This window comes from Myodes glareolus, chromosome 9, assembly GCF_982192425.1.
Source record: "Myodes glareolus chromosome 9, mMyoGla1.1, whole genome shotgun sequence".
In the NCBI taxonomy this organism is placed as follows: Eukaryota; Metazoa; Chordata; class Mammalia; order Rodentia; family Cricetidae; genus Myodes; species Myodes glareolus.
In genome coordinates this window covers 26,787,951-26,927,544 of record NC_142034.1, presented here as the reverse complement: position 1 = coordinate 26,927,544, position 139,594 = coordinate 26,787,951, and the positions used below count along the sequence as shown (strand labels likewise).

At 47.2% G+C, this 139,594-nt stretch overlaps 2 protein-coding genes and 2 long non-coding RNA genes across 8 annotated transcripts; 1 reads left to right on the top strand and 3 right to left on the bottom strand.

Moving 5' to 3' along the window:
- Positions 1 to 4,341: 4,341 nt before the first annotated feature.
- Positions 4,342 to 40,928, bottom strand: B4galnt2 (beta-1,4-N-acetyl-galactosaminyltransferase 2 (SID blood group)). Of its 4 annotated transcripts, XM_048447004.2 has the most exons (12): positions 40,822 to 40,876; positions 28,330 to 28,470; positions 24,326 to 24,526; positions 23,585 to 23,722; positions 22,198 to 22,304; positions 16,692 to 16,729; positions 12,789 to 12,969; positions 10,662 to 10,748; positions 7,910 to 8,097; positions 7,117 to 7,257; positions 5,829 to 6,048; positions 4,342 to 4,887 (listed from the first exon to the last, which is right to left on the bottom strand). In XM_048447004.2, exons 2-12 carry the CDS (start codon positions 28,452 to 28,454, stop codon positions 4,682 to 4,684), a joined length of 1,632 nt encoding a protein of 543 aa, XP_048302961.2. In that variant the 5' UTR covers positions 28,455 to 28,470; positions 40,822 to 40,876; the 3' UTR covers positions 4,342 to 4,681. The 4 variants fall into 4 exon arrangements, with proteins under 4 accessions (XP_048302961.2, XP_085551819.1, XP_085551820.1 ...); XM_085695693.1 differs by lacking the exon at positions 28,330 to 28,470 and having other exon boundaries at positions 40,822 to 40,928; XM_085695694.1 differs by lacking the exon at positions 28,330 to 28,470 and having other exon boundaries at positions 40,770 to 40,839.
- Positions 40,929 to 46,592: 5,664 nt separating this feature from the next.
- LOC146893260 (uncharacterized) lies at positions 46,593 to 48,106 on the bottom strand. Its single transcript, XR_015003432.1, has 2 exons — positions 48,021 to 48,106; positions 46,593 to 46,902 (listed from the first exon to the last, which is right to left on the bottom strand). It is a non-coding gene; the product is annotated as an uncharacterized LOC146893260 (long non-coding RNA).
- A 13,506-nt stretch (positions 48,107 to 61,612) lies between these two features.
- LOC146893261 (uncharacterized) lies at positions 61,613 to 66,607 on the top strand. The gene is made up of 2 exons (XR_015738762.1): positions 61,613 to 61,786; positions 62,353 to 66,607. It is a non-coding gene; the product is annotated as an uncharacterized LOC146893261 (long non-coding RNA).
- Positions 66,608 to 90,174: 23,567 nt separating this feature from the next.
- Positions 90,175 to 136,739, bottom strand: Igf2bp1 (insulin like growth factor 2 mRNA binding protein 1). Of its 2 annotated transcripts, none has more exons than XM_085695695.2 (15): positions 136,527 to 136,739; positions 135,371 to 135,431; positions 112,302 to 112,350; positions 111,859 to 111,910; positions 107,061 to 107,124; positions 105,899 to 106,180; positions 104,848 to 104,982; positions 103,199 to 103,321; positions 102,447 to 102,582; positions 100,752 to 100,874; positions 100,286 to 100,405; positions 99,501 to 99,575; positions 98,607 to 98,738; positions 98,268 to 98,381; positions 90,175 to 96,600 (listed from the first exon to the last, which is right to left on the bottom strand). In XM_085695695.2, the coding sequence occupies exons 1-15, from the start codon at positions 136,699 to 136,701 to the stop codon at positions 96,508 to 96,510; spliced, it is 1,734 nt and encodes a 577-aa protein (XP_085551821.2). In that variant the 5' UTR covers positions 136,702 to 136,739; the 3' UTR covers positions 90,175 to 96,507. The 2 variants fall into 2 exon arrangements, with proteins under 2 accessions (XP_085551821.2, XP_085551822.2); XM_085695696.2 differs by having other exon boundaries at positions 100,286 to 100,402.
- Positions 136,740 to 139,594: the final 2,855 nt, after the last annotated feature.

Here is a 139,594-nt window from a genome sequence, read left to right as displayed (position 1 = left end):
GGGGATTTATAGACTGACTTGCAGGCTTCAGTCCAGCTACTCCAACAATGGCTGGCTATGAAATGAGTTCATTGGTCAGAAGCAATACTGTATGGAATACCATGACAGTCGATAAAGCACTCTGTAAGTCCATGGATGGTGGTTTTGACAGAAGCATTGCATGCAGGAAAGGCAAATCCATAACCAAATAAGTATCTGCTCTGGTACGTGTGATCCAATGTAGTCAACCTGCCACCAGGTCACTAGCTGAACTCCTGGGGAATGGTGCCATATCTGGGGCTTACCGTTGGTCTCTGTCATTGGCAGATCTGGCACTCGGCTGGATCTGTAGCCAGGTCAGCTTTAGTGAGTAGAGCTTGCAGCAGAAGGTGTGGTCCAGTTTAAAGGCGTGTCTTCACACATCAAGATCTGGATTAGAAGTGGATTCAAATTTAGCAAAAGTCCCCCACAGGTGTGCCCTCCATTTTTGGATTTTAGTTAATTTCAGATTTATTTACATTGACATCCAAGAATAGCCATCATGGGCATGTCTTACTTTCTTAAGGAATCCAGTGTTTTGCAAGTCAGTGACAGCTGAACTGTGCCCCAAGGCAGATGCATTTACTCTTCAGGCTCAGGATGTGTGTGTGTGTGTCTGTCTGTCTGTCCATCTGTCTGTCTTTAGCTTGGCCAGATGGACTTAGGATCCAGAGACAGACACACAAAGCAGAGACTTTAGAATTGGATTCAATTCTGGCAGTGTCCGTGACAGCCATCGACCTCAGTGCAGTAAGGCACCGAGCTGTGTCCATTGGCTCCTCAAGTGACATGCCGAGCGAACTGTCCTTGCTGGCTTCCTGGTTGACTCAGTCCCCTGGCGTCTTGGCGACCTTCCTGTGACTCTTTTGTCCACCCACTTGAGTGCTGTGAGTTACCCTGTTGGACTCTAGTGTCCAAACCGAGAAGGAGTCACCCCCAGAGACCATCTCATACACCACAGCCGATGCAAAAGCATGAGAATTTTATTAATTCTGTCATGACAGGGTCCCTCAGCATTCGGGAAGCCGAGAGACCTCGAATAGTACAGTCTACTTTTAAAGGAGAAGGCCCCATAGAAACAAGAGGGGTTGTTCTTTGACCATTATGATTGGCTTATTCGAAAAGGGCTAATACCAATAATTGGCTGGAGAGCTATTGTCAGATCAGATGAGGTAAGAGGTCATTTTGACCCCATTTCCCAGGGGACTGAGTCAAAACATACGTGTATGGGTAATTGTTCAGGAACTGGGTACATGCATGTGTAGCTGTTAGGTCCTTGGTTCCCAGGGGAAGAGGGGAAGCACTAAGGCACGAAGGCTGAGAAGGTTTGGAATTGTCAGAAATGGCTTCAGAATTGTCTTAAAGTCTTACAACCCACTGTCCTGCTAAGGGCCTCTGCGGTATAATGTATGATTTTCTTTACCCCTGCATGTCATCAAGAACATGGTTAGCCCAAGTTCAAAAAGCTCTGTTGGTGACAGTTTGACAGTTTGTCTCTGAGGAGTGAATGCAAAGAACTTTTCTAGCTGGGGGGTGGCACACGCCTTTAATCCTAGCACTTGGGAGGCAGAGACAGGCAGATCTCTGAGTTGGAGGCCAGTCTGGTCTACAGGGGGAGTTTCAGGGTAGCCAGGACTACACAGAGAAGCCCTGTCTTTAAAAAATAAGTAAATGGAAAAGAAAAAAGTTTTAACTCTTGTATATTATCAGAAGAAACACTAAAGATTGTCTGCTTTGAGAAATAAATCAATTCTACTTTGAGCCTTTTAGGGGTTACCTTCCTTCAAGATTGAGCCTTAACCTCAGGCACTTCTGGACCTGTTTTTCTGCGTATTTTGTTCTTACAAAGGCCCTATGAGCTGGACATGGTGGCGCAGGCCTTTAATCTCAGTTCTCTTGGGAGCACAGGCAGGATGATCTCTGTGAGTTCCAGGACAGCTAGGGCTACATAGAGACCTGCTCCCTGCCCACCACCGAAGGTTTCTGATTCACACAGGACAGCCTGGTCTACAAAGCAAGTTCGGTGGTGGTAAAGAGCTAAAAAGTTTATTTTCAGTAAAATTATGATTAGGGCATAGATTGTTTAAATCGGCATTCCACTTCTTTTTTCCCAGCATACACAGAGGCTACTAGGTAACCAGGCAATCTACTTAAACAGTCAGGGAGAAGCTGATGGCTCTTGATCAGATAGCAGGTAGCCAGATGCTGCAGTTTCTATGGGCCTAGGTCTGGAATTTTGCTTTAGGCAATAGAAACAAAGAAGGAACCCAGGCCTCTAATGATCAGTTCCAGGGTCTGCTGTTGTCAGCTGTTCTGATCATGGGCATTGTGGGGTAAAACCAGAGCAGCAGCTTGGGCAGGTAGTAATTCTATCTCCTTGGAGATCTGTGAATATCTTAAATGAGATGTTCTATGCCTGGACCCTAAGCACTGACCAAATGCCTGCTGATAAAGATAACTGCAGGAAGGCAGATCTCTGCACTTAACCTAGGAGAGAGGAATGAAGGCCTGGCAGTGGAAAACTATTCTGAACTGGAGAATTAATTCTCAAATACGTAACAGAAAGGGAGTTAGCTACACCAGAAATGTACAGCAAAGGACAGCCACTTTATTCACAAAGCAGTAACACCAAAAAGCCTTGCCTTTTGGTTTAGCCCTTATCAGATCCCTTGGTTCTGATAAGTTGCTCTTGAAAAGATGGCAGAGCAATTACTGTATAATATTGTGGCTCGTAGCGGTCTTGACTGTTTCTCTCTCCTGGAGAGATGGTTCTAGATCTTGAAGAAGAGAAGAGATTTGAGCAGGCTGGTGATAACCCATCAAAATGGAGGCTGTTAACAGCTGCTACGAGCTTGTCTGGGGTTACAGACCATCAGCTATGCCTTGCTTTGCATGCTGGGAATCTCAAATCCCCTTGCTTGGGTAGTAAACACTTTAGCTTCCCATTTCCCCAGTCCAGTTTGTTCTGGGAACCAAACCAAGGTCCTCTGCAAGAGCAGGAATTACTCTTAAGCACTGAGATATCTCTCCAGCCCCTCATTCATTCATTCATTCAAAGACAGGCTTTCACATAACCCAGACTGGCCTTAATCTTCTTACCTCCACCTCTTGAGTTCTGGGATTACAACTGTGCACCAAAACATCTGGCTTTGTATAACATTATTTTAATTCGACTTTTTCAAAACTTAAGTGATTGCAGCTTAGCATTATGAAACCGAAGGCCGGAGCACAATGACAGTGTAAAGTTTCTTTGTCTGTGGAACGATGCCCACCATCGTGTTAGCTGCTTCTGATTAGCTGCTCGCTGAATTTTGTTTTCATCTGACATAGAAATGTACCAGAAATGGCTCAAGTTTAAGTTTCACCTGCGCATGAGGGTGATGCAAGTGTATGGCTGTCTACCTTTATTTACAGCTGATTTGCTAAAGAACTTTTCAGGTCAGTATTCTTTATATACCCCAAATCAATAAAAGCAATCAATTTTTATTGATTCTTTGGAAATTTCATATCATGCACCCTAATCCCACTCACCTCCTTGTCCCTCCATATCCTTCCCCCACCCCACAACTTTCTCCCCTCTAAGAACCCCCCAAACAAATTACAAACAAAGCAACACGAACAAACAAAAAGCCCACCTCGCTCCTCCTCTTTCCAACACATCGTCATTCGTCCCAGGGGGTGCTTCGGTGTGTCAGGCAGCATATACCCTTTCGTCCAGTCAGCCCCAACCACAAAATATTCATTGCCTCTGGCACACCCTCATCACTAAACCCTCACTGAAACTCCTCTTAGATATCCTGCTATTGCCTTGAGTTATGGAGATTCCACAGGACCAGTCCCTTCATGTCATAGATGGGGTCTTAGGGTAGGTCTGGATGATAGCTGAGCAGGTTGGCCTGGGCCACTGGGACTGCCCACCTCAGGCAAAGGGCATGGCCAGCTCTCCTAGGCCTGTGCTCTCCTGGTCAGCACATGGTGAGGGGTGGGGCAGGGCCAGCTCTCCTGCTGCAGTGTCCAGGGAGGGGCAGGTCAGCTCTTCTGCAGGGTCAGTGAGGGGCAGCACCAGCTCAACCTGACCCTTGGATTTTGACACGCATGGTTCCTATAACCCCCTGTGGGAACAAGGACCATGGACACCATCACAGACCCCCCCAGCTGCACCAAGAACATGGACCCAGACTTGGATCCAGATGTTGCCATGGCCCCTGTGGCAGCACAGGCCCTTGGACACCACCATGGTCTCAGGTGGCTGTCCAGACCCTAGACATCCATACAACCCTTCGTGGTAACAGGAGTCACGGATACCAACTCAACTCCGAGTGCTGTCATTAAAGCCGTTATCTACTTTTATTTGTACATTTATATATGGTATGTGGGGAGGGGGCGGGGCAGATGACCATGGAGGTCTGTGTTGATTGGTACCCCCCAATCAAGGGAACTTCATACATGGGAGGGCATCCCGTGCTCATTAACTGTTAGGTCATCTCCGCTGCCCTGACCAGGACCGGCCCATTTCTAATGCCTGTGAACTGAATGACTGAGCTATCCATATCTCCTCACTCTTCACTCCAGCTCTCTTTGGTGTCCTTATGGGCCAGTCCTACAATTTTTGTTGCCCACAGCCAATCCATTTTGTTTATTAAATATCTGGTTCCTTGCATCCTTAAGTGGAACACTGGAGATGGTTCTTGAAGTAGTGGAGAGCTAGTTTGAACTGGACCTGAGCGTTGGTGTTGGCCCTGTATGATCTGTAGGACTTCTCCAAGGCAGCCATCTCTGGATCCTTGTCCGGTGACCGCAACTGATGCTGTACGGTCACCTCTGGGCATGAGCCCACCAACAGGCTCCCCAGCCCATCAATGAAGAACTCTGCCAAGAGAGGAGGACCGGGAGACAAAGGGAGCTGCAGTCAGCCAGCCAGGCTTTCCCACCCACACTTGAGGAGGACACCTGGTTCCTAATCATAGGGTGGTGTGGGAGAATTGTCTGTATTCTGTCAATCATGTTTTAAATAAATGCTGATTGGCCAGGCAGGAGGTGTAGGTGGGAAAACCAGACAGGAAGTGGAAATGATGCAAGGAGAGCAGGAGAATTCTGGGGAGGAGGAATTCTGGAGTGGGCTGATTCTTCCCTCTCCTGCCCAGATCACCGAAGCAGCAGGATGTGAGCTGCCCAACTGAAAAAGGTACTGAGCCACATGGCTAACATAGATCAGAAAAATGGGTTAATTAAGATGTGAGAGTTAGCCAATAAGAAGCCTGACCTAACGGGCCAATCAGCTTTATAACTTATAGAGTCCTTTGTGTGATTTTTCTCTGGGACTTAACAGCTGGGGGAACTGGGCAGGACAAAAACCCCAACAAGCTGGCCCCCCTCCTGTTACAATAGGGAAGCTGGGAGCCATGTGGAGCCACACACTCGGCTCCAGGGAGTCCTGGGGTTGGAGGAAGAAACAGATAACCTGGTTTCTCAATTAGGAGTGTGGGCAGAGGAACCACTGGGTTCCATTAAATGGTCCTGTGGGCTCTGGAGTGGAAGGGGGGGAGGGAGGGCGCAGTCACCAAGTGCAGTTTTAGGTGACAAAGACTTTCTGAGAGAAGAATGGGAGGCAGGGTCGGGAAAAGTAAAGGACAGCCTTGGGGAAAAGGAAGTGGGGTGTCTCAAATGGGCAGAGGCAGCCTAGGAGACCCTGAGAGGTGAGGGAGGCAAGAGACCATGAGTTCCATAGTCTGGGGCAAAAGTGAGAAGGACTTTCCCAGGAGAACCCCCACTCCACTTCATCCAAGCATCACCCCCTCCAAGCCTCCCACCTGAGTGAGCCACTCGTTGCAGGCGGGGATCAAAACCAACTCTTCGGAGTTGTTCCGTGTGAGCCAAGAAGAAGTTTACAACGCCGCTGGTCACCACGCATTTCGGGAAGCCATCAAGGGCCTGGAAATTTCCCTGCCTCTGGTGAAGACAGTCCCCATTCTCACTCTGCTCCAACAACAGCCTGAACTGGAACGCATTTCCCTGCACACTGCCGCCCACCTAGTCAGCAAACAGAAACCGGGGTCTGAGCAGGGTCAGGAAGCATCCTTCTAGAAAGGACTCCCTCCAATAGAATAGAAGGTGTACTCTATGGATCTCACCTCCAAAGGACCTTCAGTGGCTCTGCCATGTGACCATAGCTCTTCTCACACTGCTGCTGGGTCCTTTGGATCACTGAATCCCCCTCTCCACATGCAGGCATGCACATACACACACATACTCTCCACATGCAGGCATGCACATACACACACACTTGCTTTGTAGCTGAGGCTGGCCGTCAATTCCCATCATCCTGCTTCCACCTCCCAAGGGGATCACAGGCATGCGCCATCACACACAGCTAATATTTTTCCTTAGGGTTTATTGTTGTTGTCTTTGAGATAGGGTCTTACTCTGTAGATTAGGCTGGTCTCGAACTCACAGAGATCCTCCTGCCTCTGCCTCCCCAATGTTGGGATTAAAGGTGTGCACTACCATGCCCAATTGTATTTTTGTATTTAAAACAAGTGCAGGGGGTGGAGAGAGCTTGGAGATTAAGAGCACTTGTTCTTGCAGAGGACCTGAGTTCTGTTCCTATCCAACACCCACATGGCCGCTCCCACCCATCTGTAACTCCAGTTCCAGGGCATCCAACACCCTCTTCTGGCCTCTGTGGGTACCAGGCACGCTTATGGTGCACAGATATAGATGCAGGCAAAACGACTCTACACATAAAATAAAAATAAATAAATCTAAAAAAATTAAAATGTGACTGAACAGGAAGACCGTTCTCTTAAACCTCATGCAGTCCAAGAAAGGAATCAGAAATGATACATGAGCATGCGCTTTTACAAACAGAACAGTTGTGAGGGTCTTGTGTGGGGTACAAACTTTGCTCAGAGAAAGCCACCGAGTGGTCGCTCTTATATTTCTGGTAGTGAGCCTAGCCTTTAAGGGCTGAGCCATCCCCCAGGTCCAGCAGTCACTCTGGAGCCTAGCTGTGAGCCCCTCTCCTGCTTCATCCCCTCAGACACTGACATTCCTATTCTTCCTCCATCCCTCATTACTGCATTACGGCGGCCATCTTACCACATCCAGTTCAGTTTTCTCCAGGACATCCACCAGTACCTCAATCTTGGTCTTGCTGTCGAAGAGAAAGTCGTCATCCACCCAGAGGACATATTTCGTGGTCACTTGTGAGATGGCCAGGTTCCTGCCAGCAAACCAGCCCTGCAGGTGGCATGGGTTTGGATCAGCAGTTGTCATCTGGGGGAGGGACTTCCTGAATTCCCCCAGCCAGGCTGCCTCCCACCATGGGGGAAGTTGGAATCTCTGGGGTTCAGACAAGGCTGACACCTGCTGGGTCAAAGGGGCGCCTGGGTCAAAGAGCCGAGACAGTGACTTCCTGGATTCAGAGACTGAGACAAAGAGTGGGGGTCCCTCTTTGGTCCAGAGGCCTCTGGGAATATAGACTGGAGCCCGTTTTCACATCAGTTCCCTTCCACCTCCTGGAAGATGTTGGTGCGGGGAGCATCTGCTATCAGTGGTATCCTTAGGAGAGTAAGCAGGCAAGGTGAGGGGGAGAGCCTAGCCTGAGCTCAGTCACAGGGAACAAAAGTCTGCTGTTACCCCTAAACACCACAATCGGATGTAAGCCCCTGTAAGTCACTCATAAGAACCCTGTCAATTTCACACCAAATCGGCATGAAGATGGAATAAACTAATTAATGTGGAAAAAGGAGATTTCTCCAATTTCCCTCTGCACCTGAACAGCAGAGCCCAGAGCCCTCTTACCACAGGACTCTGCTCCCCAGAGAAGACCATTGGAACAGCTGAATAAGGGGTCCGCCTGTTCTGAGAGCTAGGTGTGAGGGGAACATACCTTCCCGAAGGGCATGAGGTAATACTCCACGTAGTCATCTTTAATTTTCAGGGGCTCCTTGCTGTCATCAGCCACAATCACAGTTAAGTCTGGGTAATATTTTCGAATACTCTGCAGCAGGATATTAAGCTTGTGGGGACGGAGGAAAGTCTTGGTGGCAATGGTCACCAGGTTCCTGAGCTTCCTCTCTAGAGAAAAATTTAAAAGTGGATGCTGGAACCTGATGCTGGATTTGCTCTGTTCAGATGGATTTTGTTTTGTTTTGTTTTCTGCTGGGCCAGGGATTGAACCCAGGGTCTCACGCATGCTAAGCAAGCGTTCAACAACTGAGCTACAGTCCAGTCATCTGATGGCTTCTTTCTCCTCCGACTGGTCAGAGTTGGGGACCTCAGGCATTCTGTACACAGGGCATGCTTAATTAGAATTTGTCAGCTGCACTGGGAAATAAAGACGTTATAATGTATAATGGCGTTCTTTCTTTAGACCACCAGCTCCCAAATAATGACACGGAGACTTTTTATTAATTATGAAAGCTTGGCCTTACCTTAGGCTTGTTCCCAACTAGCTAGTATAACTTAAATTAACCTGTTCCTTTTCATCTGCATTCTGCCACATGGCTTGTTACATGTCTCCTCAGGCCTGTACATGCAACTTCCCCTGCAAACAGCTGGCGAATCCCCTGCCACTCAGATTCTTCCCCCAAGTTCCTTTCCTTAGAAGTCCTGCCTATCCCCTCCTGCCTAGCTGTCTGCCATTCAGCTCAAGCCAATCAGAAGGTGTCTTATACAGGTGAGGTAAAACAGCGCCACATAGGCCAGGTGGTGGTGGCACACACCTTTAATTCCAGCACTCGGAGGCAGGCCAGCCTGGTCTACAGAGCGAGTGAGTTCCAGGACAGGCTCCAAAGCTACAGAGACACTAATCACTAGGAATTCCGACTCACACCTGCAATCCCACGATTCAGAGGCAGAGACTGGAGGATGGCGAGGTCCAGACCAGCCTTGACTATGTAACAATACCCAATCTCACAAAACAAAGAGCAAAATCACTAAAAGAATGAATGTTTACAGATTCAACATTAAAAAAAAATCACTAAGAGCTGGAATGATGGTTTGGTGGACGAAGCACCCGTTGTACAAACACGAGTTTGTGAGTTCAAATCCCCAAAGTCCATGTAAAATTAGGCTCAATAGCTGTATCTGTAATTCCAGTGCTCCTGAGGTGAGATGGGAGGCAGAGACAGGAGACTCTGGAAGGTTGAGGGCCAGGTAATTTGGTATATGCAGTGGCAAACCAAAAAAGAGACCCTACCTCAAATAAGGTGGAAGGCAAGGACAACACCTGAGACTGTCCTCTGAACTTCATATTCCCACTCTGGCATGAGTGCACGTGCATCTCTCTCTCTCTCTCTCTCTCTCTCTCTCTCACACACACACACACACACACATACATGCAAGCATGCACACACACACACACACACACAAGCACGCACACACGCACAATCTATAACTGCCTGTCATCTCACCACTAACAAGGCTGAGTCCAGAGGATGACCAGGCTAGCCTGGAACACGGAAGGAAGGGGTGGAACTATGACTCCGTTGGTGGAGAACCTGCCTAACACATCCAGAGTTCTGGGTCTGATCCCTAGTAAGTGAGTGTGGTGGCGCAGGCACAAGATTCCAGCCCTTGGGGGAAACGAGGCAGGGCGCTCAGAAGTTCAGTAATATTCTCATTCTCAACTATATCCATAGTTTGAGCTCACCCTGGGCCACATGAGACCTTGTCTCACAAAAGGGCTGAACTCTTAAGAGCACACACTATTCTTGCAGAGGACCAGAGTTTGGTTCATGTCAGGTGGTTCACAACCACCTACACCTCTAAGGCGATTCAACCTCTGACCTTTGTGGACACCCATACACAAGAGCACGTGTGCACACACACAATTAAAAATAATAAAAATGAATTATAAAGAAAAAGTGATCCCTCTGTCTTAGGTACTTTTCTATTGCTGTGAAGAGACACCATGACCAGGGCAGCTTACACATGAATCATTTAGTTGAGGGCTTTCAGTTTCAGAAGGTGAGCCCATGACTGCGGTGGCTTGAATGTAACAGGCCCCATAAGCTTATAAGGAGTGGCACTATTGAGAGGTATGGCTTTGTTGGAGAAAGTGTGTCACTGTGGGGTGGACTTTGAGATCTCATGTATGCTCAAGCCATGCCTAGTATCTCCACTTCCTGTTGCCTGCACAAGATGTAGAACTCTCAGCTACCTCTCCAGCACCATGTCAGCCTGCATTCCACCATGTCCCACCATGAGGATAATGGACTGAACCTCTAAACTGTAAGCCAGCCAATTAAATGTTTTCCTTTATAAGAGTTGCTGTGGTCACAGTGTCTCTACACAGCAACAGAAACCCTATGACAATGACCGTAATACCGAGAGCGAGACAGCAAGAAGGCAGGTGTGGCACTTTAGAGTCGCTGAGAGCTTACATCTCATTCACAAGTGGAAGCAGAAAAAGCAAGGCTGGGTATGGGATTGACTTTTGAAGCCTCAAGGCCGCCCCTCAGGGACACACCTCCTCCAACAAGGCCACCCCTCCTAAATCCTTCCTAAACAGTTCCACCAACTGAGGACCAAGCATTCAAATACATGCTCTATGGGAGCCCTTGTCATTCCAAGCACTACACTCTCTGAACTTCATCCAGCCTGATGCAAACCTAGATCCCCAATGACAAGAGCCTTACCTGGTCCAGGGTCATACAACTTGGGTACAATAGGTTGGTTGATGGTCACTGGAAACCTGGCCACTGAGGACTTGGACTCTAAACTCACTGGAAGGAAAAGAGTGGTAAGCGCCTAGGTAGTGTGAAATCTGACAAGATTCTGCTGCCCTGAGGAAGCCAAGGAGGCCAGCAGCTGCAGGGGAGTCCTGGTTGGGAGGAGACTGAGGACCCACGCAGCAGGCTGGGCATCGGCTCCTGCCTGTGCATTCCTGGGGCAGCCAGCTGGAAGGACATGCTGCTGGAACAGGCTGGAGAGTCAAGGATCTGGATAAAGTTTCACTCTGCCATGGCCTATCTGAAATAAGTTCCTACCTCAGCTTCTCCGGTAACAAAACCAGGTCAGTAATACCCACTGCACGGAATGGCACAGAGGCATTTTCTGAAGGTAAATGCTTTAAAATCTGGAGGTGGAGACAATGCGTTCTGTGGCTAAGGAGAGTAACCTGGGACATTTAATCCTCCTGATCCCACCTACCAAGTGCTGGGGTTTTAGGCATGGCACCCCCATGCCCCATTTTATGTGGTGCTGGGGATCGAAGCCAGGGCTCTGTGTATGCTGGGCAAGTCCTCTATCAACTAAGCAAAGCTGTTACTTGTTCATATTGCATTTCCCCCTGCTACTGTGCTATGTCAGCTACTAAAAAACTAAAAACTTTTAACTGACACAAATAGAAACAGGGGTTGACTTGAGGGTGGCAAGATTTGTTCTCTCAGGAGTTCTGTAATGGCGGGATGTGGAGAGGGACGGGAAACTGGGCACATTCTCTCTTTCCGTGAGTGCTCAGGACAGGGTATCCATGCACAGGCTGGTTGAGCTGGTGCCTCCTCGACAGAAGCTGAGACAGCTTCAGAAGTTGCAGAGAGATCACCAAAATGGGGCTGGAGAGATGACTCGGAGGTCCTGAGTTCAATTCCTAGCAACCACATCTATAATGAGATCTGGTGCCCTCTTCTGGGGTGCAAGCATATATGCAGGCTGAATGTTGTATAAATAATATAAATAAGTAAGTAAATAAACAAATGCTCAGCAGGTAAAGTTGTTTGCTGCCAAATTTGGTGACCTGGGCTTGCTCCTTAGGACTCAGGCAATGGAAGGAGAGATCCGGCTCCTACAAGGTGTTCTCTGACTTTCTCTGACTTCCATATGATCTCTGTGGTATGTCCATGCCCCCAATAAACAACTGAATGGAATTTAAATAAATAAATATCAAAGCTGCAGAGACTGACTAACAGAACTAGATAAGGCTAGCCAGGCATAGGGTCCTGGCATTATGGAGGCTGAGGTAGAGGAATTGATTGAGTCTAGCCCAGGATACGCAACAAGATCCTGCCTCACAGACAGCTAAAATCAAAAACTAAGCTTAGTGTGGTGGTACACACAGGGAAGCACCAACCGACACAACTACATATGAGAGTTTGGGATATCCTGGGCTACATGAGAGCCTGTCTCAAGAAACAGCAGGACTAGGGATGTAATTCAGTAGAGTACTTGGGTACCAGACAGGCAGTCCTGGCTTCGAGCCAGTGCATGCCTATCGTCCCAGCATGATATCTCTGAGATCTCTGAGACCATGAGTCAAGCAAAACAAAACTCCATCAACAATAGAAAGAATCAGTGGTGCTAAGGTTTGGTTCACATAGCATAGGCCACTGTGGTGACACTGTGGGGAGCTGGGGTCTGATGGGAAGTCCCTGCGGCCTTGAAGGTAACAACAGCAGGGCTTCTGTTCCTGTTCGCTTCCTAGCTGTGAGCCGAGAGGCTCTTCTCTATCATACAACCCTGCCATACTACGCTGCCTCACCCCTGGCAAAAGGGCCAGCTCACCAGGGACGGAAGCCTCCAAACCTGGGGCCAGAGGAACCCTTTCCACCTCTGTGTTATCTCGGGTAATAGCTACAGTGGCAGGACGCTGACCTGGCATCTGCCCTGTGTGAAATGAGCAGTGCCAAGGACCATTCTCAAGTCCGTCCATGGGGTCAGTGGCAACAGGGGGGCACTACTGGGTGCGGTAAATAGGAAGGTGACTGTCTAGGCTTGGAATCTGGTGCACAGGGAGGATATTCTGCAATCGGAAGACAGGCTCTCACCCATGTCCACCTTGCGGAGCTGGTACACCGTGCTGGTGTACGTCACATGCTGAAGGATGAATTTCAGGAGCGTCCGGTCACCGGTGGAAATGGTCAGCCGCTTCTGGCCTCTGCCCTGCACCACACTGTTTGGGACGTCAGCAAGGGTGTTTAGTGTCCCCAGAGAAGCTCTCAGGGTGACCTGGGGGTGGTATTAAGAGTACTCATATTATTGGGGGCTACCTCTATCCATCTCTTTGTCCTGTCCAATGAAACTTTATACCCATCAGACTGTACCTCCTTAGTTTCCCTGAAGTGAGAAAAATCCATTCGCAGGAAAGGCAAGTACCCAGAGTACCCAGGACGGCCAGCAGGGGGCAGAGCACCCAGAGAGGAGAAACCCATCCGGGGATAAGCACAGAACACGCTAAGGCCCTATTTCTCACCCCTAAGACCTAGAGACGCATGGATTTAAAGGACTTGTTCCTGCAAACACCTTTATCTTTGGGTTTATGAAACACTGCTCTTCAAGAGTCTTCTTCTAGGTTATTTCTTCTTCCTCCTCCTCCTCCTCCCTCTGAGGTCTCAATATGTTGCGCGGTAGCTCTAAAGATCGCTCTGCCTCCTGCCACTTCGTCCCTAGCAGCTCGAACTACAGACGGGGGCCACTTTACCCTGCTCCCCTGCAGCTGTTACTGATTTCTGTTTGTCAGTCACTCTTCCTCCCCCTCCGTCTGACATCCAATAGTTTTCCAGGACTTGGTTCTGAGTCTTTTTCTCTTATCACAGCACAGTTCCCTGCCAGAGGGTTTTATCCATCATCAAACACAAGTGGTTTCAAAATGTTTATCTCAGCGCAGTTTGGTGGCGCGGGTCTTCAGTCCCAGCCTCTGATGTCTGCGAGACTGAAGATAGCCCGGTCTGCAGAGCGAATTCCAGGCCAGTCAGGGTGAGGTAGTGACAGACCTTGTCTCAAAAAAAGGAAACAAAACGTTTGTGCCTGACTCGTCCTGCTGCCTTCACCACTTGCCCTGTGTGGTGGTTTGAATAGGAATGGCTCCCAAAGGCTCATATGTTTGAACATTTGGTTCTCAGTCGGTGGAATTGTTTGGGATGAATTAGGAGGTGTGTCAGTGCTGAAGGAGGTGTGTCACAGAGGCTGGCTTTGAGACTTCAAAAGTCCCCTTCCATTCCCAGTGTGCTCTCTGACTCTTGCCTTCGGTCTGAGATGCGGCTCTCAGCTGTTCCTGCCACCATGTTTTCTCCTCCATCATGGACTCTAACCCTCTGGAACCGTAATCCCAATTAAAAGCTTTTATAGCCGGGCAGTGGTGGTGCACACCTTAAATCCCAGTGCTTGGGAGGTAGAGGCAGGCAGATCTCTGATTTTGAGGCCAGCCTGGTCTACAGAGTGAGTTCCAGGATAGTCAGAGATACACAGAGAAACCCTGTCTCGAAACAAACAAACAAACAAACAAAAAGCTTCTGTAAGTTGCTTTGGTCATGGTGTTTTATAACAGCAACAGAAAAGAAACTAAGACAGAAATTGGTACCAGGTTCATGGGATATTGCTGTGACAGACCTGATCATATTTTTGAAGCAATGTGGGAGATTTGGGGACATCAGACTGGGAAAACGGTTGAGTGCTATAAGCAGAGCTTAATGGGCCATTCTAGTAGGATCTTGAAAGACAGCAATGCTGGCAGCTATGAGGACTATGGAGACCCAGCGCAGGAGGTTTCAGAGGGGAACAAGATTAGCAACTGGGTTAGACATTGTCCTTGTGATAGTTTGGTAAAATCTGCTTTCGCTTTCATCCTAAGAACTTGCCTGAAGCTAAGTCTAAATGTAATGGACTAATTTCTTCTGCAGGGGAAATTTCAAGACAGCCTGTTGTTGACGCTGCCCTGTGGTTCTTAGTAACCACTCTTAAGCAGGCCTACAGAGTGAAGATGAGCAAGAGAGGCAAAAAAAAATACAAAGTGTACAGTTTGCGAGAAAAAGAGCAAGGCAGCAAGCAGCGTCCTTCCCTGGCTTCTGCTTCCCAAGTTCCTGCTTTCGGTCCCTGCCTTCACTGTGATGATGCACTTTGATGTGGAACCATAGGAACCATAAGCTCAAACAAGAAAGACCTTTTCTCCCCAAGATGCTTTTGGTTGTGGTTTTTAGCACAGCAATACAAATCCTAACCAAGACACCCTGCTGGGAAGGCTCGCATGCAGCTCAAACTTAGTATATTAAAAAACTAAACCACTGGGCTGGAGAGATGGGTCAGCTGTACAATCATGAGGACCAGAATATGGGGTCCAGCGCCCATATAACAAGACGGGCGTTCTGCGAAAGCCTGTAACTCCAGCTCTGAGAGATCAGACAGCTTTTCTGGCCTCCGTGCGTATGTGCACGTGAGTGTGCACACTCATACCCAAAATACTAGTCAGGCATGGTGACTTAGGTTCAACTCTCAGCACAAAACAAACAAACAAACAAACAAGACCTGCTAAACTGTTCCATTACTAATAGAAAATGCTGCTACAATCCCATCACCCCCTCTCACCCTGGTGTAGAAGGCACTAGCTTCCACTCCAGCTCTCAGGTACCCAAAGAGTGACTTTTTTTTTTTTTAATGGATTTTCGAGAGAGGGTTTCTCTGTGTAGCCTTGGCTGTCCTAGAACTCCGAGTGCTGGGATTGAAGGTGTGGGCTAACACACACACACACACACACACACACACACACACGCCTGTTAAGAGCGGCCATTCCTGCTGTGCTATACCCCTTTCACCTGCAGCCCGCCTGGGAGCAAGTCCTGCCCATTAGCTCCACCAGAAGATGAAGGGGGCAGCAGCAGGCTTCTCTCCGTCCCCACAACTCTTTTCTCCGATTGCCTGCAATAGCCAGGTATCTGTAGGAAACCCACTGGGTTATGTCACTCCTACTGAAAACTCCAGCCAATCAACAGATAATTCTCTGAGAAGTCCGTAGGCCGTGAGGCTAAGAAGCATGCAGCCACGCCCCGCACCAACCAGGCACGGAGAGGCAAGTAATGGGAGTGGCTAGAGGCGCGGCTCAGGGGCGGAGTATCGCCTTGAGTGTGTGAGAGCCCAGATTCCATTCCTAGTGCGCTAGTAGAGTCAATCACTGATGAGAAAAATGACAGGGATAGGATGAGAGGGCATGTGCGGGGGACAGAGGAGGCCTCTGGGGACACAGAGCAGCTCATTCACACACACACACACACACACACACACACACACATACACCCTCCATTCAGTCTGTGGGGTTGGAGGATGCAGATCTCACCGCTGCGCTGAGAAGGCACAGTGGGTAAGAATACTCGTTGCACAAGTATCAGAACCTGAATTCTGAGTGCCCAGGTCCCACATAAAAAAGTCGAGCAACCCCAGTAACAGATAGAAGATAGGTAACGAGACAGGAGGGTCATGGGGACTTGCTGGCCGTGAGCTCCCCAGAGTCTCAAAGGAATAGAGTGAAGAGCCCTAGCGGAGGACATTGTGCTTCTCTGGCCTCCATTCGTTTCCCTGTGTACGTACATCTGCACACATGCTCCAAGCCTCGTTTCCCAGGGCCCGTTTGCAGGTTCTGGCTGAGATTATACCTCACCCATCAGACATCCGGTCCTAAGACCTCAACCTAGAGCTACACTGAGAGGGGAGGGAAGCAGGAAAGCCTGCTTTTGTTGGCAGAGGTCATACAGGCAGTAGCTGGGAATGTAGCAGCAGCTTCCTTCTCCTACAGCAAAAACAAGCATGGTGGTGGTTCTGAGCTTTGTGTAGCTTTGGAAGCCTAATGTCCCTGTGCAACGCCCCCATGTCCCACTTTGTATTCGTGGACAGGGGCTGGCTGAACGCTGAGATTCGTCATCGTTGTGGGACAGTACCAGAAATGCTGGGATGGGAGCTCTTACCTCATAGACCGGGGCTTCTGGCCCTTCATACTGGAGGCCTAAAAGACACAGGAGAGACAAGAAAAAAAAGTCTGTGAGGACACTGACAGAGGACGCTGACACTCCCTCGGACGCCTCTCTACCTCTGACCCCAGCATATCTGGAGAGCCCACTAGTGTCATTTTCTATCTGACAGTTGGCAGACACAGCCCCCATTCCCAGGGCTGTGCAATGGCTACACGGTCCCAAACCCACATGGGTCCTAGGCTTCCAGTGCCTGTCCTCAGCTTTGGGTTCTGTGAACTCAAATAGCCCCTTCCAGATGGCCCTGCTAGCGAAGGGGAAGCAAAAATGGAAACAATGAATGACCCTTAGGTGGATCTGGGAATAGTTGTCCTCTCAGAGACAGAAGTTCAACTTGCCAGGAGGTGGGAGAGAAGATGTGATGGCTAAAGATAATTACCAACCTGACAGAATCTCGAATCTCATGGGAGAAGGGCATCTGGGCATGTGTGTGAGGTCAGGAGCGAACCCGCCCACTGTGGGTGGCACCATTCCCTAGGCAGAGGATTATGGGTTGTGGGAATGGATAAGCCCAACACTAACGTGAATGCATCTGATGTCCTCTTCTACTGATGACTAGCTGCTTCAAGCTCCTGGTGCCTTGATTTCCCCACCATGACAGTCTGTAAACTGGAACTATTATGTAAGATAAGCCTTCCTCACTGACTTGCTATTGTCGCGGTGTTTTATCAAAGCAACAGGGAAATAAACTAAGACAAGGGAGTTAGTGGTAAATAGGTATAAGATTTCAGGGTGTGTATGGTTTGTATTGCAGGTAGGGTGCTTGCCTAGCATGCACAAGGCCTTGGGTTTGACCCCCAACCCCACAGAACCCTGGGTACAGTGGGTGTGCATGCACTCCCAGTACTCAGGTAGTAGAGGAAGGAAGGTCAGGAGTTCAAGGCCATTGGCTTACACAGTGACACAAGGATTTGGAGGCATAGAAGACTGTCTCAAAAACAAACATGTACCTGTGCACAGTGCTCAGCCCTAAAGGAGACGACTCTACCCTGTCCCCTCTGAGAATCAGGAAACATCAGAGAAGCATGGATAAGAAACCTGAGGGTCAGAAGATGGGGAGCGTGCTGTAGAAAGCTGTCCTCTGGATATGCTGTGATCTTTTCTGTCATGAACTCACAGCACAAGACCAAACCCATCATGGAGGGAGGAAGAGCTCATGAGGTCACACCCCTGTGTAAGGAGGTGTCGGCAGTTAATGGTTAGAGAAGGGGGAGAGAGTTTCTTCAGTTATAGCTGCTAGTAAGTTGCTGGCACCACACTCATGCAAGCAAGCCTAATAAAACTCATTGGGTCATATGTAATACTTATTTGTAATTTTTTAATTAGATTTTTTTATTTTATATGTGTAAGTGTATTTTGTCTATGTGTCTATGAAGGATTTTTGTCTGTTTTGGTGTTGGTTTTTTGAGACAAGGTTTCTCTGTATAGCCCTGGCTGTCCTGGACCTTGCTCTGTAGACCAGGCTGACCTGAAACTCACGGAGATCCACCTGCCTCTGCCGCCCAGGTGCTGAGACTAAAGGCGTGGGCCACCACTATGCAGTTTGTCAGGATATCTTATCTGAGTAACAGGAAAAACAAATGAACAAACGAACAAACAATGAAACGATACCCTCCAAGGTTTCCAAACTCTCTGGGGCGGTACTTACTCCTTGAAACTACCAAGTGTATTAGGCCATTAATATTATTTCATTAAAAGTGACAACGCACAGCAAACAGGCTGGAGAGATGGCTCGGCAGCTAAGAGCGCTTGCGACACAATCAAAGGACTTGAGTGCAGGGCCCAGCTGAATATTAATCCTACGCACGCCTGTTATCCTAGGTCTGAGGGGCGCAGAGACAGGAGAATTGCTGGGACTTGCTGACTTCCAGCCTAGCAGAGAATTATGAACTCCAGAAAACCTGCCTCAAGAGGAAAGGCAGAAGTAACAGAGGTACCTGTCACGGTCTTCTGGCCTCCATACACATCTACATGTATTCACATACGTGTATACTCACACAGACACACATATATGTTATTTATGTTATGCATAAATAACAGATATTTTAAAACAAACAAACAATACTACATGTACTAGATTTTTGGGAACCTATTCTCTTTTGGGTGGATACCTTGACCAGCCCAGATATGGGGGGAGGGTCTTGGACCTTCCCCAAAGTAATGTGCCTTACCCTCTCTGAGGATTGGATGGGGGGGGTGGGAGGGGGGGTGGAGGGAATGGGAAGAATGGAGGGAGTGGGAACTTGGATTGGTATGTATAATGAGAAAAATATAGTTTGTTTCTTTTTTAAAAAATAAAAATAAATTTATTTTTAAGATTAAATAAATCTTAAAAATTAAACAAAAATAAAATAAATAGATATCATTATCATTATTATTATTATTATTATTATTATTATTATTGGTTTTTTGAGACAGGGTTTCTCTGTAGCTTTGGAGCCTGTCCTGGAACTAGCTCTTATAGACCAGGCTGGCCTTGAACTCACAGATCTGCCTGCCCCTGCCTCCTGAGTGCTGGGATTAAAGGCGTGCGCCACCACCACCCAGCTTGATGTCATCTTTTTTAATAAACAAGTTACCCAAAATGTAAAATCATTTTTCAATGGCTACTTAAAAACATGACCAGGGAGCCAGGCGGCGGTGGAGCATGCCTTTAATCCCAGCACTCAGGAGGCAGGGGCAGACGAATCTCTGTGAGTTTGAGGCCAGCTTGGTCTACAAGAGCTAGTTCCAGGACAGACTCCAGAGCTACAGAGAAACCCTGTCTAGAAAAACCAAAAAGAAAAAAGAAAAAACATGACCAGGGTTAAGGGTCTAACTGGCTGGTACCGTGCTTGTCTGAAGCCTTGGACTCAGTTAACAGTGCTCTCCCACCAGACTACTTTGTTAGTCATCGTACAGGATGTAACTAAGTGTGACTTCAGCGTGGAGGGAAGCTAGTAAGAGCAGAAGTCAGAGGAGGAGGTTTTGCTGGGGTCAAGCCTCGGCTCGGGTTCAGGTCCTGAGGCGGGAAAGGGGCGTCAGCGCAAGGAAAACTTCTGACCACCACATGGGTTACACTCAAGTGGCCCCAATAGCTCAGGCCATCTTTATTTATACTCAAACAGATTTTTTTCTTAGCAGGGTTACTTGAACAGTTTTATTATTGGCTTCTATTTTTGACTTTAAGAAATGCATCATAGGGCTGGAGAGATGGCTCGGTGGTTAAGAGCACTGACTGTTCTTCCAGAGGACCTGGGTTCAATTCCCAGCACCCACATGGTGGCTCATAAGTGATTGTAAAATCCAGTTCCAGGGTGATCTGACACCTTCACACTACTTCACATAAAATAAATACATCATAAAAAAATTCTTTAAAAAAAGAAATACATCACAATTAAGGAATACACTGTGATCATTACGAAAGCCCCCATTGTTCCCCTTTATGCTTCCCCAAATACGTCTTTCCACCCCTGCACAACCTTATTCTAGACATAGAGTTCAGCATTTTTGCAGGCTTGGTTAAACATCGAGCCAGACACAGCCTGCTCTGTGGACCACTGCAATGACAAAGTTAAAAGGTAATAGACGTGGGTGGGCACAATGCTTTAAGGACACTATTCAAAGCCAAACAATCCTTCCATGTCTGCGAGATACGCTTTTATACAGCTCCCTTTTCTACAAGAGGATCCCATGTCTCAATCTCTCTGTCAAAGGCAGACTTTGACAAAGCTTTTCCCATCTCACTAGACCACACTTCCTCCACCAATACAAGTTCCCGTGTATGGTAAAGTATGTATGGGTCTCTCCATCCCAGATTTCACACTGCATTTTCTGCACTGGAATATACTAGGTCTTATGGTTGAGTCTACATGCTTGGTGTCCAGGGAACTTCCTCTCGACAGCTGGCACTATGTGTATCCCTGCGGCCTTTTCCCTATTCTGTGTGTGCATGCCCTACCCTCCCTTCCAGAACTGTGAGAGCTGGTCAATGTTCCAAGTGCTGTTTTCTCAGACGTACCTCACTGTCGCTATTGAGTTGTAGTTAGTGATTCCAGAGAAAGGATTTAACAGGTACCAACCTCCTGCTGGATCTTAAGGGAAAATAATTGAAAAGGAACAGAACTTCCAGGGGAACTACAGCAGATGCACGTGTGACTGGCAGAACAAAACTAAAAACCACCAGAGAATCACCAATATAACAAGAGACAAAAGAGCCTGCAGATTCCTGCACTGCCCCCTGGACGACTGGTCCTTGCCAAATGAGAGTCCGGTTCCACGGGTGCCTTGCCGTGAGGAAACCCTTTGGACAGATCCGAGACTAGGCTGCATGGCTCCCAACAAGGCTTAGCTGCCACGGGGCCAGGGAGCTGCTTCTTGCCCGCCTTGTTCTGTCTGGAAGGATGAGCCATGGATTTGGCGCCTGCATGCCCTCTGTCTGGGGCACTCTCATCTGTTAGCGGTGTGACTGGATAATTCAGGGCTTGCTCATGAAGACTTGATGGATCCCGAGTGCCACTGTCACCCAGCTAAGCAAGGTCTTTTCCATGGCTCATGGTGGGGGCCTCTAGATGCCAAGAGAGCCCATAGCAGGGGAGGAATCCACGGGACGGCCCAGCATTCACCCACCACTTATGTAAAGGAAATGCATGGATTGCCTGTGGTCTCCTGGCATTGCTGTACTTGGCTTTGAAACATCGGGTGATGCTGAAGCAGAGGGATGCGTAAAGACCCCGGGAAGGGCTGCTCTTGTTTTTACTTTGTCTTTATTATTTTATTTGCATTTAATTTTGGGTGTTTAGTACTGGGATGTGGGGTTAAAACAGTCTCAATGTGCATCTGAGGCTGGCCTCAAATTTCTGATCCTCCTGCCTCAGGCTCCTGACTTTTGTGTGATTTCTGGTGTGTCACTACACTGAGCTCGGAAAGGAATTTGTTATTTTATTCTACATTTTTAAATTTTTTATTTAGTGCATAGGGAGTGGGGGAGTATGCACGCCATGGCTCATGTGGGAGGAAAAGAAGAGCCTGAGGAAATCTGCTTTCTACCATGTAGATCCTAAGTACAGACCTCCTAAGTAAGTACAGGTGGCAGCCCTGCCACAAGCACCTTTACCTGCCGAGCCTGCCCTAGAAGGGATCTGAACAGACATAAATACTCTTTTCAGAACACCATCCCTGGAGATGGGTTCATCAAGACGCTCTTGATGCTAGGGAACTTTTGAAAGCCAATTATCCCCTAAGATGCCCCCCGAGGCCCACAAAATTCCAACTTTTATAGTATCTTAGAGCCACAGGGAATCCACAGCTACAAAGAGAGACTCCGGGTTGTGGAACCAGGGAGTCTAACACAGAATGAAATCCCACCAAGCCTCCTGCATTGTGCCAAGCGCACAAGGGCACACCTTTTGCTTAAGGAGAGCAGAGCATTGTCTGCAGCCTCTCAGGACGCAGATGTACCCACCTGGGATGAGAACTGTGTGCAGGGGCATCACCTCCACTCCATGCACTGGGTATCCAAAGGGGAGATTGGGTGGTGCCAGCAGAGGCGGTGGGCGGGGCAGCCCTTTTCTTCAGGAGACAGTAAGCACGAGAGTCAGTGTATGGCAAAACACATTTTATTTTTTTTTTTATATTTATTTATTATGCATACAATATTCTGTCTGTATATATGCCTACAGACCAGAAGAGGGCACCAGACCTCATTACAGATGGTTATGAGCCATCATGTGGTTGCTGGGAATTGAACTCAGGACCTCTGGAATAGCAGGCAATGCTCTTAACCACTGAGCCATCTCTCCAGCCCGCAAAACACATTTTAAAAGTTACCCTCACAATCAACAGGATCTAGTGAAATTATCACTAGCACATACACACACATATGATTCAAAGTAATAAAAAGGAAATCCTAATGAAAGAACAGCTTCATCCCTGACAGGCCAGTTCTATCTGGCTGCTTCCTAAGGTGGAATATATCTATGCCTGAAACAAGTACCATAGATAATGCAAGCAGGAATCAAGGTTCATGTTCAGTAACGGCCCACTAGTCCTGCATAAGAAGCCTTTCTCCAAAACCTCTCGGCTTCTAGTTACTTTTAAAGGGGCTGTCATAAGCAACGCCATCTTGTTGGTCTGAGACAGGTCTGCCATGAAGCCTAGGCTGGCCTTAAGCTTACAGTTCTCCTGCTTCAGCTTCCCCAACTCTAGGATGGCAGTTAAGTGCCGACCATGGCCAGCATATACAAAATGCCTCCACTAAAAGCCAGTCAGATCTCACTTTAATGCCCCTTCAATCAGGAATCCTGGTATCAACGCCCTGTGACTGCAGAGTGGGGACTGGGGCTGTGACTCGCTGGCAGAGCATCTGCCAGCACCTGCAAGGATCTGGGTCTGATGCTCAGCACCACAGGGAAAGAACTGGGGGTGGGGCATGGAGGGCCTGCCTAGCTAATAGGAGGCCCTAGATTCAGTCCCCAGTACTGTCAAAAGTCAAAAAGTGACACATTTTGCACAGAGCTGGCAGACAGTATGCTCCCAGCATACAGAGTCACTTTCTATGTTGGCCTGGGCACCTAGAGCCACCACCATGACTGAGCGATGTTGAGCAAGCTCTGTTCCTTTCTCTCTGTTGGTTTTACTGAAGCGCTTTATGCACACAAACCCCTCCAGATCTTCCTTGGAGGACTTTACGCTCTATTGTCTTCCTCTCTTCATTCCCAACAGTTCCTCCCAGGGGCCCATCAAGAGGGCAAGGTCCAAATTTTGTTTCTTAGGGCCCCTCACTCCCTCAAGTACTCAGGATGGGTGTTTGTTCTCCCCGGAGACCTGAGAGACCCCACAGCCCGCATCACCTCCTCTGAAAGTGTTCAAATTCCGCCTGTCTCCTGGCATTCACAGCTGGGAGGTCGCTCTGGTTATAGGCACCCTGAAAATTGTATTTTCTTTTCAGCTGGCCGGAATCACAGTCACACTGATTTTTTGGGAAGAGCCTAAAACAAGCAAAAGAAGCGTATACATGGATGGCTGATGGGAGAGAGGGGACCTTAGCCCTAATCCACTCACCCTGAAAAATCTCTTCCCACAGGGCTCTCCTAACTGGGTTTACACCCTGGAACCACCCAGCAGTGACCCCTTGCAGAGACAGATTGAAGGAGGTCGGAGGGAGGGTGAGGAGGACTGAAGAGCCCCTCCCTCCGACCTTTTTTTCTTCTTTTCCTTCTCCCTTCTAAGAGAAGATCTTGTCTATTTGGCACAGACTGGCCTCCAACCCATGGCAAACCTCCTGCCTCAGTCTCCTGAGGGCACCACGGCTCTCCACATAGCTTCTTTCAACCCAAGAACCACAGGCTTCAGTTGGCAGAAAGTCCCAACAGGGCAGGCACCAAGAGGCAGCATCTTCCCCGTGAGATTGTATGGTTTCTGGATGCCGTGGAGGATACAGCCCAGATCCCACAGAGCATGCCTGGTCTCTGAGAGTCACTTTGGCAATCGGCAGCTGTTCAGAACTGCCCATGAGGCCTAGGGCTCCACGGAAACACTGGGAAGAGACATGGAGGGAGACAACAAAGAGGCCAGGGCACCCAGAGTCTCACCAGATGCCATCGTAGGTGAAGAGGTTCCTCAGGTGGTTCTCAGGTAGAAGCTTCAGCTCCTGGCCACCCGGCGCAGGCTTCGGGATCTCTGGCTCAAATTTGCTCAACACTGCTTGAAGGGACACACTTAGGAACATAAACAGAACCACGGCAAGTCCCAGGATCAGGAGCGACAGCCTGAGGAGCCACAGAGTTCTGGAGCTGGCAGGACACACACAGAACACACAGGAAAAGCAAAATATATTTTAAAATGTTTGGTTTGAAGGAGCTGGGAAGAGAGGTTAGTCAGCGAAGTCACACACGGGGACCTGAGTTCAGTCTCCGGGACCCACGTCAGAAGCGGGGGACAGCCTGGAAGACAGTTTGGCAGGTAAGATGGCTGCTATGTAAGCTAGAGGACTCGATTCCCAGAACCCACAGGGGAAGGACCGGAGCAGCTCCTCTGACATCCACACCAGAGTCGCAACATTTGCACATACACATTCACACACACACTCAATAATACGAATATTAATTCGTTTTGTTTGTTTTGTTTGAGACAGGATCTCACCATATAGCCCTGACTGGCCTGGAGTTCATTATGTAGATCATTCTGGCCTTGAATACATAGATGTCTGCCTGCCTCTGCTTCTCACACTGGGACTAAAGGGGGGTGTGCCACCATTCTTGGATTAATAATTAATTTTTTAAAGTTGGGTATGTTGGTACATGCTTGTAACTCCAAAATAATCTGGAAAACAATGGAGGATCTTGGAGGCTCACTGGCAAGCCAGTCTAGCTTAATACTGAGCTCCAGGTCAATGAGAGGCTCTCTTAAAGAAGATGAGAAGTGGCTGGGTGGTGGTGGTGGTGCACATCTTTAATCCCAGCCCTCGGGAGACAGAGGCAGGCAGATCTGTGAGTTCGAGGCCAGCCTGGTCTACAAAGTGAATTCTGGGACAGCCATGTGAAAAGTGTTTCTAAGGAAAACTCAGAATCAGAGAAGGAGGGAAGTGACAACAGAAGGACCCGGGAAAATTCCAAATTAAGGGATGGGCAAAATAATCTCAAAGGGGGCGGGGGTGGGATGGGGGAGGCACAGAAGATCACGCATCAGCCTCGTGTGTGTCCAGGTGATTAACTGATTTGCAGAACCATCGGAAGCGGGCTCACTTGGCCTCGTGGTTTCAGAAGTTCAGTCAGTCATGCAAAGGGGGCCCAAGGAGGTTCCTCATGCCACAGCAAAACAGGAAGTTGGGAAGGGAGAAAACCAGAACTCTGGTTTTCTCATTTTTTACTTTTTGTTGCCCCAAGCCCTAGGGACAGTACCACCTACATCAGAGTAGGTCGTTTGTGTTGGGACCCTCTTCCAAGGGAGACGGGAACCCTGCTGCCTAATCCTTCCTGGAAACACCTCCACAAACTAACTCATTTAAGGTTTTTGTTTGGTTGGGCTGTGTGTGTGTGTGTGTGTGTGTGTGTGTGTGTGTGTAGTTTTTCAAGACAGGATTTCTCTGTGTAGCCCTGGCTGTTCAGGAACTCAGGCTACAGATAGGTTCGCCTTCAATTCAGAGATCATGCCCTGACTCCCAGAGTGCTGGGAGGGCTGGGATTAAGGATGTGCCTGGCTCAGGTAGAATTTTATTGCCACAAATAGATGCCAGGACCACAGCAACTCTTGAGAAAGAAAACATTTCGCCGGGCGGTGGTGGCACACACCTCTAATCCCAGCACTCGGGAGGCAGAGGCAGGCGGGTCTCTGTGAGTTCAAGGCCAGCCTGGTCTACAGACCTAGTTCCAGGACAGGCTCCAAAGCTACAGAGAAACCCTGTTTCAAAAAACCAAAACGAAAAACAAAAACAAAAGTGTTTCATTTGTAAAAGACCCTACCCCTACATAGTCATAGCTTAAGCTTCCTTGTGCACCCAGAAGTGGACTGACTGCTGCCTGGAAACCTTTCCCAAATCGAACTGTGTTTTCAGGATGCTGCCATGAATCGCCTGCCAGTAGACTCCTGAAGTCTGACCCAGGCTGACAAGTCAATCTGCGCGGGGGTTTCGTTCTCATCTCTGAGGTTTGCTTCCCCATCTGACACCTGTAGAGACCCTTCCTTATGAGACCTCCATTTTGTTTTGATCAGCGTTGTGTTGGTGTGAAGAGACACCATGACCAGGGTGACCCTTATAAGAGAAAGCATTTAACTGAGGGCTGGCTTAGGGTGTCAGGGGTTCGTCCACGATCACCACGGCAGGAAGCATGGAGGCATGCAGGCAGGTACTGGAGTAGAAGCTGACAACCTGATTCACTGCCTGAGAGATTCTGCCATTGGCATGGGCTCTTGAAAGCTCAAAGGCCACCCCCAGTGACAGACTCCCTCCAGCAAGGCCACACCTCATCTTTTGAAATAGTGTCACTCTCTGGTGACCAAGTATTCAAATATATGAGTCTATGGGAGCATTCTTTTTTTGTTTGTTAGTTTTGAGTCAGGGTCTCTCTATGTAGCATCATTGCCCATCCCAGACCTCTCTCTGTAGACCAGGTTAGCCTTGAACTCAAAGAGATCTGCTCCCTCTGCCTCCTGGGTGCTGGGATTAAAAGTGTGCACCACCACCGCTCCGATAAATTTTTATTTTTATTTTATCTTCTATGTATGGGTATTTTGCCTGCATGTATGCCTGTGTGCCACATGCATTATCTTACACCCGTAGAGGCCAGGAGAAGGTGGGCAGTTACATACAGTTGTGAGTCAGTCTCTCTGAGTAATGGCTACCCTGGAATTCTCTTTGCAGAACAGGTTGTCCTGGAACTCACAGAGATCCGCCTGCCTCTGCCTCCCTAGTGCTGGGATTAAGGCATGCGCCACCACACCCAGCTCTTCATCGATTTCTTAGCCTCTTAAAAACTATTAATTCTTTATTTCGTGTGGGGAGATACATCAGTGTGCATACGCCGCAGAACATGTGTGGACGTCAGGAGACAGCTTTTGGGAGTGGCTTCTCTTTCTACCATGCGGGACTCAGGGATTGAACTCAGTTTGTCTCTCTTAGTAGAAAGAATCTTCATGGCCCACAAACTTTCCTTTAAAAATAAACAAGCCAACCTCACACTTACTGTCTGGCCAGATCTGATCTTCATTTTCTCGTCCTTCTACCCCCACACCCAAGTGCTGCTTTAAACTGAAATTCTGGAACATGTTCTTTGGTAATGCTATGAATTGATCCCACGGCCTTGTATATGTCTGGCAAGCACCCTACCACTGAGTTACATTTTCAGCCCCAAGTTCTTAGACTGCTGATTCCCCAAAACATCTTACAGTATAATCATTAATAAAGATTTAATTTTTACTGGGTAAGTGCAAAGGTTTTGTCCTTCTTAAACAGAACAGCCTATGTGTGTCCATGGAGGGTGGTTGAAATATTAATGAGTCTGCTCTTCTGGTGGGACTGTATTTAAGAAACATCCAAGAAAGGTCCAGAATGTAACTTATAAAGTCCATGCCAAGATAAGGAGCCGGGGTGGCCATGCGTATCGGAGGTGGGGTGAGGGGGTGGGGTGGTGACACTGTGTCCCTCCGGTTCCTATACCACTGACACAGTTGCTTTTGAAATGAGCAGAAACTGGCAACAGCTGAAGCCTGCGCCCTGGATAGTGCTTCCTCTTGTTCCTACACAGGAAGGTAATTTATCATTATTGCTATTATTACGTTTTCCAACTTTGTCTAACTTTTATTACATTTTCCCTTTGACAAGTTCATGCACGTATAAGGACCACTCTGATTATTGTAATCCTCCCTCTCTGACCCCCTCCCAGCTGTCATGTCCGTGTTAACCTGTGTCTGTACACACCACAGAAATCAGCATGATTTGCCTTCTGCTTTAGAAACCCATCCTTAAGACTTATTTTTTTAATTGTGTGTGTGTGTGTGTCTGTGTGAGAGTGTATGTGAATGTGGGTGCCCACAGAGTCCAGATGAGGGTACCGGAATCCCCTGGAGCTGGAGTTACAGGCAGTTGTGAGCCACCCACCATGGGTACTTGGAACTGGACTTGTCTTCTGCCAAAGCAGCACGGGCTTTTAATCGCTGAACCAGCTCTCCAGCCCCTAACAGGATTTTTGTGCCCTTTGTCACCAACGGCCTCTCCTGAGTCATGACTGTAGAGAAACACCTGTAGTGGCAGAGATGGAACATTGAAATGTGTATCAGAACTTTAAAAAATACCTGCATAGGGGCTGGAGAGATGGCTCAGTGGTTAAGAGCACCGCCTGCTCTTCCAAAGGTCCTGAGTTCAATTCCCAGCAACCACATGGTGGCTCACAGCCATCTGTACGAGATCTGGTGCCCTCTTCTGGCCTGCAGGTAGAGTACTAAGAATACTATATACAAAGTAAATAAATAAATCTTAAAAAAAAAAAATACCTGCATAGTGAAAGACATTTCTGAAGTGAAGCAGGTGTCTTAGTTAGGGTTACTACTCCAATGATAAAACCAAAAGCAAATTGGGGAGGGAAGGGTTTATCTGGTTCATAGTCCCATATCTCTGTCCATCTTCAAAGAAAGTCAGGATAGGAACTCAACAGAACAGGAACCTGGAGGCAGGAGCTGATGCAGAGGCCATGGAGAGGTATCACTTACTGACTTGCTCCACATGGCTTGCTCTGCCTGCTTTCTTATAAAACCCAGACCTACCTGCCCAGGGATGGCCCCACCCACAATAGACTGGGCCCGCCAACATCATCATTAATTAAGTAAACGCCTTACAGGTTTTCCTACAGGCTGATTATTTATTTATTTATAAATTTTGTTTGTTTTTTGAGACAGGGTTTCTCTGAGTAGCCCTGGCTGTCCTGGAACTCACTCTGTAGACCAGGCTGGCCTCCAACTCAGAGATCCTCCTGCTTCTGCTTCCTGAGTGCTGGGCTAGACCACACCGTGCACACCATCATATCACTGATGGTGATTTAAAAAGTGAATCCTCCCCTCTTCCACTCACACATAAACTCTGTGTGGGGATATCAGAGGGCACTAAAGACAACAGGGAAAATAGCAGCAATAGTAATAACTAAAGCGACTCTCCCTGGAAGCAGTCAGGTGACCTGTGAAACTTCGTCATTCTCCGTCCAGGTGTAACGGTGACTTTAATCCCAGCTCTCCCAAAGCAGAGGCAGAAAGATCTCTGTGAGTTTCTGGCCAGCAGAGCAGAATTAGTGAGACACACACACACCTCAAAAAATTTTTTTATAAAAAGGGAAGAAAGAAAGGAGGGGGAAAGAAAGTCACTACTTTTTTTGTTTGTTTTGTTTTTCGAGACAAGGTTTCACTGTAGTTTTAGAGCCTGGCCTGGAACTAGCTCTTGTAGACCAGGCTGGCCTCGAACTCACAGAGATCCACCTGCCTCTGCCTCCTGAGTGCTGGGATTAAAGGTGTGCACCACCACCACCACCTGGCTTCTTTTCTGTTTTGAGACAATGTCTTCCTATGTAGCCCTGGCTGGCCTAGAACTCTCTATGTATTATCATGGCTAGCTCAGATTCACAGAGCAGGGCCTGCTTCTGCCTCCCAGAGTGCCAGTATTAAAGGTGTCCGTCCGTACTTCACTTGGAGTGCCTGTCTGTAAAACTGGTTCCACCGTCAAGGACACCGTGACAGGACACTCTTCCTCTGGACATATTCTGGAGCAGAGGTTCTTTGGCTGGTAGTGTTGATAGTTCTAAGTAGAAGGGGCCCAAGGATGGTCACAGGACCATCTGCTGGGAGGGCGGCCATTACGACCTGCTCTCGCTCAGCGGCAAGTGTGATCCTGGGAGATTCTAGAGCACATAGGATAGCTGGCTGAATGGAAATGGGGCTCCATGGGGCTCCACAGTGCGGCTCCCATCCGGGCATCATCTACAATAGGGTGCAACCTTGGACTGATGCAGTTGTGATCCCCCATGCTCCTTTGAGTAACCCCTCATCCATGCTCTGTCTGTGAGTGCCCACACTCACTGGTCTGGCTGGCTGGGCTTTGGTGGCATCACACTCCCATCTGTCACTGGTGTGTACTGGTGTGCTACGTGGAGTGAAGAAACATTTCTCACATCATCCCAGAAGGAAACAAGTATGCACAACCACAAAACCACCAAGGGTCTGACACAGAAAATGACAGCCACTCCGGTATTAAAATGGAAACATGGGTAGTACATGTGACAGACCAAACAGCTGCAGAAGACATAGGGTCCAAAAGGATTTGATGATTCTGCCGCGGTGCTGGGGGTTGAACAAGCATTGGCAGTCTTGGGGGCCAGTGAAGATGGACCCTTCTCTCATAATCAGCTTTGGCTCCACCTCCTGTTTCTCTGGCAACTCTAGAATAGGAAGATTCAGATTCAGCTTTGCCCCTCTTTAGGATTTTTTGTTTGTTTTTTGAGACAGGGTTTCTCTGTAGCTTTGGAGCCTGTCTTGGAACTAGCTCTTGTAGGCCAGGCTGGCCTCGAACTCACAGAGATCCACCTGCCTCTGCCTCCTGAGTGCTGGGATTAAAGGCATGCGCCACCACCGCCCAGCTTCTCTTTAGGATTTAAACAGCCAAATTAAAGGGGTTGGGTGTCAAGGCTCCACTGAGCCCTATTAACTTACTTTCTCCTAGTCAAAAGAATGAAACCTGAATTCTATCTTGGGCCTTGGCTGGGGATCTGGTATTCTGATCTACCCCAAATATCAGAACATTGGGCACCATTGTTCCCTTCCCTAGTTGTTAATATGACCAGGCCTGTCAACCACCTGGCTAGGAGACTCCCCTCCTCCCAAAAGTTGATTCCCTTGAAGACGCGTTAAGGAAATGTCCAGAAGCTCTTCTGCCAATGCCTGGACTTCTTCTAAACATCCCTCCACTCCACAGCAGCTGCTCACTGACCTCTATTGCTGAACATGCCTGCCCTCCTGGATCCTACATCCCAAAACACAAGCTTCTCTCTTCTGCCCACTGTTCTTTTCCTGGAGGCTGCTAAGATCTATAACTTTGCTGCTCGACTTTCTCTCAAATGCTAATAAAAACAGCCCTTAGTTTCCTTCTGAGTCGATTTTAAAATGCATTTATCAGCAAGACCAAGAACCAACAAAAAGACACTCAAAATCCCTGGTTTCAGCAGATGCTTAAGAACAGATAGGCTAGGCGGTGGGTAGCACATGCCTTTAATCCCAGCACTCAGGAGGCAGAGGCAAGCGGATCTCTGTGAGCTGGAGGCCATCCTGGTCTACAGAGCGAGTTCTAGGATGACCAGGACTACACAGAGAAACCGTCTTGAAAATCAACCAACCAAACAAACAAACAAAAGAACACAGATTGGGTGGGAGGAGCTGGCTCAGAGGTCAAGGGCTCAGACTGCTCTTGCAGAGGACCTGCACTTATATCCCTGCACCTGTAACTCCAGCTCCAAAAGATCTAGTGCCTCCTCTGAGCTCCACTGGTGACTGCACTCACATGCACAGACCCAGACATAGACACACACACACACACACACACACACACAGATACACACACAGATACACACAGACATGCACACACACAGATACTACACACATACACACAGATACATACAGACATGCACACACACAGACACTACACACACACACACACACACATACAGATACGTACAGACATGCACACACAGACACACACACACACACACAGAGACACACACACACACACACTGTGGGAGATTTACTGCTCCCTGGATCAGTTTTGCCCACCCTTTGCGCTTGGCTTCTCCTGCTGTTCTGATCTGTCAAACACTAACTCTGCAAGGAGTTATTGCTCCATTGTTCCTGTGTTCTGAACATTCTGACCTTTCTGCATGATGTAGCCAGGGACTTTCCACCTCACCATCAGACCACCGTTAAGTTGCCGAGTAAGTTGTCTAGTTACCCATATTCACAATGAAAATTTCCTCCTTTCCCTTACCCTGTATTTACCTGGATTATTCCCTTGAGTAAACGAGATTTGATCAGAATCCTGTCTTGTCTCTATCTCTTGTGTCTCTTGTCCCATCCCATTCTCACTCCCCTTCTAGGGTCTCCGTTGACTTACCTGCAGGCCAGGGCAACACACAAATTTTAAAATAAATTTTAAAAATTAAAGAAAGAACCTAATGGCTGTTACGATGGCTTCGTGGTTTGAGGGTTGGAGCACTTGTTCTCACAGAGGACCCATGTTAATTTCCCAGTACCCATCTGATGGCTCAGAACTGTCTATAACTACATTTCCAGGGCAGTCTTCTGGCCTCCACTGCCACCAGGTGTACATGGAACACACATACATGCATGCAGGCAGGAATGTATACACATAAGCATAAAGTAATCTTTAAGAAAACAGACAACACAGCTGAGCTTCAAGGCCGAGTACAGATTCCTAGGACAGCGAACCCACCCACCCAGGCTGTGTTAGGCTGTCTTCCCTACTGACAGAACTCAGGGGCAGACTGACCCATACAGGAGCTCCCCTGCCTCATGAAGTTGATCCTCACTGCCCTAAGCCGGAAGGTGGTGCTGCACAGGAGACGTGGAGGCTCCAAAAGGCCGATTTCCACCTAGACCAAAGGTCAGAGAGTTTGGACCTTCCTTCTAATTCCTTCAAGGTTATTGTGCTTCAAACAAAGGCCCCACCTAGGCGGTCTGAGAGTTCTGCTCTCTCAAGGTTATTGTCAACAGGTGTGGCTAATTGCCAGACCTTGTGCTTCAGGAATAGAGCTGTCCCTACCTCAAACAAAAGTCTAAGGATCCTACTAAATTCCAGTTCCCTTTATGAAAATGAGTTAGGATTCCACCCAGGGAGTGGTTTGCCTACAGAAATGTTTGGGTCTAGTGTGTGAGTGTGACTTGTTTTGTTCTAGCAACAGAATGTTAAACTATGAATGTAGCCCGTGATCTTCAATTCTGTTCATGTTAACACAGTCTTTTGTCTTACTCCTATGTTTTGGGGTCAGGGGTATTTTAAGCAGTTGGAAATTAAACGCGGGAGAATTTTCAGTACTCACTGGAACTCCCTTCCAATACTATTCTGGTTAGTAGACTCAGGTGGGCTTGGTATTGGTGTAAATTAATCAAGTCACCAGCACTCCTAACGCCAGAGGTCAGCACTGGGTCAAGTCTCACACTAGTTCACAGACAACAGGTGAGTGTGGAAGCCAAAGAAGCCTATTGCACAGCAAGGGAAAGAGACAGAAACAGACGTGAGAGGATCCTGACCTGCATGCAAAGGATCTGGGACTTGGGTCAGGGTCAGAGCTCCTTGGCATGAAGAGTCCCAAGACTTGGTTGCCCTTGTCCAGTTGTTTGGGGCTCAGAAAAGGGTTTTAAAAGCAGGAAAAGACAGTCAATCAACAAGGTCAGCAGTCTGCTTATGGTTTTTCCAGGAACCAGGATGGTTTTTTTAGTAACCGGGATATGGTTATCAAGTGGTTGCATCAAAGACAAGCTAACTTCTTCGCTCACTGTGGTAACGGGTCTTCAAAGTAGCTCCTGCTGGTCTGTGCCTCAAGTTAGCCACAGTTTTGTGTAGCCCTTTCTCACTTTGGCTTTTCTGATCAGCAAACACGCACATAACCTTTGCAATTTCTGCAATTAGGTAGTAAAAGTCGTGGTGGTTTTGGTCTTGATGGCAGTCTCAGATGGTTTGCTCTGAGGAGGAAGTCCTTAGGTCTCAAACCCGAAACTGAGATGCCTGCTTAACATATCAAAACAGACGGTGGCATCCAGGTCTCCCAGCAACCCTTAGTCCCTAACTGTTGCATGACCCTCCAGGAGGGCATACCCCACTTCCTACCATAAATTTCTCCAGTCCAGGGGCTGGGATGCCCTTCCCTATAAAATCCAACCATCTTTGTCACCCCTTACCCTCTGGTCTCTTGGTCTGGCTCCTTTCTTCTCTCTCCTCTTCTCTCCACTCTGCTATGGAATAATCCTTCTGTACATAGTGTCAATATATATCACTGTGATTGGTTTAATAAACAAGCTGACTGGCCAATAGCTGAACAGGATAAAGTTAAGCAGGAAAGTCAAACTGAGAACAAGTTTGACATACAAAATGGGATAGAGGTAAAAGCCACAAGCTTCAGGGCATCACATAGATTAATAGAAATGGGTTAAGCTGTAAGAGCTAGTTAGTAACAAGCCTGAGCTATTGGCAGTGCATTTACAATTTATATTAAGTCTCTGAGTCAGTTACTTGGGAGCAGGTGGCTGGGACAGGAAAACCACCTCCACCCCTCCCCTCACATGGCTTAGTCTGGTCATGGTCACTCAGGATTCTCCCAAATGTCTCTGCCTCTGGCCATGCTCTCCCTTTTATCTACAATTAACTGTCTACTCCACCATTTCTAGGAACAGTCATGTCCTTCCTTTTTAATTTCTTCTTTTCACCTGAAGAGGATCTACAACCTCTCGCCAAAGGGCACAGAAATCAGCTAGGAAGTAGGTACTGGAGCCTTACTCAAGCCTTAGACTAATTACAATGTTTTCATTAAAATATGTTTAAATCCGAGTGTGTCAGAGCATACCTGTAATCCCAGAACTCAAGAAGCTGAGAAGGAGAGTTTGAGGCTAGCCAAGGATAGGAAGCAAATTCTAGGCCAGCCTAGGCCTCATAGAAAAATAAATAAATGTTCTGAGAACATCTAGGTTTGTGATTGATTGATTGAGTATATTGATTGTGTGATAGGGGAGTTCAGCCAATCATATTCTGTTTTGGGGGCATGCCGCCCTCAGGCAAAAGCCTGCCTATAAACCTAGCAAGCTAGCTCTGCTAGCTCTCTTTTTTCGCCTGGCTCCTGCATCCCGATGGAGCGTTTGGATTCTGGTGTAAGCTGTTGTAAGTCTTACTTCTGTTTATTAAAGCTGTATATTTTGTATCAAAATAGTCTGGGTTCTTTTCATTACCAATCACCCTGCGGCTACAATTGTGACACTGGAATTCAGCCCTCCCCCCAGCTCTGACAAGTTTGGTGAATTCGTAAGTATCTTTAAACGGTCTTGGCTTTAGCTCACAATTAGTCAAGCAAGTATATACCCCAAGTAAACAACAGCTTTTGGGGGTTTGTTGTTGCTGCTTTGTATGTTCTGTTGTTTTTTGTTTGAGACAGGGTCCCCTATGTTGCTGTGCCTCTCCTAAACCTCTCTATGCAGCCCAGCCTAACCTTAGACTCACAGAGATCTTCCTGTCTCTGCCTTCTGAGTGTTGGGATTAAAGAAGCATGCCACCACACCTGGCTTGGTGTGTGTGTGTGTGTGTGTGTGCGCGCGCGCACGAGCATGTGTCTGTGTGCATGCACAGGTGCAGTGGCGTGATGGGGTGGGGCATACACACCAGGCAAGTGCATAGATTGGAGGACAGCTTTATGCGATTGGTTCTCTCTCTACACCTTTCTGTGGTTCCTGGGAACAAACCTAGGTCTGCCGGGCTTACAGTACAAGCGCCTTAACCCACAGAGCCATCCCAAGGCTCTTTCGTTGCATTTAATTTGGGGAATTTTTAATTTTCGCACAAAGAGGCTTTTATCCCAGAAAGGCATGGCTTTCAGTGCCGTTGCTTACTGCTCTAATTTAATGACATTTGGGAGCTTCGGGTGAGCTCTGTAGCTTTGAAAACGTAATGTGGAATTTCATCTGAAGAACTCACAGCTGGGGAACTGGGTCCCAGCACCTACCTGGGACGTTAGGTCTGGGATGTTCAGTGTTAGGTCTCAGACTGTTCATGTACCCAGAAATGAGCTCAGCCTGGATTGTAGGATTCTGGGTGTTAGGTAAAAGCCAGCATTGCTCCGGAACTTGTGAAACCTCTTCCCTGGTGTGGCTACTTCCCTACAAGCAGATGTGAAACAGCAATGATTTCTGAAGATGAAACCTAAGGTTTTAACTGACGCTTAAGACTGAAAATACCATGAGGCAGAAGGACCGGGCCAGCCTGGGCTACAGAGCGAGTGTGAACTCCCAGGGTTACATAAACCGTGTCTCAAAGAACAAACAAAAGGTGCTACTGCTGCATGCCTTTAATCCCAGGAAGACACAGGCAGATCTCAGAGTTTGAGGCCAGCCTGGTCTACAGAGCGAGTTCCAGGACAGCCAGGGCTACACAGAGAAACCCTGTCTCGAAAAACCAAATAGTAACAACAAATGAACAAAAACTTAAAATGTCAAAACAGAGACAACTGACAAGTATAACATGGTGTGTGTTTCTTGGTTTTTAGTGTGGCTTTGTTTTAGGTGTGGGGTGAAGCTATGGCTCGGTAGTACAGCATACACTGAATATTCCTAAAGTGCTGGGGGCCAATACCCAGCACCACCAAAAACTTCCTGGGAAGTGTAATATTTTATTAAGTCTGAATTAAACATCTTAGCTCACCAAGTCCCCCCACCCTTGGTACTACAAAGCATGAACTCAGGCCCTCGTGCAAACTGGACAAGAACTCTACCACTGAGCTACATCCCTGGCCTTGTTAATCCTTTACTGCATACACATCTCACATACTTTGAAAATCTTCGGAAAGTCTAACTTTTTGGTTGCTCTAAAATGAAAGTAAAACTGGTAAGAAGGCACAGCTGGTAAAACCTGGTGACCAGAGTTTGACCCCAGAACCCACATAGAAAGCTTAATGCAGCCAGGGTAGTGGAGGAAGTGCACACCTTTAATCCCAGCACTCTAGTGACAGAGGCAGACAAATCTCTGAGTTCGAGACCAGCTTGGTCTACAGAGTGAGTTCCAGGACAGCCAGGGATGCACAGAGAAATCCTGTCTTGAAAAACAAATAATAATCAGCCAGCATAAACTGGCCAAAGTGGTACATGCTTTCAATCCTAGTATTACAGAGGTGGGAGGTCCAGCATTCAGGTCATCTTTGGCTACATAGTGAGTTCAAAGCCAATCTGGGTTACATGAAACTGCATCTCAGAATTAGAAAGGAAAGAAGGCAGCAAAGTGGGGGAGAAGGAGCTGGCAGGATGGCTAAGCATATCCACATTTAAAGGTGCTTGCTACCCTGATGACATGAACTTGACCCCATGCAACCAACAAGGTAGAAGAAAGATGCCCCCTTTGTGCATGCCCTGCAGACAAAAGCCATCCTCAGAAATGCACAAGTTCGAGACCAGCCTGGTCTAAAAGAGCTAGTTCCAGGGCAGGTTCCAAAGCTACAGAGAAACCCTGTCTTGAAAAAGAGAGAAAGAGAGAGAGAGAGAGAGAAGTTGGGACTTTTGTTTTTCCAGGACCTAGTAGGACACCCAACACATAGTAGGAATCATGAAACATCTGGATAAGTTTTAAGGTTTTTTTTAAGTAAATGTGTGTGTGTGTGTGTGTGTGTGTGTGTGTGTACGCAATTGTGTAGGTTTCAGACCTTTTAGAGCTAAAGTCACAAGTGCTTAGCATAGAGTAAAAGGGCCAGTCAAAGAAACCCACCCTGGCCCTGAAACCAGAGGCAGTGAAAAAAACCCACCCTAGCTCTGAAATACAAGCCAGTGAAAGAAATATTTTAGCCCTGAACCCAGAACCAAAGAAACACACCCTGACCCTGACTGAAACCAGTCCTAAAGAAACACATATTGGCCATAGAAGTGGAAGAAATATGCCCTGGCCCTGAAATTAGGGTCAAAAGGTTTAAAAGGGCCAGTGAAAAAAACATACTTTGGCCCTAAAACCAGAACCAAATCTGCCCCTGACCAACTAAACAGAAAACCAACCAATCCCTGAGCAGGGAGACAAACCAATTTCTGAGCAAAAAACCAACCAATCCCTGAGCGTGAGATCTAGCCAATCTGAGCTCAAGAGACTAAAATCTGACCGATTCCTACCCTCAAAACCTTTCCCCTGGAAAAACTCCTCCCCTGAGAAGCCCCTTATAAACCCTGCACCTGTTCCATTGGCTGCTGCCTTTCCCACCCTGGCAGAGGCATCCACTCTCCTGGATTCTTCCCTACCAATAAGCCTCTTGAATGAGGTTTAGGAGACCTTGTTACTTCGCTGGGGAACCAGAGCAGAACTGTAAAAACTTCGCTGGGGAAACCCTCCCCTGCCAGAGCAGGGCTGTTACATTGGGAAGTCTCTCCCTGGAACAGGGCTGTGAGCTTCTATGTGGTATTCCTTGGCTCCTGACTGCCAGAATACTTTCCTATCAGAGCTGCAAGGCTTACCCTTAGGGCCCCCTAGATGTTAATGCTGGGAATCAACACAGGGCCTCAGCAAGAGCATTGTGTGTTTTTAACGACTGAATCAACTCTCCAGCTTGCAACAATTGTCAAATGAAATTCTAGTAAATGTCCCAAATAATCAAAATCCATTGGATTGAGTTTAACTCCAGTCTGCTCCTGCCACCATGATCCTTAGACAGCTTTCTCCCTCGTTTCCCCAGCTGTAAAGTGGAAATATCGGTAGTTCACTCTTTCCCAGGCATTGTTAGGAACTCTTCTGGGAGATGGGAGGACACAGCTGACGCGCCCCAAATGTATGCTGCATAGGGGAACAGTGACTCCCCACGTTGGTCTCCTTTATCCTCCCTTGGTCACCAGGCTTTTCTGTCCCCTTACAGAGGATTATAATCCTGGAGCCCACTCCTAAATGCTCCTTAGGGTACAGAATGAACTGGACTTTTAACCCCCTTTGGAGAGAGGGTCTCCTGTAGCACAGGCTGGCCTCAAACTCATAATGTAGCAAAAAAGAAAAATGCCCGTGAGCTGCTGGAATTGGACCATCATTCTGGCTTTGGAAATGAATGTAAAAATTAACACACATTCAGTGTGGTTTATGGGACAGTATTCGCTCCCTGAGTTGGTAGGGTGTGTTGAGGGGAGCTATCTCATTTCAGAGGCTAGAAGAGATGCTGGTTTCCCCAGGACCACACTGACCAGCATCAAGCAGTAGCAACAGAGAAACAGCAAACAGCATGGATTAATATTGTAGATCTAAGAGGCAGAATTCTAGTTTTTCATAAGTGAAAGAAAAACGAAGTTTGCCAAAATGTGCCAACCTCAAATCCACTGGCATGGTTCCTGTTGACTGACCCTGAACGAGCCTCAGCATCTCTGCCTCTTCCCTCAGGCAGGAAGTTAGGGAGAATATTGAAGGACCCTGGAATTCCTTAAGTCCTTAGCCATGGAATGATACACGAAAGCTCTGCCTTCCTCCCCTCACTCCCTGCATCCTTTGTGGAACCAGTGTGTGCTTTAAAGAGGTAGGGTGGGAGCAGACCGAGAGGTGGCTCAGATGCTAAGAGAGCTTAACGCTCCCCAGAGGACCCGACTCGAGTTCGATTCCCAATAAATCGCTATCAAAAAAATCAGAAAAAAAAAAAGTTTAGGTAGAGTGGGGAGGCTGGAAGGATGGCTCAGTGGTTAAGAGCACTGGCTGCTTTTTCAGAGGTCCTGAGTTCAATTCCCAGTGGCTCACAACCATCTGTAATGAGAAGTACAGAACACTGTATACATAATAAATAAATCCTTAAAAAACAGAAAGCAAAAGAAATGATCCCGAGTATTGGTGCATAGTAGGCAAGCACCATACCACTGCTCAGCACCCTCCTCGGCCCATCTAGCCTCAAAATAGTTGGGACTGCGCCCAAAGCTTCTGGAGTGTCAGGCAAGCTACATCTCCCTTAACTGACTTTGTGTTTAGAAAAAAAATACAGAAAATAACCTTTGGGGGGTGTGTATGAAAACAACGCACAACATTCATTTCTATGTCACATCTGTTGTTGTTGTTGTTGTTGTTGTTGTTGTTGTTTTCTTTTTCTTGAGACAGGGTTTCTCTGCGCATTCCTGGCTGGCCTGAAACACATTCTGTAAATCAGGCTAAGCTCGAACTTCAAACACCCGCTTCCTTCTATCTCCCGAGTGCTGGAATTAAAAGCCTGCGCCACCACCGCCATGACACAACCTAATCCTACTATGTACTTTGTAAAAATCAATCGAACACGTCGTCCAAGTACATTTTCCCCCGCGTTCAGTATTAAGTCAACCTTTCAGCCTCTTGGGCGGCGTGCGGTGCAGTGATGCAGCCTCATTAAGGTACAGCTCAACACCTCACTCCCGACCCAACATTCTGAAACCGTTGGGTCTGCGAGGACGGTTATGGAACTCTCTGTAAAGGACTCAGGGACCAAGGCTCCTGAGCTTGCCTTTATAAACCCGCATCCTACCGCTGGATCCCGGAACTCAATCAGGTAGGCGCCTAGTCTCTGCTCAGCGCTTCAGGGCTTCTGGCTGTGCGGCCGGCACCCCCAAGGCACGACCCCACACTCAGACCTGTCAGCGGCGTGTTCTCGTGGAACAACCTCCAGATCAGATTTTCCCTCGGGAAAATTGGTTCCGCGTTTGCGCGGGCGCAGTCGCCGAGACAGGGGGCTGGTGGGGGGAGGGGGGGTCTTCATCCGAGGTTGCACGCGCAGTGCGTGCGCGCGAGGGATGTTGATGCCCACGCGAGGACTCCCAGGGCTCCACCCGCACCTGTTCCTCCCTAGCCTTGCGCGCCCGTGTTCCTCGGTCCGGGGACACTCACTAGTTGGAAGTCATCGCCAATTGCTTCGGCCACCTCTCTGCCGACTGCCCAGGGCGGGTCCCGACCAAAGCTGGAGGAAAAAGCTGAGGGACCGTACCCGCCCACATTCCACAGCCCCCGCCCAGGTGCTAGACATTGCCTCGCGTCCCAGCGGGCGCTCCAACAGTTTTGTCATTATTTGGGTTGGTCCATAGTGACTGTCAGGCGACAGGGTCTCACGCTCCAAGAACTAGATGGTCCTTGCAACGACCACCACCCCAGCCTTTCCTACTAGAAGAGTTGCGAGCTCAGTTCTTTATAAACTACAACATCTCCCAAGGACAATTCTGGGGTTTGCTTTAGATGAAGAAATTGAGGCAAGGTGTGTGTGGGGGGGGTCGGTAACCAAACTGTAAGTAGAGTAACCCGACCTCAACTCACTTTGGGTGTATTTTATGTCCCTTAGGTTCAGGGCTAAAAATGCAAGCCACCTCTGCTTACCCCCAAGCCAGACCACTACAACTCCTTGGTGGGCAGGTCCTTCCTCGGGAAATTGCGTGGATTCAGCATTTCTCCCAAACTCCAGAGGACAGACTAGAACTAGGTGAAGTTGGGCAAAGTTCCAGTGCTTTCTCCCCATCAGAAGCTCCAGGGTCATCCTTCCCGCTGCGGGGCGGATCCTCGCACGGCTTGGTTAACTGCGTGCGCGCTGCTGCTGGAGAGTTCCAACGCGTTCCCCCTCCCCCGTGTTTCTCCCCAAATTAGTCCTCTTTCGCTGCCTCCTCGGCTCATCAAGCATTTCTGTCCACCCTACGGAGAAAGTCTCGTAGACCACTCCTAGATCTCCTGGTCACCTCAGCCCCTACCTGCCCTTTCACAGTTCAAATTCAGCTCGCCCTAATTCGGCCTTTGCCCTGCGTCCACCTTTCCCCCAACAACTCAACCGCAAATTGTCCTAACACCCCAGGAACGTAAGGAAAGTAAAGCTGCAGCGGTCGTCCAGTCCCTCTTGCAAGGACCAATCCGACCACACGATGCCTTTGTGTTTGTTTTTTGTTTTTTTTTTCTTTAAGCGAATTTCTCACGAAATTGTTCCGCATTTGCATTTGTGAAACCCTTTTCGAAGACGTTGGGGGTGGTTTTCCTTGGGCCCTTCTCTAATGGGATTGAACTGTTTTTACTCAGACTCAGCCAAATTGCATGCCTACGACTAGTTTCGCTGAGACAGGATAGACAGGATCGCATGGGCTCTCTGTGAACGGACGGTATGCATTTCATACTGTGCCGCGTCGCAAAAAAGGAAGTAAGGTTAAAAACAATACAGTCCTAAGTACGCAAAACTTGAGGAGACCTGGTCAGTCGTCCTCGTCAACATAGACCACGAAAGCCAGAAGTGCCCAATACGGGCTGTCCATGCATGTTTCTGCATTGCGAGGGCGTGAATTTCATTCAAATTTCAAGTAAGCAAAACCAGGTGCCCACGGTGGAGTACACCCTCGCACTTGGATGGTAGAAGCAGGAGAACCAGAATTCAAGCTCTCTCTTGGTTGCATGTCAAAATACAGCCTACAGAATGGGGACAGATTTTGCCAGCGGTACACCTGACAGGATTACTGTAGAATATACAAATAACTCAAAAAACGAACAAAATTCTTTTTTTCCCCTCATTTCAAGTCCACCATAGGTTTTAGGGTTTTTTGTTTGTTTGCTTGTTTGTTTGTTTTAGCTTGGTTTGGTTTGGTTTTCATGGTGGATATGAATTCAATTTTCTGGGTATTGACAGGTGTCTGGTCAGGACAAATGACTCTCTGTGGCTCCTATTAGCATACCAAAGTGCATGCTGGTCCCCAGGCTTCCTCCGTTTCACAACTACCTGTGGTTCTTCTCAGTTTTTCTCACCCCACCCCCTATCCTAAACTTCTCCAGTGCATGGATTCCCTTGCTCACTTTCTCAGTCCCTTATAACACGGCCGTTTTTTGGCTCTGCACACTCTTGGCTCTTGGTTTTTCTTTTGTCTTTCTCTCTTAGTCCCCTCTCTTTCTCCTTTTCTCTCGGTTGCCCCCACCCACCCACCAAGTTCAGTCTGTCGTCTACGTTTAATTTACTAATCTGTTGCACACTCTGGACTCTTCCAAGTGCCTCTGGCTGTACTCTCCCTCGAAGCTACAATAAAAACCTGCCTCTCAACCATACCTTGGAATGGTCTTGTCCTCACTTTATATATCTGATGCTGAAACCTCCCGGTGGGGCATAAATAAAGCCCTTGTCAAGAGCCCCACCCACCCACCCCCTCCCCACCCCGCTCGCCGAACTTGCTGACTCGACTCTCCCAAGGTATATATGTGGATCATTTGTTTCTGCTGGCTTCTGCCATCTCCATATTTGATTCCAAATTCTAATGAGTGCCTCTTCAGCGGCTTTTTGCCTTGACCTGCTATGCTTCTCCACTGTGATGCCAGGCTCTGGGAGCCTGCTACAACCTCCTGGAACCTGTGATGTGGACAGGTATGGTCACTGCCTCCACCAGCTCTCTCCTCATCTCCTGGGTGACTGTCAGCCTGGAGCTGCCTACCTTGTCTCTCTGTGGGCTTGCTGGCTGCGGGAGCCTGCTATCACTCTGAAAGCCACACAGGTGTGTCAGGGTTGGTCCTTTTCCCTCCAGGTTCCGCATTATGTAGAATGGGACACCTCTCCTCTGTGATTTGGGATATTTCTCTCCGACAAGTCTCTCAACCTGCTTGAGGATGCCCCAAATCGAAATTCTTGTCACCAGGACATTTACCCTTCTCTTCCCACACCACTCCACACCCCAGTACACCAACCAGACCTGTTGTACTTCCCGCAGGTTCTCAGCTCCTCCATGCAGCTAACTCACCTCTTTCTAGGAGCTGCCGACTCTGTCTCTTCCTTGCACCCTCCTGGACCTCAACGGTATTGGAATCCTCCCTCTGGTGAAATTCCTGCTTGTGACCCTTGTCCCTGTTGTCTCTCAGCTCTCTTCTGGAGTTGGAGCCTTTCCTCTGAATGAGTTCTGTGTGCAAACCTTTCTCTTTTCATTTCCGGACTCAGCAATTACAATAAAGCCACAACGTCTTCACCACAGATGGTTTGGCTCCATATAGATACAGGACCACAAAATGACACACCCAATTTTCAGATTCTTAGACTAACAGCTTCTGCCACTGCACAAACAAATGATCCCCCAAATCTCTTATTTCTTAGCTTTTTTCTTTCCACTATTTTATTTTATTTATATTTATTTATTTTGGCTTTTCAATACAGAATTTTTTCTGTATAGTCTAGGCTGTCCTGGAACTCATTGAGCTTGCCTCAAACTCAGAGATTCGACTGCCTCTCCCTCCCAAGTGCTGGGATTAAAGAAAGGCATGGGTCATCACCACCTGGCTACTTTCCACACTTAAAAATCTTTTTTTTTAAAAAAATATTTATTTATTTATTACTATACAATATTCTGTCTGTGTGTATGCCTGCAGGCCAGAAGAGGGCACCAGACTCCATTACAGATGGTTGTGAGCCACCATGTGGTTGCTGGGAATTGAACTCAGGACCTTTGGAAGAGCAGGCAATGCTCTTAACCTCTGAGCCATCTCTCCAGCCCCCCACTCTTAAAAATCTTATATCTCTTTTTTACTTCTATCTTTTATTTTTTTTCTCTCTGCTCTCATAAAGAAATCCCTTAAAACTATTGTCTAAACTCTTTATCTCAGGCTTTGTAAATTCACTTGATAAGGTCTAAAAATCTGTAAATATGTGTAACAAAAGTTAATTTAAAAGTTATAACAAACAGTTGGTGGTGCACACTTTTAGTCCCAGCACTCAGGGGGCAGAGGCAGGCAGAGCTCTCTGAGTTCGAGACCAGCCTGATCTACAGAACAAGTTCCAGAACAGTCAGGACTACAAAGAGGAACCCTGCCTAAAAAAGAAAGAGAAAAAGAAAAAGAAAAAGAAAAAGAAAGGACGAAAGAAAGAGAGAGAGAGAAAGAAAAGAAAGAAAAAGAAAAGGAAAGTTAACAAAAGGTTGGTACTTAAAAAATCTCTATCTAAGATAATCTAAATTTACTACTGCATCTGCAACTTGGATTCAACCCCATTTCAGAAAACAACTGTTTTTAAATAGCAGCCATGTGGCTTGCCTCAGTCCTGGCTGGTGGCCACATCAGAGTGGAAGCAGCCTCGGGGCTGGCAGCCACTTTTACTAATGTGAAAAGTGAGTGCAGGCCAGGTAATTCACCACCATCTTGATACCAACTAAGGCAGCACTCAGCACTCTGTCATCCTGCTGAGCCCTCTGCTTATCCTGGTGCCTCCTTTTTAGGCTAAGGAGGCCACAGCAGGTCTCCGAGATATTTTGGATTAGGATGGATTTTGCATGATGATTGTTGTCCTAAGAGTAAAACTTTTAGATAAGGAACAACATATTTGATAAATAGCATTTATAAAGTCCCAAGATTATAATTATTTAGACTAGCAAAAGCAGTCTTAGTCATTGTTCTATTGCTGTGAAGAGACACCATGGCAACTCTTATAAAGAAAAATATTTCATTGGGGCTGGCTTACAGGTTCAGAGGTTTAGTCCATTATTAGGATGGTGAATATCAGGGCAACACACAGGCAGACAAGGTGCAGGAGAGGTAGCTGAGAGTTCTATATCTGGATCCACAGGCAGCAGAAGAGAAAGAGAGAGCCACTGACTGGGCCTGGCCTGGACTTCCAAAACCTCAAAGCCCACCCACAGTGACACACTTCCTCCAACAAGGCCACACCTCCTAACTGTGCCACTCCCTTTAGGGCCGTTTCCTTTCAAACCACCACCACCAAGTTGCTTTGGTCACAGCATTTCATCATAGCAATAGTAACCATAATTAGGACAGGAGGGTAATAATACGTATGTGATATGGAAGTGGAAGGGGTAATGGAAATACTGGAGTGAAAAGGTTTAAGTGGAGATGGGAGCTAGGGAGACGGGAGAGAGGAAGGGGTACAGGGGAGAGTCAACAAAAACTAAGTTGTTGAAGGGGAGGCTGCTAGTTAGTTCCCAGCCGCTTAGCCCCGAAATAATCACACAGAAACTGTATTAATTAAGTCACTGCTTGGTCCATTAGCTCTAGCTTCTTATTGGCTAACTCTTACATATTAATTTAACCCATTTCTATTAATCTGTGTATTGCCACGAGGCTGTGGCCTACTGGGAAAAGTTCTGGCATCTATCTCTGGTGGAGCTACATGGCTTCTCTCTGACTCTGCCTCCTCTCTCCCAGCATTCAGTTTAGTTTTCCCACCTAGTTCCATTCCCCTATAGCTCTGCTATAGGTGCAAAGCAGTTCCTTTATTAACCAGTGATATTCACAGCATACAGAGGGGAATCCCACATCACTAAGTATGTATGGAAATGCCATGAGGAAACAGACTATTTAGTAAGCTAATTAAATGTAACATGAGGGGGCCTGTTTGTTTGTTGGGGGTTTCTGCCCAGCTCCCCAGCTATTTAGTCCCAGAGAAAAATCACAAGAGAGATCTCTATAAGTTATAAAGCTGACTGGCCCATTAGGTCTGGCTACTTATTAGTTAACTCTCACATCTTGATTAACCCATTTTTCTGATCTATGTTAGCCATGTGACTCAGTACCTTTTTCAGTGGGGCAGCTCACATCCTGCTGCTTTGGTGATCTGGGCAGGAATGGGAGGAATCAACTTCCTCCTCCCCAGAATTCTCCTGCTCTCCTTGCATCATTTCCACTTCCTGTCTGGTTTTCCCACCTACACCTCCTGCTTAGCCAATCAGCATTTATTTAAAACATGATTAACAGAATACAGACAATTCTCCCGCACCACTTCCCCCTCTTTTTTAAAAAAACAAAGGAAAATATCCATAGTCCATTTTTTGGGAATGTGGGCGTAGTATGTATTCCGGGCTACTTCCTGCTGGTTGGGGGCGCTGATAATCTTAAGGGTACCTAAAGGAAGTTTAGAGTTATGATCAAGTCCTGACTGAAGGAAGTATCCTGTGAGTCTTGATCATCTCAGGCAGCAGTCTTGATTCTGTTCTGGATGAAGTACTCAGACATCTGGGCCATCTATTCCTGTGGGAGATTTTTCAGGTGACCTTACTTGGTCAAAGATGATTTTTCTTAACTCTAAATAAATCCAGAGCTTCTCATTTTCTGTGGAAACAAAAGCAAAATCTCTTCTCCAAAGTAACATACCTTTTGACTTCAATTTTGAAGCCAAGGTACTTTCAAAATACCTATCTTGGGTTAGTTCTGCAGCATTTATAAGAAAATACCTTTTAGCAGCTGTTGCTCCTTCCTCAGCATTTAAACAATTCAAAGAGAGCATAATAGCATACAGTATCAAGATTCTCTGTGTATTTTCCATCTTTATGTGGCTTTATTTTAACCTCTATTTCTTTTATTTTTACTTTTAACTTTTGGATTTTTGAGACAGGTTCTCTGCATATCTTTGTCCTGGAATTCCCTCTGTAAACCAGGCTATCCTTGAACTCCCAGAGATCCGTCTGTCTCTGCCTTCCCAGAGCTGGGATTAAAGGTGTGTATCAGCACACCCAACTACTCTCTTTCTTTCTTTTTTATTTTAAGGCTTTAAACCTTCTTTTTTAAACCTGCATATATTTTTAACACACTGTAAACCATTTAGAGGTTTTCTTCATCTTTGAATCTCTTTTTACTGTATATCTCTCTTTTTTCTGACCATGTGGGCCTTTAATTTGCTAAGGAATATGGAGAAGACAACACTCCAAAGCTCCTATGGCGTTTCAAGGTCCTTGCCAGGAAGCAAACTGCAACAGTGTTTCCATAGTCAGGATGGCCTGCTTGAAAGAGTCAGAGTTTTCCCTGGCAGGACGGCCCAGAAAGCCAGCATTTTAAAACAGCGCAGCCTTTTTCCTGCTACGGCTGAAAACTGAAATGCTTTACTCTAATCTTTCCCAAGCGTTCCCAGGCTTTTTGTGGATTCAGTTATCCACGTGGGCGCCATTCTGTAACATGAGGGGGCCTGTTTGTTTGTTGGGGGTTTCTGTCCCGCCCAGCTCCCCAGCTATTTAGTCCCAGAGAAAAATCACACAAGAGATCTCTATAAGTTATAAAGCTGATTGGCTCATTAGGTCTGGCTACTTATTAGTTAACTCTCACATCTTGATTAACCCATTTTTCTGATCTATGTTAGCCATGTGGCTCAGTACCTTTTTCAGTGGGGCAGCTCACATCCTGCTGCTTTGGTGATCTGGGCAGGAATGGGAGGAATCAACTTCCTCCTCCTCAGAATTCTCCTGCTCTCCTTGCATCATTTCTACTTCCTGTCTGGTTTTCCCACCTACACCTCCTTCCTGGCCAGTCAGCGTTTATTTAAAACATGATTAACAGAATACAGACAATTCTCCGGCACCAATTAATATAGAAAAAAATTAAAACAAACTAGAATTTTCAAAGTGATCTACAACCTTGGTTCCAGTGAATTCCAAGCTCCTCAGCCAACAAAATTCCAACCAGAGGGGTCTCAAATAGCATTTAATTTTTCTACTCCAAATGGGAAGATGGGTGTTATGTGGTTTTTGACAAGATCAACCAGTAAAGTAGCACTGACCATGAAGGAGTAGAAAGTAAAGAAGTACTGGAACTTTCTCAGGGTGGATACAGCCTCTTCCATTCCTTCGAGTCAGGCTGGAAAGGACTGAGTCTGGGGGCTGGAAAGATGGTTTAGAAGTGAAGTAGCACTTGCTGCTCCTGGTGAGGGCCAGAGTTCGGGTCCCACATGGTGGCCCACAACCTGCTACTCCAGTTGCAGGAGATCTGGTGCCCTTTTATGATGACTGCAGGTACTCGATATGCATCTAATACATAGGTATAGGCATGCTACACATACACACATATGTTATATATGTATAAAATTAATATATCTATATTTATCCAGAGCCTGTAACTGCTTATATGGCTGTAACCAGTCTGCCAGGTATGAGGATATTTTACAAGAAACTTGTGTCCTCTGCTACGGCTATCAGAGTATTGAAACAGTGGACCCAAGACGTTGGGATTCGCTCAGCAACCTTACACTATGAGAAGACAGAGGAGTCACTTGATCTCTTTGTCCCTCTCCTCAAGGTGACCACATTGAGTAAATCTCCTTTTTCAGCTTTTCACTGAGTTTTGCTCTTTGAACTGGCTTATTGAGGATGTGCCACCGCGCCTGACTTGTTAGGGCACAGACTTGGATCTTAACTCCCATAGCATGGCTGGGTCAGACTACTGTGGTAGCAATGAGCCAGGACTTGCTTCTGCCTCTAAGGCATATGCTGGCTCTCCTGCTTTCCACACCCCCCACACCCTATCTAAACAGGAAAGGTCTTCGCCTTCCCAGCCCTTTTCGAGACTTGGAGTGGGGAAGGGGTTCACTCAGTCATGCCTCCTGTGGCACCGCACTGCTGTGATTTGTGGTTGGTTCTCGGGGGGCATAGAAATGCTCATCTTCCTTTACTTGTCTGAGCATGGATGGCAACGGGATGCATGTTGGGGTGAACCGTGTAGAGTGTAGCGTGGGTTGGTTGAAGAAAGAAGACACTGCAAGATGAAATTTTAAGGCCCAGCCTCTTCTAATGGACTGAACCCCAACAGCCATACAACGGCATTTTTATTGAAAGTTACATACATTATTTCCTCATACCAAGGTCCCTGGTCTAATTTATGTGTCTTACTGAAGGAGAGCACCACATGCCCCCATGACTCTAGTCCTTTATGATGGGTCTTTTGCAACACACAAAATACAAGAGCCTCAGGTGTGCCTGAGATATTTTGTGACCCCAGCTATGGGCTGGCTGCAAAGCCCCTTCAGCAAAACAACAACTGTTTTCCACAAGGATTCTTAAAGGTTAAAGGACTTCTAAACACCAGCCATGCGTTCCAATACCTACCCCGTGCAGTTCCTCTGATAAGTCCCTACAGTTCCTGCTCTGGTTTAAGCTGATTTCACTGCATTAAAGTTTATGCAGCTGCACACTGAAGACAGCCTTTTCTCTTTCGTGTTGTCTCATGCTCTCACGCACGTACGTCAGAATACACCTGAAAGCCAGCAAAATTATTATCGCAGAAATAATCATAACAACCACTGGGATAAGAAACTTATCAAAATGATTGCTAAGATTAAATGAAGCTATGGTATCTGTAAGACTTTCCATAACAGCTATTCCAGAGACTTTCAGTAACTTAATTGAGGTTTCTTAATTTCTTATAAATCATAAATCATTTGAGAAGTATTAGGGAGACTCAACAAATGTATTTTAACCTTTCCCCAATCATACTTGCTTTCCTTAAATGTTAAAGGTGTAATACTGTAAGTGTAACATTCCAATCACATTTTACGTTATTTATTCCTTTAATGTCTCTAACTGATCTCTCAAAAGTACCAGCTTACCTAAGTCAACCATTTCATTAACCATCTCATTATCTCTATGACTCTGCTAAGTTCGAAGCTTTGTAGAATGCTGACAACAGTCTTGAACAAATTCACTGGTTTGAATTTCTTTAGAAAGGGCTATTTTGGCTGTTGTCAATGCAATATTTCCCATAACTACAGCAATAATCAGTCCAATCATTTGATGTGCTTTTTAAAAAAATATTCTCTCAGTGAGTTACTGGACTAGAATTGTTGGACCCTAGAATAACAATCACCAAGGAGGAGTCACCCCAAGAGACCATCTCTCACACCACAGCTGATGTAAAAGCATGAGGATTTTATTAATTCTGTCATGACAGGATCTTTCAACATTAGAGAGGTCAGAAAGACTCTGAATAGCTGGTACAGGCTACTTTTAAAGGAAAAAGCCACAGAAGTGAGTGGGAGGGGGTGTCTGGGGATTGTTCTTTGACTATTATGATTGCCTTATTCAAAAGGACTATTACCAATAATTGGCTGGAGAGTGGTTGTCAGGTAAGAGAAAACATCTGAGGGCCACTTTGACCCCTTTTCCAGGGGCTGAGTCTAATCAAGTCTCTGGGAGGCCTCCCACCTGGCACGTACATCAGGAACTGAGTCAACATCTTAAAGGTTATCTGCACATACATCAGGAACTGAGTCAACATCTTAAAGGTTATCTTGCCCCAATTTCTGGACAACATTCTCAAAAACTCAGGGAAATGGAAAGTTCCCAACATTTCAGTTCGTGTGTGGGTAATTGTTAGATTCCTCGTTCCCAGGGGAGAGGGGACGTTACTGCTGAGAGGCCTCAGAGTTGTCAGAAATGGCTTTAGAGTTATTTTAAAGTGCCACAGAATCAGCACAGGTGAGTCTTGTCATGGCCTCGTCAATTTCACTGGTATCCAGACTGCTGATGGCTTTGCTCTAAGAATGAATAAACTTTCAGGAGTGACATCCAATAACATACTAACAATAATACAGGTATGACGAATACAGTGTTCACAAATGATACTACAGTTATTGGGGTGCCATTGGATAGGCCCTTTACCAATACATATGGTAATGGTACACATGCTACAAAAGTGTGACTTTGATTCAGTCTAAAGGACAAAGCAAACTTACCATCATCAACATTTAACTTTCCAAAGTTTAAGAGGGTATAAGGCACTTGTCAGTTTCCACAAATTAGTCAGAACTAAATTGCCAACTCTGTGCCATCGGATAGGTTCATCAACAGTAGAGCTAATATCTAAAGTTCCATTCAAACTCTACCACTGCCATCTTAACATTTTCCTCAAGAGAAGCCGTAAGGGCACCAGTCAATGACATCTCCATGGGAGATACAATAAACATGCGAGGTTTCTCACCTTTCATTGCTGCCAAAGTAGCCGATCTAACTCGCTGTTGGCAGCCCACATCTCAAAAGACGGTAGGTTTATGAAATTAATTTATGAGTAGCATTAATTTCCTGTCCTCTAAAACCAGAATCATGAAGCATATAAAATTTATCATGAAAATTCTGGGCAGTACTATTATTAACTAAAGAGAGACAAAATTGAAAAGTTATGGTTAGACAGTAAGTTCCATTACCCAATCAAATAGGAATTCTGGACACCCCCACAGTGTAGTTTGTAATCTCCTCACCTTCTTCCTCAGGTTTAGACGGTCCTCTGTGGTCATAAGAACCAGGTAGTCAAGAGAATTCGTTGACCACAACAGGAATATCCATATCTCCCCAACTTACTCCTTTGTTAACTGGATGATTGGGATATAAACCCAGTCAGTAGGATTAGTCCCCATTACCTGTACAGTTACCACAAACAGCATAGCCAGGAACAAGGTCGTAGCATTCAGAGGTTTCTAGGTCAGCTGAACTATTGCTTCTTCTTTAGTCCATTTCTTAAGCTGTCCCCATGTGGGAGGATCAGCTGTCGACTCTAAAGGCTCTCTGTGTCATCTTCTCCCCAGAGCTGTGCTAGCCACAGCAGCAGTCAAGGCATCTGGGAGACCTCTCTTGTTCATGTCTAAGTTTTATTAATTTTGATGGTATCCACAACGTCTCAACTCCTATAGAAACATAAGAATAACCTCGGCCCCATTGTAACACCTTCCCCATTTCCCATACTGATGTCAAAGCATCCTTGCAGTACACAGGCTGACTTAATCCAGCAGTTTTTTCTATGGTCCAGTGTCTTTCAGCAGCTCTTGTCACTGTTTCATTAGCATTTAAAATATTTAAAGTTAGTACAGCATTATATAACCTATCTCTGGGAGTCATCGTATCCCGGTGAACTGAAATCTTTTATTTCTGGGGTGTTTATTATTGAGAAATCAAATACTCCTGGCTCTTTGCCAGCCTCATTAAATTACCCATAATTAAGACCGGCCGTGGTGGCACACGCCTTTAATCCCAGCACTCCGGAGGCAGTGGCAGGTGGATCTCTGTGAGTTTGAGGCCAGCCTGGTCGACAGGCACCAAAGCTACAGAGAAACCCTGTCTCAAAAAAAAAAAAAAAAAAAAAACAAGGGCTGGAGAGATGGCTCAGAGGTTAAGAGCATTGCCTGCTCTTCCAAAGGTCCTGAGTTCAATTCCCAGCAACCACATGGTGGCTCACAGTCATCTGTAATGAGGTCTGGTGCCCTCTTCTGGCCTGCAGGGATACATTCAGACAGAATATTGTATACATAATAAATAAATATTTTAAAAAAAAACAAACAAATTCCAACGCCCATAATTGCATAATTTTAACATTCGTATAAGGTATTACAATCTCAGCTGGATCTATTCTTGACAATTGACAAAGTCTTATTTTTCCTTTTATAGTTTAGAAACCTTTTTATATACTTTTTTAACTTTTACTCTGTTTATAAGCTAAAATATATGCTTTAAAATATTATCTTCCCTTTGTATAATAAGTCTAGTAGGGGACGGAGTAGAAGGTAAAATTACCAAAACACACTCAGTTGTGAGATCTAATTGATCTATACAGTCATTCTGTAATTTTTTTTCTATTTGGATCAGCTCCTTTTTAGTTTCAACTGTTAAATGCCTTGGACTGTTTACATCTGAGCCACCTCGCAAAATCTGAAACAAATTATTTAATTCTTGAGTAGACAATCCAATGGTAGGCAATAACCAATTAATATCTCCCCATAATTTTTGAGAATCATTAAGAGTGTGTAATTGATCCCTTTTAATATGTACCTTTTACAGCCGAATTCTTTGTTTATTTAGTTTAAATCCTAAATAACTAAAAGTATCTCCTCTTTAAAATTTTTAGGACTAATTTGTAATCCCATTGAGGTAAAATCTGTTGTACCTCAGCAAACAACTTTTTCAAAATATCAATTGTTAATGTGTCATTTCTGTTATTAGTGAAAAACAAAAAAACATTTCCCATAAAAAAAACCTTTAATACTGAGTTATTGTTCTTAGGGAAAAAAACCATTTAAACAAACAAAAAAAAAATTCTAAAGCTGGACAGGGGTGGCCCACGTCTTTAATCTCTGTGAATCTCGATCTCTGTAAATTCGAGGCCAGCCTGGTCTACAGAACAAGTTCCAGGACTGGTTCCAAAGCTACAAAGAAACTCTGTCTCAAAAAAACAAACAAATCTAAGCTCAGGGCAGGCCGCGTAAGCAGGCGGCAGCAGTGAGACCCCACCCACCCGTTAAGCTTTGGAATTCAGTGTCCCTGCTCTGTGCAGGCAGAAGGATCTCTGAAAGAACTGACAGGCTGTGGGCAGCTCTGAGTTTCAGAAATCCTTAATTTCTTCCTATTATCAGAAGGAGCCTTTTTCCCTCCTCTATTTCTACTAGGAAGAGGCTTTTTTAAAATTTTTCCATTTATGAGGCCTTTTTATTTCTAGGCCTTGATTTAACATTTTCCCTTCTCCTACTGGGAAAATCCTTTTTTCTTGATTAAACGTTCTTCCTTTTTCCATGAAGAAATTTTCTTTTTATTCTTTTCCTTCACCTTTCTGTATCGTGAAAAATACCTTTTTTAACTTTCTCTTTTTTTCCCTGTTTTTACTGAGGACCTTTTTTCTTGATGTATTTTTTTTTGTCCCCAGAGTCATTTTACTTGTTGTTACTCCTGAGACGGGGAATTTAAATTCCCCATGTTCCTGCGCTATCCTGGACTCTCACCTACTACTATGGGCATACATCACCTCCCAGTCTTGGGGTGTCCGGACCCTTCTTGCCTCACATCCCACATTGGGCGCCAAATGTCAGGGTGCTCCGTGTAGCATGGGTCGGGTCAGTTGAAGAAAGACTCTCCAAGATGAAATTTTAAAGCGTATGTGGCAGCAGGAAGGTCCAGCCTCTTCTGATGGACTGAACCCCAAACAGCCATACAGTGTTTTATTGAAAGTTACACACATTATTTCCTCAAACCAAGGTCCCTGGTCTAATTTATGTGTCTTACTGAAGGAGAGCATCACATGCCCCCATGACTCTAGTCCTTTATGATGGGTCTTTTGCAACACACAAAATACAAGAGCCTCAGGAGTGCCTGAGACATCTCGTGACCCCAGCTGTGGGCTGGCTGCAAAGCCCCTTCAGCAAAAAGGATTCTTAAAGGTCAAAGGACTTCTAAACACCAGCTGTGCATTCCAATACCTGCCCACGCAGTTACACCTGCTAAGGTCCTACAGCAATGTGGACCAGAGACACAGTTCCAGGCTACCGCCTGGGGAGTTCTTTTCTTTGAAGACCTCTAATCAGGGGAAGCCAAGATCCTTCCTTAATTATTACCCACCTTATGTTTGGAGACAGGGTCTCTCCCTGAATCTGGAGCTCAGCAATCAGTCTAGAGTGGCTGGCTAGTGAGCTCCAGGGATCTGCCTGTTTCTGCCCCTCCAGCCTTGGGGCTACAGACACATCCCTCTTGCCTGAGTGCTGAGGAGTCAAACTCAAGTCCTTATGCTTATGAGGAAAGCACTTTGCCGACTATCCATCTCCCCTGCCCCAAGGGTCAAGTTTTTACAATTTTTTCTTTTCTTTTCTTCCTTTCTTCTCCCTTCTTCCCTCCCTCATTTTCTCCCTCCCTCCCTTTCTCCCTCCCTTATTCACTCCCTCCCTCCCTCTCTTCCTTCCTTCCTTATAGGTAGGATCTCACTGTGTAATTCTGGTTGGTCTGTAACTTGCTATGTAGGACCCAGCTGGTTCCAAAATCACAGAGATCCACTTGCTTCTGCCTCCCAAGTGCTGGAATTAAAGGGCAGGGTCTCCTTACATAGCTCTGGTGTTCTAGAACTCGGCTATATAAACCGGGCTGGCCTTGAACTCACAGAGGTCCACCAGCCTCTGCCTCCCGAGTGTCATTGCTATTTTAATATTCTTTTTTTGAATGCTTACCTGAGAGGAGATTCCAGGCAGAGGATTGTGTGGTCCACTCTGCATGTGCTAGCTGCTATGATTCTGCATGTGCTAGCTGCTATGATTCTGCATGTGCTAGCTGCTATGATTCTGCATGTGCTAGCTCCTATGACTCTGCATGTGCTAGCTCCTATGACTCTGCATGTGCTAGCTGCTATGATTCTGCATGTGCTAGCTCCTATGATTCTGCATGTGCTAGCTCCTATGATTCTGCATGTGCTAGCTGCTATGATTCTGCATGTGCTAGCTGCTATGACTCTGCATTGCTAGCTCCTATGACTCTGCATGTGCTAGCTCCTATGACTCTGCATGTGCTAGCTCCTATGATTCTGCATGTGCTAGCTCCTATGACTCTGCATGTGCTAGCTCCTATGATTCTGCATGTGCTAGCTCCTATGATTCTGCATGTGCTAGCTCCTATGATTCTGCATGTGCTAGCTCCTATGATTTCCCCAAATATGAGAAACTCAGCTGCATAATTTGTGGTAGTGAGGGACTTCATTCATGCTCTTGCCTGGGGAACTACACACACACACACTTATACATACACACATATACATGTATTCTTACTTGAAATCCCTGTGACAAAGGTAAGTAAATAAATTGTTGGTTGTGGTGGTGCATACCTTTAATCCCAGCATTTGGGAGGCCAAGGTAGGTGGGTCTCTGAGTTTGAGGCCAGTCTGGTTTACAGAGTTGGTCTAGGACAGCCAAGGCTATACAAAGAAACCCTGCCTCGAAAAACCAAAAAGAAAAAAAAAAATCCTTGTGGTAATGCAATATTATGAAACTATCTCTTATATTCTAAGCTACTGGAATTTTGCTGAGCCTCACAGCCAAAGTTAATAATATACTTTGGCGTCACTTAAGACTGGTGTCCTACTGTGTACTTAGCCTGTTTGTTTAACCTTCCTTTAAGAGAACAATGCCAGTTATCCTTACTTGCCTTGGGTTTATCACACTCTGAGATTTTACACTCTAAATTTATGCATATCTTAGGTTATGTTGTTAGGTGTTAGGAATAATTTTTTTGGTTTTTTTCAAGACAGGGTTTCTCTGTATCTTTGGAGCCTGTCCTGGAACTAACTCTTGTAGACCAGGCTGGTCTCAAACTCACAGAGATCCGCCTGCCTCTGCCCCCCCCCCCCCCCCCGGAGTGCTGGGATTAAAGGCGTGCGCCACAACCTCCCGGTGTATTAGGAATAATTCTTAAGAGGAGTCTTTCCGCTGACGCAAATAATTCCAATCAGACCAAATTAGACCGAATAAAAGATGCCCACGTTTAATGCAGCACTCCCAGCTGGCACGGAGAAAGCATGGTGAGTGGAGAGAGAAAAGGGGAAAACCATGCAAAAGTCAGAGACCACTTGCTCCTTTTCTGGGCGGCAGCCTAAATGGCCTGTGGGAGTGGTCCACCGCTTGGAGGACTTTTTTGACCCTCCCTGGGGAGGGGTCACTGCTTGGTGGGCTTTTCCAGAGGTGGAGTTGGGACCAAGGCGACTCCCAGGGGAGGAAGCTTGAAATGGAGCTCCATTGGCGCCACAAGGATGAATGCCAGGGGCTGGGGTGACGCTTCCAACCCAAACATACACATTAGTTAAATTATGTAACTCTTCCATGCCCCAATCCAGACTATGTGTATGTGTCATTTGCTGAAAGCATCAAATACAGATTGGAAGCAATCTTCTAAAGCGAATATCCATCTACGGCTTTTGGTTGGTCAACAGTGATGTTTGTAGTGCTGCTTGTTGTCCTGGTCAGTTGGCATCAGCTGGAGCCAGTGACTCGATCCCTTACAAAACTCTGTTAAAGATTTCTGTAAAGTGTCCGTCATTCTTTCCCCATGTGATGCCTTCTGTGTTGTTCAATAACAGCAGAGTGCAGCCCTTTGTTAGGGACAGAAACAGACACAGGGACAGACGCACGCACAGGGACAGAGGAGGGAAGATGACACTGGGAGCATGAAACAGAGAAGCCAAACCTGGACTTGCTCTTGGTTAAGTGACTCTAAGAGGCAGTGCTTTTATTTCTTTCCCTAATGGGACACCAAAACATTGTTAGTGACTCTGTAAGATTTTAGACAATTCTGAAGCCATTTCTGACAATTCCAAACCCTCTCAGCCTCTGTGCCTCAGTGTTTCCCCTCCTCCCCTGGGAACCAAGGACCTAACAGCTACACATGCACGTACTCAGTTCCTGAACAATTACCCATATAGCTCTCCAGCCAGTTATTGATCATAATGGTCAAGGAACAACCCCTCTTGTTTCTATGGGGCCTTCTCCTTTAAAAGTAGACTGTACCAGCTAGTCGGGGTCTCTCGGCTTCCCGAGTGCTGAGGGACCCTGTCATGACAGAATTAATAAAATGCTCATGCTTTTGCATCGGCTGTGGTGTATGAGGTGGTCTCTGGGGGCGACTCCTTCTCGATTTGGACACTAGAGTTCAACAACTCCAAATTAATCACTAATGTGTTTAATTCATAAATCTCTATTAAAGAAATACTGTGTTTATTCAAATACTGTCAAAGCACATTTTTTGTTAATTCTGCTGACATCTTTCTCAGCTGCAGAGACTTTTAAACCAGACTCTGGAGTAAGTGGCTCCTTCCGCTTCCTGCCCAAGTCCCAAGTCTTAATTTCCCTTTTGTCCTGCTCTATAAGACCCCCACTGAAGAGAGGTCCCATTTCAGACACAGGAAGAAGGAATGTTGTACAGAAAAGCCAAGACGAATCTGGACCTAGTCTATTCTTATCTATTATTATCAAGTATATAATAAAGCCTCCATCACAACCACCAAAAGAGCTGGGTGGTGATGGCACACACCTTTAATCCCAACACTTGGGAGGTAGAGGTCTACAGAGTGAGTTCCAGGATAGCCAGGGCTACACAGAGAAACCCTGTCATGGGGGGGGGAAAGGACTGGATGTGGTGGCATATGCCTTTAAACCCAGTTCTGGGGAAGTAGTGAAAGACCCCTGGTGTCCTGAGACTCTCACTCAAGTCTCAGGACAACACGACCCCCCAAGAACTCATGAGAGATCGTCCTTGATGCAATCACACGAGGTTTATTGATAGGAACAAGCGCTGGGGCAGAGACTCATATCCCACGCAGGGGAGGAGTTTGACCCTGAGTAGCTGGGATAGGGGGTATTTAATGAAGAAACCACAACCCAAAGGGGGGTAGGAAGGGTATCATTGGAAAATTCTGAAAATACCAGTGATAATCCCCGTTTCTCAAGATGATAATCTAACTTTATGGTCAGCTAATTCCTGGAACAGAGTCACTGAACCGGCTAACCTAGATTTTTGGCTCTATTTTTCCTGCTAGAGGGGTCTGGATTTATCTGGGTCTTTCAGGAGAAGCAAGATGATTTCTGTGAGGTCAGCCTCATCTACAAAGTGAGTTCCAGGATAGCCAGTTATTACGTAGACCCTGTCTCAAAAAACAGAACAAAACAGAACACCAAAGGGAGATCTGCATCCCACACATTTATAATCTCAGCAGTTAGGATGCTGGGGCAGGAGGGTCGTGAGCTTCCGTTCATGCCAGCTGCGCAACACAGTGAGTTCCACGCTATCCCTCGTGAGACCCTCTCTCGGGACATTCTTATGATCCCAGTTTAGGAAGCTGAGGTAAAAAGATTACAAATCCCCGGGGGGTTGAGGATGTAGAAGAACTTCGCAGTAGCTGAATCAGTAGAGGCTCTTGAAGGGTGGGTGCCGGAAGAAGGCAAGAAGAGCTGTTTCCTCCTGGCTTACGTGGTCATTCCCTTCCATCGGGGATCCTCACACTGCAAAGCAATAAGCAAAGCTTTCTGGCTATACTTACGTTTACACTAACAACAGTGCAGCTATCACCACTCCCTGGCAGAAGGCAGGGACGACTGGCAGAACCACATCCTGAGCTGCCCCCCACTCCTCCTCCCTACATTCCAACTGCAAGTGACCTTAGGAAGTACTGTGGTAGCGTGAGGCGGCAGGAAGTTAGCTGAAGCAGGGCTGCATGATGCACGCCCCACGGGGTAACCAGCCACGATGGAGAGAGTTTATGGTCATTCAGTTAAGTAGCTCCCCTCACCCCTTGCTCTTATAAACAGGTCCAGTGAACTCATTAGCTCACCACACTGGACTTGTGCAGAAGAGTTCCTCTGTTCTGTCAATGACCCTCTACCTGGGGTAACTAGGTAAGGTAACTAGTCAGATATTAGCTAGTCATGGAGGAGGGAGCCTCCCAAACTCCCATCATTGGTTTTCCCACCGCCTATGTCTCTGATACACGTATGTGTAGCTTTGAGATGGTCTTGCTATGTAGCCCCGACTTTCTGGAACTCTCTGCGTAGCTGAGGATAACCCTGAGCTCCTGATCCTCATACCTCAACCCCACAAGTGCTGGGATTATAGACATGGGGCTTCACAGGAAGTTTCTGTATATATGTCCACCAGATACATGCCTGGTACCCCCCAGAGGCCGGAAGAGGGCATTGGATCCGGAAGGGGAGTTACAGGCAGTCAGCAGCATCCATATATCCAACATGGATGCTGGGCACATTCTTCAAGAGCAGCACATGCTTTAATTACTGGACCATTTCTCCAGTCCCCAACTCACTCATTTATTAATTGAAGCTTTTTTGTGGCATTGAATTTTTTTTTGAGTCCTTTATGTACCCTAATTCTCAATCCTTGTCAGGTGGACAGATAGCAGAGAGAGTCTCTGGCCAGTCAGTCTCTTCTTTCTGTTTGCCTTTGTTATGCAGAATCCTTTTAATCTTATAAATTCCCATTTATTCATTCACGTGATTATTTCCTGGGCTATTGTAGTACTTTTTGGAAAGTACACCCCTACACCCCTACCTACATCCTCTAGTATATTTTTGCTTTTTCTCTAGCAGCTTCCGAGTTTCAGATCTTCCATTGAAGTTTTTGATACGTTTTGCATTGATTTTTTTTTATTGATATCTACATTTTTCTCTGCTCCCCTTCCTCATTCAATCCTCCCCCAAGGTCTCCATGCTCCCAATTTACTCAGGAGATCTTGTCTTTTTCTACTTTCTACTTCCTATGTAGATTAGATCTATTTAAGTCTCTCTTAGTGTCCACATTATTGTCTAAGTTCTCTGGGATTGTGGTTTGTAGGCTGGCTCTCTTTGCTTTATGTTTAAAACCACCTATGAGTGGAGTGAGTACATGTGATAATTGTCTTTCTGTGTCTGGGTTACCTCACTCAAAATAATGTTTTCTAGCTCCATGCATTTGCCTGCAAAATTCAAGATGTTGTCATTTTTTTCTGCTGTGTAGTACTCCATTGTGTAAATGTACCACATTTTTCTTATCCATTCTTCAATCGAGGGGCATTTAGGTTGCTTCCAGGTTCTGGCTATGACAAACAAAGCTGCTATGAACTTGGCTGAGCACATGTCCTTCTGGCACGATTGAGCATCCTTTGGGTATATACCCAAAAGTGGTATTGTTGGGTCTTGAGGAAGGTTGTTTCCTAATTTTCTAAGAAATCACCACACTGACATCCAAAGGGGTTGTACCAGTTTGCATTTCCGGAACCAACAATGCAGAAGTGTTCCCTTTCTCCTACAACCTCTTCAGCATAAGTTGTCATCAGTGTTTTTGATCTTGGCCTGTAAGACTTTAAGACAATTCTGAAGCCATTTCTGAACCCTCTTAGCCTTCGTGCCTTAGTGCTTCCCCTCCTCCCCTGGGAACCAAGGACCTAACAGCTACACATGCACATACTCAGTTCCTGAACAATTACCCATCCACGTATGTTTTTACTCAGTCCCCTGGGAAACGAGGTCAAAATGACCTCTTACCTCATCTGATCTGATAATAGTTCTCCAGTCAATTATTGGTATTAGCCCTTTTCGAATAAGCCAATCATAATGGTCAAGGAACAACCCCTCTTGTTTCTATGGGGCCTTCTCCTTTAAAAGTAGACTTTACCAGCTATTCGAGGTCTCTCGGCTTCCTGAGTACTGAGAGACCCTTTCATGACAGAATTAATAAAATCCTCATGCTTTTGTATCGGCTGTGGTGTATGAGGTGGTCTCTGGGGGTGACTCCTTCTTGGTTTGGACACTAGAGTCCAACATTTGGTTCCCTGACCGGGAAACGAGTTGCTCCCAGACACACTCTAGACCCATTTGGAGGTATAAAGAAACGAGCTCATTTTTATATCTGTCTGTTTATGTATTGTGTTTCTGTTTCTGTGTAATTATGAATAAGTAATTTGAAAATTGTACTTGCGCAGGGTCTGTATTGAAACGGGGCTAAGGAAGGAGGCAGACGTGTCCTGAGATCCCTTGCCCTAGCCCTGAAAGACGTTTCATGGGCATTTACTGGAGGGAAGGGTGACCAGGTCGCCCTAGTCTCCAGGGGAGGCGTGATCCTCCATCTGTATTTTTGGATCTGCTGCCATGCGGCTTCTGATATTGAGTCTATGTCTGTCTTTTTGTTTTTATGTATTTTCAGTTCTGCATCAGAGTGGTGGTGAGAGCACCAGCTTCTGGTTTTGAGTTTGTGTCTGCTTCAATGTATTTTTGTTTTTGTATGTCAGTTTGTCTTTGTTAAAATCCACCTGCAGGAATTCAGAACCTGTCAATGGCCCCCTGGCCATCATCAGTTTCCCTGATTCCGAAAGCAGCCCCACCGCTGGAGGAGGCGATATGGTGGCTGTCCCTCCCTGAGCCCTTTGTCTTCTCTCTTTCCTGTACAGGAGCAAAAGAAACCCAGAATCCAGGCACCTCCAGTTCTTCCTGTTATCCAGCCAAGCATGGCAGACTTCTTCCTCCTCCTCCCCTGGAGGAAACACTTCGTTCCTGAGGAGCGCCGCTGGTCGGGCCCTAGCCCTGAAAACTTCATCACTCAGCATCTATGCTGGGACAGGGGAGGGACATCTGCTAGGGAGAGAGTGACCTCCCAAGCATTTCCCTTTCGCTCACTAGCAGGTCAATTACAATACTGCTTTTTTCTACCTCTAATCTTTACTTATAACCCTTCTTTTTCTTGGGATCCTCAGTCCGTGACCGGGCTTATAGAATCTGTTCTGGTTACCATCAGCCCACTTGGATGATTGCCAGCAGCTCTTACAGGTGCTCCTAACCACAAAGGGAAAACAGTGAGTTCTCTTTGAAGTTTAAAAGAATGTCCCAGGAGCTGACAGCAGACCAACCCAATCATGGAATGATAGAGGACGGGACGCCTACCCTCTGACTTGACCCAAATGGGACTTTAATACTCCAGCTGGAAGGGAGCAGCTCCGTCTTCAATGCCAGATTCTGATTGGTGGGTCTAAAAAGGGGGTTTGCAAAGCACCCCACTAATTTGCTAATTTGGCTAAGGTAAGAGCAGTAGTACAAAGGTCTGATAGCACTCCTGCAGGCAGATCGCCAAGGCAATGTAATGATGTCTTTTATAGGCCAGTCAGCATCAAACATTTGTAGCAAGTTGCAGAGAATGAAGGGACTGCAGAGATGCTCCCTCCAGGACTTAATAAAAGAAAAAAAATTAGGCAGATAGGGAGGCAGCAGAAGACGACAGCTGCAGAGACTGTGCACCTCAGACAGAGCAGCCCCTGAGTGGCCGAATACGGACTTAAGCTGCCACCACCTGGGCCGATTAAAAAAAAAAAAGCAATAAGGAGGAATGGCCCTACAGGACTTTGGGCTCGAGACACTTCCCAAAGCAGCTGCTGAGCAGGAGCGGTCGGAGAACGGCACCGGCCCGAATGCAGCAGACTACTTAAATGATGCTCTGCCCACCTGAGAGGCCTACGCAGCAGCCACAGTGACAGTACTGAAATTCCCCTGCTTTCTTATGCTCTGCACCCAGGTGTCTGATTCTGGGGTGTAGGGGGGGGGGGGAGAGGAGAGGAATTCCCTTTTGCTGTGTCTAAAACATTTGACTATGGACTGAGTATTCTATGTTATCAATGAACCACCTTATAAACTGTAGATCTGGAATCAAAAGCCTTTTTGTTTTCACTCCCCATGCTGTTTCCCCTGCAGGGAAAGCAGGCTGCTCTCAGCCTTTGCCACCTTGCTGGGCAAAGCCCCTGCAGACAACAATGAGCCAGGTGGGAGCAGCCCCAGGGTAGCAGGCGGGGCGGGCGCCAAGGGCGCTTCAGGCTGGAGAGGCTCAGGCAGGCTGATGGATGCCCCCACCTCACCAGAGTTTGGAACAGATCCAAGGCCAGCAGCGCAAATTCAGTGGCCCAGGAGGCGGAACTACAAGGAGCGGAGCCGAGAGCTAACCAGAGCCACACAACAAAGGGGGGCAAGGAATAGCAGTCAGAGTCCCTGGCTGGGAGAAGGCCGGGAAAAGGCCAAGGAGCCCGCATCCAGCGCTGCCACTGCCACTGTGGCAAGACCCCTCTGTCACCAGACTGAGCAGGAGGAATCCTGCACAGTCGAATAAGTGCAAGCCTCCTAGTCAATGGAGGAGGGCTTCAGAGAGGCAACAACTGGTGCCACCCCGATTAGGAGGGGCGGGGGACACGGAACTAACAGTCTTCTTAAAGGTACATCGGCCTTTTGATACGAACTACAGATGGCAGAGAAACTTTTTCTCACCATGACTAAGAAGATCAAAGAAGAAATCTTCCCAAGGTTTGGCCTGCCCAAGGTAATCGGAATTTATGGTAAAACTACCTTGTTGCCCAGAAAAGCCAGGACATGGGTAAGACTGGGGAAAATTACAGACCCCAGAGTTCAGGACAGGTAAAAAGGATAAATAATAAAAACTCTAAAACAAATGAAGCCTTAGAACTGGCATTGGAGACTGAGCACAGCTCCTCCCCCAGCCCTGTTCTATGTAGATCCAATATGGGGGACCTCCCCCACCCCTTGACTTCCTAAGACCACCTCATGACCCATCTGCTCACAAACCCATTCTGCAGGTGCGGTTGAAGGCTCTCCAGATCTCCAAGCCCCAGGCATAGAGACCCTTGACCACCCTGGCACTAGGAAATCTTGCATTTGTTCCAGAATTGACGCCTGGGGTATATCTGGAGGGACATGAAAAAAGGCGCAGCACCACACAGCCAGAACAGCAGCCGCCTGCTCATACCTGCAATCTATGTCTCCTCAAGCCCTTGCTTTGATACCCTTGCCCTCACCCCTGATTTCTGTGGATTAGTAGCAGGGCTAGCCTCCTGGGATATCCGAGATGCATATCCCCCACAGCTGCCCCTGGAGGCGGGCAAAACATTTTCCCCTGGAGGAAATATTCGGGTGCAGGGGTCCAGAACACAGATGCCAACTGGGAAAGCTAGATTTTTACACCTCCCCCACTTGTCTCCCAGGGGTGAACAATGGGACTGTCTCCATGGGTGTCGGGAAGGACTTGGGACATAAGATGAATACTATCTGACCAGAGCCTGCTGCTGCTGGCCGGATTAGACCCTCATAAAGGGGCCCTAAATAGTCTTGCTGCTCCCCGCTGGACTAAGTTACTCTCCCTGCTTCTCTGTTGGAACCTCCCAACGCCAGCCCGGGCACCCGGAAATCTCACACCCATTCCAGGTTGGCGATTCTGTGTACGTTTGGAGACAACGGTCCCAGAACCTTGAACCTTGCTGGAAGGCACCCTACCCCATGCTTCTTAAGACACCTACTGCCCTCAAAGTGGACGGTATTGCAGCCTGGATCCACGCATCTCACATCAAGCCTGCACCTCCACAGGATGACCCAGGACCTTCCAAATGAAAGCTTCAGTGTACCCAAAATCCTCTCAAGAAGGCCTGATTCTGCCAGGCTTGCTGATCTTTGCCCTGACATTTATACCTTAGGACTTAACCTGAACCCTGACTAACTTTGAGACTGGGCAAGCCTTAAGGCTAGCCACTGGAGTTCATCCCCTGAATACCTGGTTCCCCCAGCTAACTTTTGACCTATATGTTTTAGCAAAAGACTCTTGGGAGGATACTGAACAACCCCCCAGAAACTCTTGTTCTGCATGCAAATGATATATTTGTCTGGGGGGGGAAAGCAAACTCTGTAGTACAGGGGACCTAAAGTATTTTGTTATGCTGTCTGGGAATGTAAAACCAATGTCAATGTCTCCTGGTTGGGGGTTAGCAAAAAGGACTTAGTCTCTTTCACCCGTACCACACCAGGAAAATCTGAAATCACAATCACTTTCACTAAGGAGAAAAAAAAAAAAAAAAGAGCTAACAGGTTAACAGGCAATACTTGGGGTTTACAGTTGTATGATCCAGGAAGAAAAGACATAGGAATTCTGTTCACCCTACAAATTGTTATAACACCTCCCATGACCATAGTACTAGAGCCCAACCCGGTATTGCCTGACCAGGGCCAGCTAGCCCCTGCCGAGGTAGCCCCCCTTGCCAGGGCCCTGGGCCCCACTCCTAATGCTAAGAACCCTTCTGCAACCCCTGCTTCACTGCTGGCAACCTTTAATACAGGCCAGCGACTGTAATGGGAGCCTTTTTCTTTGCTAAATAATTCTGACCCCAGCTTGATACAATCTTGCTGGCTATGCCTGTCAGCAGGACCTCCCTATTATGAGAAGATAACCTCATCTGGCAGTTTGAACCACATCAGCTCTCATATGTCCTGCAATTGGGGACAAACCTAACTCTCCCAGCCTTCTCTCAGCCTTCGTGCCTTAGTGCTTCCCCTCCTCCCCTGGGAACCAAGGACCTAACAGCTACAAATACACATACTCAGTTCCTGAACAATTACCCATATACGTATGCTTTGACTCAGTACCCTGGGAAACGAGGTCAAAATGACCTCTTACCTCATCTGATCTGACAATAGTTCTCCAGTCAGTTATTGGTATTAGCCCTTTTCGAATAAGCCAATCATATTGGTCAAGGAACAACCCCTCTTGTTTCTATGGGGCCTTCTCCTTTAAAAGTAGACTGTACCAGCTATTCGAGGTCTCTCGGCTTCCCGAATGCTGAGAGACCCTGTCATGACAGAATTAATAAAATGCTCATGCTTTTGCATCGGCTGTGGTGTATGAGGTGGTCTCTGGGGGTGACTCCTTCTTGGTTTGGACACTAGAGTCCAACAGGCCATTCTTACTGGTGTAAGATGGAATCTCAGAGTTGTTTTGATTTGCATTTCTCTGATGACTAAGGATGTTGTACATTTCCTTAAGTGTCTTTCAGCCATTTTAGATTCTTCTGTTGAGAGTTCTCTGTTTAGGTCTGTACTCCATTTTTTTTATTGGATTATGTGATCTTTTGGTGTCCAATTTCTTGAGTTCTTTGTATATTTTGGAGATCAGACTTCTGTCTGATGATGGAGGAGGGTTATCTGTCTATTGTGTTATTTTCATTGGTCAATAAAGAGACTTCCTTGGCCCTTTGATAGGACAGAAAATTAGGTAGGCGGAGTAAACAGAACAGAATGCTGGGAAGAGAGCAATGAGGCAGACGCCATGGAGCCAGCCACCAGGTTAGACATGCTGAATCTTTTCCGGTAAGCCACCACCTCGTGGTGCTACACAGATTATTAGAAATGGGTTAATATCAAGATATGAGAGTTAGTCAGTAACTAACTCTCTAGAGATAATGGGCCAGGCAGTGCTTAAATGAATACAATTTGTGTGTTGTTATTTCTAGGACTAAGCTAGTCGTGTGGGAGCTGGGCAGGATGAAAAGCAGGCCTGCCCGCAGCCCTTCACTACATATGGCACCCAAAACCCTCAAAAAATTACTTCACTCAACTGCCGACTGAGATGAACCTGGCAGACAGGTTATACCATGAAAGACCTGATTAACTGCGCCCCTACACAGCAGGAAGAAGTTTGGAGAAAAATAACTACGTCCATATTCCCAAATATTGTTTATAAATGTTCTTTTACATTAAAAGGGGGATATGATATAGTTATAAATAATTTGTATTGGTATGGATTTTAAGGTCAATTTTGTTACATGTATATATATTTCTGATCTTGATTGATGTATTGTGATTGTATAGTTCATTTAAAAATGCAATGTATAATTAAAAATATAGGTTGTTAATGGATAATCATCGATAATAGTCAAGCTTGTAGTAATGTTAGTTTGATTTTCTAGATGTGCATAGATATATTTCAGATAGACATTCTTCATATCTTTCAAAGACTACAAAACATGACATTTAATGTTTTAATAACTTAGGACTTTTCATGACAATGAGACACGTCTGCTCCTGGCAGCACCAATCTACTTCAAGAGGAAGATGGGCATCGAAGAGGCTCCTTATGGAGTTGGTTAGCCATTTGGGCAAAAAACTGTTCTTGCCTGGACTGTTATATAAACTGGACACAGAGAACCCGCAGAGAGAGGACTGCTGAACTTGCCTAAAGGTGAGATGATCTTTCTGGGTTCCTGATTCATAAAAGAGTCTGAGAGACATTCTACAGGACACAGCAGATAGTGACTAAACTGGTATGAAATTTCCTGCTTCATGGAAATGTCTGCTAGATATTATGGGCCTAAAGGCCAAAAATGGATGCCCCAACAATACAGAGGAACTTTGGGTGACTGTCCAGGCAGCAAGATGTCTCTGTCATTTCTAGAGTTTTGGAAGTTGCTTACTTCTTGTTTACTTAGGTAATATATCCTTCTGGAGTCTTTGATGGAGTTGAAGAATGGATAGTCATAGTTATAGTTTTCCATTATTATGATAAAGATATAGTTATAAATATTGTGACTGTAATTCTTGCTTGATAACTGTTTTGTTATATGTAATTTTACTATGTTAAAATGAAAGCCTTTCTTTTTTGTTTAAACAGAAAAAGGGGAAATGATGGAGGAGGGTTATCTGTCTATTGTGTTATTTTCATTGGTCAATAAAGAGACTGCCTTGGCCCTTTGATAGGACAGAAAATTAGGTAGGCGGAGTAAACAGAACAGAATGCTGGGAAGAGAGCAATGAGGCAGACGCCATGGAGCCAGCCACCAGGTTAGACATGCTGAATCTTTCCCGGTAAGCCACCACCTCGTGGTACTACAAAGTTATTAGTCAGTAACTAACTCTCTAGAGATAATGGGCCAGGCAGTGCTTAAATGAATACAATTTGTGTGTTGTTATTTCTGGGACTAAGCTAGCCGTGTGGGAGCTGGGCAGGATGAAAAGCAGGCCTGCCCGCAACTCCTCACTACAGTCTGATGTGGGGTTAGTGAAGATCTTTTCCCATTCTGGGTTTTTTGTTTTGTTTTGTTTTGGTTTGGTTTTTGTTTTTTTGGACAGGATTTCTCTGTGGCTTTGAAGCCTGTCCTGGATTAGCTCTTGTGGACCAGGCTGGCCTTGAACTCACAGAGATCCACCTGCCTCTGTCTCAAAGCGAGTGCTGGGATTAAAGGCGTGTGCCACCACCACCCAGCTCAAGGACTTGTTTTCGATTGGGCAACCAGGAAAAGGAATTGCTCTGCGGGTAAAAGGGTAGGTACTCAACCCAGGGGAAATTTGCTTTCAATATACTTGGAGACCTCAATTGGGTCCAGCCCAGTCTAAAATTCCTGCTTTCTAGTCTTTTGGAGGGTGTCCCTCAAAGAATATCTGGGGATGAAAAATAAACACACATTACCTTCCCCAATACACTCCTTGATTTATCCAGCCCTGTTCACGAATCCCCACTTTCCAGATCTCAGTGGGACCTCCACTTTGCCACGCTGCTGGCACAGCCTGGATAGCCAAGACTGGTGAGGGGTGCTGGGATTGAGACATGGAGGCTTCTTTTCAGATGGAAGAACAGCAACCTTTATTTTTCCCCCAGCTAAAGCCTTTTATATCTCTACTGCTTCTGTGGAAAACAACCCGGCCAGAAAGAACACAAACATCCTTGTCAATTACAGACCACAAGGAAGTTCTACTGTTGGTCAAGGTAAATAAGGCAGCTAGATCACAACAAATATAGTTTCTGTGTGATTATTTCAGGTATAAGCTAGCCATGTGGCCAGAAAGAACAACTGACCCCTCCTCCTACAAGGGGGAATATGGTTCCAGTCCCAGAGACCATTCATCTTTTATTTTATACAATTTAAATTTTCTGACTGCTGCCGCTCAATCTCATACCACTGCCAACCAGCATTGGCAGCCAGTTTCTTCCAGGATTCCTCATGTCAAATGGAAGAATCTAGCAGGTGGCACTTGGTGTGGTCCAGATCCTGTACTGGTATGGGGGTGAGGGGCTGTTTGTGTTTTCCTGCCAGATGCTAACAGTTCAGTATGGGTACCTGAATGCCTGGTATGTGCTGTGGATTTTCCTGTCCAGGTGCCTGAGGAAAAGACAGAACCAAGAGATCAAATAGACACTGGTTTGTCAACTGAAGAGTTGTTTGGATCCTGAGGAACTGGCTGCAGTGGTCCAAGTGCCAAGGATTATTCCTCTATCTGTCAACCCATCACATGATGATCAACTCATCCTGCATCCAACAAGAAGAGATTTTGGCATTACAGCAGTCATATTGGCGGCCATTGCTGTGGCTGCCAGCGTGGCTATGGCTGCTGGATTTACCATTAGTCAGTCAGTTGCTTCTGCTAGCACAATGGATACCTTATGAGGCAGGTTGCAAATGTCTTGACCACTCAAAATGAGCTAAATTCACAAATGAATATTGCAGTTAAATTTACAATTGTTTTTGGTTAAAGAGCACGGCTAGGTTACAACTTAACAGATACAGTGAAGATGCTTTACTATTCACGGACCCTGGAGTGCACAATTTACAAATTGGTTCTTGAGATTTTTCTAGGTAACAATACCAGGGTTCTTCCCACCAGCACTGAGACCTTACTTAAAGGGCTCCAATTTACGGGCAGACTCATTAAGGATTGAGCAGGTACAGCCTCCTTAGGAGTGCTTATATGTGCTGGAGCATCATCTTCATGTTTTCATGGTGCCAGAGCCAAAGGCAAGCTCAGGTCAATGTCGCCACGTGGAGAGTCTTCTTAGCTATTGCCCCAGAGGATCTTTTAGTACGAATCTGGCTGAACTTGGTAATGGGTGACTAGTGAGCCAATGACGGGAAAGGGTTTTGGAGGACTGCCCCAACCTAAGACAGGAAATGTTTTTGACCTGGACGCTTTCCCATGATGGATAAGGGGTGTTACCTGACATCCAATGCCACCTAGGACAATCATAGTCATGTCATTTATATAAAAGGGGGACTTGTAGGGCCCACAGGTCTACCCCTCCTCTCAGGGTGCATCTTGAGGACAGTTTCTGGCCAGACATTTTGTTGCATTTTCTGGATAAACATCCTGTTTGTTCCTGTGCTCCCTCTGCCCCCCTGGAGGTTAGCTATAGGGCCATTCTTTACTCCATCTTGGGTGTGGTAATTTCCCACCTGCCCGGTGGAGTTCCATTGTGCAGCAGCTAGGTATATAAGGTTTTTCCTAAGCTTGAATTGGTGCGGGAGAATTGTCTGTATTCTGTCAATCATGTTTTAAATAAACGCTGATTGGCCAGGCAGGAGGTGTAGGTGGGAAAACCAGACAGGAAGTGGAAATGATGCAAGGAGAGCAGGAGAATTCTGGGAAGGAGGAATTTGATTCCTCCCACTTCTGCCCAGATCACCAAAGCAGCAGGATGTGAGCTGCCCCACTGAAAAAGGTACTGAGCCACATGGCTAAAATAGATCAGAATAATGGGTTAATCAAGATGTGAGAGTTAGTTAATAAGAAGCCTGACCTAAAAGGCCAATCAGCTTTATAACTTACAGAGATTTCAGTGTGGTTGATTTTCTCTGGGGCCTGCCGGTTGTGGGATACCAGGCGGGGACAGAAAACACAAACGAGCAGGGCCCTACATGTTACATTGAATAAAGGGCATTCGGCATTATCTCCTCACCAGTGTCTCTTGTGTGTTTAATCTCCAAGCCCTTGCCCGGCTCACAAATGGTACAGTAGTGTGAACTGTACAGTAGAGAATAACACAGACATTACAAATATTGCTGGAATTGTCATGGAGATTGCATTGACTGTAGAGACTTGAATTTACACAATATTAATTCTGCTGATGCATGAGCTTGGAGGCTCTTTCCATCCTCCAATGTGTTCTTCAGTTTCAAATTCTTTCTTTAGTCAGGTATGGCGATTCACATGTGTTTTCTCAGCATTTGGGAAATGGAGGCAGGGAAGTCAGGAACTGAACATCATCCTCGACTTCATAGTGAGTTCCACGCCAGCTTGGTATATGTGAGACCCTGTCTTGAAAAAACAACCAAAGAATTCTCTCCTCAGTGTTTTGAGGTTTTTGCGTTGAAGGCTTTTCACTCCCTTGCTTAGCTTGGGGCTACTGCTTGGTATTTTTAAGCCTCTTGTGAATGGAAGTGTTTGTTGTTGTGGTTTCTTTCTCAAGCACGTTTGTCAATGGGAATAATCCGTATTCTTCCTTTCCTATTTCTGTCCCACCACCCTTGGTCAGTCCCCCACCCCATGCCCCAGAGGAGCCTTGAATTCACATAATCCTTGTACCTCACCTCCCAAGTGCGGGATTGCAGATGGAAACCACCAAGTGGGCTCCTCTGATTTCTTTGTCTTATTACTCTTGCTAAGGATTCAAGCAAGAGTAGGGAAAATGGAGACCCTTTCCTCTTTTCTGATTTTAGAGGAGATGGTTGTTAGGTATTTTGTCTTAGACGAGCCTCTCTGCCGACACCAAATTCTAATCAAACCAAATTAAACTGAATTAAAAGATGCCCATGTTTAATATATTACCTTACTCCTGGGTAGCCCCTGGGGAAACATGGAGAGGGAAAGACAACACAAAACCCAGAGACCATGTGTTCATTCTCAGGGGGGTAGTTTAAATAGCCTGTGGGAGTAGTCTTGACCTTCCCTGGGGAGAGTTACTATTTGACAGGCTTTCTTGACCCTCCCTAGGGTCACCATTTGGTGGGCTTTCTCAGAGGTGGAGATTGGACTAAGGCAACTCCTAGGGGAGGGAGCTTATGTCAGGGGCTGGGGTGAAGCCCCCCAGCCAAACAATCCAGACTTTTTGTATAAAGGGGTGTTAGGGAGCTGAGGTGATGTTTTCAACCAGCCATATAGGTGTTCCTTCTTTGTTTTTGTTTCCTCTTGCAGCATCTGCTAATTTGGTTCTTAATGGGACCACCTCTGTGCTTCCCTGGCTTCTGCCACTTACCTAAAAGTGTTTTATTTGCCTGTCTGTTAGAATAATGTGGCCACAGTATGATTGTTTCATGTGAATGTATTTCCACAGTATGATTATTTTATGTCTATGAGTATGTGGGTGCGTTTTCAAAATATGCTTGCTTTATGTCTCTGTGAACATGTGTGTTTAATTTTACAGTATGCTTGTTTTATTTCTCTGTGTGTATGTGTGCATGTTTTAAGATTCAAAATGCAACAGCTCTGGAAAAATACAAACAAGTGGGTAAGCCCATTTTGACCCCACCACCATCTTGGGTAAGAGTACCCACATGTGGTATTCTTTGACTTATTAAAATATTCCTTTTAATCTTTTTACATTTACTAGCATTGGTAAGCTGTAACTATTGGGTAAAATAGATGTCTAATCTAACGAACAGGCAATGGTACACAATTCTCAAGTGCTTTTACAGATCTGAGAGTACAGCATTTAACAAAAGAGTTTCTAACACATAGACATGCCAGCTCCAGCAGCGTCCTATAGCTCCTTCAAGAAGATACATGGTTGCAAAAGACCTTCTGCCTCAAGGCTTGCCTTTGGGTTTGGCAAAGCCACCTGCACAGCAAAAAGCAGCCTTCCACCTCTTCAGCTTCCTGGATGCCACCAGCTTCCTGGATGCCACCTGGGAAATTGATCTCATCCTGCCAAGACAGGTAGACTAAATCCTCCCCACATAAGAAAATCTTTGGGCCTCTTGTACTCAGCAGCTAACGGCAAGCACTGCCTCTAAGCTGGTGTTCTCCAAGGACTAAGGAGAGACTTGGGATTGTTAGCGTAGCAAAAAAGCTGTCTCATTTCTGCTCATTTATCCCCTTAGACCTATCTAATGGCATTGATGACTTAAGGTACTGGTAGCTCATTACTTCATTTGTTAAGTTTCCTGCTAAAATACAGACAGGTGTGCCTCTTTAACAGGCTTCATAGTCCAGGACCAACAGGTTTCAGGTGTATCTTCGAAGGTTCAGAGTTTCTAATTCCCTTTAATTGTCTTATGACACCAAGATATAAATCTGTTCCAGTTGCCTTACAGTACCTACAGGTTCCTGGAAAAAAGTTCTGCTGCTGTATCAAAAATCAGGTTTGGTTAAAAACTAACAGTCTCCAGAGCCTATTTTAACCCCATCCATTTTCAAGCATATTTTACAGGTCACTCCTGCTGTCTGGGCAAAGATCAACTTACAAAGCATTCTCCAGACAATGCCAACACCTGCATCAGTTCCTGGGACTTCACCATTGGTACCAACTCTCTTGGATCAAGGACACCTACCAACTAAAATTTGGTTTTATCTGCTATTGTGTCCCACTTATACACCGAGCCTCCCCTGTACAACCAGGGCACTTCTCTGTCCCATTCTTTCTGGCAGTTAATTTCTTCCCATGGCTAGCCCCATTCATAGGGCCCCAATAATAGCAATATATTTTTTTTCTCCTAGCCACCAGCTTTCTCATCTCCCTCAAGAAACAGCTGCCTGAGGTCTCCAGGATGACAGTACCAGCCACACCTCTCACTGAGCGTGAGCCCACCAACTCCCAGATCTCCCCTCTCCCACGTCGCCCCATGCCGGCAGGAAGCATCCAGACTTGAGCCAACACCCCTTTATCCAAGGAGTCTAAAATGTTTGGTTGAGGGGCTTCACCTCGGCTCACCGGCACCCCTTTATCCAAAAAGCCTGGAATGTTTGGTCAAAAGCATCACCTCACTTCCCTAACATTCCTTTGTACAAAAAGTCTGAATTGTTTGGCTGGGAGCTTCACCCCAGCTCCTGGAATAATCTCCCTCCCCTGCAAGTTGCCTCAGTCTAAAGCCCACCAAACAGTGACCCTTCCCCAGGGAGGGTCAAGAAAGCCTGCCAAACCGTAACCCCTCCCCAGTGTAGGTCGGGACCACTCCCACAGGCTATTTAAACTGCCCTCCAGAGAATGGACACACATGGTCTCCAGGTTCTGTATGGTCTCCCCTTTTCTCTCTTTCCCTCTCCATGTTTTCCTGGGGCCACCCGGGAGTATTGCATTAAACATGGGTATGTTTAATTTGGTTTGATTGGAATTATTTGTGTTGATAGAGAGGTTTGACTTAACAAAATACCTAAGAATGGTTTTCTTTCTTTCTCATTCAGATGCTGGATACAAGTTTAACAGCTGTAGACTTCTGATGTTGAGGTATGTTGCTTCCATTTCTGGTTTCTTTGGTGCTTTTATCCTGAAGAGGTTGTAAATGCTATCAAGGGCCTTTTCTACATTGTCAAGATATCAGATGATTGTTGTCCTTGTTTCTATTGCTGTGCTATATGACACCGTTTCTTTGAGACAGGGTTTCTCTGTGTAACATCTCTGGATGTCCTGAAACGCACTTTGTAGATCAGGCTGGCCTCGAACTCAGAGATCCACCTGCCTCTGCCTCCTGAGAGCTAGGATTTAGGGAGTGTACCACGACCACACAACTTCCTCCTCCTTCTTCTCCTCCTCCTTCTTTTTAACCCTGACTCTTCTCATCTATGGAAGCAGCCCTTTATCCACTGTCTCACCCCCCCCAACAGTTTGTATGGTCATATTGGAAAAGCAGAAGACTGGTGTCTATCTTGAACGGTCCTGTCTTTGGGAGGTGCTGACGTGACGTGAGTGCCTAGATTATCTGTCAAAGGGAGAGAAGCAGAAGACATGGGAGTACATATCGCTAAGTCTTAAGCAAACAGGTCTGGTTGAACATTAAGGATTCTTCAGGTGAGGCCTTATCAGAACAAACAAGTTAACACTCTCTGTGGGGAGGGCAGGTCAAACTTTGTCTCAAGACATACGTTATGCACTCAAGGTAACCTGGGGAGCAAAGAAGCAGAGCAGATGGAAAGTAGAGGCAGCCGCCCAATGAGATCTTAGGTTTGATTTAGAGGCTGAGTGGAACACATTCACAAAGCTTTTCATCCAAACAAACGTCATTCTGGGCCTTAGGGTATTTGACAGCATAGGATAGGGCTAGGTACCTGGTGTAGTGTTGTGAGGCCCTAGGTTTGGGAGCAGCAATATCACCAGAGGAACGAACTGCCCATTGTTCACCTTCATCCACATGAGATGATGAGGACAGAGCAAGACTGTCTAAAACAAAGAAGTGGGGGCTGGGGAGCTGGCTCGGTCAGTGTTTGTGTTCAGATCTTCGGGAGCTTCATAAAGCCAGGTGGTACTGTGCACTTAAGTGCCAAATGCTGGAGAAGTGGAGACAGAAGGGTCTCTGGAGTTCCCTGGTCATCACGTTTAGACATATCTCAAAGAAATAGTTAGAAAATAAGAAGAAGACGTCTAACATCAACCTTTGACCCCCCAACATATACTTTCACGTGCGTATGAGCAATCTCTCACGTTTTTTTTTTCTTTTTTTTTTTTCTTCTTTTTTTCTTCTTCTTTTTTTCTAGCCAGGGTCTCTCTAGTAATCCAGGCTGTCCTGGAACTCATTACATAGACTAGGCTGGCCTTGAACTCATAGAGATCTTCTTACCTCTGTCTCCAAAGTGTCGGGACTAATGCAAAATTCAGTGTCAATTCACAGCTTGTCATTGGCTGGGGCTGGTCTCACTCATCACCAGGATGTCTCCTTCCTTGCTGTTTCCCACCCTGAAGGGTTGTGAATGAAAGCCTAGGGCTTGCATGAAATCGAATGCAATAGAGGAATCTCCTGTTCCCTCAGGACCCACCCCTTCCCTTACTGGAAGCTGGAGAAACAAAGACAAGTGCCTATCACCCTCTGAATTCTGTCATTCTTGGGTCATCCTGTAGCACCCTACAGCACCTCAGTGTCCCGCTCCTCGATGAAGAGCAAGTTCTCCTCCACCACAGAGCACACGTGATGCACACGTGATGCACACGTGATGGACCTGACATATGAGCGTGGTCCAGTCTGCAGATCACCCATGCAGACAGAAATAAGATCATAGGGAGCAGTCATACTTACCCCGGCCAGGCCAAAGGGCCATGGGGGTCACGGATAGAGACTAGAACAATTCAACGATCAAACGCTGGGTCAGAAACAAAGTCCTTCGTTGGCCCAGGGCCGTTTCTAATTGACCAAGGTCTCTGATACATAGCAGACTCTATGATTGCCATTCTGTCTCTCATTAGGTTCATTTACAATGGATGAGTGATCAAAACTTCTCCCCCCTGTCCTGTCTTAGCACAAAAGACAAAGGAGATTCCTGGAACTCAGACACTTAGGAAATAGGTAAGAAAGCTTCAGGGTAGGAGCACTATGCCTACTTCACACAGTCTCTGATAAAATCCTCATGAAAGCACCTCCATCGATATCAGGATGAGATTTGAATCAGCTGATTGAAAAGGAGAGATCACTGGCTCAGAGCGTACATCTTTAGTCCCAGCTCTTCAGAAAGTTGAAGGGGAAGATTGCTTGAGCCCTAGAGTTCAAGGCCAGCCTGGGCAACACAGTGAGGATTCCCAGTGTGGTGTTAAATATGCTTGATCCTGTCTGCAGCTGTGATCCACAGAAGTTAATGATCTGGAGACTTCCAGGGCTGAAAAGCCAAATTCTCTCTTCCCTAAGTAAGGAATTGGAAGCACAGATTGTTTAGATAATGCCAGCAAATTACCATAAACAAAATATCATAAAACAACTCAAATTTAGTATTACCATTTAGTCCTAGGCGGGAGGTGGTTGTTAGTATTACCATTTAGTCCTAGGCTGAGGTGGTTTGAGTGAGAATCTTCTCCACAGGCTCAAGTATTTGAATGCTAATTTCCCAGTTGGTGGTGACGTTGAGGTGTGGCCAGGGCTATATAGTGAGACTATCTCAAAAGAAGTGAACAGGATGGCTTTGAACTCTTTTTCTGTTTGTTTGTTTGTTTTCAAGATAGGGTTTCTCTGTGTAGCCTTGGCTGTTCCAGAACTTGCTTTGTAGACCAGGCTGGCCTCAAATTCAGAGACCTACTGTTATTCCTTTGGATCTGATCCCTTTAAGAGCTAACCACGCCCACTCCCAGCCACTTCTGACGTCCCTCGCCGCCATCTTAACTCTCTCTCTTTGGTCTTTCTCTCTTGGCGTGTGCACACGTGTTTCTCTCTGTCTCTATGTTTTTATGTCTTTATGTTTGTCTATCTCTGTCTCTCTGTTTCTTTTTAAGTAATAAATGTTTACCCTTATGTTTATTTATTATGTCCTGTGAGCCTTTTATCCACCATACCCACCCTCCTGACTCCTCCGGCCGTGTGGCGGGATCAGCCTGCCACCCTGGAGATCTTCCAGGGACCCACAGCCATCCTTGTCGGACTAGCGGCTGCTCTGCGAGCCTGCCAGGGGACATACCTGCTTTTTTAAAGAACAATACCTACCTGCCTCTGCCTACTGAGTGCTGGAGTTAAAGGCATGCATCACCATGTCTGACTTGTTTTTCTCCCTTCCTTTCTTCCTTCCTTTCCCTCTGTTTCTGTGTGTTTTGCTTTCTTTTTTTTTGTCTTTTTCTTTTTTCTTTTTTTTTTGAGACAGGGTTTCACTGTGTAGCCCAGGCTAGCCAGAACACAGAGTTCTACCACAAACACCCCTGCTCACACCACAACCCCTGACCCCTGCCAAGTACTGGGATTCTATAATCTACCTTGAACCACAATGCCCACCTCCAAACATGAACTCTTGGGGTATACACCTTTAAACCATATGTACCTAAACCTTAGCACCTCCCTTGCACCAATTAGTTTTGGCATCATAACAAACTACCCTAAAACTGTAACTTAAAATAAATCTGTGCCCTTGTGATTGTAATGCTTTTGGTTTGGGCTAGCTCAGCTGGGGCTGAGTCTGAATGCCCTAAAGGTCTCAGCCATGCATTTCATGGCTGAATAGCCTGAGGAAGCCTCAGCTGGAATCACTCGCTGCTGCTCCATCTAGTCCCCCATCTTCCAGAGGTGTCTACACAACACAAGGTTTGAAAGGTCAGTAGGAGAGGGCACTCCACTCCCGGTGCTAGGGTTCCCCCTCTACACTGCATGCCCAGCCCCACAAGCACTGCCAAGTTTCTCCCTTTATCACTTAGCTAATGGAGAACCATTAGCTAGTTTAGTCACCGGGCTAAAGTCTGGGAAAAGTGAGACAGACTCCAAGTCCTGTGAGCTCTGCCCCAATCATAATGCAGAGGGGCATGCGAACTGGGGGCGGGGCGGGGGGGGGGGAGTGAAGGGGCTGAGGAATCAGGCCATTTCTGCAGTCTACCACACGGCTTTAGGACAAAGACTAAATCAAAGGTGTGGTTATCACACCCTTTTAAAGTGAAATTTGAAAGGATTAAGGTGGTGCCTGTAGATCTGTTCAGCCAGACAAAAGGGTTCCTAGCACGATTAACTGTTTGGTCCCACAAAAGCCCGATATGCCTTTTGTTAAGCCCCATATCTGATACTAAGTCGAGGGAGAAAGCGTGAAAGAACTGTGGGCGTGACTTTTGGCCCATCAAATGGTCTGGAATCAAATACAGAGAATGTGTCCAGTTCTGCAAGCTACTTTGGCAAAGGGATTAATGATGTAACCTAATCTCCACATCTCAGCTTTGCACAGACAGGAAGGTTAAAAAGCCTGGCAGCCACACGAACACTGAGGAATATGTTCTCTAACACTACCAAGGAGAGCCAGGCTTGCTGCTCATCCTGTATGCCCAGCCCTCTGGAGACTGAGGCAATGTCACCAGGGAATCTGAGGTCCCCTCTTTTAGGTTCTAGTTTTGTTGATAAGGATTTAGAAACACAAGCTACAGAGGTGGTGCAGTGGTTAAGAGCATTTGCTGCTCTTGTAGAGGACTCTAGTTCCCAGCACCCACAGTCAGGTAACTCAGAAATACCTGCCAACCCTAATCCTAGTTCCAGGAACGGATGTCCTCTTCTGGGCACTTGTGTACACACGAACACACACACGCACACTCACATAAAAGTAAAATCTTTCGGGCTGGAGAGATGGCTCGGTGGTTAAGAGCTTTGCCTGCTCCTCCAAAGGTCCTGAGTTCAATTCCCAGCAACCACATGTGCTCACAAAAATCTGTAATGAGATTTGGTGCACTCTTCTGGCCTTCAGGGATACATACAGGCAGAACACTGAATACATAAGAAATAAATAATTTTTTAAAAAAAAAAAAACCTTAAGAAATAAAATAAAACCTTTCAAGAAGTAATTTAGAAACAGATTTGTGCCGGGAAGTGGTGGTGCACACCTTTAATCCTGGTCTATAAGAGCTAGTTCCAGGACAGCTAGAACTATGAAACCCTTCCTGGAGAGAGAGAGAGAGAGAGAGAGAGAGAGAGAGAGAGAGAGGGAGAGAGGGAGAGAGGGAGAGAGGGAGAGGAGAGAGATAGGAGAGAGATTTTGGAAGGGAAATCAAAAACAAGTTTTTATTTCCTTTTTTGACATAGGGTCTCACTATATAAAGCCCTGGCTGGTCTATGTAGACCAGGTTAGCCTCTAAATCACAGAGCTCGACCTGCCGCCCAAGTGCTGGGACTAAAGGCATGTACAACCAAGGGAGGCCTTTTCATTTCTTCCTTTGTTTTTTATTTATGTATTTTATGTATATGATGCTCCATTTGCATAAACACCTACAGGCCAGAAGGGGCATCAGATGCCATTAGAGATGGCCGTGAGTCACCATGTGGTTGTTGGGCACTGAACTCAGGGCCTCTGGAAAAGCTGTAGGTGCTCTTAATCTCTGAGTCATCTCTCCAGTCCCTCATTTTGTTGTTGTTTTTTGGTTTTTTTTTTTTGTTGTTTGGTTGGTTGGTTTTTGGTTTTTTGAAACAAAGTTTTTCTGTAGCTTTGGAACCTGTCCTGGAACTAGCTCTTGTAGACCAGACTGGCCTCGAACTCAGAGATCCGCCTGCCTCTGCCTCCTGAGTGCTGGGATTAAAGGCGTGTACCACCACCACCCAGCTTCAGTCCCTTGTTTCTTTAAGCAAACTCTCTGGGCCTTCTAACTTGTTCTCTGAATGCCCCTTCCGTTATGTATCTGTTTGCTGTGCAGCTGGCTTGCCAATCTTCAGATCTTCATTGTTGATACCTTTCTGCCCTCTTGGATTCTACCTCAAAAGGCATGACTTTCTTCCTCTTCTTCCTCTCCCACCTCCCAACTGGGATTTACAGCTTGCCTGCCCAGTGGTTCTATTTTTGAAACTCTAGAATTTTTTTTTTCTTGCTGGTGCATGTATGTTTGTGTGACGCTGTCAGAAGCCCTGGAACTAGAGTTACAGACAGTCGTGAGCCACCATGTGGGTGCTGGGAGAACCTGGGTTCTCTGGAGGAGCAGCCAGTGCTCTTAACCACTGAGCCATCTCAACAGCCCCAAAACTCAAGTATTCTTGTCTTCAATCAGACCTGTGAGATATTCCGTGGATAAAGGTGCCTGCCCCCAAGCCCAGTGACCTGATTTGGTCTCAACAACTCCAAGTGGCAGGAGAGAACTGATGACCCCTGCAAGCTGCCCTCCGACCTCCAAGTGTGCACTGTGAAGGATGTGCAGAGATGAATGTTCACGCATAAATTTTAAAATGCAAGTCATTTTTATTTAGTTATTTTTGTTTTGCGCCTGTCCTGGCACTAGCTCTCAAAGACCAGGCTGGCCTTGAACTCACAGAGATCCACCTCCCTCTGCCTCCCAAGTGCTGGGATTAATCTCAGTCTTTAATCTTAGCACTTGAGAGGTAGATATCTATGACCTTGATGACAGCCAGGTCTACACAGTGAATTCCAGGCTAGTCAAGGCAACAAAGTGAGACGCTGGCTCATCACTAACAAAAGGAATAAATACATAAAAGAAGGTGGGAGCTGAGGAGATGGCTCAGAGGTTAAGAGCACTGGCTGCTCTTCCAGAGGTCCTGAGTTCAATTCCCAGCACCCACACAGTGGCTCACAACTAACCTTCTGTAATGAGATCTGGTGTCCTCTTCTGGAGTGTGTATACATAATAAATAAATCTTAAAAAAACAGAAGGTGGAACTTCCATGTTTCTGAGTAACTAAGAAAAGCGAGCAGGGTTTGAAGGCTGCCTGATGGAAGCTGAAGTTAATACACAGAAGGGGCTTCTGGAAAAGACGGGATCATTATCCTTCTCTCTAGCATGTGTCTTAGTTAGGGCTACTGTGACTCTGCTGAAACACCACGATCAAAGGCAGACGAGGGGGGGGGGAGTAAAGGGTTTATTTGGCTTATACTACCTTATCACTGTTCATCACTGAGGAAGTCAGGACAGGAACTCAAACAGGGTAGAAGCAGAAGCTGACACAGAGGCCATGGAGGGGTGCTGCTTACTGGCTTGCTCCCTATGGCTTGCTCAGTCTGATTTCTTATAGAGCCCAGGACTACCAGCCTAGGGTACCAGGACTACCAGACTACCCACAATGGGCTGGGCCTCTCTGATCTCAAATCTCAACGTCTCTGATCTCAAATCAAGATGGAACAGGCTCAGAACTCACACTCTCCACACTCAGTGGTTTTATCTAGCCCAGCGTTCCAAAGTCCTTCTACAGTCCTCCTCAAAACATGGCCAGGTCTACCACAGCAATGATCCGCTGCGGGTACCAAACTGTCTTAGCTAGGGTTATTATTGCCATGATGAAGCACCATGACCAAAAGCAAGCCAGAGAGGAGAGAGTTTATTTGGCTTGCACTTCCATATCACTGTTCACTGAAGGAAGTCAGGACAGGAACTTAAAGAGGGCTACTGAATACCAGCCTCATATTGCCGACCTGTTGAACACTAGTTATCACTTGCTGTGTGTCTCATGGCCTCTGACACGAACTCAAAACAGGGCAGGAACCTGGAGGCAGGAGCTAATGCAGAGGCTGGGAGGGGCGGCACATACTGGCTTGCTTCCCATGGCTTGATCAGTCTGCTATTTTTTTTTTCCTCCTGCTTCTGCCTCCCAAGTGCTGGATATTAACAGCACATGACACAGTGTTCGATGGATAGGTGAGGTTTTTGGTTGTTTTTTCTTTTCCTCCTTTTTTTTTCTTTACCCAAGTTTTGTCTATTCTTTTTTTTTGAAAGATTTATTTATTTATTTATTTATTTATTTATTTATCTATCATGTATATGGTGTTCTGCCTACATGTATACCTGCACACCAGAAGAGGGCACCAAATCTCATTATAGATGGTTGTGAGCCACCATGTGGTTGCTAGGGATTGAACTCAGGACCTCCGGAAGAGCAGGCTGTGCTCTTAACCACTGAGCCATCTCTCTAGCTCCCAGTCTGCTATCTTAATAGAACCTAGGACCACCAGCCCAGGAGTAAAATCACCCACAATGGGCCGGGCCTTCCCCTATTTATTACTAAAAACGAAAATGCCTTACAGCCAGATGGAAGCATTTTCTCAATTAAAGTTCCCTCCTTTCAGGTAACTCTAGTTTGTTACACAGCACACGTATTTAGGTGACTCAGATTTCATAAAGGAGTGGACTCCTGGCTGTCTGATTGACTCACTTGGATTAGCTATTTACTTTTATTCCTTATGTGTATGTTTGCCTTCTTATATGGATGTGCATCACATGTGTGCCTGGTCTCAGATTCTATTCTTTTAACTGCTTCACTGGACTTCAGCAAAGCCCAGGTACCTCCACCCTGGAACTCCTGGAGCTGGAGTTCTAGGCAGTTGTGGGATGCCTGACCTGAGGGCTGAGAATCAGACTCAGGTCCTCTGGAAGCAGCAAGCACTTGATCCGCTGAGGCACTTCTTCTCCAGCCCCTCCCACCTTTTTTGGTGTTTTGAAAGGTCTCACGTAACCCAGGCTAGCCTCAAATTCTCTTTGTAACTGGGAATGGCCTTCAACTGATCCTCCAGCTCTGGGTGAGTGCTGAGATTACAGGGATGCACCATTGTGCCAGGTTGATCTGGTAATGAGGATGGTCCCCCGGCCATGTGCATGCTAGGTACATGCTATCAACTAAGGCATGTTCTAAACTCTGGCCTTGTTCTTATAGCCCCCTTCCCCCAGCCCAACTTAATGTCTTACTGAATTACCATGACCACAAACTTTAAAATATAGCAAAGTAACATCTTTGGGTTTTTCTTTGGCTTTGTGGTATTGGGGGTGGAACCCAGGGATCTAAGCATGCTGGGCAAGCACGGTCACAGGCTGCAGCATCCAGAAGGCCTTCTTCCTGGCATCCAGGTGTTAGTTTTGGTTTCCTAGAAAGAGCTCCCTGGAGGTTTGCAATAATACACAATTGTTCTAGGTTTCCATGTTCAGTGCTTTAGTGACCACTAGCGTATCTCTTCTCTTTGGGTGGTGGCTTTTTGAGACCAGGTTTCTCTGTGTAGCCTGGCTGGCCCTGAGTTCGGAGTGCTGAGATAACCGCCCAGCCTATATCTCCTCTCGTATCTTCAATTTGTTTGTAATTCTCTTCCCATGTCATGTTTAGTTTTCTAGAATTCACTAATCTGAGATTTTTAAAAGCACTGACTTTTTTTTAAAGCACCGATTCTCGAGTGTATTAGTAACCATCATTTCTTAGTAGCCTGGTAACTATTTGTGTATATATATAAGAGCCTGTAAGGTAAATTATGTTACATGTATATGAGTGTTTTCCTGTTTGTGTGTGTGTGCACCACCTGTGTGCAGTGTCCGAAGAGGTCAGAAGAGGGCTTCACATCCCCTGGAGTTTGTACATGGCCATGTGGGGGCTGGGAACCAAACCTAGGCCCTCTCAAGAGACGCAAGTGATCCTAGCACTGGGTCTCCAGACTGGTGCATCTGTGAGTCTCACATGTGCTATGAGAATGGTCTATTACTGAGCAACTTTGAATTTTTTTCTTTTTTTTGTTCTTGTTTTTGTTTTTTTGAGATAGGGTTTCTCTGTGAAACAGTTCTGGCTATCTCAATCTGTAGACCAAGCTGGCCTCAAATTCACAAAGATTCCCCTGCCTCTACCTCCCACGTGCTGGGATAAAAGGTGTGGGCCATCATTTAGAAGGCAGAGGCAGGAGGACCTTTCTAAATTTGTGGCCATCTATAGAGCGTTCGAGGACAGACAAGGCTGTTACACAGAAAAACCCTGTCTCAAAAAACAAACAAAAAGACCAGAAAAACAACAAATAAACAAAACAAACAAACAAAATAAACAAAAAATTTTAATTGTGTGTATGAACACAAGAGGGGCCCACACACATATGCGTGCCATCACTAATATACGAAAGTCAGAGAACAACTTTCTGTAGTTGGTTCTCTCCTTCTAAATAAAAACAAAAGGATTTTTTAAAATTTGCTTTTATTTTGTGTGTATGGGTGTTTTGTCTGCATGTACTGTATACTAAGTGTATGCAATACCTGTGGAGGCCAAAAGAGGGCACCAGAGCCCGTGGATGGCTGTGTGTTGTCATGAGGGTACAGGGAACCTCATGAAAGAGCAGTACACCTCTTACCCACCAAACAAATCTCTTCAGTCCTTTTCCCCTTTTAGGTGGGTCCTAGCAGAGCTAGAGACTGGTACTTTATCTCCCCCCACCCCGCCCACAAGACAAGAGTTCTCTCTGGAAGTATAGGTTCTCTGTTAATTCACCTTTACTATGCTAATCAGGAACAATGACTGAAAGTGCAGAATGAAGATATTTTGCCAAGATACTGCGGCATGCAGTCGGAGCTGCCTTACGAGGTACATTTATAGGAGCTTGTTAGACGGTCCAAGCTACATACCAGAGTGACCCTGTCTCAAAAAAACCCAAAAAACAAAAACAAAAATAAAAACAAAAGCTTGCCTGAAGATCAGAGAGTAAAACAGCCACACTGGCCAGCCTTGTAGACCAGGCAGTGGTGGCACACACCTTTAGTCCCAGTAGTCGCACTAGTTCACCACAGACGCCAGACGACAGTGGTGGTGCACGCCTTTAATCCCAGCACTAGAGAGGAATATAAACTGGGAAAAGACTCAGGCGCTTCCAGTCTGAGGATCTCTTAGAGGAAACAGCTCTCGCGTGGCTGGGATGCCCTACTTTTCTGATCTTCAGGTTGAATTCCAATATCAGTCTCTGGATTTTTATTATTCGTGCTACACATAAACTTGTTTACTGATCATGGCCACCCTATGAAGAACAGCATGAGTTCTAATTGTTCTTAATAATAAAAACCTGGAGTCAGATATAGGGGTCAAGGCTGGAAGATCAGAGAAGCAGAACAGCCAGCCACTAGAGAGTTCTTACCTCTACCAATGCTCAGACCTGATCCTGTCTCTACGGATCCTTAGACTGAACGTCTATGAAACCTCAGACTGCATCCTCAGACTGCACCTGAACTCCTGTCTCCTCCCACCTTGTGTTCCTCTCTGGGCTCAGCCATATCCCTTCCAGTCTCCACCTCCTTAGTGCTGGGATTAGAGGTGTGGGCCACCCTGCTTGAGCCTATGGCCAACTAGAGGCTTAGCTCTGCACTCTGATCTTCAGGCAAGCTTTATTTGTCAGATTACAAACAAAATATCACTACAACGAAGTCTCAACGTGTTCTGTGTCTAGAACTACCTTTGGCCTCCATCTCCTGTCTCTGAAAATCCCACTGAAACTGTCTTCCCTGTTCAGGTCTCCCCTGACTCCCGTTAATCCTCTAGATGCCACAGCCTCTTTATGAACCCAACTCCAGTACCACCTACCAGTATTTCAGGAAGACCCAACAGCCTAGAACACAAGGCCTTCAAGAATCTTCCTGGTAGGCAGCTTCTCTGTGTCTCAGAAGTTGCTCCCAAATAACTATACAAAAACTTTTAATTATAAATGCTCGGCCGATAGCTCAGGCATATTACTAATTAGCTCTTACAACTTAAACGAACCTGTTTAGTTTATATTAATCTACATTCTGCTGTGTGGCATTACCTCTCTTTCATCTTGCACCTCCTGTTTCCTCTTCTTGTCTCATTGGTGACTCCTCTAACTCCACCCTCCTTCCCAGCATTTTCTCTGCCCCCAAAATTCTGCCTATTGGCCAATCAGCTTTTTTTGTTTTTGTTTTCTTTGGGGGGGGGTAGGGTTTCAAGACAGGGTTTCTCTGTAGCTTTGGAGCCTGTCCTGAAACTAGCTCTTGTAGACCTGGTTGGCCTCGAACTCAAGATATCTGCCTGCCTCTGCCTCCTGAGTGCTGGGATTAAAGGTGTGAGCCACCACCACCCAGCGCAGCCATCAGCTTTTTATTAACAATGAGAGCAATACATATTTACAGTGTACAAAGACTGTTCCACAGCACCTCCTCGGCCACAGTTTCCCTCCACAGTAGCCCCTCTCTGGTCCTATGTACTTTCCATTCAACGTGGGTGTTTACCTTCTCCTCCTGCCCAGCCCTGCTAATCAGACAGAAGCCTTTCTTTTTTCCCCTCAGCATCCTTTTGCCCACTCCCAGTTTTTCTAACCCAATCTGCTCCAAGTGGTTATTCACTCTGCACAGCTCTCCACTGGCACCTAGGGATACTCAAAGGCTTCCATAGCTGTTCCCCCCATAAGAGTCTAATCTCCTCACGGGCAAGGAACCACAGCTCCTAAAGGACATAAACTGCTGACATTTTTTTTTTTTTTTTTTTTGAGATGGTTTCTCTGTGTAGCACTGGCTGTCCTGGAACTCAACAGAGCAGGCTGGTCTTGAACTCACAGAGATCCACCTGCCTCTGCCTCCCGAGTGCTGGGATTAAAGGAAGGCGTGCGCCACCACCGCCTGCTGAACACCTTTTTATTTCCCAGCTACAGCAGAGGAAAAGAGCAAAAGGCATTGGCAAGATGGCCCAGCAGAGAAGCGTACTTTCTGCTGAGGCTGATGGCCTGGGTTGAATCACGAGAAGCCACACAGAACTACCCCAAAGACCATTCTCTGACTTACCCCACCCACTCCCTGCACAGTAAGTAAATTAATTCAAGACAATTTCTCTGTGTAGCCCTGGCTGTTCTGGAACCCTCTCTGTAGACTAGACTGGCCTCAGACTCATAGAGATGGGCCTGCCTTAGCCCCTGCAGTGCTGGGATTAAAGGTGCGTGCAAACTACTGCCTGGAGTGTAAGTCTTATTAAAATAAAAAATAAATAAATTAGTCGGCTAGTGGTGGTGCACACCTTTAATCCCAGTCTGAGAGGCAAAGGCAAGATGGTTTCTGTAAATTTGAGGCCAACCTGGTCTACAAATTGAGTTCCAGAACAGCCAGGGTTACGTAGAGACCCTGTCTCAATAACAACATTGTCAAAATGGTTCAGAGGTTAAGAGCTTGTACTCTCACAAAAGACCCGAGTTTGGATCCCAGCACCCATCTTAGACAGTTCATAGCTGCCTGTAATTTCAGGCCCAGCAGATAAAAAGCTCCTGGCCTCCAATGCATACTTGTATTCATGTGCTCGAGTGCTCCCCCCCACCCCACGTAAATCTTGGGGCTGGAGATGGCTCAGTGGTTTAGAGTACTTGTTGCTCTTCTGGAGGACCCAGTTTTGAGTCCCAGCATCCACAGTGGCTCACAAAGATCCTTAACTCCAGTTCCAGGGGATCCAACACCTCTTCTGACCGCCAGTGGGTGTCAGGCATACATGTAGTACATACACATTACATGCAGGTAACACATTCATGCACAAAAATATAGATCTAGGGTTTGGTTTTTGAGGCAGGGTCTCACTAATAAACTCTGGCTGTCCTGGAACAGTCTGGCCTTGAACTCACAGTGATCCACCTGCCTCTGCCTCCCACGTGCTGGGACTAAAGGTGTGCACCACTAACAACCTTACTTGGCATGCTCATTCACTGCTTGGAATGCGGCCTATTTGGGGTCAGGGGAGGATTTTTCTGTGTGCTAAGCCCATGGTTCCCAACCTTCCTAGTGCTGTGACTCTTGAATCCAGCTCATGTTGTGCTCACTCCCCAACCATAAAATCTTTCCATTGCTACTTCACAACTGTGATTTTGCTGTTATGAACTGCAATGTAAAAATCTGTGTTTTCTGTTGGTTTTAGGTGACCCCTGTGAAAGTATAGCTCGACCCCCCCCCCCCAAGGGGACTCAACCCAGATGAGAATCACTGTTAGGCCTTTCTCGCCAGTATCTCAGGTGCTAACTCTCTGCCCTCCAGAACCGGGAGTTCATTTTGTAAGCGTAGGACTTTAACTCAAATTGAAGGGTAGACAATAGTCAGGTGTGGCGGGGCCCAACTGCAACCCCAGCATTTGAGAACAGCAGGTTCCAGGACTACTCAGTAGGGGCTGCTTCAGAGGTAGAGAAGACGGATGAGACTATTCCTGTAATTGTCAATGGACAAGGCTCCTGCCAATCTTCAGCAATGTCCACTCCAGGAAGTTATGCTCCAGGGTGAAGCACATCAACAGATCTTAATAAGGGAGCCCAGAAAAAGCTTAGCACAGCTTCCAAGAGAAATCCATGGTTTCGACACAAAAGTCGCCAATTCTCCCCTTCACGTCCCTCTCATGGGTCAATGGGCTGCAAACCACTGGACTGATGTGGCAGATGATGGGTGACCCAGAAACTAGCCCAGGCAGTAGAAACCAAATAGATCCGGGGTTACGCTCTCTGGCATCCCTTCTGTTGGGGCTTGACAAACAAGGCAACTGTAGTTGGAACGAAAGGGGACTAGTGACAGATTACAGCGCACTGCACGAGGAGGTGACAGTGCAGACCTGGTCTGCAGCCAAAGCAAAGTGGCTCATGGGTGGATTCACCCCTGCCTGTCCAGAACACGGCCGGCTGCGATGCTGCTCCTCTAACCGGAACGACAGCACTGGAGACTAGGGCAGGTGAGTTTAGGGCCAGCCTGGGCTACACACTGTGAACGTGCCTCCAGAAAGCAAGCCTCGGGCAGCGGCAGATGATCCCCGAGTGTGAGGCCAACACGGTCTACAGAGCGAGTTCCAGGACAGCTACAAAGAGAAACCCTATCGAGTAAAATAAAAGGGGGGTGGGGTGGGGCTTGAAGAAAGCCACCCCATATTACATGAATTACGAATTAAGGGTTATTAGTTACTTTTACCTCTATGGCAATACATGACAACTTTTTGTTTTTCAAGATAGGGTTTCTCTCAAACTTTGGAGCCTGGCCCAGAACTAGCACTTGGACCAGACTGGCCTCAAACCCACATAGATCTGCCTCTCTCTACCTCCAGAGTGTTGGGATTAAAGGCGCGCGGCACCACCGCCCAGCTACACGACAACCATTTTGACCCACTGTTTCGGGCCGTCAGTACGAGGGCACGGAAGAGAACAGCAGTCCCTCATGGCAGTGAGGGAGCAGAGGCAACCTGGGCTCTGAACTTCCTCCTGGTTTTTATTTCTTCTGGCCACACCAACAATTGTGGGATATTCCTCTCTAGGCAATCCCCAGGGGCCGACCTCAGGCATACCCAAGGATGTTGTTCTCTCTCATTCTGAGCATCTCATCCCCCAGACTCCAAAAACCCCTTCCCAGGAATAAACACACTCGGTTTTCAATAGAAGTTTTCTTTTATTTCGAGATTGAAACAATGGAATGAAATTGCTTTGTGGCTGAAACAACATTCACCGGGAAGGAACCCGGAGCGCTCACTCATTGAAATAACAAACTTGCCAAGTCCGAGCCAGTTGCCCACCTCCCCCAGCTTCAAGAAAAGGATAGGAGGAGGGCACAATCAAATTCAGGGATGTGACACTGGCAGAGTTCCGGTAAAGTACAGATTTCAAAGTTGTGATTATCAAATCTAACAGTCACAAGCAGCAGCCCTCCAACCTCTCCCAGATTCCCTCCCAGAAGAATCAACTCCTCACGGAAAGCCTGTCTCAGGCTGCCAATCAATCAATCCATTCTGCCTTAGGGGAGCAGGCTCTTTTGACTTAACTCTGGTTTGGGCGACCAGAATCAAGATTCTGAAGGGAGACTCCAAAGGGTTATAGAAGATGTTTATTTATTAGGCTAATTTATAATCTGCTTAAATTCATTTCGAATGAGCTCACTAGCAGTGGTTCACATAAAACTGTAATTAACGTCACCAGTGGTCCCTAGCCGCCTGCCAAGAGGAAACACTGGATCAGGACCGTGTCTCCCCAACCCAGTGTTCCTTCTCACGGTCTAAGTCACCTGGCTGAGAGTTAGTGACCAGAAGCATGGGTGGGTCTCACTGGCAGCCATAAGGTGGGATGTGATAAGCCAAGGAGCACACTGGGAACTCGTCTTAAGTGAAGGTTGCCAGAAAGTGACACGTATATGTGTGTGGGGGGGGAGGGGGGACTGTTTAGAAAATTAATTCATTGGTTACTGGAAATTGTCTCCCTCCTTTAAAATTTTTTTTTGTTTTGGTTTTTAATTTTTTAAAATATTTTTTGGAAAGTATTTTTAAGGTAATATTTTTTCCTCTGGAAAAAGAAACCTTTCCCCCCACTAAGCTAAGCAAGTTGAGTTGCCACTACCTAATTTCTCTATATTGTTTCGCTAAGAGGTAGATAAAAACAAAAGTGAAACGGGGCTTCTAGAAGGTCCTTTAGAGGGTGGGGAAGGCTAGGTCGCCCAGTGGAATCCCCAACTACAAAGATGGCCTGAGCAAGCCTGACAGACTGGGCTGGGCCCCAGGGCAAAGGATCACGCTCCATCTCCCCCCCCCCCCCCAGGGCCGACCGCCCTGCATGGAGAAGGCCTCAGTGGAGGTAGAGGGTACTCAAGAAACCCTGTTGTAGAGGCCCTGGTTCGGGGACTTCCAAACATAGGAGCTGAGCGAGGGGGTCCAGGCCAGACCCAGAACTCCCCTGCAGCCCGCTCTCTTAACAGAAGCGCCCATTCCTTTCCTCACTGGCTTGTCCACCCAAGCTAAAGCAAGTGAGGGAAGAACACGAATGAGGGAAGGGGGTGAAGCATGGGTGAGGAAAGCATAAAGGGGGTACGGGACGAGGTGACACACCCTGCCAACCCGACCAATATGAGTGGGGACCCTGGCGCGCCTGCCAGATCCCCAAGACAAACCTTTTGTAGCGTAAGCCTCAACTCTCTCTGGCTGGGAGTCATACCCTCATGCATGAGTCCCTACCCTATTTCCAATCTCACTGTAAGGACTGAGGTAGTAGTTCACCCATTCATACTCGTAGCATTCATCATCTGTGATTACGAAAACACACGGGGCTCCAGGAGCTTCCTGCTATTTCAGAAGAACAAGCGCTCTTCTTCTGTCAGTCCAGATCCAACCATCTGAGGCCATTAGCAATGGCGCCGCAGACCATGCAGGGCTGAGGCTTTGACCCATCCACTAGACCCCTCGGGCGCGTGGCCTCTCCCACATCCTGTATTCTCATGGAGATGTATCCAAAGGAAAGGAATAGGGAGTTTCGGCTGGTTTTACTCTACGTCTGAATACGAGAGAAACGTGCTGCACCTAAACCATCGAGTATCTGGAAGGAAAATGGCTTTTACATCCCCTGGCGTTGAGGAATTCTCTTCAATCTTCCTACAATGTCCTGTCAGGCAGAGCTGTTTTCCTTCTATTGGGCTTTCAACAAACAGGCAAAACAGTTGTGTGGTTTGAATGGCAAAGCCACTAGGCTCTCCCCCATGAACAGGGAAAGGAAAGGAGACCTCGCCCCAGGAGAGGGGGAGTAGTTGCCTAAAGGCGCCAGCCAGCTCCACCTGGGGCTCAGTTAGGCTTGGCGCCCTTTGGGGCTGAGGTAGTTAGTAGCACTGATGGTTCCCAGTTTGGCAGAGGGTGTCTGGAAAGGGAGGAGGGGAAGGCACCCTTGAGAGCTAACTGAGGCCCCTCCTCACTGCCAGTCTGCCAGGCCTGAAGGGAATTCCACGGTGCCATCTCTGCAGTGGGGACAGGGAAAGCAGCCCCGAGGAGCCGGAAATAGTCCCTCCTTCCCCAAAGTGCAACAGGGAGTCAAAGGACCCCTTTTTCCTGCTCCCGAGCCCTTGGCAAGCACCACTCCCAAGTCCCACAGGAGCTTAAGGGTGGGTCCTTGTCTTTAGTGTACATGTCTCCAGGCCCCTCCCCCTTGCAGACAGGCCTAGGAGATGTAGGAAGACGGTCGGCCACTGCTTTTGTCTCAGAAACAGTCTCAGCCTCTGTCTGTCTGTCTGTCTGTCTTTGGCACAAAGGAAAACGGACATACAGAACCAACTGGAGCATCCTGCTCCAGTGTCCTCTGGGTTTTACATGAGGTCTCTCCAGCCAACAGTGAGGCTTGAGTTTTCCCCAAGAGTGGAGAGCTCAGGGAGAAAATGGAAAACAGAAAGGACTAGAGGAGTCAAGGCCACACAACTGCCCTGCCCTCAACTAGGTTCTCTCCTGCCTTGATCCCCTTCAACAACTGAGTCTATAACTCAACTGCAAAGGCAACCAGACCCCAAAGGTGGTTTAAGCCCCCGCGCTGTGAGCGGCAGGCACAGCTTTAAAGTCAGTGAATCAAACCATTTGGCTTTTTTTGTGTTTCAAAGAATCAAAAAGAAAAAAATCCTAGAGATGGTCGTTTCATAAAAACACACGTGTAGCACATACACACACCTCTCTATACACACCTTAGGGCGTGGAAGCAGTTGGTGAAATTGCTTTTTTCACTACCATTCAAATCTCCCAAGTGCTTATTGTAATAGTTGCTTTCTTACCTAGGATGGGGGGAAAGAGGTGATGAGCAGGGCAAAGGGGCTGCCCTAAGGTCTGGCCCTTGGGTTACAGAACAACCCTAGACAGACCAGGCTCCTCCTTTCCGCTGACCTCTGACCCCAAATCAATCTTTCTTTCTAGTAGGCCAACTTTCACAATCTTCCTGATGCACAAGTCCAGCCACAAGGGGAACTCGGGAAACTCTGCCCAGTCCATGTAAGTTTCAGGTCCCTGCCATACCTTCTGATCTCTTCTGGGGCTCAGTCAGTCAAAGGAAGAGGACTTGGGCTGAAAGTGTGAAGGAAGCAGGCCCCCAAGGAATGGAACACCCCAACAATCTCATTTCAGATACTGTGGGATCCCCCCTCCACCCATGATCACTTGAGCCAGTATCAAAGCATGCTTGCTGCAAGAAATCCACTTTAAATCACTGAACGGCCGATGTCTGAACATTTTGCTTCGTGTAGAGAGAAGCACGTAGAGCCAGACGGGAAGTCGGGAGACCCTTTGTGTCTGGGACAGGCCTGTTACCATCCAAAAGACTTTCCTGCTTCTCCTCTTTGGACTAGAGGGTTTAAGGGTTATGAGGGGCTGTCACAGGGGCCATGTGGTAAGATCATACCAAAGCAAACCCTGTCCCAACCATGTTCGCCATCTCCCTTCCCCTCTTGGCTACCCACCACCCTAAATCAAGAATTTCTACCTAACAGGTCCAACCAAATCAACCTAAGGAGACAGGGAGGTGGGGAGGGCAGTCCTTGCCGACCTGCTTGCCTTACAGTCTATGAATGATACAGACTAAGAACAGCAAGGTGGGATGGAAATGAAACAATAACCAAAAAATAAATACGGAAAGCGCTGCATTGAGAAACCAGGACGGTCTCTCGAGGGGGAGAGGCTGGCCTTATCTTTCTCCCATAAGCGGAATCTTGGCTCCCATATGTTTTAAGAAATACAGGTTTTCTTAAAAGGTTATATTTTTTAGTTATTCTTTCTCTCCTCGATAAAACGGAGGCAATATCTTAAAATAACAGCACCACTGGTGGGAAAGCCCAGCTGAGACCCTGTTTCACCACAGGAGAAGAGGGAGGGCGCCCACAGGCCATCTGGTCAGTGGGCACTGCTGTTTGGTCCCCAAGGGGCCAAGCTCTGCTAGATTTTAACTCCTACTTCAAGGCCAGAGGTCAGAGACCAGCAGGGCCCTGGACCCCTCTGGGCTTATCCACTCCTCCCCTGGATCCAGCCCCCATTCCCCACCTTTCCCCACAGGGCCTGTTCTCCAGAGAGCTCCTAAAGAGTTACTGGCTCATGTAAGAAATTATGAAACATAACTTTCTCATTTTTTCTTTTCATTAAAAAAATAAAATATTCAAGACTATCAGCTTCTCTTTTGCTTTTTCTTTTTTATATAAAATATCAGCAAGCCGCAAAGAAAAAAAAATCATAAAGAAAAAAAAATTAAAAACCGGGGTTTAGGGGAACAAAAGGAAATCATTGCTGAGGTAATGTCACACCTTGAGGTAGTTTACTTAGCACAGCATTGCCTGACTCCGCCCACACATCACGGGTGCTTGTCACTGTTGTCCTCAGGAAGAGGGGAGCTCTGCAGGGGCTTTTCCAGTGCAGAGAGGCCCTCCTTTCTTCCCAGCACACTTGATAGTATTTTCCAGGGTAGCTAAAGTGCATCACCTGGCAAATATGCATTACAATCAGTACAGTATTAGGAGGGGAGGCCTAGCCTCACTTAACTGATGGCCACTGTCCTCCATAAGGGCTAAACTTCCAACACGATCTGATTGAGCCTGGTAAATTAATAAATTAAGTGTGTTCACCCCTTTGTGCACAATGCTGCTGGTACTCTGAAGTGTGTTCTCAGGCATGCCTTTCATAATGACAATTCATGGAGATGTGAGCAGTCAGTTAAATACTCCTCTACAATAAAAACAGAAGCATACTCTCCAATTGACTAAGTCTGCCAGATGAAGGACTTTAAGCTTTGTCAGGAGCTCAAGGTTGGGTTGTAGGTCCCACTGCCACAAGGAAACAGTGCCGTGGCAGGGACCACAATGCCCGCCTCAGCCCTTGTAAGAGCACACGGGTTAGAGCGAGAGCACCTTTGGGCCACTCAACTCCTCCATGGAACTGAGACGTTATCAAAGGGAGCGCACACCCCCTTTCCCAGAGCTCATATATCCAATCATTAAAATAGACTTTAAAAAAATATAAAATTCGCCTGAGAATGATAGGAATCAGGGACAGTGATTAGCCCTCACCCTGCTGAACGCGCGGCACCACCCATATGTACCAGGGCACCATGCAGGACCCACAGGGTTAGATGGGCATAAACACGGGGAATCTTGTGGGGAAGCCCCAGCTGACCAGGGAGAATTTCTGTTGTGCCAATTTTTCTAGATGGCGATCTGTAACAGCTCACCCGAGGGTGCGCTATGTTTTTCTTTTTGTGATGCCAAGGATGGAAACCAGGGCCTTGAACATGCTAGGCAAGTATGCTGACCACTGGGCTCTATCCTCAGCCCAAGGACTCCTTTTAAACGTGGATCAGTATATACATCTTAATCTTTATCTCTCTCCTTCTTCTATCTTGCTGTCCCCACTGGTTGGTTGAGGATCAGGTGTTCTCCAGCGTTAATATTGTAAACAAAGCTGTGTTCCAGCCCCCACCCCACAGTAACAAGGCTAGGACAGTGAAAATGAATACAGCAAGCGGCAAGATATTGGTCAAGGCATTGAGAATGGGAGAAATTTTCATCAATTAACCAAAAAGTCAGGTTAGAAAGATTATGGGGTCAAGAAACAAACCATCCTTTGAGGTTTAATAAAACCTGAAGGAAATTTTATTTCTCTTCCCCACGGGGAGCTGACCCATCTTCCTGAGGGAGACTGGAGACTTTCCTCAAGACAATCCACGTTTAAAAGCAACCCAAGCCACAATTGCAATGGTGACACTCCAAGGGGTAGGCCTTGGTGGCCACCTGGCTGAATTGGGGGCGAGAGATCAGGATTCCTCACTGGAACATTTTTCTCAAGACAGTGGGCAAACCTGATCTCCAGCCAGGCCCCAAGCCCCTGATTCCCACTCATTCTCAGGCCTGCTGGGAGAGTGCACTGGCCCTCCACACTCCAGTTCCGCGTTCTGCCTGCTGATCTGGAGCCAACGGAACAGGAAAGGGCAGGCGGTCACTTCCTCCGTGCCTGGGCCTGGCTGTTCTGTCCCTTCTGGTGCTGTTGCTTAACCTGAGCCAGGATGTCTCGGATCTTTCGCTGCGCCATCTGCATTGAAAAGAGACAAGGAGAGGGAGGATGAGGCTCCAAGGAGAGGCTTTGCATGCCAGCAACAGAAAGGGCAACTGCAGCTCAACAGCCTCGACTGAACGGGAAAAACCCGAAGGAAGGGAAGGAGGAAGAAAAGGGAGAGGGCTCATTGGCACTGATGGTTTCACGTAGATTTCCAATGCCTTCTTTTGCTGAAATACACTGTCAATGCACCTGGCACCAGGTGAGCCGAGATCTACTTCCATTCTTAAGGCCTTATTTCCCTCATTTGAATAATGCGATCTTGTGGGGCTTGAATGAGTTACTAGACACAAAGCTTGTGAGACAATGCTGGGCCCAGCAAAAAACTTAGCTATCATTTCCATGGTTCTCACTGTTTCTCAAAGATCTTAGTAGAGAGCTACCAACACCAGGGGGCACAGGAGAGAGGGTGTGTGGGGTTGGGCTGAAAGTATGAGTCCAAACTACACTATCGCTCCCCAGGGCCACAACTCACTGACAAAGATGTAACACTGGGCTGATGTTTGAGGGTTTAAGCTCTTTGTTGCCAAGCAGTGGTGGCACAGGCCTTTAACCCCAGCACTTGGGAGGCTAGAGGCAAGCGAATTTTTTTTTTTTTTGATTTTTGAGACAGGGTTTCTCTGTAGTTTTTGGTGCCTGTCCTGGAACTAGCTCTTGTAGACCAGGCTGGCCTCGAACTCACAGAGATCCGCCTGCCTCTGCCTCCTGAGTGCTGGGATTAAAGGCGTGCGCCACCACCGCCCGGCGAGGCAAGCGAATTTTTGTAGGTTCAAGGCCAACATGAACTACAGAGCTAAGTTCCAGGACATCTAAGGCTACACAGAGAAAACTCTGTCTCGAAAAACAAAAACCAGCCTCCCCACCCCCCAAAAGAGAGCCCCTTTGTCAATCCCCTTCCTCCCCTTGCTTAGGATCAACCAAATTTGAACCTGAGATGGGCGCTGCTTCCCTGGCTTCAGAGCCACTGTGACTTGTGGGAAAGGGACAAGATTTACAAATGATGCGAAGCCAGGTTCAGGGACATGTCTGTAACCCCAGCTTTCTGAGGGGGGAGGGTGAAAGGGGAAAGGGGAGGAAGGGGAGTGGGGAAAAATATAGCAATAAAAACAGTTTTTAAAAAAGTAAAAAAGAAGAGAAAGCTGAAGCAGGCCAGAGGGCAAAGGGGAAGCAGGAAGAATCCGGGTTTTACAGTCATCATTCAATGAACAAAGTTGAACGCCTTTCCCATCCAGTGTAAAAGGGGTTCAGGACAACCAAGGACACTATGAACACTTAAAAAATAAATACAATCCTTATATATCGTACATAATATAACTGGAAACTATTAACTTAATTTTTTAAACTTTTGAATTGTGTGCATTTGCACATTTAATTCAGAGGACAATCTGCAGAAGCTGGTTCTCTGCTACCAGGATGTGGGTCCCGGAGACCTCACTCGGGTGTGTGCTCGGTGAGCTTTTACCCATGGAGCCACTGAAGAGTGAAAGTGGAAAACAGCCTCACATCCACTCCTCAACCTGAACCAGCCCAGCCCAGCACCGAGCAGGCCGAGGACCTGTGCAAGTAACACAGATCAACCTGGACAGCCCTCTCTCTGCTCCTGGCTCCTGAGTCCTCTGGGGGCAGGGGAGCATGGTACATACCTGGCTGGCATAGAAGTGCCCAATGATCTTAACAATGACTTGGTCGTTCTCATCCGGGGTCTGGTCTCTTGGCACTACCACTTCGGCAGCAGTCAGGTTCTGCAGCTCATTCACCTAGGGGTGGGACAGCCAGAAGCTCAGAGCTCCAGCAATGAATGTACAGGGGGTGGAAGGCAACTCAGCGGGAGAATGCTGGGACTGGAGGGTGGTGAGAGTAGGTGAAGGGCACTGAGCCTGGAAGTAGAACCGAGTCAATGGACAAATGAGGGTAAAAGTGAAAAGACTAGACAAAAGGTGGGTTGTAGAGGCCAAGCCTAGCGCCTTCAGCCCCCGTCTTACCGTTTTGCCGCCTTTGCCGATGACCCGGCCAGCTGCTGAAGCTGGCACCCGTATGTGGGTCTCCAGCTTTACCTCTTCCTTGGGACCAAAGAAATTCTCTTCTTTTAGTTTCCCATAGATTCTTCCCTGAGCCTAGAGAGGAGGCCATAGTTACAAGCAGTCATGTATCTGGGTGAAACACCCTAGGCTCCAGCCTTTCCCACCCAAGTGGCCAGAACTGTAGCCTAGGAGGACCAACCAGCTATAAAGCAGGTGGTTACAGAGCCCTCTTGGGTGATTTCTATGGTTCCCTGATTACCTGTAATGCTGGAGACCCAAGAGAAAATGAACATCCCAGCACCACACAGGCAGGAGGATCACTACAAGTTCATAGCCAATCTGGTCTGCAGAACTGGCTCTGGGCCAGCTAGAGTTACATATGGAGACCCTGCCCTAATCTCTTCCCACCTCCCTCCTAAAGGAGAACCGAATAAACACTTCAAGGGATGCACGACACTTACAGGTTCTGGGGTGACTTATGTGATGTGGCAATAACTAATGCATCATGACATGAATGGCAACAATGACTCTGGGTACCTAGAAAGTACCGTCTCGAGCCTCAGAGACCAAGTGAAGCAGGAGCAGCACAGACAAAAAGGAAACGGCGAGCTGCCATCAAATGCAAACACCCCAGATTCCCTTCTTTCTCACATTCCTGAGTGGGCATGTGGAAGCGAGGAAGGAAGTGGAAAGGAACAGCGATTAAGCTTGATGGTGCTTTGAAAGCAGCTGTGCAGCTGTCTATCCCGCAGAAAAGACTAGAAGCCATGACAGACCCAGGCTTTTTCCTGCACGTGTTAAGTTCCCAACCTTGGTTACTCTGTATCCATCGTGGAAAAGCAATATAAATCAAACCTTGAATTGAGCCTCTGGGGGTCCAGTGATGATAACCATTCGAACTTTGGAGTCAGGTGTTTCCGGTGGAGCAATCTATAAAAGACACGGTTGGTCAGATGGGGGTGCTTCCAGAGGAAGGCATCCCATCCCCTCTAGCTCCCATTGCCCATTCTGAGAGGGGAAGAACACAAAGCCTCAAACCCAAGTTCCTGTCTGCACAAGCGCCCTGTGAAGACATCATGAGCAGCGGGCCAGAAGGACCTGCCTCAGAGATGCTTCCTCAGAAGGGCTTCCCCGCCAACAGCCCCTCTGGGGGTCTTAGCAAAATGCTGCCAAGAGTCATGTGATGACTAGGTAGAGAAGGTTGTGGCTACACCTCTCTTGGGGTCCAGTGGCAAACACAGAGCTTTAAATGCCATTTAAAGGAAACCCATGAATCTGGACGTGTGAGATGATCAGCACTGGTTTCCTGCTGAGATCCCCTCGCTCTTCTGAATCCTGCATGCAGGGAGGTAGGACAACCAGCAGAGACATACATCAACCACCTGTTCCCTACAACTCATACCAGGAAACTGACCCGCTGGAGTTCAGCAGGGGTGGGGCTATTGGTTTTGAAAGGGTCTGGGACAGGGTTCATTCTACTTTGTGGAAATTTCAACCTTCTGTCTAAGTAATACCGTCTTTCATGTAGCCTGCAAACTTCAAGTACTGAAGACACCCACAAGGGACTGGGCTTTCATTCCCCCAAAGTGTGAAGGGAGCTGGAGTACATACTAGTCTTGGAAGAACTCTGAACAAATCACCTTAATGGAGGCACTGGCGAACCGCGAGAGCTGTTTGATGTGCTGTCCCTTCTTGCCGATGATGGCACCCACAGCCTGGGCGGGGATGAACACCTGTACCATCTCCTGCTCGGGAGCCTGCTGCCAGGACAGAGGAGTCCTTACCAAAGGACCAGGGAGTGGGGCGAGGCGGGACCCAGGAGTCCCTCCACCTTCCACAGGCTCAAAACAACAACGACAACAACAAAAACCCTATGTGGGTACCCAGCTGCACCCTGGGCTACAGAAAGATAGCATGAACTCTTTTTAGCTCTCTTCCAACTAAGGGGAAGCAAAAATTAAGCAGAAAGCTGCTGTCACCGCCCCAGATACTATCTTGACTGGACTACTTTCCTTCTGGCTCCTATTCTGGCTACAAAGGTCATCTTGTCTATGTTCCAAACCCCTACACTCCCATGGGTCCCCAGTAATAAATCCTTTCACCTACCATGAAGGAGCTATAGGGAGCAGTCCCAGTGACGCTGCTGGGAGGTGGTGGGACGGCACTAGACGAGGCTGGGAAGAGACCTACAGCAGCCAGGTTGAGACCAGGGATGAGGTGGGACTGCAACTGGATAGAGGGGAGACACAGGTCAGCGTATCCACAGCTTATCATGCAGGCCACATGATCTTATCCCAAGTACGCCTGCTCTATGAGGTCAGCTTCCTGAGGGGCCTGCTCGGCCCTGGTAGTGCCTCTGGCTAACTTCCAAGAGCCAGCACCACCAGAGCAAATCAGCTCCCCACCGGAGTTATTTGCTTTTGTCTAAAAACCTGCCCAGCACTGTGGCTTCTCTTGAGCCATGGAGATGTCTTCACTGGACCAAACTGTAATGTTCAAGCAGGAAGACAACCAGCAGGTTCCCTAGTTATTTCTGCCACATTAATGAAAACAAAACAGGCTCCTACCTGAGAATGTGATGCCCCTAAATGAGAAGCCGGGACAACTTTCCCTTTGATTCCTGGGGCCCAAGTAGTTCTGAACCTTTCTGCTAAGTATACCATCCCTAGTTTCCTTTAAAAGACCAAGATGGGGCTGGGCACGGTGAAAATAAAATTCCAGCATTGGGAGACAGAGGCATATACCTCTGCGAGTTAGAGGCTAGCTCTATTATCAAGTTACAAGCCAGCCAGGGTTACACACTTAGACTGTGTCTCAAACAAGATGAGATGGTGACAAGCAAAATCAGATCATAGGGACAGGAAGATGGCTCATGCACAAGAGCACCGAGGACATAGTGAGAATGCCAGCGCCCATGGAAATGATCCTATCTGTAGCTAGCCCAGTGGGACTTGGGGGACAGAGACAGGACTGCTGGGTCTTGCTGTCAATTAATTCCAGGTTTGTAAATGACTGTGTGTAAATAGAACAAAGGGACGAGCGATAGAGCAGGACACCTGATTTCCTCCTCTGGCCTCTGAACACACACACACACACACACACACACACACACACACACACAAATAAAAACTCAGCACTTGGTAAGTCAAGGTAAGAGAACTGAATTCAGTTCTAGCCTACATACTTAAGTCCTGTCTCAAGGGAAAAAAAAGGTTGAAATTATGACCCTTCTGTCTACTATGGTACACAACTTTTACTGGAAAGGATCACAATATCAAGATCAGATTGGCTAAGGTATAGAAATTCATGAAACCTAAGATTATGCCCTCAACCCTACCTCAAGAGGCAGGTGACCAGCCCACTTCCGGCAGAGTGTCTGCCTACAATGTACAAGACTTCATCTCCAGCACCACCACTGCCACCGAGACAGAAATGTGTACGAGTAAGTCTAAAAGCACAAACTGAGGGGCTCGAAAGGTGCCTCAGTAGCTAAAGGCACTGGCTACTCTTCCAAAGGACCCAGGTTCAATTCCAAGCAACCACATGGTGGCTATGGCTCACAACCATTTGTAATTCTGCTTCACCAGGGAATCTGGCCTTGGGATGCACATGGTGTCCTGACATACATGTAGGAAAAACAGGCATAAGAAAGTGCTGCCCTTGCTAAGTTCAGAGAAGGGCACTGAAGACGGTGTACCGGGATGTACCGGAATGTAGTTTGGAGGTATGGCTTTTGCCCATCTCCTGGGCCCACATTCAACTCCCAGCAACAAAGACAGGAAGGTACCACCTGTCACTCACACTCATGGCCGCTACATCGTTCTCGTAGGCCTCTCGAACTTTCTTCATGATCTCTTGCTCAGCCCTGCAGCAGTTCTCAATGGCACCCTTCACAGTGATGGTCCTCTCAGGGTTATACAGAGTGAGATCCTGGAGCCTGGCAGGAGAGCAGGGCAATGCTAAGCAGTGGGCAATGCAGGACTGGGACCAGGTCCCAACTAGGGACAAACAAGGTCAAAAGAACCAGCTGAGTTACAGGGCCAGCATTTCTAAAGGTTGTCTAACTTATCTCCAGCCTCAGGTAGCCAGGGCAAGGACTGGACAACCAAGAACAAAACCCCAGACACGCAGAGTGGCTGCAGGTGGCCCCTTGTGCTCTTCTGCAGAAGAGGTACCCTACAAACAGGTTAGTCTCTTTAAAAGGATAGAGAGGCAGGGTGCTTACAAACAGTTAGCCCGTGCCTTTCACTGGTTCTCCAGAGACAGACCAGCGCACCCACCCTAAAAAGGACCAAGGTTTGTGTACCACTCACAGTGGCAGATACCTAAAGCTCACACCCTAGTTGCAGGCTTTTCTGGAGATGCCCTGAGGTAGACTGTGCCAAGAGGAGGGGTGCTCCAACCCTTGAGTTAGAAAAGGATGCCATCACATCTTCGATTTGCCTTAGGCCAGCAGAAGCAGTGCCCAATTTAAAAGGCTCAGTGATGAAATACCCTGGTAGCCCAGGCCCTGTGCTCAGCACTTCTGAAAAGAGAACCAGTGAAAGTCTTACGATGAGATGGTGATCTTTGTTTCTGTGTCCTGCTCGACCTTCTTCAAGTTCCTGCCTTCCTTGCCAATGAGTCGCCCCACAAAGTTATTATGGGCCAGGATCTTCAGGGGAACCTCATCTGCCCTGGGGAGAAAATGGGGGAAAGACCAGTCAATAACGTCAACGAAGATTCAAACAAGATGGGGGTCATTCTCAACTGACAAACCCAGGAAGAACCACCAATCAAGTGTCAGAGGACTATAAAACCCAGTAGATCAATGATCTACAGAGAAATGGTCAGGGAGGATGGACTGAGGAAGGCAGGATGAAGTTTGGGAGCCAAAGCTTTATGTATTTTAACTGTGATCATGGTTTCAACAGGTACTGACATACACAAATCGAAACTCAAATTGCACACCTGAGAAACCAAACTACACAGGAAAACAAGTGGAATAGGGTTTGGGGGTTTAGCTCAGTAACTTAGCTGAGCCATCTGCCCCCAAGGGGAAGGGGGCTGAGGGAGCACAAAGGAAGTGGAAACAATACACAATTAAGCCAGATATGGTGGCATGTGCCTACAGTCCCAGCCACTCAAGACTGAGGCTGGAGGATCCATTGAGCCCAGGAATTCTAGGCTAACCTAAGGCAATATGTCCATAGATTATTGTACTAATTGAATCCAATAAAGCTGTATCAAGAAAATAACAACAAAGTTGGATGGGGGTGGCAAATCCCTTTAATTCAGCACTTAGAAGACAGAAGGTTCTGAGTTACAGGCTAGCCTAGTCTACAGACAGACTAAATTCTAGAGCTAGAAACTAGTGTCTTAAAAAAGGAAGGAAGGAGGGGCTGGAGAGATGGCTCAGCAGTTAAGAGCACTGCCTGCTCTTCCAAAGGTCCTGAGTTCAATTCCAAGCAACCACATGGTGGTTCACAACCATCTGTAATGGGGTCTGGTGCCTTCTTCTGGCCTCCAGGCATACACACAGACAGAATATTGTATACATAATAAAAATAAATAAATTTTAAAAAAAGAACAACCCTATCTTGAAAAATAAGAAAAACAAAAAAAGCCCAAACAAACAACGGAAATATTGTGGTGATGCACAACTATTAGCAAGACCAAGTCCTAACCTGGACTGTGGAAGACCCTACTCTCACTTTTAAGAGATGGAGAGTGCGAGAGAGAGAAAGCGACAGAGACATAGAAAATGTGTGAAGGGAGGCAAAGGATCCCTTGGAGCTCAAGTTCCTAGTGTATGTAAGCTACCCAAGATGAGTGGTGGGATCTGAATTCTCGTCCTCTAATAGAACAGTATCTCTTAATGGCTGAGGCATCTCTCCAACTCCAGAGCCATTCTCAAGAAGCAAAAAAAGAAAGTCATGGTAGTAAGCAGCATTTCAGCCTGACCCAATGCACATTCACCAGCACACACTCAATCTACATAAATCAAATGAACACACATACACATATATGAACATAAAAACACTGAGCACATTAAAATTTCTAGATGATTATACAAGGGGAAGATCTCATTCTAGCTTATGTGTAGTTTGTGACTCTGTATGGCTGCTATTAACAATTGCAATGAGGCTGGGGCGTGGCTAGGCAGCCAAGCGTCCGCCTGGCACCCGCCTGGCACGTGTGAAGCCTGGGGCTTGGCTCTTACGTTTTGGTGTCCTTTGCCTCCTTGTGCATTATCTCCAGGATCATCTTACAGGCCGAGGAGCAGCCTTCAGGGGTGGAATGCACACTGATGGCCTTTTCGGCAGCCCCCGCATTCTCCTTCCTATGCACGTCTATCCTGAGGACCACAAGGAAAGAGCTGGTTAGTTTGTCTTCAATAACACCAACTCCCCCACCTCTTCTCAATCAAAGGCATAAAGAATCCACTTTCAGCTGGGCAGTGGTGGCACACGCCTTTAATCCCAGAATTTGGGAGGCAGAGGCAGGCGGATCTCTGTGAGTTCGAGGCCAGCCTGGTCTACATGACCTAGTTCCAGGCAGGTTCCCAACCCTGTTTTGAAAAACAAAACAACAACAACAACAACAACAACAAAAAGGAGAATCCACTTTCCTTGGAATGGTGCCTGTCAAGAATAGAACCAGGAAAGTAAAGATGGAGCCAGGAAATCATGGGCAGGTGTCGTTCTGCCTGCCTCCTTCAGGTGACTGGAGAGGACAATGCAGTCGACCTCACAGCTGTCTTGTGCGAACACTCCCACAGGCATGTGTGGTAGTGAAGTTCTTTTCCCCTCCAACAATGCATCAGGGAGACACACTGCCCAACTACAAGCAAATGAGTGATTTTCTATGAATATGGACACAACCTAAGCTGTTCTTTCTCAAAAGCACCAATCGTCAAAGATAAGGGAAGCAGGAGACCGCACTACAGTGTAAGACATAAGATAAAGGGCTGAGACTTTAGCCAAGCTGTGGTCACCATCAAGGATGCCCAAGGACTGAGGACTCAACTCACAGGACTGGATTTCCTGGAGCAGCAACTTGCTATGAGGAATTATGGAACTCTTCCTGTTAATGAAAGTATATGGACCAGAGACCCATTCCGTCTCGTTTGCCCAACCTCCAGGGAGGTAATACTGTCAACAGGGACCACCCATTTCCCAAGCAACAATTCCCAGGAGAGAGATGCTGATGCTCCAATCAGCTGCTTTCCATGGCCTCTCCAGGTCCTGGTCTGTTCCCTTCCCAGTACTCACTTGGATTGAGTCTGTTTTGTGATGTTACGGATGGTGGCGCCCTCCTTGCCAATGATAGCGCCTACGTACTGCGTGGGCACCAAGAGTCGGAGGGGGATGTCTACTTGCTGCTGCTTGGCTGGAGCGCCTGCTGCCACAGGTGATCCTTGCCGGGGTTGGCCCCGAGAGCCAAAGCCTCCACGGCGTCCATTCTCAGGACCCTGTGCTATCTGCTCATCAGGTATGTATGAGACTTTCAGGGCATGGTTCTCCAGTTGATGGCCGTTTAGTTTCATAATGGCTCTGGGGACAGAGAGGAAGTTCAGTGGTCACTCCAACCATATCAATCACATCCAGTGCTTCTTTCCACAAAGAAACTACTTGGTCACAGCTAGGATACACTGGGGACCACACTGAAGATGGGAAAATAACCCTGTCTGCCACCCCACCATCTCTAGGCAACCTTCCAGTCTACAAGAGAGAAGACACTAAGGGAAAAGCCATCAATACAGCAAGGTCTCACTCATGCTTTTCCATTCAAGGCTGCTGGAAAGTGTTGAGGCAAGAAAATAAGTTTAAAATGAGGGAAAACCCTGTGCCAATCAGAGCTATAAAGAATCAAAGTATACAGCATGTAGTTTGCCCACTCCAGGGAGTGAGAACTGTAAATGCTGAACCTACAGGGGCTGGGACTTATGGCGGTGGTGATGAGGACTTTTGGGAGGGGACGTTAGCTGGGCTCCTAACCATCCTGCACTACATACGTGATCCAGAAGCAGCAACCCACACCTATAATCCCAACGTTCAGGAAATAGAGGGTAGGAAAATCAGACCAGGATAGACCTTGGCTATGTAAAGTGAAATGGAAAATGGAGATCATTATCGTCTCAAAAAAGAAACACCTTTGACCCTTCTTTTTTGAACAAGGCAGTTCCTCCCCATAACCAAAAGATGGCACTATCAACACATACAGGACCCTGCAATCCAGGGTGCCCAGAGACAACCTTCTACCCCTAGTCGCCCCCTCCTTTCAGTTGATTTGGTGAGATCCTAGGGTCAGCTAAACAAGCATCAGATGCCAGCTGAGGATTCCAGCCCACTGGACCTACCCATGGGGGTCTAAGTAGAAGACCCAACTCCAGCACCCCCCAGAGACCCCCAGTCGCACTGCAGAGGTACTCACTGCCTGGTCTGCTCCCGGTTGGAGTAGGTGACGTTGACCACTGCCGTTTCACTTTCTGTGTTCACTGCAGAGACAACGGGCCACCAGAGTTAGAGTTCTGCCAACAAACTCCAGCCTGTTTGTAGCAGTGGACTACCTACCCTGAGCTTAGAATATACCCAAAAAACAAGTGGAAATAATCCGCAGACCTTCTCCAGGGATACCAAAGAAGACAGGCGAAGAAGACAGGCTAGCCAAGCCTTTCCAGTCTTTCAGAAGCAGCTATAGCATAGCAAGGCCAACACCCACCCCACACACATTCCCACTCTGGAGGCAAACTTACCCCGGAAAGTTCAATTAGCAAAAAGACAATGGATGAGGTTAGCCATTTACAGAGGTAACTGTCAAGAAAAAGGCCTGAGTCTCCTTCCCTCAATGGCTGAAGAGACCTGGGACTACCTAAATCCACTTTATAAGTTTGCATATCCAGAAAGACATATTTTCCAGAGAAGGAATTCCAGACTCCAGTATTCTAAACACCCTGAGAGTGGACACGGACACACACACACTGGGCCACCATAGTTATGGGTCAGTAGAAAGAATCCCACCCAAGGGCTTGGATTTGTTGGTTATTACCTTTTTTTAAAATTAATTTTGTGCTACTGGAAATTGAACCCTTGCACATTGGCCTACACCCTCAACCTTTGACTTTGTGAGACAATGTCTTGCAGCTCACTGTGTAGCTAAGGCTAACTTTTAACACACCAGCAGGACTAAGGCCAACCCACTTCAGTGATGGGAAGTGTTATTTCATTAAAAAGGAGAGAGAGAGAACAAGACAGAGGGAGCTCAGGCCAAGTGTTATGGTGCACATCTGCATTCTCAGCAGTTGGAAGGAGAAAGCAGAAAGATGGGCATTCGAGACTGCACTGATAAAGAAGGCTATGTCTCAAAAGCTACCTCAGCAATGGTTCAGTGGCTAAGAGCCCCCAGGACCTGGTTCAATCCCAGAATCCACACAGTGGTTCTGTCCTCTTCAGACACTGCACACACATACTGCAGATACAGAGATGGAGGCAAAACACCCAGACACAAAAAGTTAAAAATAAATAAAAATAAAAACAAGGAACTGCTGAGATGGCTCAGTGGAAAGAAAAGAGGCACCTGCTACCAAGTCTGAGAACCTGAGTCCCATCTCTGGGCCCCAAGTTGTCATCTGACCTCCACAAGGTGGCCATCCCATGTATATTATGTGCACACACAAGCACAATAAATGTAAATTTTTTTTTAAAAAAAAAATAAGGGGGCCTCTTATCTGATAAGGATAACTGAGCAGTTAAGAGCACTTGCTGCTCTCCTCTCAGAGCTTCAGTCCCAGCTCATTCCCTCCTGGCTCCAGGAGGCAGAGGCAGGCATATCTATGTTTTCAAGTCCAGCCTAGTCTACATGCAAGTTCCAGGCCAGCCAAGGCTACATAGTGTGACCCTGTCTCAGATAAACTAAAATAAGTAAATAAAACTTTTAAAAAATTTTAAAAAGAAAGTGACATTTGAAGCTGAGCATGGCATGCACACCTGCAATTCCAGCACTCAGAGGCTGAGGCAGGAATAATGACTGTCACGATTCAAGACCAGCCTTTGCTACACTGTAAAATAGGCCAGCCTGGGCTACAGAGAGACAGTCTTTCTCAAATAAACCAGTAACTGACAGTTAAAGCTGGTGCAGCAGAATGCACTAGAAATTCCAGCAAACTGAGAAGATAAGAATGGCCGGATCTCCTGGGCAGCCTGGGCCAATAGTGAGTGTGAGGCCAGCCAAGACTACACAGCAAGGCTCTGCCTTAAAAAGAAACCATAACATTTGAGCTAGGTGTGGTGGTGCAGACCTGCCATCCCTAAACAGGATCGTGTCTAAGGCCAGCTTGGGCTGGCGAGAGCCTTGAGCAGATCTGTGAGATCCCTTTAACGATTTTAAATTATTGTGTGTGCGCATGCGTGTGTATGTGTTCAGATGTGGAGGTCAGAGGGAGTCAGCTCTCTCTATCCGTCATGTGAGTTCCAGGGACAGATTAAGGTGTCAACCTGACGGAGCCTATTCCTTTCAGTGGCAGCTGGCTGCCTGCTCAGTGTGGCCCCCAGGTGTGTCTAACTCAGGAGTTCAGATGAAAGCAGGACTGGGCAATAGCTCTCAGCGAATCCCGCTCCGTTCTGGCATTTAAGATGAAAGACAAGTCAGAGGATTAGAGCAGAGAAAACGGCACTTCACTGCTGAGCAGGCCACGCCTGTAATCATCTGTCAGCACACACAGCTTGCCTCTTCCCACAAAGAATTTAGAAATGAATATTTATACCCCAGACAGCAATCGCTGCTCCTTAAAGATCTTCAAAAGTGGGCTGCAGCACTAGTAGCAAGAAAGAAATGCACCAGCCTAAAGCGGCCACAGGGGGCACTCGCTCACGCACTCTCCCTGACCGCACAGACTGGAATATTATTTAGTCATAAAAAACTCAAATCCCATCATCTGTGACTAGATTAAATTAAACAAGCCAGGTCCTAAAGGACAAGTCACCACACACTCTCAGGAATGTGAAGGCGGAAGGGGGGAATGGAAAGGAAAGGGGAAGGAAGAAAAGAAAAGGAGGGGCAAGGAGAGGAAATAGGGGGAGAGCAAAAGGTGAGGAAATGGGAAAAAGATAAAAATACTGGGAGAAGGTGAACTCGAGAATAGAAGGTGGGGGAGCAACAGGGAAGGGAAGCCTGGTGTAGGGCCTGGGTCTGCCCTTGTTCCTGGGGTTTATCTGGAGGATAGTTTCTGGTCAGTAAGCTCAAACATCCTGTTTGTTCCTGTGCTCCCCCTGCCCCAGCCTGGTGATTAGCTGTAGGGCATTGTTGACTCCATCTTTGGTGTGGTAATTTCCCACCTGCCTGGGGGGAAATCCTTGTGCAGCAGCTAGGTGTGTGATTTACCCAAAGTTGAATAAATGGCTTTCTGCTGATCTCCTTTCCAATGACCCAGGTCTCTTGGGTGTTCTTTCAATCTCCAGGCCCTTGCCCAGCTCGTGTACGGTACAGTGTACCAAGGAAGTAACACAGAATCAGATATTACAGCCTGGGGAGGGGCTGACTGATGGACAGGAGACTGAGTCCAGGATGCTTCTTACACATGCATCACATGGCACCCATTAACACGCGATGTGTAAGGAGCCGTCAGGACATCGCCATTATGGCACTGGCGGTTCTGCAGCTTTGGAGGTAAATGCATTTGCACAACTGAGCCTTTGTCCCTGGCCAATCCCGAGGCCCCGGGCATCTGCAAAATGGTATTCACCAATCAGGACAGTATCCGAGTCCCTCCACCCTAGAAAAGCAGCTGCCTCTGGGCTTTCCTCCTCTCTTGCTCTCCTGCTCTCTCTCGCCTTCTCTCCCTCTCTCCCTCTCTCACTCTCCTGCTCTCTCTCTCTCCCTCTCTCGCTCCCCACTTTCCCTTCAACCAAGAGGCTCCAATAAAGTGTGATTTGGGAAGAATCCTCAACTCGTGGTCGTTCTTGCTTGCTGGTCAAGCAGCGCGCCACAGTGATGCTCTTATGTGTTGGCTTAAAAAAAGTCTAACAACCCTATGTCCAACCAAACATCCCAAGCCCATTTTCTCTGCAAGAGTTTACACTCCTAGAAACAGAAGACTCTCAAAATCGTGGCAAATTTGTATGACCTAGAATTCCTATTACTCTTCCCTTTGTGGGCACATCGGTCAAAAGATTTTGCCTACACAAACCATTAATGAATAAACCCTGTTTGTTTGGGGGGGTAAGGGTCAGAGTTTTTTGGTTTCTCTGGATAGCCCTGGCTGTCTTGGAACTCGCTCTGTAGAAACTCAGAGATCTGCCTGCCTCTACTTCCCGGGTGCTGGGATTAAGGTTGTGCACCACCACTGCCCACTTGATGTGAGGACTTTTCAAACAACTTTTCAGTTCCTCTGGAAGTGGAATTAGATCCCTATGGGCCGCCTTTGGGTGCTGGAAATCAAAGCTGGGTCCTCTAGAACGGGCAGCCAGTGCTTTTAATCATTTGAACCATCTCTCCGGCACTCTCCCGACTCCCTCCCCAAGCTCCTTTTATTTTATGCTGCTTCGCCAAGACAGAGTCTCTCTGTGTAGCCCTACTTGTCTTGGAACTTGCTCTGTAGACCAGGATACACTCAGGAAAGTTTTGCACCCAGCAGAGATTAAAGGTGTATACTACCACACCCAGGTGTGGTGGCGCAGGCCTTTAACCCCAGCATTTGGGAAGCAGAGGCAGGTAGATCTGAGTTCAAGGCCAGATTGGACCACAGAGCTAGTTCCAGTAAAACAAAACAAAACAAAAAAACCAAAGTCTCTCCACCTAATCCAGGAGCTTGGTAATTAGGTCGAACAGGCCTCAAACTCAGAGATTCTCCTGCCCCTGCTGCTTAACAGCTGGGACTAAATGCACCAAGCCCTACAAATGTCCATTCTTAAACTTCTACTGAAATACCGTGATTCCTGTTAGCCTGGGACTCAGACTCCTCAGCAAAAAAGATGATGAAGTCAGGTGTGGTGGTCCACATCTTTAATTCCAGCACTGAGCCAAGGCGGGCAGATCTGAATTCAAGGCCAGCCTGACCAACACAGCCTGCCACACAGCAGCCCAGTCCCATGGTTCCCCACACAGCAGGGAACATGCTGGGGCCAGATGTCCAGCATTATCTCTGTACACCACTCTGTCTGGATCTTCCCACTGGATCTGATGCTGATGCAATCCAAGTCCTTGTACACTCCCTCATCCCTTGACCCAGTCTTACCTTGTTCACAGTTCTCCACCGTACCGTACTGGGCCAGCAGGCTGTCCAGCACCTGGAGAAGTAGAAGAAGGCTGTTTCCCAGGGCCCGGATACCCCTTGCCCTAAAGTTCTGGGACACTGGCAGGAACTAGACATTGGATCACATTTCGCCTAAGGTTCCAACGCCTTAGACTCCTGCTGATGGCAACCCTAGTGTTTGCAAGAATATCCCTGGCTCTAGGTTAAGGAACTTTGTAAAGCAAACTCAGACTTCTGCTATCAGAATTCTAAAATTCAGGAGAAAACTTCTACCTCCTTAATGCCTCTTGCCCAGAGTATGAGCACAAATGAGACTCCACCCAACACCCAGGGGAGACCTCTCTAGTCGTCCACTAACTCAGCAGGACACAGTCCCTGCCCTGTCTCTGCACTCCACCCCACTGGGCACTTCCACAAACACTTACTTCCCATCGGAGCTGAGGTGGAATATTTCGGATCTGAATTTTCCGACTCCTGAAATAAAAGTAAAAAAAAAAATTAGGAAAATCCCAGATGATTTAGGCCCCCATGACCTGGCAGTTTCTAACCCTTGTCCCAGCTTGCTATCTCACCAAAATCGTAGAATGGCAGTTTCCTCCACAGGGCCAGGGACTGAACTCAAGCTAGATTTCCCAGCCCTTAAAATAGCAACCGAAAGCCAGGCGATGGTGGTGGCACACGGCTTTAATTCCAACACTCAGGGAGGCAGAGGCAGGTGGATCTCCATGAGTGTGAGGCCAGCCTGATCTACAGAGTGAGTTCCAGAACAGGCAGAGATACACAGAGAAACCAGGGTGGGGGTGGGGAGCTGGGAAGCAACTGAAGCCAAGTGGTGGTGGCTCACGTCTTTAATCCCAGCACTTGGGGAGGCAGAGGCAAGTAGATCTCTGAGATCGAGGCCAGCATGATCTTCATAAAAAATTGGATGACAGCCAAAGTATACAGCGAAACCCCAACTTAGGTAAACAAAACAAAACCAAAAAGAATAGCAACCCAATAGGAATGCAGACTTTAGAGTGGGGTAGACCTCATTTTACAGACAAACTACTAATAGGATCATGGGGAGGAACGCGGAACCAGATGCTCTCAGCATAAAGGCAGCAAAGGACTACATGATGTTTTGCCATTTGCTATAGCTTAGCTTTCCCATGTAGTGTCCAGCACTACGGCAAAGTCAAGGGGCTGAAGAAATGGTGCTGGGGACTCTTACAGGACCTGAGTTTGATCCCTAATGTCCATGTGAGGCAGATAGCGACTGCTTGGCACTCCAGCTCGAGGGGGATCCAACACCTTGGCCACCTCAGGCACCAGACTCACAGGAACATACTCACACATACACAGCAAAATAATAAATAAATCTCAAGTCAAGTCTGACTGTAACTATTAATTTTTTGACTGGCACCTACTTCAAGCTCTACTTTGCTCCTGAGGTTGGGGTTGTGGGATGAAAAGGTGGAATGCCTGGGGCCCAGGTGCTCCCCTGGATTAGGGGAAACAATATATGCCAACAATTACAGAAGATAATACAGTGGGTAAGCCCTTGGCACCGCGAGGGACCTAAACCATTTATTAGAACTGATCTTTAGAAGATTATTTAACTTCTTTGAGGCCCAGTCTCCCCTTTTGCACAACAGGGATAATACCTATTCACAGGTGGGAGGTGGCACTAGATAATATTTGTAAGGACTTGGAGTAAATCCTTAAACTGTAACAATAGATCTGTGAGCAGGAGAAGTCTCCGGAGTGAGACTCTGCCTTCTCTGCCTGGTGACTACACTATCCTTACTCCATCCCAGCTTTCAAAGGGCTGTGAAAAGGAAGTATTTCCCTAGAGGATCACTTTCAGGTTCAGGGCTAACTCCCAGAGCAACTGCTCACCACCCAAATCAATACCTTAATCCTGGAGTTTAAAACATTTAAATTGACTTGATGTGTTAGTCAATTGTCATTTAGATCTCTGTGTATCTTTGATCCTGCACAAACCCTTAGTTCAAAGACAAAGTTTAGGGGTTGGATAGAAAGCTTGGCAGCTAAGAGCTAGATGCTTCTCTAGAAGAGCAGTGTTTAAGTGCCAGCACACTTATGATGTGTCCCAACCCCTGGAACTGGAGGGGCATCAGAGGCCCTCTTTCGGTCTCCATGGGCACTGCATGTATATGCAAGCAAAACAGTTATGCACGTTAATATAAAATAAAGATTTAAGTCACTTGATGGCAGACCTCAGTGACCTACCAGATGAGCTACTATTCAGTTTGGGGAGGGGAGGAGGAAAAAACAAAGGCTATGTCCTAACTGGATGTGTTGGCCTCGGCTGTCCCAGGCCAGTATCTTTACCAAGGCAGAGTCTAGTCTCAGGAAATAAAAATGCAGGGTCTCTGTTACCCCTTCTAGTCTGAAATTCTGCGAATGACAAGTCTTTATATAAGAGCCACAGCAAGGATACTCTGGGATGAAATAGTTAAATGAGCTGGGCAGTGGTGGTGAACGCCTTTAATCCAACAGAGGCAGGCGGATCTCTGAGTTTGAGGCCAGCCTGGTCTGCATAGTGAGGTCCAGGACAGTTAAGGCTACACACACACACACACACACACACACACACACACACACACACACACAAACCCTGTCTCAAAAAACCAAAAGAGGGAAAGGAAAGACAAACAGCTATAACTCAGTGGGCGCAGTACTCCCCGGTAAGCCCTGAGTTCAAGTTTCAGCACAGAAAGGTAAGCATGGTGCCAAATGCCTGTAATCCCAGCACCCAGGGTACTGGCAGAACGATCAGAAGTTCGAAGACACACACATGGAGTCATCAAGCTAATTTCTGAGGCCTTAGACTTCATCCCATCAGACACCAGGTTCAAGGATTGGCCAAAATGAAGTTGTAGATATCCTTCATAAGAGAGTCTCACAAAACACATCTGATGACCAAAAAGACGGATTGACTTGGTGAAGAACCTGGGAAAATAAATGAACACTGCCTTGGTCTAAAGGCGGAATGGTCCAGCCCAGGGCACCTCCTTCCAGCAAATCCTTTTGGATGGAGGGCATAGGATAAAGGCTGCCTGCCTAACAGTCCAAGTAATGAGGCATAAAGCAAACTGTAGTACAGGAGCCTAGTCTGGAAACAGCCCATTAGTGCACTCCTAGGTCAAGGCCGAAACTTCCCTCTTCAAACTGCTTCAGAGCTTTCTATTCGGGAAAGGAGAGGTGGTAGCAGAGAAATCACATCTCTGCAAGGATGCTAATCCACAACCAGAAAGCAATGGCAGGCAGATTGGCTGGAATGTCTGGAATGTTCCAGGAGGGGGGAGGGCAGGGCCACCCAACCAATGAAAGAAAGACATCCCAGCAGCCTTCCCTCACCCCCCTAGGGCACACACCCCACCCAGAGAACCCACTGTAGGCTTCTCCTAGGCTTCCTCTTCAGCAGAGCCCCCAGCCCTGATTAAAACAGGAGGGGATGGCCCGGAAGAGCCTAGGCATCCAAGGACCTTTGTCTTCTAAGTCTGGTTTTCCTCTGAGTGTGGGGCTATCTAATTCCTTTCAGGCCCAAAGTGCACAGGATAAAGCTGAGACCTGTAACCTGAATTCCCTTGCTTACATTACAAACCCCCTGTATAACTCATTATTTCCACAGAGGGGAGGCCGAGGTCGCTGGTTTAGGCTGGTGTGCTGAGTAGACTCTCAGATGTTCTCAACCTGTAAGTGGAGACCACTTTGGTGGATCTAACGACCCTTTTCACAGGGACTGCCTAGCAGCTTTAACAGTAGCAAAATTACAGCTATGAAGCGGCAAAAAAAAATAATAATAATTTTAAGGTTGGGGTCACCACAACATGAGGAACCATATTAAAGGGTCAGAGCTAGGAAAACTGAGAACCATTGGCCTAGAAGAAGTTCCTACCTGATGTATCCATCAGGTTATGAGCACAACCAACTCCTACTTCACATTGGTTTCTCCTGGTTTCTAACTCTAATAAAACCCTTGTTAGTACTTGAGAGGAGACCAGAAGGCGAGGTGGACAAGCACCACTTGGTGGGAGAGACAGTATTTAAATTCGTTCACAATAATCTTATAAAATGGGCACTGCCTATGAGCCCCACTAACTCCTTCACCACTGCTTGCCTAACCAACAACCCTGCTCCAATAGACCGGGTGGAGCAGTGTTTGTGCATCACAGGTAAAAAGGCACCACACACACACCCCGAAGCACCAAGTCCCATTCCAGCAAGGAGAACTGGGAGAAACTCAGTAACTGCCCCAAGAATACGAACTGCCAGCAATGGCCATTAAAGGCAATGGTTACACCAGCAAAAAAAAAACAAAACAAAAACAAAACAAAAACGCTTCCTAGGTGCCAATAGCCCATGGCTTTCAGGTCCTCTGCCTGCTCTAACAGAGCCAGGAACCCAGCACTGGAGGGCAGCTCAATGGGCACGTGGAAATTAGGAAAATTCACCTCTAGCGTGCTGCCAAGCCATCCTGGGGATGTGAGGACCAGCCAGGGGAGCAGGTCAGGGAGACTCAGAAGCTTCAGACAGAAGAATGTACCAGAACACCCACACAGCACAGGCTATTTATTGGTGGCTTGTCTGACAACCCAGAACATGAGATTAAAGAGGTTTAAGGAAAATCTTGTCCACATTTCATAAACATTCTATTTTGTGTGGGTTTTGTTGTTGTTGCTGCTGCTTGTTTGTGTTTTCTGATTTTGAGACAGAGTTTCTCTGTGTAGCCCCGCTGTCCTGGAACTCACTTGGTAGACTATAGGCTGTCCTCAAGTTCAGATTTGCTTGCCTGCTTTATGGATTCTAGGCAAGCACTCCACTGAGTTATACCCAGTCTTATCTATCCCTCCTCATGTGAGTCTCACTCTGTAGCCCAGGCTAGCTTCCAATTTAGAGCAATCTCCCTGCCTCAGCCTCACTTACAGTCCTGAGCGACTATACTATGCTTGTTGTTAATGATATATGAACTGTAGAGTTTGTGTTATGTGTATGAGTCTAGCAGTATGTAAGTGCACCACCGCGGGGGGGAGGGCGCAGCTACCTTGGAACTGGCTGTAAGCAGTCATGGGGACTCTGGGAATTGAACCTGAGTCCTCTGGATAAGCAATCAGTGGCCTTAGCTGCGGAACCATCTCCCCAGCCCCAGTTATGAAGTCCTTATTCCCTGCAAAAGTGCCCCTTTCACCCCCACACCCAGAGTGGAAGGTGCCCCCTGCAATCAAGTCAATGGCTTGTCCTCCCTAGGGTTAAGGAGTTCCCTTAAACCAAGGCAGAAGTTGGATGGAGGAGGGGATGGTGGTGGCCACAGCAGCGTTTCTCTGAATCTCAAACAACTGCAGAGGCCCCAGTCTTGAATCAGGCTTGAAGTTTCATCTCCTTCAAAACCAAGATTAAACCAGACCTCCAAACCTACCCCACCCCAAGATCAAGCTCTGCTTTCACCTGTGGTCTCACCTCAACCTTCAGCTCTCTGGTGACCAGTAGGATTGGTCAGCCTCAAGCATCTTGTGCCCCCAGATTGGGATCAGCCTGCCTACCTATAGGTAGCTTTCTTAAATAGAGGGACTTTCTGTGCATTAATGATCTGAGGAACTGGTTATTAGCTTTTCTTTTTTTTTCCCACACAAATGTGATGTAGAACACTACACGGGTTATCGTCGGGAGGTGGCACACACCTTTAATCCCAGCACTCTGGAGGCAGAGGCAGCAGATCTCTGTGAGTTCGAGGCCAGCATATAACTAGCATATAAGAGCTAGTTCCAGGACAGGTTCCAAAACTACAGAGAAACCGTGTCTTAAAAACCCTGTCTTTAAAAAAAAAACAAAAAAAAAAAACTACACGGTCAACAAAAACTTTGAACCCATCCATTCAAGAACCCAAAGGTAAGACTCTCACACACAGCTACATACCAGGCTTCATTTAAATGAAGTCCAAGCTTTCAGTGAAGCCTGTAGGTTAGCTCTCCAAGTGAGAGAACGCTGCTCCAGGCAACGAGAACATATATCAGACACAGCTGCTGTCACTGACAAGAGACTTGCCCAGAATGCTGAAGCCTTGGGTTCCATCATTCCTCAGGACGCGGTTCATAAATGAAGTGCCAGACTAGTGTAGTGGCTGGTCTGCTGCTGTAACTGGAATGCAGAATAGCCAGGCACGGGGCTGAAGAAGATGGCTTAGTAGTTAGAGCAGTGGCTGCCCTTCAATAGGACCTGGGTCGCTATTCCAGGATCCATGCAGTGGTTCACAGACATCTGGAACTCCAGCTTCAAGAGCCTCTGAAGCTTTCTTTGTGGGCATCAGGCATGCATGTGATCCAAATATTTGTGCAGGCAAAACACTTATACATATAAAATAAATCTAAAAAATGACAGAGACACATGCATTTAATCCCAACACTCAGGCAGAGGCAGGTGGATTTCTGAGTTCAGGCCAGCCTTGGTCTACAGAGATCCTACGTAGCCCCCGTTCCCTCACCCAAAGGAAACCACACAGATGCTCAAATCTGTAGACACACACGATGCTCCAGTGCAGGGGAGGTACTAAATCCTAATTCATCAGCAGAAAGCTGGCTGTTGGAGCGCACATGCATCTATCTGTAATCCAACCACTCCCGACACAAGGGAGTCAATCCTGAGTCAGCTGGGCTTAGGTAAAGGGAGAGAAAACAGAGACCCAGCAAGGTGGAAAGTGAGAACCCAGAGTTGTCCACACGTGCGCGCACAAACGCACGCTTCCACAACTTTCCTCCATATTTCTGGATAGAATCCAGCTGTTAGAGCCTTCTCATCCCAGAGGTGATTTTGGCAGCTCCAGCACGCTGGGGAAGCCACTGACTGTGCGGCCTCCAAGGACCAACAAAATGACCAAGAGCAACTGAAGAACAGAATGTTGATTTTACTAAAAGGATTTATAGAATATATAACTTTTGTTACTGTTAAAAAAAATTTTACAATATATTTATTTTTAAGCATGTGTGTGTCCTCAGACTCCAGAGAGGGTGGTGGATCCCCTGGAGGGGCACTCAATATGGGTACACTGCAAGGACAGAATGCATTTTGGGGGGGTGGCAAGACAAGGTTTCTCTGCATAGGCCTGGCTATTCTGGAACTCACTATACAGACCAGTCTAGCCTCAAAAAAAGAGATCCCCTGCCTCTGCCTCCTAAGTGCTGGGATTAAAAGTGTGCACCACCACTGCCCAGCAACAACCTTCTGATCTATTTGATCAAAAAATATTTAAGAGCTGTGTCAATCCTAGTCGGAGGACCAGGGAGTTTGAGGTCAGCCTAGACTACATGAGACCTCGTTTTAAATCTGCCTGTCCCCCTCCCCACAAAGAAAAAAAAAAAAGTGCAAACCTGTAATCCAGCACTGGGGAGGCTGTGGCACAATGACTTAAATTCCAGGCCAGCCTGGGCTACTTATTCAAGTCCTTTCAAAAAGAAAAGGGAACAAAACATTGTACATAAGTATGTAATTCTTAATATTAAGTACACAGCATTCCAGACGGAGTCCCAGAGTGCTGGAATTACAGAATCACAGGTACGTGCCACCACCCACTCACCTAACCTTTCTTTAATGTGGAGGCTGTAATTCAAAAATTCCATGTGTGAATACACACTTGTGGTTTTTGTTTTTTTAGTTCCTCTTGTGGCTTTGGCTTCAAAGACTGTAACTTTGAAGTAACAGTCAGACTGTTACTCCATGGGTCTGGACACTGTCCCACTGTGCTGAGCAGATTGTGATGGAGAATGGCCGTGCTCCCATGGTTTCCAGTCCAGCGGTGGCCAGGACAGCTTGGTGTGGAAAGAAGGGAGCAAGAAATAAGCCGACAGGGTGGGTGGTGACTGACGGGCTGTCTGCTAGGCAGGTAATTCTGCTGGTGCTTTTTTTTTCTTTTTTCTTTCTAAATAAAAGGACCCCAAGTGACTGACCCGGGAGCCGAAGCACCACTGGTTCTTCCAGAATGGCCATGGTTTTCCAGATCACTCCAAGACTATCAATACTTCCTTCCCACCCCTTTTAACCACATAAAAAACGGAGAGCTAGGTACCAAAACGGGTTGGAGTAGGGAGGAGTCCAGAAAACTTCTGAAGGGGGCAGGCCTGGCACGCTCCAGGCAGGGCAGTAGACGGGAAAAGGGGCGGTGTGGGAAGGGATGAGGAACTGGCTCCATGCCCAGGGCTTCAAGCCAGGATGATCCAGAGGCAGGGTAGCCAGACAGGTCAGGCGGCCAGCGGGCACTCTATTGAGTAACTAGCTGCGGGTTAGGACTCAGGACGAAAAAGTGACCAAAGGAGAGGCTTGGAACCAAGGCATATGCCGCTGCCACTGGAAAGGTGTGTGCACACGCACCAAGAGGGAACAGGCATCAGGAATACAGCTATATGCAATGCACACTGCCTTCTAAAGACTTTAATTTTCGTTTGTTTTGTGTGTATAGGGAGCACATGTCACAACATGCATCTGGAGGTCGGTTAACATGTTCAAATAGGTTTGGTTCGCTCCTTCAGGATGTGGGTCCTGGGGTTCAAACTCAGGTCATCAAACTCAGCAGCAAAAGCCTTTGAGCTTTAAATGTCTGCCACGCACTCTGTCCCTGTACCCAGATTCCTGAACCAATGCAGTAGAGACATGGGAAGGAAAAGCCCTCTGCAGGAGGGTCCTTATCTAGACCTAAGCCTGATGTCCTCTCCTGTGTTTATTGCCAGATTGGGGGTTGAGGGAATCATGGGGCTTCTTCCAGGACATGCTACTTGGACACCGCATGTTACCAAGATGTTCTGGTTAAGGAAAATCAGGTTCGTGTTTTGGAGCTGTCCCCCTTATTTCAGACACAGAAATCAAGGTTCAGAGAGGGACAGAACTAGCCAACTTGGGGTAGGACTAGAACTCAGCTCTCCAGGCTGATCTGTGCTGGGAAGGGAAGTGTTAGCATAGCAGAAGCCATTAGAGTCCGGTGGTAAGAGCAGGAAAAATGCCCATATTCTCTATGGCTAAGTTGCTTGCCAACTGGCTTTTACTGCATGCGGCTCTAATTTGGGCACCAGATTTAATTTGCAGAACAGCTAACTACTCTATAATACGGCTGGGTGGCTGTCAGAGATCTGTTACAGGAGGGAAAGTGTAGTTCACAAAACAGAGCAGGCAAAGAAGGGAAGATGCTAACTGGGGAGGGGAGAGAGAGAGGGAGAAACTCAGCAACTCAGAAACTCACTGGAGAGTGAATGGGTCAACAAGAAAGCCCACAGGTTTTTTTAAACCCCCACCCCTTACTCATCTGGGCAGCCCAGAGGAAGCCAAAACAGAAGCTCTGGGATAGCTGATGGCTTCCCAGGCAAACTCCAGGTCTGCCTGATCCAACTGCTGCCTCCTCCCCCTACCCTGGGCTTTGGGTAGAATCTTACTTTTTAACTTTTTAACTGCAGAGGTCTGGCCAAGTGGAGCTGAACAGTACGGAAAAGGAAGCAAGAAGAACCTGGGAGTGGGTGAGACGTGAGGATGAAACCTTCGCTAAAGTTTGAAGTACACAGAAGGGAGTTTGCAGCCTACACCTCCCGTGTGGGTACAGAGAGTGTCCTTGAGAGCACTGTCCTCGCCCTTAGTCTGGCAATGGCGAGAGTTTCTCGGTCTTCCCCAGGGCTGTGGGAGATAGTCAGTAACCTCTGAGAGATCCCTACCGACACTCCCGCTACCCTTTCAATGGCTTTCCCGCATGTTGTCTTAACTTCCACTACCCAGGATGTTTGCAGCATTTCTTCAGGAGCCACGCGGTCTAGCACTGGGGATAGGGCGGACGAGGGTGAAAGCACCCGAAAGCAATGAGGGGAAGCCTCCCCAGGGTAAGGGTATGGAGAGCCTCAGCTCAAGAAGCCAACCTCAGGGCAGCCCACAACCTTGCCCAGTGAAAAAGGAATAGCTGAAAATCCTTAGAGTTAAAATAATAATAATAATACTTTATCTGATAATCAGTAGAAAAGGACTCTGTCCTCTCCAACTGTCAACAAATACCTGTTGGTGGTGGGCGAGTTCATTAAGACTGTATGCTAGGTGCTGGAGTCAACGTTCTCAGAACGACTCTCCTCCACCATTCCTGCCCATCCTGAGTTCTGCTTGGATTGGGGTAGGGAGTGGATGGAATGATCCTCCGGAGGGCCCTTTCCCCCGAGTTAAGGGATTACTAAGAGGCAGGACCACCAGCGCTTTGGTTCCAAAATGGCTCTCGACCACCCTGACCAGGAAGAAAGGCGGGCCTTCAACAGCTCAGAGAATCTAGGCCTTGGACACAGTCTTTAACCAAGAAGGGTTGGAAAGCAGTCAGGGCAACTGAGGAGGCAGCGCCTGGGAAGGGCGGCGGCAGCTGAGGTGGGGGAGGGTGGCGGCAGCTGGGGGGGAGGAGGGGAGTCCTGTAGGCCGCGCAATTGAGAAGGCCGAAGCAGCTGAGAGGCCCGGCCTGCGCCCCACGGGGCGCCCCTTCCCACCCCAACCCTTGGGTGGGCTGCTGCACGCTGCAGAAGGAGGAGGGGACAAGGATGCGCCCCAATCCCTCTGCCAGCCTAGAATGTTCGCAGCAAGGCGCCCTGGGTACCCGAGGAAAAGCAGCCGGTCCTGAGCTGAGGGGCCCCGGCGGCCCTCGGTCGCCCGCGCAGGGCCCTGGGGGGAGGGGCCGCGCTGGGGGCTGTGGGTGGGGGTGGGGACCAGGACTTTGCCCTTTGTCTCTCCCTCTCTCTCGACAGAGCCACCGGCCGAAACCCGACCCCATCGGCGAGCCAGGCAGCCAGCGCGGGGCAGGCTCCCCCTCCGGGGTTCTTTAGTAAATCCATACCCGACCTCCCCGTGGTCAGGGCCGTGACAGAGGTGGTCCTGTGGGGGAGGGGGCTTCCCGCCTGAGACCCGGCCTGCAAACATTTAAGGGGGAACTGGGTAGGGGGCAGGGAACAGGGAAGAGGCTAGGAGTGGGACCGCTGAGGCTGGGGAGGAGAAAATGGCCCTGGAGGCGGCAATCCTAAGGGACATCGTCGGGGCTGCACAGGCGGCTGGACCAGACTGGGGAGGCCTGCCACAGACAAGGCAGAAAGGGGATCTGGCAGTGGGGCAGAAGCGGAACACAAAACTTAAGGGCTCTCTGGCCATAGGGAAGCCAAGGCTCGATAGTAAAGTTGTAATTGAAAAGTCATCGTTGTTCCCATAATAAAGTTGAGTGGTAGGGATGAAACGACCTTACTCGCCAATCCCTTTGGGGTCTCATCAATTATCTTACTGATATGCAGTACTTCCGAGTTTGTCTCTACACACAAAATCTATGAACCTGGAACACGAGACTAAGAACAGTTATTTCCATTTCCAGGTGGTGAGAAGCAGAGATCGACTAGCCCAAAGAGGTGATGGCCGGTGACAACATAAAGCTTGTTCCTGCTTTCCAGAAAACAAGCTCACTGGGTTCTTGCTCCCCAGAAGCCAACATGCACAGGGTGAGAATCTTCGTCCCTATCTCCAAGGAAGGGAAACAGGAAGAAGACATCCTATTCTCTGCTGCCCCCAAGCTCCTGCTCTCCCCACCCCCACACCACCACCATCACCAGGAACACACCCGGGAAGATTTACACCCAGATTCATCAAGTCTCTAGAGAAGGAGAGAATCCAGGTGAGGACACTTTTTAAAAGGCCCAGAAATAAGGCCTAGATCCACCGCAGAATCCCTTTTCCTAACTTGTCCACAGGAGGCTGGGACCCACCATCTTTGTTTCCTTCAGCCTGGGATGGAAGACGCTCAAAGCAGGGACAAATCATGTCGGATGTGTGTTTCTTTGCAAAACTTATGCTATTCCAATAAAGCTCAAGAAAAGATTCAGCCTGTGTGTGTTCAGCTTTAGATACAATCGGTGGACTTTAAAGACAAGCACCTCTACCGAAGGCAGGCCCGCTGGAGCGTCAGTTTTTTCAGTTGGACGTGGTGGCAAGAACACCTTTGTAGTTAGTTCTTCAGTTTGTTAAAACAGGGTATCATGAGTAACCCAGGCTGAATTCAGGGCAATCTTCCATCCATCCTGGCTTCCAAGTGCTAGAATTTACAGGTGTGAATCCCACAAGGGTCTCTTTTGTAATTCTTAGAACTTAGCGTGGAACTAAGTTTGATACTCAGCGTAAGTCTCTTCAATTATAAGAGGACAATTTTTGATCCTTGATTCTCCACACAATGCTCAGAGGCTCACTGAGAGCAGTAACAAGTACTTCTAGTCTACCTACCTTAGCTCTCCCCGCTGGGAGCCAGCTCCCAGCCAGCCCACCAACCCTCCTTAATCCACTCCTTTTTTTTCATTTTCTTGACTGTACTCCAAAATCCAGTTTAGCTGCCACCCGACTCCTCCGTTCAAGCTCTTGAGTCATGAGTTAATGTACCCCACCATCACAGTGCACAATCCGCGGCCAACCCCACAGGGTAGATAGGTGCATTCCTCCTGGGGTTAATAGAACTTTGTCCTGTCCCTCCCTCTTTGGGGAGAAGAGCGCGCGTGCGCTCGCGCGCGCGCTCTCTCTCTCTCTCTCTCTCTCTCTCTCTCTCTCTCTCTCTCTCTCTCAATAATCCCTTTGCCCGCCTTTCCCACCCTGCCGGAGCAGCTCCAATGCTGCTAAATAAAAATCCAATAATAAAAACAACACAGGAAAGCGGTCAGCAGCAATGAAAGATCACTTCGTCGCAAAGAAAACGGAGAACGGAGAGGGCAGGGGACATCTAATAGTTTAAGTTTTTCAGAGAAAAACAAACCCAAGAGCGGCCTTTCACTTGTTCCTTGTATCTTCAGGTATCTAGCAAAGGAAGTGGCATGCAATAAATAGTAGATTCAAGGGATAAGCAGGCATGGATGGCTGGACCAATTCCTGCAGCAATATGCAAACTATCACAAAAGTCAGTACTAGGTTGCCAAACATTTTCTTACACTGTTATATATTTTAATTTTTAATAGCCAGTGGCTGATTGGCAAATAGAATCTCACACCCCCAGGCAAATGTTGCTGACTGTGGAATTTTTCTTGGAAAAAAAAAAGAAAGAAAGAAAAGAAAGAAGTTTTGGAACTAGACAGGTAGCATTCCTCTCTTAGCTAGGAGGGGAAGGAAGCTACTCACTCAAGGTGGCCAGCAAAAAGCAAGGGTGGGAAGCGGGGTCTGCTCAGCTCAGACAGGCACAGCGTTCCTGGAGATCATTCCACCTCCACACAGAGCTCAGTTTTCAGTAAGTTTTCCCCAAAGCCTTTCTTTTGAGGCTGAGAGCGCAGTTCTGGCTCACTGAGTAACTAACTCAGTGTACAGACAAGGATGACCTCAACTTACAGTGATTCCCCTGCCTCTGCCTCCCCAGCCCTGGACGGCTGTTTTTATTGTTTTTACCTGGAATAACTTAATAAAGAGGGGAAAACACTCGAGAGTATTGGGGAGCTGGGGATGGTTCAGGAATTAAAAGCACTGGCTGCTCTTCTAGGACTCAGGTTAAGACCCCCAGCACGAACACGGCACAGCAGATAAATGTCTGCATCTCCAACCAGAGGACCTAACACCTTCTTCTGGCCTCCACAGGTAATGCCCACATGGTACACAGACATACTCACAGGCAAAACACTCCATACACGGGGCTGGAGAGATGGCTCAGTGGTGAAGAGTATGTACTGCTTTTCCAGGACTGAGTTCAATTCCCAGCATCCGTGTTAGGTGGATCACAACCACCTGTAACTCTGGGAATCTGATGCCTCCTTAAACACTGCACCCATGGGCAAACCCCCAACACACACACACACACTCGCTGTGAACAGTCACCCTTGCCCTGGGCTCTTACAGTTGGACTTCTCCAGTCAAGTGTCTCAGTCCTTGAGAAAGGCTGAATAAGTGCTTCTAACTCTGAACTGACATCTCCAAGTTTCCTCCATCCAACAGTCCCATCTCAGTTCCTATCTTCCCTCATTTCCTCCTCCTCCTTGGAGGGTGTAATGAGAAGCTGATGAGACCAGAGCCAACTGTGACACACACCACTCTGCATTAACGAATTGTAAAACCCTCTATAGTAACTGATTAAAGCCCCAACCCTGTTAAAGGGCCAGAAACCACATCCAGATAGAAAGGAAAACCTTTCCCAGACCCAGGTAAGAAGCTCCGCACCTTGGGCTGCACGCATCCACGATATGATAACACGCCCACTTGGAATAGGATGTTGGAAGGGGAGTAGTGAACTTGAAATGAGTTTTGAGTGGATTTTATTTCCAGGCCAGGGAACCAGGGAAGAGAATGTGAAGCTGCAACAAACGCAAAGGAAGAACTAGATTCAGTCACCCCCAGGGAAGTCAGGGATCCCCAATTTCTAAATGCATGTTTTATGAGCCTAATAAAAGCAGAATATAAAAATGAACGCCCCTATTATCTGCCACCAGGGGAAGAGAAGCTCAGCCGCAGGCTCAACGACCCTCTCCTCCCTTCTCACACCTCCCTCATCTGTGGCTACAAGTAGTTCCCTCTCCCACACACACCTTTGACAGTGACCTCAAAAATGAAATTACAGACAGGCCCCAGACCCAGTTCTGGACAAAGGAAATGTAATAAATGACCCATTTCAACCACACTTGCCTGGGTGCCTCCCTAAGTCTAGGAGTTGGTAACGGGGAGGAGCTCTGGAAGGTGCCCACAGATTGCCACCAGTACAACACATGCCAAGGAGCACAGCGAGTTCTAGGCCAGACTGGGTTACACACAGCCCCTGTCTCAACAGCAAACCCAAACAATAAAATAACGAAAAACAAATGATGTGCCAAATTCACCAAGCATACCGAAACACCTAATCTAATGCCTTAGAGAAACACTTCAAGTTGCCATACACAGTCCTAAGACAAAACCTTTCATAGACATGTTTTCAAACACGAATATGCATGATTCATTCCAATTCTGGAGCAGTCACAGCTCTATGGACCAGAACTGGGAAGCCTGGAAAAAAGCAGCAGCAGGGCCCATGCCTAGCGCAAAGTAATAATGCTGTAGTGACAGCACTGGCCGGCACTGGCTACATTCTAGTCTTACTTCTGTCAGAGAACCCGAACCTCTGCTTTAAACACTGGCTCTCCTGTGAGAAGATCTTTCCTCCAGCTAGCTCACTTACGAAAGTACACAGGAGAAACCTGGGCTGGACATAGACTATGGCCTTGGAATGCTGCCTTCCTCCAGGTTCTGAGTTCTGAATAATCCCAGCACTTGGGAGACAGAGGATCTACATGAGTTCGAAGCCTGTCTGGCCTAGAAGGGAGTTCCAGGACAGCAAGGGCTACATAGAGAAATCTTGTCTCAAAAAACAAAAATATGTGAGGTAGAGGCAGGTGATCTCTATGAGTTCAAGGTTAGCTTGCTCTACAAAATAAGTTCCAGGACAGTCAGGGCTGTTACACAGAAAAACCCTGCCTTTAAAAACAAAACAAAACAAAAAACCCAAAAAACAAAAACAAAAGATTTTTGAATGATTCCTACCTTCTTCACTCCCCCAAAGACTCCATACACAACCTTTGATAAGATCAGCTATTTGGTTTTGTTTGTTTTTTGAGACAGGTTTCTTTACAGAGGCTTCATTGTTCTGGAACTATGTAGAGCAGGCTTGTCTTTGAGCTCAGAGACATCCCTGCCTCTGCCTCCAGAGTGCTAGGACTAAAGATGTGTGATAGCACCATGCCCATCTTAAAACAAAACTTCTAATTTTTGTTTTTGCTTTTCAAGGCAAGGTTTCTCTGTGTAGCCCTAACTGTCAAGGAACTCTAAACCAGGCCAGTCTCAAATTCAGACATCCTCCTGCCTCCGCTTCCCAGAGAGCTGGGATTAAAGGCGTGGTCTGCCTCCACCACCATTCAGCTAAAACCAACTTTTTAAAAGATATCTTTTAAAGCTTTTCACACCTGCTCTTTGTGTCTGTCTGTCTGTCTGTCTGTCCTGTCCAAGCTTGTAGAGATCAAATGAGGATGCTGGTGTCCAAGCTGGACATACAGATGGCAGTGAGTCACGAGGAATATGCCTTCTTAAAAAGCGTCCCTGGGTGCTAGATATGAGTTTGTGGATAAAAGCTCTTCCACAGGACATGGGTTCAATTCCTAGCACCCACACGGTGTCTACCAACCACCTACAGCTCCAGTTCCAGGGGATCTGACCCCCTTTTCTGACCTCTGTGAGCACCAGGAATCTACATGGCTTACACATATACACGCAGGGGGGTGGGGGTGGGGAATCACTCACTCACCTAAAATTTTAAAAATAAATAAATAAATCTTAAACCGCCCTACATATGATGAGACCTGTCTCAGCAAATAATTTCGAAGTTTTTCCCTTAAACATTCAAACTCTGGCTGGGTGGTGGAGGCGTGTGCAGAGGCAGACATATCTCTGTGAGTTCAAAGCCAGCCTGGTCTACAGAGCAAGTTCCAGGAAAGGCTCCAAAGCGACACAGAGAAACCCTGTCTTGAAAAACCAAAAGATTCAAACTCTGCAAACCATCCACTGGGATCTTACTCACACTGACCATTCCCATTTCAGACTTAACCTGAAACTAATTCTAAATGAAAATATCTGAAAAATCCCCCCTTTTGCTAAAGAAACATAAACATTCTAGAATGCACAGAGTATACAAACATTACAGAAAAAAAAATATAGAAAACACTTGGCGCTTCCCTCCTCCAGAGAAAAATTTCCCAGTGGCCTTACCCAAACTCAACAAAAATTCCCAATCAGCCTCTATCACTGTTTCTCCTGTGCCCAGCAGGCCACAAAATATCCATTGCATAAGACTGCCCCGGGGGATGGAAAGTATCGGATAATCCAATCAGTTCTTCTCAGCCATCCAGCTGTTTAGTTGGTACTTTTTCATATAAAACAGTTGCTTAATGGCCAGCTCTGCTCCGAGTGCTCACCTTCTGCGCCATGACTGCATTTCTGTTTGGTCAGTGCGCTGCAATCAGATTTTTCCCTAACTATATTAAAATTATGAAGTCCAGACTTACTTTGAAAAACCTCATGATTTATCCATAATCAGCACACATTTGATGTCAGTGGCTTGTGTTTTCAAAGAAAGCTTGCTACTGTCATATTTATTCCAAACGTAACTGCACTGCAATGGTAAAAAACCAACCAAACAAACAAACTGGGTCTTATGAAGCTAGCTGTGCAATAAATATCAATACTAAAAGGACCATTTTGTATCTACTAGGTGCACATGGTCATCACTGATCAAAGCCTCAAGGGCCACCCAATTCTACACGGGCAGAAGAGGACTGAACTGAACATCCTCCTGCTGGAAACCTGTCCTGTGTTTTATCTTATAGGATCATTTCTATCCAAATCAATGATCACTAACCAAATGGGCATCTACCTTAAATATATGGGGTTTTTTTTTGTTTTATCTTTATATGCATTGGTGTTTTGTCTGTATATATGCCTGTGTGAGGGTGTTGGATCTCCTGGAACTGGAGTTACAGACAGTTGCAAGCTACCATGTGGGTGCTGGGAATTGAACCGGGGTCCTCTGGAATTACAGCCAGTGCTCCCAACTGCTGAGCCATCTCTCCAGCCCCCTTGTTTGGGTTTTTTTACGAGACCTTTTACTTCTGTTTTTGAGAGATGTTTAAAAAGGGCAGTGGAAATGGATGGGAGCACAAGTTTATTAGTGATAGGTAATAAGATCCCGAGTCAAAGCTGCCCCAGCTGTACGAACTGTTTATACACTGATTTTCAGTTGTGAGTCTAGCCTTTAACTGAGCTAAGCCCTCTCCCCAACCCTATCTTTATACATCAAAAAATAAATAAATAAATAAATAAATAAAACACTCACAGACCCTCTCAGTATTATTACTCCATTCTACTGTTTCAGTGGCCTTAAGGATGTACAGACAGACGTCCCAGTTAGTAAAGACTACAAAATACATAAGTTGACAATTTAGATCAGAGTTCTATTCCCAGCGTGGACAAATGGCAGCGGTATCTGGATAGGGATAACCTCGGTGCCACTGTATTGCTTCTCCCCCTCTTTGTGCCTTCAGATGGAAAGGTCTGCCAAGGGCGCTAGGCCCCACAGAGCCCTCCACTAGGAACCAGCGAAGAGACTGTGAGAGTTGGAATCTAGGTACCAGGAACAAAGTTCCAATCCAGGGTCTTGAAACTCCTGGGAAAGGAAGTGCAGCACTGGAGAGCAGTGGGTGAAGGAGTGGGGCCAGGAAGGTCACGAGAAGATCAGACAAGTGCCGTCCGGGCAGAGCCTTCAGCAACCTGCACTCTCCTCTCACACCACACCCTCTTTTTTTGAAAAGGAGAAGTCAAACAAAATGAGCCTTGCTGCCTCTGTCTTCCTAAACGTGGTGACGGGTGACTATGAGCCTCCAAAGGCTCCTCTTTCAAAGTCAGGGAGGAAATCCAACACCCGAATCTCTAAAGCCTCATTAAAGCCTCATCCCTTGCAAAACCGACCCATTTTAGAATCTTTTAGAGATGTGCACAGACAAGGCAATTTTTTTAAAACTAGTTTTTCGAGACAGGGTTTCTCTGTTAACAGCCTTTGCTATCTTGGAACTTAGAAATCCGCCTGCCTCTGCCTCCTCAAGCCTTGAATAAAAGGCGTGGGCCACCACCGCCCAGCAACAATTTAAATTTTAACAGACGGGAAAATATCACTTCCTCTATCGCCTTAGGGCCACTTTTTTTTTTTTTTTTTTTTTTTTTTGGCGGCTGGCCACCTTCCACACACAAACCGAAGTGTTCACCAAAAACATTTTTCTTCAACGAGAAATCTCTAAACTTCAAACCAGCCAGGTCCAGAGGCTGTAATCACAACACTCTGGAGGCTCTGAGGCAGGAGGTTTACCATCCGGCTGGGGCCAGCCTGAGCTATACAGGGAGTTCCAGGCCAACCTGGGATACACAGTGAGACCGACCTAATCAGTCTCAAAAACGCAAACACTTGCTAGTGTCCTTCTTTTCACTTAACCAAATCTAATGTGAAGATTTTTGATTTTTTTTTTTTTGAGATAGTCTCTCTACAAAGTCCCTGGCTGTCCTGAAACTATGTATGTAGACCATGCTGGCCTCAAACTCAACAGAGATCTGTCCTCTGCCTCCAGAGTGCTGGAGCTCAAATGTAAGGTTTGGGTTTTTTGTTTGTTTGGATGGTTGGTTGGTTTTTCAAGACAGGGTTTCGCTGTTTAACAGCCTTGGCTGTCTTAACTCTGTAGACCAGGTTGGCCTCGAACTCACAGCAATCTGCCTGCCTCTTCCTGCTGAGTGCAGGAGTGCTAAGATTAAAGGCGTGCACCAGCACTGCGGGCCTCAAATGTAAGGTTTTAATAAAGTATTTTTAACTGTCTTTCACTAACCTGTCTTAACTGTACTTTAAAGCACAGAATAAAAAATAAACATCAAAAACCCATGTCTTAAAAAAAGCCACTTATGAGTTAGATTCAGATTATCTATGAGGGTAATTCTGAAAGGCTGACACCCAAAACCCTTGAATCAAGAGGTTTCCAACTGCTGTTATGTATTTCATCCGGAAACATTGTAAGACAACCACAAGCCACACCAAATAGTAGACAACCAGAATAAAGTCCCCCCGAATTTAGTGATGGGAATCCCAAATCTTCCCTGCTTTATTAACAGAATAAAATCTCATCTTTCTAATGTGGGTAAGAAAACCAGGATTAAGAAATTCACAGTGCTGGAGAGTTGGCTCAGTGGTTAAGCTCACTGGCTGTTCTTCCGCAAAGGACCTGGGTTTAATTCCTAGCACCCACATGGCAGATCACAGCTGTTTGTAACTCCAGTTCCAGGGGATCACACACACACAGACAAGCAGGTAAAACATCAATGCACATGAAATAAAGAAAGAAAGAAAGAAGTAAATAAATAAATAAATCTTAAAAAGTAAGGAAGTGCCGGGCGGTGGTGACCTTTAATCTCAGCACCTGGGAAGCAGAGGCAGGCAGATCTCTGTGAGTGAGGCCAGCCTGGTCTACAAGCAAGAGCTAGTTCCAGGACAGGCTCCAAAGCTACAGAGAAAAAAAAAAAAAAGAAAAAGAAAAAAACTACTTTTTTTTCCTAGCAATACAGTAAATTTATAGATTTGTAAAATTCATTTCTAAGTGCAAGCTAAAATGGAGGGAATTTCCTCCAAATACTAAAGAAAACAAAGAAAACCACCTTTTTCACTTAATTTTGCATGCTAACATCCATTTTATCAAAAAAGTTACAAATTGCTTCTATTATAAACTTTTTGTTGTTTTGTTTTCCAAGACCAGGTTTCTCTGTGTAGGGCTGGCTGTCCTGGAACTCACTCTGCAGACCAGGCTGGTCTTGAACTCACATAGTTCAAGACCTGCCTCTGCCTCCCAACTAAAGGTGTATTCCACACACGGCTTACACAGAAGTGCTGTTAGAAGTCCTGGGGGCTATTTTTCAGCCTTCTTTAGTTGTTCAGCCCCTAACTCCAAACTATGTGCTGCTTCCTTTCTGATTAAATGCAAACTTATTTCTGAAGGTGGTTTAGCATGTTCTGAAAAGATTTAGTGACTCAATTACTCAAGGTTTCTACAGTTCATTTCAAATAAGTTGAAAATATTTCCTGTCATGCACAAAACAACCCTTCACAAATTTTAAGGTGCTGAGTTCAGAAAATTAAACTTATAAAATAGGGATCAAATTGGGATACATTCTATTTTTAGCATTTTTCACCCCTGGAAAAGAGACCTAGTTTTCATTTTAATCATTGGAAATTTCGGAGAAAATGTTAACCCGCTTCATTTTAAATCAAGTAAAAGGAAAGAACTACTATCAACCTGCCTAAAGAAATCAAACTTGGAATCACCTGGGAGAAAGAGCAATAAGCATCTTTCATATGTTGTTAATTACAACAGCTCATTTTGCTGAGACCAGTTGACAGTAACTGTGCAAGGTTTAGGTCTCACTCACTAGAAAAAGGTCTCTGGGGTAGGTGTAAGGAAAGTTTCATTCTCTTGCAAAGTAAATCAAATCACTTCCCTCTCTTTGAAAGTCTAAGATGGCCCCTCCTTCATTTACTCAATCTCCTGGAAGAAAATACAAGTAAACACAAAAGCCACATACCTGTTTCTAAAATGCTTTGGGTCCTTCTCCTTTCTATCAACACTTGCCAGTGAATAGACATAAACACTAGGCCAAAATTGCCAACCAAATTTCCAGCACAGAGAGTTGGTTACAGTAATAGTGAAATTTAACGTCTCTCATATTTAAAATCCAAATTTGTGGTTTTCAGCTTAAGTATGATGCTAGGACTAATTGGGTTTTTAAAAGGTATAAATCATACATATCAAATATATTCAGAGGAACAACAAAATACAGTAATACTTTCAAATCATAATCCATTTGCAACTGAGTGTGTCAAGAGTTCAATTTTAAACACTGAAAACAGCACACACAGAAAAATGACCCCTCTACAGGTGTTCATTTGCTTCGGATGTCAGTCCCAAGTAAAAGACTGAAAACGCAGTGATAAACTCAAATGAAGAGCTATGCTCAGACACAAACTAGACAAATACCACAAAACCATTCCTCAAAGAACACAAAACAGCAAACTGACTTAATAAAAACAAACTTTTTTTTAAGCCCCAGGACATCAAAAATTGGTTCATGTTAGAATTCTCTTCTGACACCACCCAGGAGGGGAGAAAAAAAAAGACAATGTTTGTCTCGATGTTTGTGTCGAAAATTTTTCAGTAAAAGGCAGAACACACAAAAGATGGGATTTAATATGGATGTGAAAAGAGAAAATTAAAGGACCGCCTTCTCACAGACCCCCCCTTTCCATTCCAACCCCAAAAGAGCTAGCGAGTGATAGCTCCTAGCAATGCATTTGAGGGAACAAGGAGCCTGGACAGAAATACCATAAAAGCAAGCAGATGGCTTGAAAAGAAAGATTCACAAATACAGGGCACCATGAAAATTAAAATATAAATGTTTTGAGTTCCATTTTGCCACATTTTCCTATTTCTTTATCTTCCCTTCTTCGACTTTAAATTCTAAACCATTCTCAAGAGCAGAGGGGGAAAATGATCTCACATTTCAGAATTCCGGTTATTAGATTTACCACCAAAACAATTTTGAATTTAAATATCCATAACCTTCAAATAATTTAACTCAATTATTTTCATCTCCCAAAAATTTTTCAAAATGAGTTTCCTTCGTGCCTCTTTGCCTCTAATTCTAAGCACCTTCCCAGTAAGTTTCTCAAGCATTTGACAACAAATCACATACTCTATAAACAGAGACACAAACCATATTGATCATCTATAGATACAATAATTCAGTTACTTAAAAATCAGAAGCCAAACAACAAGAGTTTATCCCCAGGCTAAACTTCCTAGCTTCTTTAAAAATACTCCCCCCCACACACACAAAAGCACAGCACCTTCCCACCTAGAAAGGGCCAAAATCTGTTCAGAAACACAGGAAGTTGAGAGAGGGGTTGAAGGGATCAAAAATATACCGAGGGCTGCTCCCAACTAAGCACAGGAAAGAAAGCTGCACGGTCAACCATGTTCAAAAAGTCTGCTGTGAGAAACAGGGTCCTTACACTCTACAGCCAGAGTTCAACCACAGACTTCAGAATTCAAGGCAGGCTGGGAAAGGCACCCTGAATTTTAGGGGAGCAAGATGGAGATTCCTCATTTTGCTGGAAAAAGACGGAACACAGGGTGAAAAGAACTCACATGAGAACACACACACACCCATTCATCCCCAGAGTTCTAGACCCTCCAAAGAGCAGCTCAGAGCCTGCTCACAAAGCTCTCACCCCAGATGGTCCCTCGTAACAATGGGCTGAAGGAGTGGGGGTGGGGGGGCTGGAAAGGGATAGTACAGCTAAAGCTTATTCTTTGCAAATCCAGTTCAAGGGGCAATATAAGATGTGAGGGGCTGGGGAGGAGCGTCTCCGAGGGGGCAACAAAATCCTTGCCTGTAGCAGAAATTAACACAGTATAAGGAGATCCTAATGGAAGTAGCTCGGCTGTTCATTATTTCACCTCCAATTGGAAAAGGACTCCCTTGAATCCACGTTCAAATTATGATGTGAATAAAAGAAACAGAAAAAAGGAGGCCTGGCAGGAAGTTGAAGAAATCACCCCCGCCATGAGTTTGAACTCTATGTATTTAAGCTTCCCTACAAAAATGGCCCCACACTTTGAACTAACTCCACGGGACTTCTTACCCTATCGATTTTTTTTCCTCTTTAATTTCTTCAAGTAACATCTTTTCGCCCACCCCAGTCCCTAGTTGTTGATTTGTTAATTTTTTTTTTTAGGCTGTAAAACAACCATTACAAGATCTTGGCCAATCTTGTCTCCCAGCCCCCAACATCCGGAGTTGGGGGTGGAAAGGCCAGTAATGGGTTTATTTCACTGGAGACCCTATGGATCCCCTTAATATTCCTCTCAGTTCCCCCAAATGAGCTCTTTCCTACCTTTGTTTTTTGGGGACCGAGTGCTCAATCTCTAGTCGTTTTCCTTGTAGTTCCACTTTCCCTGAAGATAAAAAAAAAAAAAATGAATGAGGGTACCCGAGTGGGGAATGGGGAGAAAGGTTGAGTAAGGGACCTTAGCTAAATTCAAGAGTTCCGGGGCCTCCTAGGAATCTAGGCTACTGCTGCCGAAGACCGGGGGTGGGGGGGGAGGTTGCTCCAGGCATGATAAAACCCGTAATTTCGTTGTTTTTCAAATTTTCGTTTTATTTCCACTAATCACGTGGGCTACTTGAACAGACAGCTCTGAGAGCCAGATTTAGGAAAGGTGTGAGAGCGTTTGTGTGAGCGCGCGGCTTCTGCGACTCCCAGAAGTAGAAGGAAGGAGCCTGGGGGACGGAGCACCCGGTTTCTCAATGTGGGGTGGGAGCAGAGGATCCAACTTTATGTTCCTGCCAAGCCACGAACAAGAGCTTCGGCGACAAGGCGTCACCTGTCGGGGCCGGAGGGCAGCGGAGGCCCCCGGAGGGGGGGGCGGTGGGGAGGGTCCCTGGCGGCAGCCGCGCGCCTCTCGGCTCGGCCTCGGCGTCTCGGGAAGCAGCATGGCGACCCGGCGCCGCCGCGCCACCCGGCTCACGCCCCACTTTCAAATCAAAATGGCTCAAGCCCCAGGCCTTGGGCGGGAGGCGGGAGCCCCTTCCTCCTACGTCCTGTCTCAGGGCTTGTCCCCAGGAAGAGCGGTTAGACACCCGAGGTGCGGGAACACCCCTCCAGGAAAGGCCTAGGAGGGCGAGCATGGGGGGGGGGCTTTCAGCGGAGGGGGGTGGGGGGCAACGAGGAAACCACGCCTAGACCCGGACCCCGGTGACCGCGAGACCCCCACCCCCACCAGTTGCCAACGGGGGCTCCCGCCCCGTCGGTGGGGAGGGGGCCAAGGAGCCACGGGTGTCCCGGGCTGGGGGAAGGAAGAAGGAAATCCCGACTATTTCTGCGTGGGGAGGGGGCGTCGAGGGAGGTCGGTCGAGGCAGGGTGCCGAGGCCGAGCCCCACGGGTCCGGGAAGAGTTGGCGGGCATGGAAAAGAGGAGCTGCAGGTCTCCGTTGTTCGGGATTTCGTTGGGTGGGTTTTTTTTCCCCCAGGGAGGTGGCCGCGCTCTTACCCGAGAAAGTTTCGATGGCCTTCATCGCCCAATGCTCGTCGGGGCAGTCCACGAAGGCGTAGCCGGATTTGACCAAGAACTGGCCGCTGTAGGAGATCTTGTGCTCCGCAAATACTTTCTCCAAGTCTGCTGGAGTCACGCTCTCGTTGAGGTTGCCGATGTAAAGCTTGTTCATGGTGGCGGTGGCGGGGCAGGACGCGGTCCCGGGCAAGGCCGAACGGGCGGGCGAGGGCGGAGAGCCTCCTAGGCCGAGAGGCGTGGAGGCGGGCGGCGGGAGCTGCAAACTTTCTACGCACCCCACCCGTGAAGTTGTCCGGAGCTCCGGGCGGGTGGGCGGCCTGAGGGCAGACGGAGGTCACGGGAGAGTTCGGGTTAGCCCTGGAGAAGTGCCCGCGGATCGCAGGGAAGCGGACGACGCGGCGCGCAGCTCCTTCCCTTCGGTCCGAAACCCCTGCGAGCGGGCTGGTGTGTCACGTTTCTCCGCGGCCGCCCTGGCGCCGCCTCTAAATAAAATCGACTAGGAAAAAAAAAAATGGAGCGGAAAAAAAAAAAGGCGAAGCCACGTGGTGACAGCCCCCACCCACCCTGCAAGGGAAAGACCCCCGACGCCACCGGGCCCCTTGGCCCTCCAACCTGGACCAACTCTACAGTCTCAGGTTTTGGGGGGCACTCAGAGCGCCTCTGGAGTAAACCAGGAAGGTGGAGAGAATCCCCGAAGCTCTCCTCGCCCCCTCCCCCTTTGCAAGAACCTGGCCCCTAAGGCGGCGCCCCGCCCCCACCCATCTTGCCACTGTGACCTGCAATGGGGGAGGGCGGTGGCGACCCAAATCTCCCGTCCTTAGGAGTAAAATGTAAGGTTTTTTTTTTTTTTGATTCGTTTTGTGAAGACTGGGTTGCCCACCCCACCCCGGTAAACTGCTAGCGACTGACAGGCGGGGGACGGCCGAGACAGACAAAGAGAAGCTGAGGACTCTGGGGTCTTCTGGAGGGGGTCGCAAGAACCGGTTATTTACAAGGAAAGACGCCTTCCCTCCACATTTCTAAGTAGAGGGTCACTGTCTTCCCCGCCACACCCCCACGAGACTTCCTTTGGACTCCCGGGTCCAGTTCCAGGGGTCCCTGATTGCGCGGGACCAGGAAGCTGAGAACACGGGGGACAGCGCCTGGGAACGAGGGACCCGCAGCACATCGTGTTTCGGTATCCCCACTGAAGGAAAGCTGGCTCGCACCCAGTCCAGCTGCTGGATGACAACACTCCATCGTTCTTGGGGGGAAGCCCGCCACCCAGCTCGAGATCACCCCCAAAGGACGAGCGGGGTGGGGGACAACGATGAGGGGTGGTCGTTTCACCGAGAGCCAGCAAACCAAAGAGGGGCAGGTTTCAGAAGGGAGTGACCGGGTGGAGACCTGAGAGTCCCCTCGCCCTCCCCACACCAGGAGCGGACAGGTGGAGTCGCCTGCGTCCTCTCCACCCGAGATGTCAAGAGTGGCTGTCCACGCGCAGGGTTTGGGTCTCGGAACTTAGTTTGGGGTACTAGATTTTTGGAAGGCCGCCGTGGAGTGGGGAGGGGGCGAGGCCCCGCCCACGTCCCCAGGTCAGCCCCGAGCGGGGAGGGGGTAATTTCCGCTCAGCGCTCGAGGAAGCGCGAGGCGGGGGAGGGGGCTGCGGCCCTCCTTCTCACCCCCCCCCATGGGGGAGGGGGAAGTGGATCCGCCCAGGTCCCTTCCCTCGGCCGGGACCGACGCGTTCCGGATCCTCCGGCTCCGGGAGCTTGAGGGAAAGAGCGGAGTGGGCAGGGGGCGACACGTGGGCGGTCGCACCCCGTCTGCGCGGTGGGGGAGGGGTCCGCGCGCTGGAGTCCGGGACACGCAGCGGAGCGCGGGATGCATTGCACGCGCAATCCTGGGATCCCCGACTCGACGCGGGGGACACCGAGTTTCCAGCGGCGGAGGCTGGGGCTACGCCAGGGGGTGTTGGAGAGCGCAGCCCGGGGACTCGGGAGAAGCCCCCTACCCGGCCATCGTGAGGAAGGGGGCCGACGACCACTCACACCACCACCCCCAAGAAAAAAGGATGTTCCCTGAGCCGCGCGAGTCTGCGGGAGGGAGGAGGGTTGTCCGGGGCACTCGTGCTGCAAGGGCAGGTGAAGAAGGGGGTCACTCTCCTCTTCCCCCGTCCCGAGCCCATTGTCTCAGTCGCCTGCGGCCCGGGCCGGCTCCGTAACACGTGTTGACTACACAGATATGAATGGCTTGAATTTTTTTTTTATTGTTATTTTTTCGTTTGCAGAGTCCGTAAAGCCAACTCCGACTTTGGCTCACCTCCCTTCTGCCTGATGATTTCCTACCGTTGGAAAAGTCGGGAGTTAAAACACACAACACCCAACACCTTTGTCCCCCTCCTCGTTTTTCCGGCGCGCTGGGAAGAAATGGGGCGGGGGAGGGCTTCCAACTCGGTTTCTGAGTCTCCTCCACCACCTTCAGAATCCACTCTCTGAAATCAGCGTTTTGTTCTAGCCAGCCACGTGTTTGTCGGATTTTTTGTTTTTGTGACATTTTTCTTCCTATGAAGCAACAGGAATTTACTATTGCTAGCTATTAGTTGCTTAGTAGGAAAAAAAATGTTACTGTCCACGAAGGTGGGAGACAGCTGCGTCTCTGTCCCCGCACTCCCTCCCCGAAATCTCCCAGCCCCCACCAACTTCGTATTTTGTCAGCTCTTGAACACAACGTAATTTTTAACAAACTAAGCCAATGAGCTGGAAACAGTGCCTGCCACATAGCAGGAGCTCACAGCAAACATTTTTGAATGAAGAAAGAAAAAAAATGCAGAGTAAAGAATTGAAGAAAATTAAAAGTCCAATGGGGAGGGATTCTCTTGTCTAGAATGTGTGGATCTGTTGCCTGGGGACTTTTCTTAGTAATGGATTTTTTTGCAAAGGGCCAAAAGATGGTCTCAGGAGCTGTCTGTAATAACCTTTGGGTCTTCATAAATAATAACTCTGTCTCCAAATCTTTTGTTATATTGGGGAACAAGAAAGAAGGTACCTAGGCAGGGCATCCTAGCT

Coding starts and splice junctions, on each gene's coding strand:
- B4galnt2 (XM_085695692.1), bottom strand. CDS start 30,570: ATGCTTGTTCAACCCCCAGCACCGCGGCAGAATCATCAAATCCTTTTG. Junction 12,970..16,691: donor CAGAAGCCCCGGTCTATGAG/GTAAGAGCTCCC, acceptor TACCACCCCCAG/GTCACCCTGAGAGCTTCTCT. Junction 4,888..5,828: donor GCAACGAGTGGCTCACTCAG/GTGGGAGGCTTG, acceptor CTCTCTTGGCAG/AGTTCTTCATTGATGGGCTG.
- Igf2bp1 (XM_085695695.2), bottom strand. CDS start 136,701: ATGAACAAGCTTTACATCGGCAACCTCAACGAGAGCGTGACTCCAGCA. Junction 112,351..135,370: donor TCGGTCCCCAAAAAACAAAG/GTAGGAAAGAGC, acceptor CTTTTATTTCAG/GAGTCGGAAAATTCAGATCC. Junction 99,576..100,285: donor TCGCCAGTGCCTCCATTAAG/GTGATTTGTTCA, acceptor TGTCTTTTATAG/ATTGCTCCACCGGAAACACC.